Below are 131,150 nucleotides of genomic sequence, written 5' to 3'. Positions count from 1 at the left end.
CACACACACAGACACACGCACACACACGGACACACACACAGACACACACACACAGACACACACACACAGACACACACACACAGACATACACACAGACACACACAGACACACACGCACAGACATGTGCACACAGAGACACACACACAGACACACATACACACAGACACACAAACACACACACAGACACACATACACACAGACACACACACAGAGACACACACACAGACACACACACACAGACACACACACACAGACATACACACACAGACATACACACAGACACACACAGACACACACGCACAGACATGTGCACACAGAGACACACACACAGACACACATACACACAGACACACACACACAGACACACACAGACATAGACACACAAACACACAGACACACACACAGACACACATACACACAGACACACACACAGAGATACACACACAGACACACATGCACACACACAATCACACACACACACAGACACACACACACAGACACACACACACAGACATGCGTGCACACACAGACATGCGCACACATAGACAAACACACACATGTACACGCACATGAACACACACAGACACACACACACAGACACACACACAGACACACACAGACACACACAGGCACACACAGACACACATACACAAACAGACATACGCACACACACACAGACATGCACACACATAGACAAACACACACGCACATGTACACGCACATGAATACACACAGACACACAGAAACACGTACACACACAAGCACATACATACAGACACACACAGATGCACACACAAACATATACACGCACACATACAGACACACACACATAAACACATATACATACACAAACAGCTATACACACACACACAGACACACACACACACACACACAAAATGCTGCCAAGCACAAGTCAAGTTTTATGCAGTGACTTCGTCGATGGAGTTAGCTAATGTCCTTTAGGGAAGGAAACTGCCATCCTTACCTGGTCTGGCCTACACGTGACTCCAGACCCATAGCAATGTGGTTGACTCCTAACTGCCCTCTGGGTAATTAGGTATGGGTAATAAATGCTGCCTGACCAGCGACACCCTCATCCCATTAATGAATTTTTAAAAAGCTGAACCAATCGCAATGACTGTTACTGTCCAGGTAGCATGGTTCAACTAATCCGTCATGTGACTGCTAAACCATGGTCAAATCTCTCATCTGTTACAGAAAACATTGGCTGTGCACACTGACAGGCTGCATCAGGTCGAGCAGGAGCTACTGGAGAGGCGCAAGTTACAGGAAGACTTAAAACAAGAACTCCTGTCAGTCCGTTATAACACGGGAAACCTGTCCAGTCGGCTATCATTCCTAGAGACTGGCCAAAGCTCCCCGTGCCTCTACAGAGGCGTCAGTAACTCAGGTGAGTGCAATGGGGTTTAGGAATTGACAGACAATTCATATTCTCAAGAAATGCTAACTGTTGATGTCCCATCCCATTCTGAGTTTGGGAACCATTCGACGTTCGGAGTTAGATCCTGTTACAAAGCAGAGGTTGAACCCCCCCCCATCCGAGAACTAAAACTGAAACATCCAAAGGGGAGCACCTCACTCTGTAACCTGTAAAGAGAGCGTGAAAGGTGGTGTGACCTGCTTTTCAGCAACTTCTTGTGGTTGAATAAAATAAACCCCTGACACTCACTTTAAAATCAACAAGTAACAATCTACTTATCTAACTCTAACAGTGAACAACGTAACTAAACTGTTCACAAACTGAATAAACCCCACCTAACTAACTATTCCCAAATAAAACAAGATTCTAATAATATGCTGTTCCAATAAATACAAATCCCACTCATTCAACAAAAATAGAATTTAATCTCTCATAATTACAGACAGGTTAAGTGCCTTCTGGAATATTCTATCCCTTCCCCCATTGAGTCTTCCATCAGGAATGCCTTTTTTCGTTGTTGGTACTGTTGTTATTTCGATGGTGCTTCCTCTAAGACGTAGAAGACACTGTGAGAGCCAGAAATTCACGAGAGAGAGAGAGAGAGAGAGAGCTGAGGGCCGTTAGTTCTGGCTTGCTCTGGGGTCTTTATCCAACTGCCCCCTTCTTTTATAGCTGTGATGACATAATATTTCTTACAATAGGATCAGTCCTACGTTGTCAAAACCATCAGGTTTAAATTTAATGGGTGTTCAGTATCTAAGTACCTGGTTCAAATTGATTGGCTAAATTCAAAAGGCGGTTGCTGAGCAACTCAGCCAGGCCAGCAGGGGCTGACCGGCTCTCCCAGTCACCGCCCATTTCAATTCCCCTAACCACTCCTTTTCCAACATGACCATCCTTGGCCTCCTCCATGCCTCAATGAACCACAGTGCAAATTGGAGGAACCACACCTCATCCTCCGCCTGGGCAGCCTACAGTCTAGATGACTCGACTCCAATTTCAAATAACCTCCACTCCCATCCCCTGAATCCCCTCTCAGCCCCTCCCCCCCCTTCCACTGCTCCCAACCACCAACTGGATTCATTCCTCCCATTGACCAACCAAGTGTTACCCTCTACCTGTCTTCACCTACCCCACTTCACCACCCTGGCCCCCCACCCCTTTTATCTGCAGCCTCCCCCACAACCACCCCCTAGTCCTGAAGAAGGGTTACACCTGAAACATCGACTTCTCCACCTCCTGATACTGCCTGCCTTGCTGTGTTCTCCCAGCCTCCTGCCTGTCCCTCCTGATGCTGCCTGCCTTGCTGTGTTCCCCCAGCCTCCTGCCTGTCCCTCCTGATGCTGCCTGCCTTGCTGTGTTCTCCCAGCCTCCTGCCTGTCCTTCCTGATGCTGCCTGCCTTGCTGTGTTCCCCCAGCCTCCTGCCTGTCCCTCCTGATGCTGCCTGGCTTGCTGTATTCTCCCAGCCTCCTGTCTGTCCCTCCTGATGCTGCCTGCCTTGCTGTGTTCTCTCAGCCTCCTGCCTGTCCCTCCTGATGCTGCCTGCCTTGCTGTGTTCTCCCAGCCTCCTGCCTGTCCCTCCTGATGCTGCCTGGCTTGCTGTATTCTCCCAGCCTCTTGCCTGTCCCTCCTGATGCTGCCTGCCTTGCTGTGTTCCCCCAGCCGCCTGCCTGTCCCTCCTGATGCTGCCTGGCTTGCTGTATTCTCCCAGCCTCCTGCCTGTCCCTCCTGATGCTGCCTGCCTTGCTGTGTTCTCCCAGCCTCCTGCCTGTTCCTCCTGATGCTGCCTGGCTTGCTGTATTCTCCCAGCCTCCTGCCTGTCCCTTCTGATGCTGCCTGGCTTGCTGTATTCTCCCAGCCTCCTGCCTGTCCCTCCTGACGCTGCCTGCCTTGCTGTGTTCCTCCAGCCTCCTGCCTGTCCCTTCTGATGCTGCCTGCCTTGCTGTGTTCCTCCAGCCTCCTGCCTGTCCCTCCAGCCTCCTGCCTGTCCCTTCTGATGCTGCCTGGCTTGCTGTGTTCTCCCAGCCTCCTGCCTGTCCCTCCTGACGCTGCCTGCCTTGCTGTGTTCCCCCAGCCTCCTGCCTGTCCACTGCTAACTGTATAGCCTTTCCATACAAACGTTTCAGTTCAGGCTTTCCGTGCACATGCAAACTTTCAACCTGCTGCTCACAGATGTCCACTTTAAATCTCTAAGCACAGAAAAAGCACATGATCTTTTAAAGGGACCACACAATGCTTTCCCCGTTTTACAAACCACCAAGTTCTAACTTCCTGCCTCCCCCAGTCGATAAGTACTGTACCCAACTTCGCAACAATATGTTCACCGTGGCTGCAGTATGGGATAGTGTGTGGAGGCAGGAACGTGGGGTCACGGAGTGAAGAGAAATTCGCTCGGAGAGTGCTGAACCTGTGGAATTCTCGGCTGCAGGGGCCCAAGCCAGGGAATATATTCAAGGAAGAGATAGTTTTCCAGACATCAATGGCAGCAAGGGTTAAAGAGAGAGAGCAACCTGGCTAATCATGAATGGCAGAGCAGGCTGGGTTTGGGGCCGAATGTCCCAACTCTTGCCCTATTTTCTGTTTTCCAGGAAACACCACAGTGCAGAAAGGAATTGCAGAACCAATATAACTCTCAGTGTCGGTTATAGAGTCATAGAGATGTACAGCATGGAAACAGACCCTTCGGTCCAACCCGTCCATGCTGACCAGATATCCCAACCCAATCTAGTCCCACCTGCCAGCACCCGGCCCATATCCCTCCAAACCCTTCCTATTCATATACACATCCCGATGCCTCTTCGCTGCTGTAATTGTACCAGCCTCCACGACTTCCTCTGGCAGCTCATTCCATACACGTACCACCCTCTGTGTGAAAAAGTTGCCCCTTAGGTCCCTTTTAAATCTTTCCCCTCTCACACTAAACCTATGCCCTTTAGCTCTGGACTCCCCAACCCCAGGGAAAAGACTTTGTCTATTTATCCTATCCACGCCCCTCATGATTTTATAAACCCCTATAAGGTCACCCCTCAGCCTCCAACGCTCCAGGGAAAACAGCCCCAGCCCGTTCAGCCTCTCCCTGTAGCTCAAATCCCCCAACCCTGGCAACATCCTTGTAAATCTTTTCTGAATGCTTTCAAGTTTCACAACATCCTCCCGATAGGAAGGAGACCAGAATTGCACGCAATATTCCAAAAGTGCCCTAGTTAATGTCCTGTACAGCCACAACATGACCTCCCAGCTCCTGTACTCAATACTCTGACCAATGAAGGAAAGCATACCAAACGCCTTCTTCACTATCCTATCTACCTGCAACTCCACTTTCAAGGAACTATGAACCTGAACTCCAAGGTCTCTTTGTTTAGCAACACTCCCTAGGACCTTACCATTAAGTGTATAAGTCCTGCTAAGATTTGCTTTCCCAAAATGCAGCACCTCGCATTTATCTGAATTAAACTCCATCTGCCACTTCTCAGCCCATTGGCCCATCTGGTCCAGATCCTGTTGTAATCTGAGGTAACCCTCTTCGCTGTCCACTACACCTCCAATTTTGTTGTCATCTGCAAACTTACTAACTGTGCCTCTTATGCTCACATCCAAATCATTTATGTAACTGACAAAAGGTAGAGGGCCCAGCACTGATCTTTGTGTAACTCCACTGGTCACAGGCCTCCAGTCTGAAAAACAACCCTCCACCACCACCCTCTGTCTTCTACCTTTGAGCCAGTTCTGTATCCAAATGGCTAGTTCTCCCTGTATTCCATGAGATCTAACCTTGCTAATCAGTCTCCCATGGGGAACCTTGTCGAACGCCTTACTGAAGTCCATATAGATCACATCTACTGCTCTGCCCTCATCAATCTTCTTTGTTACTTCTTCAAAAAACTCAATCAAGTTTGTGAGACATGATTTCCCACGCACAAAGCCATGTTGACTATCCCAAATCAGTCCTTGCCTTTCCAAATCCTGTCCCTCAGGATTCTCTCCAACAACTTGCCCACCACCGAGGTCAGGCTCACTGGTCTATAGTTCCCTGGCTTGTCCTTGCCACCCTTCTTAAACAGTGGCACCACGTTAGCCAACCTCCAGTCTTCCAGCACCTCCCCGTGACTATCGATGATAGAGATATTTCAGTAAGAGGCCCAGCAATCACTTCTCTCGCTTCCCACAGAGTTCTGGGGTACACCTGATCAGGTCCTGGGGATTTATCCACTTTTATGTGTTTCAAGACATCCAGCACTTCCTCCTCTGTAACCTGGACATTTTGCAAGATGTCACCATCTATTTCCCCATATTCTATATCTTCCATGTCCTCCTCCACAGTAAACACTGATGCAAAATACTCATTTAGTATCTCCCCCATTTTCTGTGGCTCCACACAAAGGCCGCCTTGCTGATCTTTGAGGGGCCCTATTCTCTCTCTAGTTACCCTTTTGTTCTTAATATATTTGTAAAAACTCTTTGGATTCTCCTTAATTCTATTTGCCAAAGCTATCTCATGTCCCCGTTTTGCCCTCCTGATTCCCCTCTTAAGTATACTCCTACTGCCTTTATACTCTTCTAAGGATTCCCTCGATCTCTCCTGTCTATACCTTACATATGCTTCCTTCTTTTTCTTAACCAAACCCTCAATTTCTCTCGTCTTCCAGCACTTCCTACATCTACCAGACTGCCCTTTCACCCTGACAGGAATTTACTGTCTCTGGACTCACGTTATCTTATTCCTGAAGGCTTCCCATTTTCTAGCCGTCCCTTTACCGGCAGGTGGGGTCTGACCAATCTCTTTTCTGAAGTTATGTTAGTGCCTGGGCATCCCCAATCCAGCGGTGAGCTTGTGATCTACCACGGCTGGTAGACACCGTGGGATCTGGTGGGTATTATCAGCTTCAGGGGCATATTCAATACATTTCCATTAATGTTTGTTTTTGTTACAGTTACCTTTCATGGGTTAGTTAGTTAGTTAGTTAGCTAGCTAGTTAGTTAAATAGATAGTTAGTTAGTAAGTTCATTCATTCATTTATTGGTTAAATAATTAATTGCAAATTAATTAACTAGTCAGTTTGTTAGTTAGTTATACAGTTAACATAGTTATATAGTTACTTAGATAAATATTCAATTAGTTTATTAGTTAATTACTTAGTTAATTAATTGGTTGGTTAGTCAATTAGTTAGTTGGCTAGTTAATTGTTAACTAGTTAGATAGTGGTGTGTGTGTATGTATGTGTGTGTGAGAGTGTATGTGCGTGTGTATGCATGTGTGTGTAACTAACTATCTAACTAACTAACTGCTGGTTAGTTAGTTATATAGTTCATGAGCAGAGATGCTAATTCATGAGCTAGTTACTTGGTTAGTTAGTTAGATGGTTAATTAGCTAATTCATTCATTAATTTGTTAGTTAACTACTTAGTTAGTGAATTAGGTAATCATTCAGTTGGCTAGCTAGTGGTTAGTTAACTAGTTATTTAACTAGTTAGTTGGTTAATAAATTACATGGCTAATTAGGTCATTACTGAATAACTTGCCTAGCTAATTGTTTAATTAATTAGTCAGTTAGCTAGTTAATTGGTTAATCAGATAGTTAATTAGCTAATTAGCTAATTAGTTGGTCAGTTAGGTAATTAGTAAGCTAGTTAGTTTATTGTTTAGTTAGTTAGTTTCCTCGCTAGAATATTAGGATAATAATGAACTATCCCTGGTTATTGATTTCAGAGTCAGTCGAACAGCAAGTTGCCCAACACGATAACCTGTTGAGTGTCCACGAGGTGCGACTTGCTGAGATCGATCTCCGCTTTCAGCTGCTGGAGACGGCGAGTTATAACGGGCGACTGATCTGGAAAATCCGTGACTACGCGCGGCGGAAGCAGGAGGCGGTATCTGGGAAGACCCTGTCCCTGTACAGCCAGCCCTTCTACAGCAGCTCCTTCGGCTACAAGATGTGTGCCAGGGTCTACCTGAACGGCGATGGAATGGGCAAGGGCACCCACCTGTCGCTGTTCTTCGTGGTGATGCGCGGTGAGTACGACCCCCTGCTGCCCTGGCCGTTCAAGCAGAAGGTGACCCTCACTCTCCTGGACCAGGGCCTGGCTAAGGCCCACGTGTCGGATACCTTCAAACCCGACCCCAACAGCTCCAGCTTCCGCAGGCCTCAGAGCGAGATGAACGTGGCGTCCGGCTGCCCGCTGTTTGTGACTCAGACCGTGCTCGAGAACGAGATGCACCACTACATCAAGGACGACACCATCTTCATCAAGGTGACTGTGGATGTGTCGGATTTCCTGGAGCTCTGAACCCCCTGTGTCTCTCTCGCCTCGGCCTGCTCCCAATTGTGCAATAGCCCCAGGGTCAAGGGCAGTAGATCCCTTCAGGAACCTGCTGTTAACAGAGAAAGATCCGCCTGTGATCTGGGGCCAGAACAGTAACTTATGGAACTGTACTAATTTCCGTTGTAAATAACATTGGATCTACAAAAAAACTAGTTCATATAATAATATATAGACATATACATCAGCACACACACAGACACACACACACACATACATACACACACAGATATACACACACAGATATACACACACACATATACACACACACAGACACACACACACATATACATACACATACACACACACAGACACACACACACACAGATATACACACATATACACACACACACACACATACACACACACACACATATACACAGACACATACACACACACACACAGACACAGACACACACACACAGATATACACACAACACAGATACACAGACGCACACACACAGACACACACACAGATATACACACACAGATACTCACACGCACACACACAGATATACAGGCACACACAGACATACGCGCACACACACACAGACACACACATACGCATACACAGACACGCACAGACACACACAGAAACACACAGAGATATACATATACACACACACATTTACAGATACACACATACGCACACATGCGCACATGCACACAGATGCACACACACTCACACATGCACATTCACACAGAAGCACATACATACACACAGATCCACATATACATGCACACACACGCACTCACACACTCTCACATATACACACACTCTCTCACACACACACATAGATATATACACTGCAGTGTTATTAGCTATTGAAAAATATATTCAATGTAAAACCTTTTATTAACCGGCACTTTCAGGATCAGGAGTGTGCCGGTTAACCAAATATTCTGGATAATCGAGAGATCGGCCTAACCGCAGCAAATCCTGACCAAGCCAAGCTTAAAAATCACACCACACCAGGTTACAGTCTGACAGTATACAGTCCGACAAGTTACCGTCCGACAAGTTACAGTCTGACAGATTTATTTGGAAGCACTAGATTTCAGATCAAGTGGCAGCACCTCGAAAGCTAGTGCTCCCAGATAAACCTGTCAGACTATAATCTGGTGCTGTGTGATTTTTAACTTTATACATCCCAGTCCAACACCAGTTCCTCCATATTAAGCCAAGCTTCAGCAGGTCAATATCCTTCCAAGAATTCTCTGTTAATGACACACCTCCTTAAAGCAATGTTAAAACACTCAGTATGTAATAGGAATGTAATTCTGGGATTATACACATCTCTGTCATTCTTTATTTACGGCATATCTATTCAGATATCGCGGTATTCCAGCTATGTCATATTTGCCAGGTCAGCAAGGTGCCGGTTAAAATAAAACTTGCCGTGATTAGTTTTCACGAACACTTTCCCAATGCTTGGAGCCCAAGAAAGCTTTTCTTTCTTTTTTATTCTTTCACGAGATGTGGGTCTCACTGGTAACCTCCAGCATTTATTCAATAGTATAGGAAGAGGCCCTTTGGCCCATCAAGTCTGTAACGGCCATTCTAACCCAATCCCACATGATCTGTATCCCTCTATTTAGGGCAGAATATAGTCTAGACTCTACCTGCTTCTTACTTTAAAAGTTAATGTTGCGTTCCAGAGCAATTCGATTGGTCGAACTTTAAAGCAAAACGTACTTTATTCATCCACCATAATTAACATACAATCAAGAAAGATTGGCATAATGTAATTCTGTTGGAAAACTTGACAGAATAATATGGGTGGCACGGTGGCTCAGTGGTTAGCACTGCTGCCTCACAGCGCCAGGGACCCAGGTTCAATTCCAGCCTCGATTCCTGACTGTGTGGCGTTTGCACGTTCTCCCCGTGTCTGTGTGGGTTTCCTCCGGGTGCTCCGGTTTCCTCCCACAGTCCAAAGATGTGCAGGTCAGGTGAATTGGTCGTGCTAAGTTGCCCTTTAGTGTTAGGTGCATTGGTCAGGGGTAAATATAGGGTAGGGAAATGGGTCTGGGTGGGTTACTCTTCGGAGGGTCGGTGTGGACTTGTCAGGCCGAAGGGCCTGCTTCCATACTGAAGGGAATCTAATCTACTCGCTGCCTGTTCATCTCTGTCCAAATTCCTCTTAAAAGTTGCTAAGGTACCAGGGTCTACTGCCTCTTGAACTGCCGATGCTGGGAATCTGAAACAAAATCAGAAATTGCTGGAGAAACTCAGCAGGTCTGGCAGTATCTGTGCGGAGAGAAGCTGTGCTTGCATTTTGTGAGCTAACTCTCAGTCAGAACTGACAGCAATTAGCAAAAAGTGGCATTTACACCGAAGCCAATGTTGGGGGAGGGGGGGAGGAGCGAAGGAGAGAGAGACCACTTTCTCAAGGTGGGGGGGGGGGGGGGCAATTCAGGCCAGGCATTAACTGGTGCCCCAGACAGCAATGCCCCACCTCCCCCCCCCCCGAGTGAATTTTAAACCTGAGGAGGGCAGTTAGTTGTGTTGCAGTTATAGTACTGGACTAGGAAACAAGAGGGCTAGGCAAAAGTGAGGACTGCAGATGCTGGAGGTCAGAGTCCAGATTAGAGTGGGGCTGGAAAAGCACAGCAGGTCAGGCAGCATCTGAGGAGCAGGAAAATCCTGATGAAGGGCTTTTGCCCGAAACGTCGATTCTCCTGCTCCTTGGATGCTGCCTGACCTGCTGTGCTTTTCCAGCACCACTCTAATCTAGGAAACAAGAGACCTCAACTCATGGAATGAAGAGGTGGGTTCAAGTCCCACCGCAGCAGCTTGCAGAGATTAAAGTCCAATTTCGATCCATTGCTAGTAGTGGCGACCACGTATCAACCGGATTGTCAGATAGAGATAAAGAAATTGCGTTAAATCTAAAATGGAAACTGTTAAGAACTGACCAGGCCAGGCAGCTTCCGAGGCAAGTTAGAGCAGGATCGATGTTTCAGGTGCGTGACCTCTCATATCATTAAAAGCCCCCTTGCGGTCCACTCCTGCCCCTTTAGGGAGGGAAATCTGCCGTCCTTACCCGGTCTGGCCTACACGTGACTCCAGACCCACAGTGATAGGGTTCATTGCGAGCTGGTGCAGCAAGCATGTTCGCAATTAACGTTTTTTTTTCCCAGAATCACTCTCAATCAGAAGTGGATTTTGACTCAATCAGTTGGCAAGATGTTCTGATGAAGGTTAACAGCAAAGATTCTTTTCTCGGTCTGAAGCCTGGTAAAGTCCACTCAGGCTCCATCCTTAGGCCCTATTTCACTGGAAATTAGCCTTCATTTATATGTGAGGCGTGGCTTTAGTGACAGATTGTTAGAGACTTTATACAGGTCCATGAGGTGCATGGATAGGGTGTTTAACCAAGGTTTTTTCCCCAGGGTGGGGGAGCCCAAAACTAGGGGGCATATGAGAGGGGAAAGATATAAAAGGGACCTGAGGGGCAACCTTTTCATCCAGAAGGTGTTACGTGTATGGAATGAGCTGCCAGAGGAAGTCGTGGAGGCTGGTACAATTACAGCATTTAAAAGGCATCTGGATGGGGATATGAATAGGAAGGGTTTGGATGGATATGGGCCAAGTGCTGGCAAATGGGACTAGATTAATTTAGAAACAAAAGCAGAAATTGCTGGAAAAGCTCAGCAGGTCTGGCAACATTTTTTTTAGATTAGATTCCCTACAGTGTGGAAACAGGCCCTTCGGCCCAACAAGTCCACAGTGACCCTCCGAAGAGCAACCCACCCAGACCCATTACCCTACCCTATATTTACCCCAGACTAAATTTACCTCTGGGCAGCACAATGGCTCAGTGGTTAGCACTGCTGCCTCACAGCGCCAGAGACCTGGGTTCAATTCCAGCCTCGGGCGACTGTCTGTGTGGAGTTTGCACATTCCCCCCGTGTCTGCGTGGGTTTCCTCTGGGTGCTCCAGTTTCCTCCCACAGTCCAAAGATGTGTAGGTTAGGGTGAATTGGCCGTGCTAAATTGCCCATAGTGTTAGGTGCATTAGTCAGGGGTGAATGTAGTGGGATGGGTCTGGGTGGGTTGCTCTTCGGAGGGTCGGTGTGGACTTGTTGGGCGAAAGGACCTGTTTCTACACTGTAGGGAATCTAATAATGCGCCTATCATGATGGGCAATTTAGCATGGCTAATTCCCCTGACCTGCACATCTTTGGACTATGTGGGGAGAGAAATCAGAGTTAACATTTCCGATCGACTGACCCTTCCACAGAACTAGATGAATTTGGGATATCTGGTTGGAATTGGTGAGTTGGGCCGAAGGGTCTGTTTTCATGCTGTACGTCTCTATGACTCTATGACACTTCTATTTTGGTCAGCATGGTCCCGTCTGGACAAAGGGCCTGGCTCCATGTTGGAGGACGCTATGACTCTAACCAGGGACGAGGCAATAAAATGTTGGGCCCAGCCAGGACCACCGACGTTTCACAAATGAACAAGAGGATGGCAGCGTGAGCTGACGAGTTGAAAGGTCTATGACACTGTGGGTACAGAAAGCTACCCCAAAGCTGGAGAAGCCAAAGGGGATGCGGTGATGGTAGGGGGGACAGCATAGTCAGGGCATTGGGGGGGGGGGGGGAGGTGTGGACGCGTGGTTGATACTGTTCTCTGCAGCAAAGAGTGAGAATCCAGACTCTGTGCCAGGGTCCAGGGTACCTGCTACAGAGCTAATAGCGGAGAGATCGAAAGATCAGAGTAGTGGTGTGTGTGGGGTTTTGACAGGCTGAACAATACGTCTCTGCAGGTGATCGAAAGTGTCAGGCTGTGTGAGTAAACTGTCATCAAGTGAAGGGATGACCTGTAATCCAACTAAGTGCGGTAGAGAGTCGATCCACTCCCATTATCCGTATGATCTTTTGATCTCTCTGCTATAAGTTCTGTGTCTGTGTGCCTCTCCATTCCACCTGATGAAGGGGCAGCGCTCTGAAAGCTTGTGATTTCAAGTAAACCTGTCGGACTATAACCTGGCGTTGGGTGACATCTGACTGTTGCTAAGGCAGTGAAATATAAATGTCAGAATTCTTCACTGCGGTTACTTAAAGAACGACGGGGAGAGGCTGAACAGGCTGGGCCTGTTTTCCCTGGAGCGTCGGAGGCTGAGGGGTGACCTTGTAGAGGTTTATAAAATCATGAGGGGCTTGGATAGGGTAAATAGGCAAAGTCTTTTCCCTGGGATGGGGGAGTCCAGAACTAGAGGGCATAGGTTTATGGTGAGAGGGGAAAGATATAAAAGGGACCTAAGGTGCAACTTTTTCACACAGAGGGTGGTACATGTATGGAATGAGCTGCCAGAGGAAGTGGTGGAGGCTGGTACAATTACAGCATTTAAAAGGCATCTGGATGGGTATATGAGTAGGGAGGGTTTAGAGGGATATGGGCCGGGTGCTGGCAAATGAGACTAGATTAGTTTGGGATATCTGGTCGGCATGGACGAGTTGGACTGAAGAGTCTGTTTCCGTGCTGTACAGCTCTATGACTCTATGACAGGATCTGGAATATAGCGTACAGTATTGCTTTCACTGCTAAAGAAAGAACATCATTGTGTAAGAAACAGTTCTGAGAAGATTCACTCGGTTGATTCCAGGAATGAAAGAATTATCTTCTGAGGGAAGGTTGGACCTGTATCCATTGGAGTTTTGTGTGTGAGCTTCTTGAAACATGTAAAATCCTGAGGAGATTGACAGGGTGGGGACTCAAAATGTGCTTCCTTTTGTGGGGCAGACAGATTACTGGGTTCCTCTCTGTGTCGGGAAGTTTAATGGAGGCCCCATTGCATTCTCAGAAGCATTGCCAAGCCGAGCAGGAGGGAAAGACCAGTTTTACCGCTGACTCATTAAAGGCAAGTCTTCCACTATCTCACCAAGCCTCTCGGTTCCTCCTTGATCCAGGAACCTTCTTGGGTTGCTGGCATCACCGACAAGACCATGTGTTGCCCCGTCCCTTGGGACGGTGACAATGAGCTGGCTTATTGAGCTGCTGCAGTCCGTAGCAATTGTTATAAATGAGGGCCATTTCACGGAGTGGTTAAGAGGCAAGCACAGTGCTGTGGGTCTGGAGTCACATGTAGGCCAGACTGGGTAAGGATGACCTTTCTTGAAGGACATGAGTGAATCAGATGGGCTTTGATGATAATTTTTGATCACTGTCATCGCTGAGACTAGTTTCTGATTTAATAACCTTCTGAATTCTCGAGAAAACAGGCCTAATTTGTATAACTGCTCCTTATAACTTAACCCCCAAAGTCCAACTGCCATTGTTGTAGGAGACAGCAATGACCAAGTGGTATCGTGGCTGACCTGTTAATCTAGAGTCCCAGGACATGTTCCGGGGACCTGGGTTCAAATCCTGTCAGGGCAGATGGTGGAATTTGAATTCAATTTTAAAAAATCTGAAATTAAGAGTTTAATGATGACCATGAACCCATAATCAATTGTTGGAAAAACCCATCTGGTTCACTAATGTCCTTTAGGGAAGGAAACTGCCATCCCTACCTGGTCTGGGCCTACATGTGACTCCAGACCCACAGCGATGGGGTTGACTCTTAACTGCCCTCTGGGGCAATTAGGGATGGGCAATAAATGAGCGATTCCCTCATCTCCTGAATGAACAAACGAAAAACACCAAAAAAAACTGCAGATGCTGGAAATCAGAAGTTGCTGGAGAAGCTCAGCAGGTCTGGCAGCATCTGTGGAGAGAAAGCAGAGTTAAAGTTTCGGGTCCAGCGACCCTGCCTCAGAGTGTTTTCCCTGTAAACCTATCTTGTACTCCCTCCGAGAACTAAATACCCTTCCTAAGGTGTGGTGCCCAGATCACAGAACTCCAAATGGGGTCTGACCAAGGTCCTGTAGAACTGTAGAATAATCTGAACTCCGCATAAAGGCTAACGTTCCACTCAGCTCCGGCAGCTGTTCCTGGCATTATGAAGATCAGTGCGCCTGAACTACCAAGTTTTTTCAGACATTTAACTTTGTACCATCCAGAATTCAGTCTGACGCTTCCTCTCAATATGCGGGGAGACTGGACAGAGATCTTGACAGTAATGAAAGAGTTTTAAAGGTTCGTGTAGAACAAATGTTTCCACTTGCGAGCCAGACCAGAGCATGGGAACTCAACCACCAGAATAGTCAATAATGAGTGGTCCAGAACAGGGGTCAGTGTTTCAAAATAAAGGGCCACCCATTCAAGACAGAGATAAGGCAGGAAGTATTTCTCAAGGAAGGTCACGGGGCTCTCTTCCTCAAATGGTGTTGGAAGCAAAGTCTTTGAATATCTTGAAGGATAGTTTCTTGTGAAACGAGGGGCTGGAACGTTGCACGGTGGGCACTGTGAATTGGCCGTGCTAAATTGCCCCATAGTGTTCAAGGATGTGTAGGTTAGGGTGAATTGGCCGTGCTAAATTGCCCCATAGTGTTCAGGGTTGTGCAGGTTAGGGTGGATTGGCCGTGCTAAATTGCCCCATAGTGTTCAGGGATGTGCATGTTAGGGTGGATTGGCCATGCTAAATTGCCCCATAGTGTTCAAGGATGTGTAGGTTAGGGTGGATTGGCCGTGCTAAATTGCCCCATAGTGTTCAGGGATGTGCATGTTAGGGTGGATTGGCCATGCTAAATTGCCCCATAGTGTTCAGGGATGTGCAGGTTAGGGTGGATTGGTCACGCTAAATTGTCCATAGTGCCAGGGATGTACAGGTTAGGGTGGATTGGCCATGCTAAATTGCCCCATAGTGTTCAGGGTTGTGCAGGTTAGGGTGGATTGGCCATGCTAAATTGTCCCATAGTGTTCAGGGTTGTGCAGGTTAGGGTGGATTGGCCATGCTAAATTGCCCCATAGTGTTCAGGGATGTGCATGTTAGGGTGGATTGGCCATGCTAAATTGCCCCATAGTGTTCAAGGATGTGTAGGTTAGGGTGAATTGGCCGTGCTAAATTGCCCCATAGTGTCCAGGGATGTGCAGGTTAGGGTGGATTGGCCATGCTAAATTGCCCCATAGTGTTCAGGGATGTGCATGTTAGGGTGGATTGGCCATGCTAAATTGCCCCATAGTGTTCAGGGATGTGCATGTTAGGGTGGATTGGCCATGCTAAATTGCCCCATAGTGTTCAGGGATGTGCAGGTTAGGGTGGATTGGTCACGCTAAATTGTCCATAGTGCCCAGGGATGTGCAGGTTAGGGTGGATTGGTCACGCTAAATTGTCCATAGTGCCAGGGATGTACAGGTTAGGGTGGATTGGCCGTGCTAAATTGCCCCATAGTGCAGGTTTGGGTGGATTTGCCATGCTAAATTACCCCATAGTGTCCAAGGATGTACAGGTTAGGCGCATTAGTCAGGGGGAAATATAGGGTAGGGGAATGGGTCAGGGTGGGTTACTCTTCGGAGTGTCGGTGTGGATTTGTTGGGCCGAAGGGCCTGTAGGGGTTCTATGATTCATGAGGAATTTAGGACAAATGATGTCTCCGTGCAGAGTGGCCCCTGCTGCTATCGAGCAGTTGAGGCAAACTATGGAGATACATCGAAGGGAAAGCAGGTTAATAGGACAGCACAGGAACAGGCCCTTCGGCCCACCAAGTCTGTGCTGAACTCAATGCCATTCTAAACTAATCCCATCTGCCTGCACGTGCTGCATACCTCTTTACCCCCTGCTCTGAGGAAGGGTTCCCAAACATTAACTCTGATTTCTCTCCACAAATGCTGCCAGACCTGCTGAGCTTTTCCAGCAATTTGTGGTTTTGTTTCTGATGTACAGCATCCAGTTTTTTCCGTTTTCCCTATATGCCCTGCCTGTTCATGCATCTGTCTAAATACCTCTTAAACCCTGCACTTGTATCTACTACCACCACCTCCCGCAACAGCACCTCTATGATGTGTTACTTGCGTGAGATGAAATTAGATGGGTGTAGCAGAAAGACTAGCAGAGGAAGAAGGGCCAAATGGCCTCATTGTGAGATACAAGGTGTATTGTTGGTAATAAGGTTGTAAATCAGCCATGATTGGATTGCCAGGGGAAGCTTAATAGACCCTCTTCATGTGTCTCATCCTTTGATTGTCTCTTCCTAACTTTATAAATTCTGCCAAGTGCCCTCCAGAACCCAAGTCCCTTTGCAGATTGAGCTCTCTCTCTCACACACACACACGCACACTCACTCTCTCAGTTTCAATTCAAACAAGTCAACACCACTGAAAGGAAATGGTGTGATATCGATCTCACCCATTCTGACAAAAAGTTATCTCCAATCTGATCGTGAAACAGTTTTACACCGTAGGAAAATATCGAACCTGAAACTCCGAGTGACTGCTCACGTCAGGTCTCTGAGAGAGCGCTTTCCCGGGAGGCTGACAGACCGAAAAATCCCGGGTCGGAATTCAGGATGAACCTCTCCACCCAGAGAGGAGGGAGAATGTGGAACTCATCACCAGGACAGTGAAGGGGACACTGGGTAAACATGAGAAACAAATGGAAGGCACCGTGGGCGGCACGGTGGCACAGTGGTTAGCACTGCTGCCTCACAGCGTCAGAGACCCGGGTTCAATTCCCGCCTCAGGCGACTGTCTGTGTGGAGTTTGCACGTTCTCCCTGTGTCTGCGTGGGTTTCCTCCGGGTGCTCCGGTTTCCTCCCACCATCCAAAGATGTGCAGGGTCAGGTGAATAAATTGCCTGTAGTGTTAGGTAAGGGGTAAATGTAGGGGTATGGGTGGGTTTCGCTTCGGCAGGTCGGTGTGGACTTGTTGGGCCGAAGGGCCTGTTTCCGCACTGTAATCTAATCTAAATCTAAATGATAATAGGGTGTGATGAAAGCAAAGGGGTGGGTGAAGCTAGTGTAGACCACAATTAGAGTATTGTGTGCAGTTTGGGCGCCATATCTCAGGGAGGAGCTACTGGCCCTGGAGTGTGTTCAGCGGAGGTTCACGAGAATGGTCCCAGGAATGAACAGCTTAACATCTGAGGAACGTTTGAGGACCCTGGGTCTATACTTGATGGAGTTTAGAAGGATGAGGGGGGATCTAATTGAAACTTACAGAATATTGAATGGGGGTCGAGAGTGGGGTGCTGGAAAAGCACAGCAGGTCAGGCAGCATCCGGGGAGCAGGAGACTTGAAGTTTCCTTCATTGGGAATGAAACTTCAATTTTCCTGCTCCTCGGATGCTGCCTGAATGGCCATTCTTTTCCAGCGACACACTCTCAACTCTGACCTCCAGCATCTGTGGTCCCCACTTTCCCCTACAGTACGGAACGGCCTGGACAGAGTGGATGTTTCTGTTGGTAGGAGAGACTCGGGCCCAAGAGCACAGCCTTAGAGTAAAGGGAAGACCTTTTAGAACGGGGATAAGGAGAAACTTCTTCAGCCAGAGAGTGGGGAATCGATGGAACTCACTGTCACAGGAGGCTGTGGAGGCCGGGTCATTGAGTGTATTTAAGACGGAGATAGATAGGTTCTTGGGGACCAAGGGTTACAGGGAGGAAGCAGGAGAATGGGGTTGAGAAACATATCAGCCATGACTGAAATGGTGGAGCAGACTCGCTGGGCTGAATGGCCTAATTTCTGCTCTTATGGCTTATGGCTAGCACTGGACCATTGTACAAATGGCCTGTTTCTATGCTGTGAATTCTTAGCATTTAAAGTGTCGTCAATTCATTCAGATTTGACATCTATATTTGCTAAAAAATCCTGATTTTGCTAAGGTTTGTACTGGCAAGTAATTTGATACTGACAGCTGATGCACTTGTCCACTCTGGACCTCCATTGAATTGTTGACGGGGCCCTGTTCTCTATTGACAGAGGGAACATTTGCACAAACTGAACTAGGTTCGACTCAACAACATCAGTGACAGCCATTCACTGGCTCATTCCTCAGGGCAATATAGGAGTTGCGACGTCATGTTGAGGTTGTACAGAACATTGGTGAGAGCTCTGTGTCCAGTTTTAGTGTCTCTGTTATAGGAAGGATAATATTAAACTGGAGAGGGCTCATAGGAGATTTACCAGGATGTTGCTGGGTACGTAAGGTTTGAGTTATAAAGATAGGCTGGGACTTAACTTCATTGGAGTGTAGGTTGAGAGGTGACCTGACAGAAGTTATGAGGGGACGGTTAATGGCAGTTGTCTTTTCCCCAGGGTGGGGGATTGCAAGACTTGGGGACACATTTTTAAGGTGAGAGGAGAAAGAGATTTAAAAAAGACAAGAGGGACATTTTTTTTTACACAGAGTTGAGGAACGTGTGGAATGAACTCCATTCTGAGGAAGGGTCACTTGACCCGAAAAGTTAACACTGATTTCTGTCCACAGATGCTGCCAGACCACCTGAGCTTTTCCAGCTATTTCTGTCTTTGTTTCTGATTTACAGCATCCGCAGTCCGTTTGGTTTTCCAGAGGAAGTGGCGGATGGGGGTGCAGTTACAATGTTTAACAGACATTTGGATAAGTCCATGAATAGGAAAGTTTTGGAGGGATATGGGTCAGGAGCAGGCAGGTGGGACGAGCTTAGTTTGAGATTATGGTCAGCATGGATGGTTGGACCGAATGGTCTGTTTCTGTGCTGTATGATTCTGTGACAATTGCTTGCCAATTACAGTCAACTTGACTGGTGCAAATTGAAGCAAATTTTGGCAGTTAGCTGTCAATCATCATCCAACTAGTACATTTTCCATGCCTCTAACCAATCAGAGACCACTTGTCAACCAATCAGCACACCCTTCTCATTCAATATAAAATACTGTTTTCCCTTTACACTGGTATTCTTGCAAATTGTCCTGATGAGAGTGAATTTGATAAAAATGTGTGTCTTGGTCAGTAATACTTAAATCTAGATTTGTTGAGGTACATCACAGGCCTATCCAGTTCTTCCCTGAGGACGCAACATCTCTCAGTTATGCAGGTACTACCTGCACTGGAATTCATTGGAGACTACGTTGATAAGGGAACTTGCTATGTAAACACGTCACACTGCAGTTACTGCTTCTCACCAGTGGTGGCGGTAGAGTTCTCACATGATAAGTCAAGTGTAACTACACTGTAGACATTTGAGTTTATCTCGGAAAGGCCGAAGTCACCGCAGGGTGTGCCGATAATTATTTCACTCATCTCAGCCCCGGCTACTGATCCCTTCCCATGATGCAACAGAGCAATTGACTTTATATAGCACCGTATTGTAAGAGGTTGCAAAATGCTTTACAGGAGCACTGTGGCATGCCACATGAGGTAACATATTGAAAAGCTTGGTCAAGAATGTACATTTTAAGGGGTATTGGAAGGGAAATTGAGAAATGCAACGGTCCAGGGAGGGAACTGTGGAGGCCCAGTGGTACGATCGCTGGACCCAGATGATGTTCTGGGGACCTGGGTTCAAATCCTGCCATGGCAGATGGTGGAATTTGAATTCAGTAAAGAATTTGGAATTAAGGGTCTAATGATGACTATAAATGCACAGTGGCTCAGTGGATAGCACTGCTGCCTCACATCGCTAGGGACCTGGATTCAATTCCAGCCTTGGACAACTGTCTGTGTGGAGTTTGCACATTCTCCCTGTTTCTGCGTGGGTTTCCTCCAGGTGCTCTGGTTTCCTCCGACAGTCCAAAGATGTGCAGGTTAGGGTGGATTGGCCATACTAAATTGTCCCGTAGTGCCCAGGGGTGTGCAGGTTAGGGTGGATTGGCCGGGCTAAATTGTCCCGTAGTGCCCAGGGATGTGCAGGTTAGGGTGGATTGGCCATGCTAAATTACCCCATAGCGCCCAGGGATGTGCAGGTTAGAGTGGATTGGCCGTGCTAAATTGCCCCATAGTGCCCAGGGATGTGCGGGTTAGGGTGGATTGGCCATGCTAAATTGTCCCATAGTGTTCAGGGATGTGCAAGTTAGGGTAGATTGGCCATGCTAAATTGTCCCGTAGTGTCCAGGGATGTGCAGGTTAGGGTGGATTGGCCGTGCTAAATTGCCCCATAGCGCCCAGGGATGTGCAGTTAGGGTGGATTGGCCGTGCTAAATTGTCCTATAGTGTTCAGGGATGTGCAAGTTAGGGTAGATTGGCCATGGGAAATTACACATAGTGCCCAGGGATGAGCAGGCTGCGTAGGTTAGCCATGGGAAATGTGGGGTTACAGGGACGGGTGGGATGGGGTTGGATGGGGTGGGCCTAGTGGGTCAGTTTGGATTTGATGGGTTGAGTGGTCTGTTCCCTCACTGTAGGGATTCTATTCTAATCCCCCTGGCTCTGAAATCCAAGCAGATAGTTCACAGGTGCCTGAGAAATATACCCCTCAGCTTGAGAGAGCAACACAACTTGTGAGGCAATCAGAAAGAACATCCTAGATTCTGCTCTGAGATTCTTTGTGCTGGGGGCAATGGACCATGGTAAATTTCTCTACTTTGCTGAAAAATAGGTGGAGGCCATTCAGCCATTTCCAGGCTATCCTGCTGTTCAACACGCTCAGAGCTAATCATGACTATAAACTCCACTTTCCCACCCACTCTTCCTCGAGAAACCAAAACCATCTATCCCCAGCCTCAAATATACTCAACAACTGATTATCTGGGGCAGAGAGTTCCAAAGATTTATAACCCTTTGTGTGAAGAAATGCTTTAGTCCTTGATAATCAACCCCTCATCTTGAGACTGGACCCCTGAGTTTCAAATTCCCCAAATTGGTGGGAGTGACCTGTTAATCTCTACTCTGGCAAATCTCCTCAGAATCTCCCAAGCGCCTATCCTTCTCAACGCCAAAGAATTAACATACAGCATCCTCCTCAACCCAGTGAGCAATTTGGTCCAACTCCCTCGCATCACCTCCAGGGGGCATACATCATAGAGTGTGGGTGTTGATGCCTCATCCCTAAATGCCCCTTGGAGATGTTGGCTCTCAAGACCACCTCAGGGGGCAGTTGAGAGTCGGTCACTGTTTGGACGTTGCTGGCTGAGCCTGCATTTATTGACCCTCCGGAGGGTGGTTAAGAGTCAACCATATTGCTGTGGGTCTGGAGTCACGTGTAGGGACGGACGGCAGATTGCTTTCTCTGAAAGGGCATGAGTGAAGCTGAAGGGTTTTTAACGACACGGTCACCACGAGACTGGTTTTGTTTGCGAGACACCAAGTCACAACTTACAGTAGTTTCCTTTACGATAAGTTTTGGTTCTTCAGCTTTTTAATACATCAACACGTTAAATACAAGTTCTCAATGGTTAGCCTCAATGACTCACACTATCTGTTGCTAAGGGCAAAGGTTAGAAAATGTCAGCACTTAAAATAGTACAAGGCCTACAGTTCCTGGAGAGGGAGGACGAACTTTGACTCAATTTGATCCACTGTTACTCAGAATCATCAAACTTGGCCTTCCCTCAGTTAAAGAGACTCAACACCTTTGACCAACTGGTTTAGTTGTTGATATAGACCTCCTCATAGACTCTGACTCTGCATTTGAAGTTCGTGGCCTACCTGGTCGGTCGATCCTCCTCACCCTGATGACGCTCCACCCTCCCCAAACGTTTGTGATCACCTGACCTCATTCCTCCCTTCCCAGCCAACCACCTCCCCCTCCCCTCTCACACGGGTCACTTCCCTGACCAGACTGCGCCCCCCCCCCACCTTATCCCTCGCCTTCCTCACTCCACTGCTAACACTCCACCTCCTCCTCCTCCCTAAGCTCTGGAGTCCCCCTCCCAACACTTTCCGTCTCTTGGTCCCGTTCTCATTACCCGTTTTGAGACCCTCCCCGAAGTCCAAATCCTCGTCAGAAAGCCGTCACAATATCCCCTCACCCGACACAGCTTCAGACTGCGACTGAATACCAGGGTGGGGGGGTGAGATTGTGTGCCTGGGGGTAAGGCGCTCTAAAGATGCAGGTTGTTGTTGTTACTGTTGTGCATGGGTTGACACTCGATGTCACTTGTCACGCTCCCTGAGCTTTCTGTTAGCAGCCAATGAGTCACCTATTGAGCATTTCCCTCTACAGGGGGCTGAATAATTCGAAAGGTTGGCGAAAGCACTGATTTTTCCTCTTCGGGGGTCGGGGTAAATCAGCAACTGGCTGTTTGACAAAAACCAGCGAAACCACAATGGCCTGACAAAACCCGAGACCAGGCCGCTCCCAGACTGCACCTTGCTGATGCAGCTAGACTAAGCTCCACCTCGTTTCTCACCGTAACAGAACATAGTCTGGAAACGCTGCAACGTGTCGCGCCTCACTGTTGGCATTTCCTCTGTTACTGCCATCCAATCTCGGATCAATCCTGATGAAGGGCATTTGCCCAAAATGTCGACTCTCCTGCCCCTCGGATGCTGCCTGACCTGCTGTGGCTTTTCCAGCGCCACTCTCTCGACTCTGAATCTCCAGCATCCGCAGATCTCGGTGTCTCCCATCCAGCTCTGATTGGCAAGGGTAGCACTCTCACAGCTTGGTTCAGCAACTGCTCTGTCTGGGACCATGAGAAACTGCAGAGAGATGTGAACACAGTCCAGTCCATCACCAGCCCTCCCATCCACTGACTCCGTCCACACTTCCCACTGCCTCGGGAAGGTAGCCATCACCATCAGAGAGCCCTCCCACCCCGGTTTGACCCTCTTCCATTGGGCCGAAGAAATAAAGCCTCAAACACATGTCCCAACAGATTCAGGAACAGCTTCTTCCCCGCTGTTATTAGACTTTTGAACGGATCTCTCATATATTAGAGTTGATCTTTCTCTGCACCTTCTCTGTAGCACTAGCACTATAGTCTGCATTCGGTTCTATTACCCTGATGTACTTATGGATCTCATAGAATCCCAATGGTGTGGAAGCAGTCTGTTCAGCCCATTGAGTCCACACTATCCCTCCAAAGCGCATCCTACCCAGACACACTCCCCCTATCCTACAACCCTGCATTTCCCACGGCTAACCCACCTGGCCTGCCCATCCCTAGGCACTATGGGACAATTTAGCATGACCAATCCACCCTAACCTGCATATTCCTGAACACTATGGGTAACCTCCCATGGCCAATCCACCCTAACCTGCACATCTTTGGACTGTGGGAGGACACCGGAGCACCCGGAGGAAACCCACGCAGACACGGGGAGAATGTGCAAACTCCACACAGACAGTCGCCCAAGGGTGGAATCGAACCCGGGTCCCTGGCGCTGGGAGGCAGCAATGCTAACCATTGACCCACCACACCAACCCATTTGCCTGGATAGCAAGCAATCATTTCACTGCATCAAGGGACATGTGACAATAATAAATGAAATCACCATGGGTATGGGCTTTGATGACATGTTTCAACTTGCTCCCCCTGGTGCCTTTAACATTAAAACATGTATCAATCTCTTCAACAAACTCTCTTGAGAATTCTCAAGGTGAGGGTAACAGCCCTTGACATTAAGGCTGCATTCGACCGAGTGTGGCATCAAGGAGCCCTGGCGAAACTGGAATCAATAGGCATCAGGGGGCACACTCTCCATTGGTTGTAGTCATACACGGCACATAGGAAGATGGTCGTGGTTGTTGGAGGTCAGTCCTCTCGGCTCCAGGACATCTCTGCAGGAGTTCCTCAGGTTAGTGTCCTCGGCCTAACCATCTCCAGCTGCTCCACCATAAGGTCAGACGTGGGGATGTTCAATGATGATCGCCCAATGTTCAGCACCATTCACGACTCTCTCAGATACTGAAGCAGTCCATGTTCAAATGCAGCAAGATCTGGACAATATCCAGGCTTGGGCCGACAAGTGGCGAGTAACATTCGCGCCACACAAATGCCAACAATAAGAGATAATCTAACCACTACCCCTTGGCATTCAGTAGTGTTGCCACCACTGAATTCCCCCACTATCAACCTCCTGGGGGTTACCATTGACCAGAAATTCAACTGGACTCACCACTTAAACACAATGGCTACAAGAGCAGATCAGACTGTATACTGCAGCGAATAACTCACCTCCTGACTCCCCAAAGTCTGTCCCACCATCTACAAGGCACAAGTCAGGAGGGTGAGGGAATACTCCCCACTTGCCCCTGGATGGGGGCAGCTCAATCAACACTCAAGAAGCTCAACACCATCCAGGGACAAAGCAGTCCCCGCTTGATTGGCACCACATCCACAAACATCCCCTCCCTCCACCACTGACATTCCTTCAGTGTCACTGGGTCAAAATCCTGGAATTCCTTCCCAAGGAATAAGGGCACTGAGGATCCACCAGCAGCAGGTGGACTGCAGCGGGTCAAGATGGCAGCCCATCCCCACTTTCTCAAGGGGTAATTAGGGACGGGGCAATACATGTTGGCCCAGCCAACGACCCCCATGTCCCTGAGTGAATAAATAAGTAGAATTATAGCCTCCCTTCCTACTCAGCTAACAACAGTGACCAAAGGAGGTGGAATTTGCAACTGAATCTCATTCGCATGACACAATCCTGCTCATTCACAAGTGAATCTGTGTGTCTGTGTGTATGTATCTATGTATTTGTATCTGTGTGTGTTTGTGTGTGTCTCTGTGTGTGTGTATCTGTGTGTGTGTATGTGTCTGTGTGTGTGTCTGTTGTGTATCTATCTATGTATTTGTGTCTGTGTGTGTTTGTGTGTGTGTCTGTGCATGTGTCTGTGTGTATATGTGTCTGTGTGTGTATCTGTGAGTGTGTGTCTGTGCATGTGTGTGTGTGTATGTGTGAGTGTGTCTGTGTATGTGTGTGAGTGTATGTTTGTGTGTGAGTGTGTGTGTGTCTGCGAGTGTGTCTGTGTATGTGTGTGAGTGTATGTTTGTGTGTGTGTGTGAGTGTATGTGTGTGAGTGTGTGTGAGAGTATGTGTATGCGTGTCTGTGTATGTGTGTAAGTGTATGTGTGTGAGTGTGTGTCTGTGTATGTGTGTGTGTATGTGTGAGTGTGTGTGTCTGTGTATGTGTGTGAGTGGTGTGTGAGAGTATGTGTATGTGTGTCTGTGTGTGTGTAAGTGTATGTGTGTGAGTGTGTGTGTGTATGTGTGTGAGTGTGTGTGAGTGTATGTGTGTGTGTCTGTGAGTGTGTGTGTGTCTGTGTATGTGTGTGAGAGTGATTGTATGTGTGTGAGTGTGTGTGTGTGTGAGTGTGTGTGTCTGTGTATGTATGTGTGTGTGAGTGTGTGAGTGGGAATATGTGTGTGTGTCTGTGTATGTGTGCGAGTGTGTGTGTGAGAGTATGTGTGTGTGTGTCTGTGTATGTGTGTGAGTGTGTGTGTGTGAGTATGTGTGTGTGTCTGTGTATGTGTGCGAGTGTGTGTGTGAGAGTATGTGTGTGTGTGTCTGTGTATGTGTGTAAGTGTATGTTTGTGAGTGTGTGTCTGTGCATGTGTGTGTGTGTGTGAGAGTATGTGTGTGTGTCTGTGTATGTGTGTAAGTGTATGTGTGTGAGTGTGTGTCTGTGCATGTGTGTGAGTGTGTGTGTGTGAGAGTATGTGTGTGTGTGTCTGTGTATGTGTGTCTGTGTATGTGTGTGAGTGTGTGTGTGCAAGATCATTCTCTGCTACACAAGCCCACGTCTCTCCTCACTCAACTTCCTTTTAACCCTTAACAGAGAACACCGAGAGCATTCAGGTGTGTAAACAAAGTCTCTGGTCAGCTCGGTTCTAGTTCCAACTTGAGTCAGGAGGGTTTTGAGATGAGAAAGTATTTGCAAATGAGCCCCATGAGGTCGGGAGACTGACTCCGTCACCGAGAGACGCAGAGAGGCGGCAAATGGAGAAGTCAAAAGACACTCTCATTTCCTCTCCACAAAGTCAGTAACCATGTGCTAACTGACCTAGTAACAGCACCTTCCCAGAGTTCAACTCACAGCCAGGACTTATAGGGATTTGTGGAAGAGGAGAATGGGGGTGGGGGGGGGGATGCAGGGATGGCTTTATGGTACAGAGTTTGGATCAGAGTTGGATGTGGAACCAATCCTGTGACTACTTTGCTAACACTTTGTCAGGTTCAGTCATCACGCCCCCTCCCCCAACCCCAACTAGCGTCTAAGCCAGAGTTCAACAGCAACAATGACCTGCATTTCTATAGCGGCTCCAGCGTAATGCAAACTCTCAGAATGTTTCACAGCAGGGTTACCCAGACGAAACATGTGACATCAAGCCACCATTAGAGGGAGATTGGCATCTTGAGGAGGAGAGGGAGTGAGGGTCTGGGGTCATGGAATCCCAGAGCTGAGTGCCCAGGCAGAGGAAGGCAGGGTCACTAGCAGAGGGGGAATTTGGGCGGCACGGTGGCACAGTGGTTAGCACTGCTGCCTCACAGCGCCAGAGACCCGGGTTCAATTCCCGCCTCAGGCGACTGACTGTGTGGAGTTTGCACATTCTCCCCGTGTCTGCGTGGGTTTCCTCCGGGTGCTCCGGTTTCCTCCCACAATCCAAAAATGTGCAGGTTAGTTGAATTGGCCATGCTAAATTGCCCGTAGTGTTAGGTGCAAGGGGTAAATGTAGGGGAATGGGTCTGGGTGGGTGTGCTTCGGCAGGTCGGTGTGGACTTGTTGGGCCGAAGGGCCTGCTTCCACACTGTAAGTAATCTAATCTAATCTAATCTAATCTAGATGGAGTCCAGAAATATGATTCACTTTCTGTGTGGGCGCAGAATTTGCTCCATTCTTCAGAAAACCCAACACAAAACCATTGACCGTTCCTCTGGGAATTGGTGGGGGGCAGTGGGTCGGATATTGTCTGTCACTCGAATCAATCAACCTCAAACATTTCATAACCTTAGCTCCAACACTGCTGGTGTGTTATCACCCATGTCTTCATTTGCATTTCTCTAAAGAGTAGAGCTAATAAACTGGGAGTTCTTGCTGTTTTGTAATGTTTTTGATAACCCAGCTGCTGGGAGTCTCGGTTGTGGGTGTTACTGTTGAGGTCCAAGTCTTTTGCCTGTCCCTAATTGCCCTTGGAGAAGGTGGTGGTGAGCGGCCATCTTGAATCGTTTGAGTCCATGTCCTTTGGGTAGACCCACAATGCCCTGAGGGAGGGAATTCCAGGATTTTGACCCAGTGACAGTGAGGGAATATTTCCAAGTCAGGATGGTGAATGGAGGGGAACTTGCAGGGGGTGGTGTTCCCATGTATCTTCTGCCCTTGTCCTTCAAGATGGAAATGGTCATGGGTTTGGAAGGTGCTGTCTGAGGATCTTGGTGAGTTTCTGCAGTACGTCTTGTAGATGACACACACTGCTGCTACTGAGCGTCGGGGGGGGGTGGAAGGAGTGGATGTTTAAGCTGCACAAAATCCCTCCATCTGTGATGAAGCTGTTCCTTTAACAAGGTTATGTTGTCCTTGGCTTTTGTTTCCAGAGAGGTCGTAAAAGACAGAGACTCCGAAAAGTTGGGTTTGAAGGGTTTTAGGGCCAGTTTGATTAGAACTAACAGATACTGCCTCAGGCAACAGGCTTTCAAGTTTCTGAGAAACAATCCTTGTCCAATGAAAGGGGAGCGACCAGTTCTCCCAGCTCTGCTTCTCTCTAGTCTGGTCTGGTTTGGTTTGGTTTGTAACTGTAGCGTGGTAAAAGCTGCTGGGCCCACAGAAGCAGGTCCATGCTGATCCTCCCTTTCTCCTAGAAGACCATATATTGGATTTTACCTTTTGTACCAAGGGGGTGTTAATGGGGATTGTTGCACGTATTGGGAACAGCATCATTAAGCTGGGATGATCTGTTGGGTTTGCGGAAAGGTTAAGTTATTCTGTATTTTGTTCCCTTTTGTTTGTGTTTTATTCGGTAATCCTGTAAATAAATTCTGTTTGGTTTGACCAGCTGCATCGCTCCTGGAATATCCACTTTACACCTGCTTAAACCAACTCGCAAAGTGAGAGTCTGGGCTACTTTCTTGCAATGTTTTAAAGGGGGTCTGGCCTGGTCCATAACACACCCCAGACTGACACACGTCTCCACCTTCGGGTAAATCTGCCTCTAAACCTCCTGCTGTCCCTGACTCGTGTCAGAAATCAGAGCTCACTGCTCTGTAAGGGACTCCTGACACGTGATTAGAATATTCATTCCCAGCTTGTGTATAACACTGGCAGTGATGAACATGTATTGCCCATCAATTGCTGCCTTTGTTACTCAGTGAGGTATTCCCATAAGGCAGTTTAAACCACATCACTCTGGGATCTATAGACACACAGGTAAGGACAGCAGATCCCTCTGTGAATGGCATTAGTTATCCAATTGCAATTCTTAATCCACGGTGGCTCAGTGGTTAGCACAGCTGCCTCACAGGGACCCAGGTTCGATTCCAGCCTCGGGCGACTATCTGTGTGGAGTTTCCACATTCTCCCCGCGTCTGGGTGGGTTTCCTCCGGGTCCTCCGGATTCCTCCCACAGTCCAACAATGTGCAGGTTAGGCTGGATTGGCCGTGCTAAATTACCCATATTGTTCAGGGATGTGCAGGTTAGGGTGGATTGGCCGTGCTAAATTGTCCCATATTATTCAGGGATATGCAGGTTAGGGTGGATTGGCCGTGCTAAATTACCCATATTGTTCAGGGATGTGCAGGTTAGGGTGGATTGGCCGTGCTAAATTACCCATATTGTTCAGGGATATGCAGGTTAGGGTGGATTGGCCGTGCTAAATTACCCACATTGTTCAGGGATATGCAGGTTAGGGTGGATTGGCCGTGCTAAATTACCCATATTGTTCAGGGATATGCAGGTTAGGGTGGATTGGCCGTGCTAAATTACCCACATTGTTCAGGGATATGCAGGTTAGGGTGGATTGGCCGTGCCAAATTGTCCCATAATGTTCAGGGATGTGCAGGTTAGGGTGGATTGGCCATGGGAAATTACCCATATTGTTCAGGGACATCTAGGTTAGGTGCATTAGTCAGGGGTAAATGTAGAGTAATAGGGTAGGGGAAGGGATCTGGGTGGGTTACTCTTGGAGCGTTGGTGTACACTTGTTGGGCCGAAGGGCCTGTTTCCGCACTGTGGGGATTCTATGATTCAGTCGTGTGAACCATTGGTCACCATGTGGACTAGTTTTATTGAATTATATTTTTCCAGGGTGGGACTCGAACTCAGAGCAATGCAGGCGTTGGGTACAAGTCTGCCATTACACTCTGCGATTCCGAAGGTTAATGATTGGTTACTGGAGGCGCTGAGGTGGATACTGGTTTCTTGGTCGTGGACAACAGAACTTCCATCTTCTCCGTCTCCCCCCCACCTGCTCTGGTTTGTTTTAGTTGACGTGGAGGTTGGGTAAGGAGGAGGAAGGGGTTGGTGATGGTCTACCCTCCAGGAAGGTTATCAGAGGACGGTGGGCTGTCTCACCACCATCGAAGCATGTTCCTATTCCTGGAGAGCTGGAAGGAAAGCAGTGGGGGAGGGGGGAGGCCGAGATGAGGTCAGATCATGGAGGAGTAGGCTGGAGGGGCTTGAATAGCTTACTCCTGCTCCCAGTCCATTTCTCACCCTCTGATGAGTCCACCACATCCCTGCCTCTCCCACGGACGACGGACGTCAGGCACGGCCCTACTCAACTCTAATGAGACCCTACAAGCTCTCAGCTTCGGGAAGTGTAGCCAAGGAGATGGGAGTTGCCAATGACTCCTTTCCTCCGATCCTAAAGGCCTTGCGTCTTGGGCAATTGGGTTGCCCGTCCCAGGAACATGCTTTGCAATTCTTACCTCCCCCCCCCGCCACAACAATCCTCTCCCAGGTGGCGCTCTCCTTCCCCCTCCCCCCACCCCCGCTGGGGCAGTGGTGCAGGCCGTTTCCGAGTGGGCCGATGAGAGAGAGGAATGGGATCTCAGGGCGGTACCACTGGGCAGCAGGTAGGTGCCAGCAATCGGCACCCCACCATCCACAGGAGGAGGAGTCCTTTCATTGCTCCCATTGGCTTCAGGACCTGAAAGAAAACATGGAGGTTTGGACAAAGTTAACGCCATCTTGGAAAATCACCAATGGGTTTACATTCGACTATTCAGCAGGAAACAGCCCATCTCTTTCAGAAAGACAGGATGTCCCAAAGCATTTCACAGTCAATGAAGTACAATTTGAGGAGTAGAGCCATAGACTCATAGAGATGTACAGCATGGAAACAGACCCTTCGGTCCAACCCATCCATGCTGACCAAATATCCTAAGCTAATCGAGTCCCATTTGCCAGCATTTGGCCCATATCCCTCTAAACCCTTCCTATTCATATACCCATCCAGATGCCTTTTAAATGTTGTAATTGTACCAGCCTCCACCACTTCCTCTGGCAGCTCACTCCATACACACACCACCCTCAGTGTGAAAAGCTTGCCCCTTAGGTCCCTTTTATATCTTTTCCCTCTCATCCTAAACCCTCTAGTTCTGGACTGCCCGACTCCAGGGAAAAAAACCTTGTCTATTTATCCTATCCATGCCCCTCATGATTTTATAAACCTCTATAAGGTCACCCCTCAGCCTCCGACGCTCCAGGGAAAACAGCCCCAGCCTGTTCAGCCTCTCCCTGTAGCTCAAACCCTCCCACCCTGGCAACATCCTTGTAAATCTTTTCTGAACCCCTTTCAAGTTTCACAACATTTTTCCGATAGGAGGGAGACCAGAATTGCACGCAATATTCCAACTTGAAGAGTAGTGTCAATGTAGCAGCTAATATGTGCACAGGAAGATCCCACAAACAGTAATGCGATAATGACCAGATCATCTGTTTTTCACTGATGTTCGGCCACCAAAGAGACCATGCCAGCTGTTCTTGGGAAATTTATGATTAACTGAGAGGGTGGACAGGGCCCTGCTTTAATGTCTCGCGTGAGACCCCCCACCTTCGACAGGGCAGCACTCCCTCAGTCCTGTAGCAGGAGACGTGGGATTGAGAACATGTCCAAAACTCTGTTATGGGTCTTGAACTCTCAATGTTTCGATTCTGTCAGTTCCAGGATTTTGACCCAGACACACTGATGGTGAGTGGAGGGGAACTTGCAGGGGGTGGTGTTCCCATGTACCTGCTGACCCTTGTAGATGGTCGTGGGTTTGTGAGCGTGTGTCTAAGGATCTCTGGAGAATTTCTGCGGTGCATCTTGTAGGTAGAACACACTGCTGCTAGTGAATGATGGAGGGAGGGGATGTTTGTGGATGTGGTGCCAATCAAGCGGGGGCTGCTTTGTCCCTGGATGGTGTTGAGCTTCTTGAGTGTTGTTGGAGCTGCCCCCATCCAGGGGCAAGTGGGGAGTATTCCCTCACACTCCTGACTTGTAGGTGGTGGGACAGGTGGGTCAGAGTAAGTCTGCTTTGTGACTGATGTTCGAGACGTGACTGTGTGATTGGATGCCTCAAGCTTGTCTGGGCAGGGTAAGGGAGCGGCCAATCATTCGGGACCTTACCCCGCCGAACAGCACGAGATACCGAAGAACAGGAACCACCAGCGGCGACTCCAAGACTGGGGCAGTGAACACATAGCGCCTCTGTAAGAGAGGACACAACAGAACAACACATCACCACCCCGTCTCAAACTGCACAATCAACAGTGACAGAAACACAGCTAACCCTGTGCTGGCCCTGTCCTGGGAGTGTTTGATGGGGACAGTGTAGGGGTAGCTTTACTCTGTATCTAACCCCGTGCTGGCCCTGTCCTGGGAGTGCTTAATGGGGACAGTGTAGAGGGAGCTTTACTCTGTATCTAACCCCGTGCTGGCCCTGTCCTGGAAGTGTTTGATGGGGACAGTGTAGAGAGAGCTTTACTCTGTATCTAACCCCGTGCTGTCCCTGTCCTGGGAGTGTTTGATGGGGACAGTGTAGAGGGAGCTTTACTCTGTATCTAATCCCGTGCTGGCCCTGTCCTGGGAGTGTTTGATGGAGCACAGTGTAGAGAGAGCTTTACTCTGTATCTAACCCCGTGCTGTCATGTGCTGGAAGTATTTGATGGGAACAGTGTAGAGAGAGCTTTACTCTGTATCTAACCCCGTGCTGTCCCTGTCCTGGGAATGTTTTATGGGGACAGTGTAGAAGGAGCTTTACTCTGCCTTTATCTGCCCTCTGTAATGGGCGAGCGGTTGTTCAGTTCAGGGGGTAGTTACCAGTCCTCCTGCCAGCGAGACCCATATCCCGTTGGGAGTTGGAAACATTAAAGTCTGCAAGTCGACAGACTGGTTGCTTAAGAGAGTAATTTCCCAACACGTGCCTCAACATCATCGTAGGTATTTTTATAAATTAGCTCATGGGACGTGGGTGTCACTGGTTGGGCTCAGCATTTATTGCCCGTCCCTAGTTGCCCCCTTGAGAAGGTGGGTGTGAGCTGCCTTCTTGAGCCACTGCAGTCCATGTGCTGTGGGTTGACCCACAGTGCCCTGAGGGAGGGAATTCCAGGATTCTGACCCAGCGACACTAAAGGAACGGGGATATCTTTGCAAGACAGGATAGGGGGTGGAGGGGAACTTGCAAGGGGTGGTGTTCCCATGTATCTGCTGCCCCTTGTCCTTCTCGATGGAAGTGGCCGTGGGTTTGGAAGGCGCTGTCTGAGGGGGAGCTCAGTGGTCATTGGCGATAAGAGGTGGGATATCATACAGTCCTGTTATGGATTGCACAGGGAGCGCCCTCCCACCCCCCCACAGGCTGTTGGGCCTCAGGTTAACATTGACCTGAAAAGACAGCTCCCCTGACAGGTCAGCACACCCCCCCACCCCCACAGTGACCCTGGGATTGACGCATCAACACGTTCCAATCCTGGGGGTGGGGATTGTCTGAGTCGGACTGAATCAGGATTGTTAATGGTCGCTCTGTCTGTGTGGAAACTGTTCGGTTCCTCTCTCTCTCTCTCTCTCTCTCTCTGAGTTCTGGTACACCCACTGGGCTTACAAAGGTGCTGTCTGAGGATCTTTGGTGAATTTCTGCGCCGATGGTACACACTGCTGTGACTGGGTGTTGGTGGTGGAGGGAGTGGATGTTTGTGGATGGGGATCTTGGCCAGGAATACATTGCCGACAAGTGGCATTCTGGGACACTGACCACTGCGTGTGTGAAAATCCAAATATGGAAAGTCACTTGACAGGAATCCATTCATACCTTCACGACTGTCAGAATGCTCAGGGTCTACACTTGGTTCATAAAGTCACCCAGCACGGAAACAGACCCTTCGGCCCAACCAATCCATGCCGACCATAATCCCAAACTCAACTAGGTCCACCTGCCTGCTCCAAACCCTTCCTATTCATGTACTTATCCAAATATCTTTTAAATGTTGTAACTGTACCAGCCTCCATCACTTCTTCTGGAAGCTCATCCCACACACTGACCACCCTCTGTGTGAAGAAAGTTGCCTCTTGTGACCCTTTTAAACCTTTCACCTCTCACCTTCAACCTCTGCCCTCTAATCTCAATTCCCCCACCCTTGGGAAAAGACACTTGCCATTCCCCTTATCTATATCCCTCAAGGTTTTATAAACCTCTACAAGGTCACCCCTCAACCTCCTACACTCCAGTGAAAAAAGTCCCTGCCTACCCAGCATCTCCCTAAATCTCAAACCCTCCCATCCCCGGCAACATCTTGGTTAATCTCTTCCGAAACCCCCCCGGTTTAATATCCTTCCTATAACAGGACGACTACAACTGGGCACAGTACTCCAGATAAGGCCTCACCAAAGTCCTGTACAACCTCAACATGATGCCCCAACTCCAGCTCTTGTGGTAGTGTCCCTGCCTCTGACCCGGGTTCGCGTCCCACCAGCTGCAGTGGAGCGTCACAACATTCTGTTACGGCTTGGCTATCCGGCCCGGCGCTTGCACAGAACATTTCTGGAAGCCTCTATACCGTTGTTTCAGTTTGCAGACCGAGGCTGCTCCTGGGTCCCAGATACTTACCTCCCACAGACCGTCCAGTTCGGGACAGAACGGAAAACACCGCAGGTCAAGGTGCGCTGAACCTGTCAAAAAAAATCCAGACACAAACGGGAGAGTTTAGTCAACAGGGTCTTAGCTCAGGTTTATCATCGTGTCAGCGCTCCCTATTGGCTCACAATGCCCACTTCCCTCTACCACTCAGGAACCACCCTGATTGGTAACCAATTTGATCACTCTACACCCCCCTGACCCACTTTAATGTTTTTTCACCCATCCCTGACATCCCCCGGACGGACAACACCCTCATCTCCCCCCAAAGCCCCATCTCCCGAAGCAGCCAATCAGCTTCCTGCCCTTCGGAAGACAGGTACCTGCATTTACATAGTGCTTGTCACATCCTGAAGTTCCCCCCCCCCCCCCCCCCCAGATGAGAGGTGGTGACGCACGGTCACCGTCGCTCTGTTGGCACTCAGGCATGGAACGACTCCACGAATGGCAAGGAGCTGTTTCCGGTTTTTTGGTGGTTTCGGCTCAGGATTGGGGAGGCCCATTGGGAAAATTCACCTCCCCCCTCTCCATCCCCGCACCCCCCCCCCCCAACTTTATAAACAGCGGCGCTCCTTAAGATTCCTGACCCACATCCCAGTCAAAAAGTGCGGGGCTGGAAAAGCACAGCAGGTCAGGCAGCATCTGAGGAGCAGGAGAATCGACGTTTCGGGCGTAAGCTCTTTATCAGGAATGTGGGGGTAACCCCCTCATCCTTGATGAAGGGATTATGCTTGGAACGTCGATTCTCCTGCTCCTCGGATGCTACCTGACCTGCTGTGCTTTTCCAGCCCCACTCTAATCTTGACTCTGATCTCCAGCATCTGCAATCCTCACTGTCTCCTGACAGACATGCCACACTATCTGTCCTTCCAGTGAAGATAACATCATGGGGAAGGTACTGTTCCTCACTCTCCAGTTGCCCCAAGCGGGTGTTTTGTCTCTGGAAAGATATTTGTATCTGAATCTATTAACCTAAAGCACTGGGATGTTGTGGGGAATGTGGTATCGAAAGATCCAACAGATGTTCAATACCGCTCATTAATATTTCCAAATATTACACTCAATGTCAACACTCACACTAACATATTGCATGATTTTTCTTTAGGGAACCAAGTCTTTATAGAATCCCTACAGTGTAGCCATTTGGCCCAACAAGTCCACACTGACCTTCAGAAGAATAACCCACCCAGACCCATTCCCTGACCCTATTAGTCTCCATTTACCTCTGACTAATGCACCCGGCCTGCACATCCCTGGACCCTATGGGGCAATTTAGCACGGCCTGTTCACCCTAACCTGCCCATCTTTGGACTGTGGGAAGAAACCCACACAGGCACAGGGAGAATCTTTGGACGGTCAGTATGGACTTGTTTGGTCACACAGTGGTTCAGTGTTTAGCACTGCTGCCTCACAGTGCCAGGGACCTGGGTTCAATTCCAGCCTTGGGCAACTGTCTGTGTGGAGTTACCTCCCACAGTTCAAAGATGTGCAGGTTAGGGTGGATTGTCGATGCTAAATTGCCCCATAGTGTTGGGTGCATTAGTCAGAGGTGGGTTGCTCTTCGTCAGGTCAGTGTGGACTTGTTGGGCCGAAGGGCCTGTTTCCATACTATAGGGAATCTAATCTAAAATGGCCACACTGTAGGGATTCTAATTGTAAAAATATGCAAACTCCACACAGATAGTTGCCCGAGGCTGGGATCAAACCTGGGTTCCTGGTGCTGTGAGGCAGCAGTGCTAACCACTGAGCTACCCTTCCTTTAGTCTTTAGGTGTTATGGCCCTGCCACTGGACTAGCAATGCAGTTACCCGGGCTAATGCTGTGGGGACATGGGTTTGAACCCCATCAGGGTGATAAAAACCCAGGATAGGCTGGGAATCCTTTCCCCTGAGCGTAGGAGACTGAGGGGTGACCTTATAAAACTCTATAAAAATCATCCGTGAGAGACATGGATAAGGTAGCTAGCCAATAGCCTTTCCCCAGGGTCTAAAACTAGAGGGTATAGGTTTAAGGTGAGGGGGGGGGTTCAGAGGGGTAATTTCTTTCACACAGAGGGTGGTGAGTGTCTGGAACATGCTGGCAGAGGTAGTGGTGGAGGAGAGTACAAGTTAGGAAACGTTTAGACAGGTAGATGGATGGGATAGGTATGGAGGGAGAGGGACCAAACACAGGGAAATGGAACCAGTTTAAATTATGAAAACTGGGCGGAGTGGACAGGTTGGGCCGAAGGGCCTGTTTCCGTGCTGTACAGCTCTATGGCTCCATGACACCAAAAGCTAGCCCTGACGGGGAGCACATAAACCTTACAATAAAACACAAAAAAGGATGCAGGAAATCGGAAGGAGGATTTGCTGGAGAAACTCAGCAGCATCTGCAGAGAGAGAGAGAGAGAAAGCAGACTTAATGTTTCAGGTCCTTCTTCAGAACTGTTGGTTAAAAACCTCATCCGGCTTATTTCAGGGAGGTGCCCTCTTTATCCTGGTCTGGCCCACAGCGATGGGGGTCGGACTTGTAATCGTGGCCTGAAATGGATCGAACTCAGCTCTAGGGGCAATGAAGTGGGGTAATAAATGCTGACCTCACCTTGCCCCAAATCTCATGAAAGACTGCAAGGAATTACTTCAAGTGCCCCTACCCCCCTCCCCCCACCGAGATACCAACAAACTAATGTTATTTCCAAAATACCGTGCAAGGACTGTAATGAACACGACATTGGATAAACGGGGAGGAAACTGGCCACCAGGATACATGAACACCAACTAGCCACAAAACGACATGACCCTCTCTCACTAATATCCTCACATACAGGACACCACTTCAACTGGGACAACACATCCATCCTCGGACAAGCCAAACAGAGACACTCACGGGAATTCCTAGAAGCGTGGCATCCCAACCAAAACTCTATCAACAAACACATCAACTTGGATCCCATTTACCACCCCCTGAGAAAAAGAACAGGAAATGACATCAACGTAGGAAATGATGTCACCACAGGAAATGGCATCACCAACCCAAGGACACCCAAACATATAAATAGAAAGCGGGCTACACCACCAGTGCTTCATCCGGAGGCTCACTGAAGATGTTACCTAGTGTGGTGACGAAACGACTGAAAATGAACCTTCCAGCTTAGCTTGCAAACCTACATCCAGGGGGAAGATACACACTAAGAGTTTTGTTCTCTGCTGTTACTGGCTATTATTAAAGGAGATAATTCCACCCTGAAAGACAACATTCTGTCACAATCATAACACAACAGGTGACTCTACCGGACGATCAGACTCTAACACAACTCTCCGAGTCTATTGGGCCAACAGGGTTTCTGAGGAAGGGTCACTGGACCCGAAACATTAACTCTGCTTTCTCTCTGTGGGTGCTGCCAGATCTGCTGAGCTTTTCCAGCAATTTCTATCTCGTTTCCTAAGCATCCGCAACTCTTCACTCAGTAAGAGATGTGTGTTCACATCCTCCCCACCTCTTCATCCCTCCATATCTCTCTGACCCCCTTCCTCTCCCGGGATGATTGAAAGTTCTCCACTCCATCTCTTGCATGATGCCCCACCCCACCCCACCCCCACCCAGAGTTCCCTTTCTTCCCCCCGGGTGGCCACACCGTATGGGCGCCTGTGCCCCAGGCTCAGGAATTCCCTCCCTGGTTAGCCCCCTCCTGCTTTAAGACCCTCCCTCGTGATCCAATCCTCTGGGCAAGTTGTTGTAACATCTCTTGATGCACCAAGGGTGCTATGCAAATGCAAGTTTTGTTTTCCTGAATCATTGACTCCAAGAGGGTGGTGGTAAGAAATGGCATGGAGTAAAACGTGTGAAGGTCATGGAAAAATGGAATAATTCACTCATTTGCCTCCACCTCGCCACCCATGACATCGCAATGGAGCGCTGTCCCCTGACCTGCTCAATCTTTACCCCTCAGATAGATCCCACCTTCACTGGGCATGGGATCTTGCTGTGCTTTCCTGATTGTAACACTGACCGCCCGTCCGAAATACTTCCATCAGTTGCAAAGTGTCCTGAGGGAGCCTAGGCGCTATATCAATGCAAGTCTCTCTACCTGCGCACAGCTGCTGTATGCCAGTCACAGAATTGTCAGGGAACCATGGCTCGGAGGAGTTGAAGGACAGAGGGAGAAGATGGCACAGAGGGAGGTTTGTGGACGCTCAGTAAACATAAATCATGAATTACTTTTAGTCAAACTCAAACCATGCTCACTGTCTGCTCACCTCCTGGCGAGCACAATATCACTAACTAGTGCCAGGAACACAACACTGCAGTCACAGAGCAACGAGAAATAACAGAGACAGAGAGAGACAGACAGACAGACAGACAAGAGAGCAGGGAGAGAGAGAGAGACACAGATGTGGTACAGAGAGAGAGAGACAGACAGACAGAGAGAGAGACAGACAAACAGACAGACAGAGCAGGGAGAGAGAGACAGAGAGAGACAGACAGAACAAGAGGAGAGAGAGAAAAACAGCATGGAGAGAGAGTCAGACAGACAGACAGAACAGGGAGAGAGAGACACACACAGACACGGTGCAGAGAGAGAGAGACAGAGAGCAGGGAGAGAGAGAGACACAGAGAGAGAGACAGAACAAGAGGAGAGAGAGAAAGACAGAGCATGGAGAGAGAGAGAGAGACAGACAGAACAGGGAGAGAGAGACACACACAGACACGGTGCAGAGAGAGAGACAGAGAGAGAGAGACAGAACAAGAGGTGAGAGAGAAAGACAGAGCATGGAGAGAGAGAGAGAGAGACAGACAGACAGACAGACAAACAGACAGAACAGGGAGAGAGAGACACACACAGACACGGTGCAGAGAGAGAGAGACAGAGACAGAGAGCAGGGAGAAAGAGACAGAGAAAGAGAGACAGAACAAGAGGAGAGAGAGAAAGACAGAGCATGGAGAGAGAGAGAGAGAGAGACAGACAGACAGACAGACAAACAGACAGAACAGGGAGAGAGAGACACACACAGACACGGTGCAGAGAGAGAGAGACAGAGACAGAGAGCAGGGAGAGAGACAGAGAACAGGGAGAGAGACAGAGACAGATGCACAGAAAGAGAGAGAAGGGAGAGACAGAGACAAAGAGAGACACACAAACACAGAGTGGGGGAGAGAGAGAAAGAAAGAGACACACACAGAATAGGGCGAGAGAGAACACGGGGGGCAGAGAGAGGGAGAGCGATGTACACCCTGGTGTGTTAGTGCTCATGGTCTGAATGTCAGGTTACCTTTAAGAGACATGCCCATGATCGCATCACTGTATCATGTGACCTCACGGTATAAAGGTCCAGGACTCTGTCTTACCCCAGAGCCCATCTGAAGCAGGACATGCCCCTGTGCTGTAACCAGCAGCTGAAAGTGAGCCCAGACCCTTGTGTACCTGAGGAATGTCATGTTTGTACATAATAGTCCATTGCAATAAACTTCTGTTGGATTCTACAATACTACCCTATCCCCAGCCAGATCCTTCTGTTCCGAGGGATAACACAAACATTACTGATTGAATAGAACCAGTCTCACAGCAGTGGGCGGGGCAAGAGGGTCGGAGAACGGGAAAGGAGGGAAGCAGGAAGTGGGATAATAGAAAGGGCAGGAAGAAAGTGAGAGAGAGTGGGGGGGGGGTGTAGAGCAGGTAGAGAGAGACATATAAAGGAGCAGGAAATGAGAAAACCGAGAGAGCAGGAAGAGAGAGAATAGACAGAAGGGTCAGTGTGGACTGGTTGGACCGATGGATCTGTTTATGTGCTGTATAACTCCATGACTCTGGATGTAAGTTAGCTCACTGAGCTGGAAGGTTCGGTTTCAGACGTTTCGTCACCATGCTGGGTAACATCATCAGTGAGCCTCCGGTGAAGCGCTGGTGTTAGTGACCCTCTTTCTATTGATGTGTTTAGGTTTCCCTGGGTTGGTGATGTCATTTCCACCACTTCGACTGGGACAGCACATCCATCCTCGGACAAGCCAAACAGAGACACGCACGAGAATTCCTAGAAGCATCGCATTCCAACCAGAACTCTATCAACAAACACATTGACTTGGATCCCATTTACCACCCCCTGAGAGAAAAGAACAGGAGATGACATCACTAACACAGGAAATGACATTACCAACCCAAGGAAACCTAAACACATAAAAAAAAGTTGGACATACCACCAGTGCTTCACCCGGATGCTCACTGAAGATGTAACCTAGCATGGTGACGAAACGTCTGAAAATGAACCTTCCAACTCAGCAAGCAAACCTACATCCAGAACCTCAACCTGAGCTACATTTCTTCTCCAAACTTGCTAACACTATAAACAGAGAGAACACAGACACAACATTCCGAGTTGAGCGCAGAGAGCAGGACTAGCCAATGCACAGGACAAAAGCAGACATTTCCGAAATAATTCTCTGAAGTCTCACCCTGGTTTAATCTGCATCTCATTTCTTCCAGTTCCCTCATCGTTTTCTTTAATTCTTCCTCCAGTGTTGTGTTCCTGGCATTTGCTTTTGTGAGTAGCCTAGGGAGTGAGAGAATGCGCTTGAAAATCTGAGAGGAGAACCATCAAATACAGCAACAAAGAGACTTGGACAGAGAGAGAGAGCGAGAGAGTGAGAGAGTGAGACAGAGAGATGGAGAGAGAGATGGAGAGAGAGAGAGCAAGACAGAGACTTGGACAGAGAGCGAGAGAGCAAGAGAGTGAGACAGAGAGATGGAGAGAGAGAGAGAGTGAGAGAGTGAGACAGAGAGATGGAGAGAGAGAGAGAGAGAGAGAATGAGAGAGTGAGACAGAGAGATGGAGAGAGAGAGAGAGTGAGAGAGTGAGACAGAGAGATGGAGAGAGAGAGAGAGTGAGAGAGAGAGTGAGACAGAGACTTGGACAGAGAGAGAGCGAGAGAGAGAGTGAGAGAGTGAGACAGAGAGATGGAGAGAGAGAGAGTGAGAGAGAGGGCGAGACAGAGACTTGGACAGAGAGAGAGAGCGAGAGAGCAAGAGAGTGAGACAGAGAGATGGAGAGAGAGAGAGAGAGAGTGAGAGAATGAGACAGAGACTTGGACAGATAGAGAGAGCGAGAGAGCAAGAGAGTGAGATAGAGAGATGGAGAGATAGAGAGAGAGAGAGAGAGAGAGCGAGACAGAGACTTGGACAGAGAGAGAGAGAGAGCAAGAGAGTGAGACAGAGAGATGGAGAGAGAGAGAGAGAGCAAGAGAGCGAGACAGAGACTTGGACAGAGAGAGCGAGTGAGAGAGTGAGACAGAGAGATGGAGAGAGAGAGAGCGAGAGAGCGAGACAGAGACTTGGACAGAGAGAGAGAGCGAGAGAGTGAGACAGAGAGATGGAGAGAGAGAGAGAGAGAGAGCGAGAGAGCGAGAGAGCGAGACAGAGACTTGGACAGAGAGAGAGAGCGAGAGAGTGAGACAGAGAGATGGAGAGAGAGAGAGAGAGCGAGAGAGTGAGACAGAGACTTGGACAGAGAGAGAGAGCGAGAGAGTGAGACAGAGAGATGGAGAGAGAGAGAGCGAGAGAGCAAGAGAGAGAGAAAGAGAGATGGAGAGAGAGAGAAAGAAAGAGAGAGTGTGTGTGTGTGTGTGAAAAAGAGTTATCACAGGATCCTTACTGCGTGGAAGCAAGCCATTTGGCCAATCAAGTCCACATTGACCCTCTGAAGAGCATCTCACCCAGATGCATCCCTACCCTATAGTCCCCATGTCTAACCCACCTACCCTGCACAGTCCTGGATGATATGGGACAATGTCCTGTGACCAATCCACCCTAACCTGCAAAAGTTTGGACTGTGGGAGGAAACCAGAGCACCCGGAGGAAACCCACGCAGACACGGGGAGAACATACAAACTCCACACAGACAGTCGCCCGAGGATGGAATCAAACCTGGGACCCTGGTGCTGTGAGGCAGCAGTGCTAACCACTGAGCCACCGTTCCAGCCCAGAACTGGCTTTGTGTATAAACTGGAACAGGATGTGTGCGGAACTGTTGACCCTAACCTTTTGTTGCTGTCCCTAATTGCCCTTAAATTAATAATTTGCTCGACAATTGCCCGGAGGAGAGTTAAGAGTCAACCCCATCGCTGTGGGTCTGGAGTCACATGTAGGCCAGACGGGGTAAGGACGGCAGATTTCCTTCCCTGAAGGAGACCGGTTGGGGTTTTTATGTCAATTGATTATATCAGTCAAGCTTTGAATTCGAGATTTTTTTAAAAAGATGTTGAATTTTTAATTAAATTTCGATCAGATCCCTTGATGAGATTTGGACCTGTATCTCCCGAGGCCACTCAATCCCCAGGGTCAGCAACATGATCACTACTCCCAGGGGAGTGCATCAATTAGCAACTATGGAGGGAAAGTTAACTATAACGAGGGGTAGGTACATACAGTTTCATCCAATACCTTCACTGAGTATAGAAACACAGAAAATAGGAGTGGGATCAGGCCATTCAGCCCTTCTAACCCGCTCTACCATTCTATATGACCATGGCTAATCATCCAACTCAGCCCCCTGTTCCCATACCCTCCAATCCCTTTAGCCCGAAGAATACAATTCTGGTCACCCTGCTACAGGACGAATACCATTAAATTGGAGAGGGTGCAGGAAAGATTTCTCAAGGAAGGCATCCTTGTAAGAGGATTCGCAGTAGGTTAAAATCTTCGAGGAGAAAGTGAGGGCTGCAGATGCTGGAGATCAGAGCTGAAAATGTGTTGCTGGAAAAGCGCAGCAGGTCAGGCAGCATCCGAGGAGCAGGAGAATCGACGTTTCGGGCATAAGCCCGAAGTTTCCTGAAGAAGGGCTTATGCCCGAAACGTCGATTCTCCTGCTCCTTGGATGCTGCCTGACCTGCTGCGCTTTTCCAGCAACACATTTTCAGCTCTGATCTCCAGCATCTGCAGCCCTCACTTTCTCCTGCAGGAAAGACTTACCAGGTTATTAACGGGACTGCAGGGTTTGAGCTATAAGGGGAGGCTGGGACCATTTTCCCTGGAGTGTCGGAGGTTGAGGGGGTGACATTTATAGAGGTTTACAAAATCATGAGTGGTGTGGGTAGGGTGAATAGCCAAGGTCTTTTCCCTGGGGTGAGGGAGTCCAGAACTAGAGGGCATAGGTTTAGGGGGAGAGGGGAAAGATATAAAAGAGACCTAAGGGGCAACTTTTTCACACAGAGGGTGGTATGTGTATGGAATGAGCTGCCAGAGGAAGTGGTGGAGTCTGGTACAATTACAGCGTTTAAAAGGCATCTGGATGGGTATATGAATAGGAAGGGTTAGTGAGAGAAATGCAGAGGCAGACAGGATTAGATTAGTTTGGGAAACTTGGTTGGCATGGACGGGTTGGGCCGAAGGGTCTGTTTCTGTGCAGTACATCTCTATAACGATAATCTAACTCCTTCTCAAAAACATTCGATGTTTTACTCTCAACCGCTTTCTGTGTCAGAGAATTCCACAGGTTCTCCCACTCTCTGGGTGAAGACGTTTCTCCCCGTCTCAGTCCTCTCCCGTTATAATCTAGTCCCAGCTGCCTGCTCCCGGCCCATATCCCTCCAAACCTTTCCTATTCATATACCCATCCACATCTCTTTAAACGTTGCAACTGTATCCACATCCAGCACTTTCTTGGGAAGTTCATTCCACACCCGAACTACTCTCGGTGTAAAAATTTGCCCCTCATGTCTTTTTTTAAATCTCTCTCCTTAAAATTGTGCTTCCTAGTCTTGAAATTCCCCACCTCAGGGAAAAGACACCATCAATCTATCTATACCCCTCATTATTTTATAAACTTCTATGAGGTTGCCCCTCAACCTCCTACCCTCCAGCCTATCCAGCTCCCCCCCCCCCCCCCCCGAGTATCTTGGCATTAATCAGTCCTGCGGATCAGGCTGGTGTGATTAGATTAGATTACTTACAGTGTGGAAACAGGCCCTTCGGCCCAACAAGTCCACACCGCCCCGCCGAAGCACAACCCACCCAGACCCATTCCCCTACATTTACCCCTGCACCTAACACTACGGGTAATTTAGCATGGCCAATTCACCTAACCTGCACATTTTTGGACTGTGGGAGGAAACCGGAGCACCCGGAGGAAACCCACGCAGACACGGGGAGAATGTGCAAACTCCACACAGTCAGTCGCCTGAGGCGGGAATTGAACCCGGGTCTCTGGCTCTGTGAGGCAGCAGTGCTAACCACTGTGCCACCGTGCCACCCACTGTGTGTGGACAGAGGAACCTTGATTATCCGAAGGACATGGACAGGGAGTATTTCATTCGGATAACTGATGCCGGATAACATAGTTAGCCAGGCATCGGGACCTTGCGATTTTGTTCGGATAATCCAAAATTCCGTTAATCGAATGCTGGATAATCGAGGTTCCTCTGTATTTGCTAATGGGTTTTTGGTGGACAAGGTACGCTAGTTTATTGTACTTAGAGGTACAGCATGTGCTAGATTAAAAGGACCGAAATGTAATACCATAATGCGAGAGTAAATGGAGTTCCTTTAAATAATTAAATAGATGTCTCTGAATTATGTATTTATTGTAAGGTGAGAACTCACAATTAGTGTAAATATTGGAAATGAAGGGAGTCATTGTTATAGGAAGGGACAAAGCAGTGGTAATTAATTCTAGTGTTCTACCTCTCAGTGGTCATGTCTGCAGTCTTTACTTTCAGAAGTTCATCATCATCAGTCTCTCTGCCCTTCAATTCCTCCACCGGTGCTGACTGTAGCGGGAACCGATCCGGTGTGGGAATTCCAGACAATTCCTGCAACAAACCCTGGAGGCAGAAAGGGAGCTGTTTTAGCTACGACCATACCCAAACCCCAGAAATCTCACTCCTGCACCTCCTTGCTAGTACGGATACAATGGACCAAATGGCCTCTTTCTGTGCAGTAAAATTCAGTCTTGTCCCTCTCTGTCACTCCCTGGAGTCAGTTACGTTGTGATGTACCTGCACTGTCTATCGGCTTTCTCCCCCCACCATCCCATTATTGCACAAACGCTGTCCCCCTCACACCCCCCACCAGCTCTGATGAAGAGTCATAGATTCATACAGCGCGGAAACACACCCCTTCGGTCCAACTCCTCCATGCCGACCAGATCCCTGGAATGGTTGGTCTAATATATGAGGAACGGCTGAGGATCCTGGGATTGTATTCATTGGAGTTTAGAAGATTAAGGGAAGATCTAACAGAAACTTACAAGATAATACATGGCTTTGAGAGGGTGGACGCTAGGAAGTTGTTTCCGTTAGGCGAGGAGACTAGGACCCGTGGACACAGCCTTAGAATTAGAGGGGGTAAATTCAGAACAGAAATGCGGAGACATTTCTTCAGCCAGAGAGTGGTGGGCCTGTGGAATTCATTGCTGCAGAGTGCAGTGGAGGCTGCGACGCTAAATATCTTCAAGGCAGAAATTGATAAATTCTTGATGTCACAAGGAATTAAGGGTTACGGGGAGAATGCAGGTAAGTGGAGTTGAAATGCCCATCAGCCATGATTGAATGGCGGAGTGGACTCGATGGGCCGAATGGCCTTACTTCCGCTCCTATGTCTTATGGTCTTATGGATATCCTAAACTAATCTAGACCCATTTGCCAACACTTGGCCCATTTCCCTCCAAACCCTTCCTGTTCATATACCCATCCAGATGCCTTTTAAACGCTGTCATTGTACCAGCCTCCATCATATCCTCTGGCAGCTCATTCCATACACGTACCACCCTCTGTGTGAAAATGTTGCCCCTTAGGTCTCTTTATTATCTTTCCCCTAAACCTATGCCCTCTAGCTCTGGACTTCCCCACCCCAGGGAAAAGACCTTGTCTGTTTACCCTACCCATGCCCCCTCATGGTTTTATAAACCTAGTCACTTAGACTTGAAACATTAGCTTGCTCTCTCTCTCTCCATGGATGCTGCCTGACCTGCTGTGATCCCCAGCATTTTCAGTTTGCGGGACAGATTCCAGCATCTGCAATAATGCAGCTCCAAGTTGTACTTTAACTATTTTAATGCCCTCCAGCAGGTGGCGCAAGTAAGTCTGACCGCAATGTTGCAATTACCCCTGCTGTCCTGGAGGGGGTGCTGCTACCGTGTTACAACAACAACTTCTCAACACCTGAAGCCATACACTGGAGATATAGGCAAGGTTTTGCATACACTACCTTCTACACTTTGCATCATGGAGAAAAGATAAAGGCTTGCATTTATATAGCACCTTTCATGGTTTCAGAAAGTCCCAAAGTGCGACACCGCCAATGACTATGAAACAGACCAAACGCAGGCGGATGGGACAAGATTTCTTGTGAAAACTGGGGGCAGTATGGACAAGTTGGGCCGAAGGGTCTGCTTTCATGCTGCAAACCTCGATAACTCTACAGAACAGCAGAGCAGGTTCCAGGCCGAATGGCCTACATTCATTCTAAGTTTGTAACAAATGGATACCATCAGCCTATTTGACCCCAGTATCAAAGACGGCATTTTCCAATTCAATGGTCCAAGAAGTGGGGCTGCGGGAGAAGGAATGGAGGGATGAATTTCCTCATTCATTGAGGAACTGAACCCGGGTCCCTGCTGCTGTGAGGCAGCAGTGCTAACCACTGAGACACCGCGCCACCCCACATGCACACGCACACACACGCAGATACATACAGACCCACAGACACACACAGACACACATTGACACGCACACACACATATACACAGACATGTACTCACAGACACACACTCATAGATACACACAGACACATACACACGCAGATACATACAGACCCACAGACACACACAGACACACATTGACACGCACACACACATATACACAGACATACTCACAGACACACACTCACAGATACACACAGACACACACACACAGATACATACAGACCCCACAGACACACACACGCAGACATGCAAACACAGACACACACAGAGACACACAGATACATACAGACCCACAGACACACACAGACACACACACAGACACACATTGACACGCACAGACACATATACACAGTCATGTACTCACAGACACACACTCACAGATACATACAGACACACACACACAGATACATACAGACCCACAGACACACATTGACACGCACACACACACACACACACAGATACATACAGACCCACAGACACACACACGCAGACATGCACTCAGACATACACAGAGACACACACACACAGACACACAGATACATACAGACCCACAGACACACATTGACATGCGCGCTCACACACACAGACACACACTCACAGATACCCACAGACACACACACACAGATACATACAGACCCACAGACACACATTGACACGCACACACACACACAGATACATACAGACCCACAGACACACACATGCAGACATGCACTCACAGACACACACAGAGACACACAGATACATACAGACCCACAGACACACTCGGACACACACACAGACACACATTGACACGCGCGCGCGCACACACACAGACATGCACTCACAGACACACACAATCACAGACACACACACAGATAAACACAGACCCACAGACACACAAAAGACACACAGACAGACACACCCCCTCCCCTGCACAAGTCAGTTTTCTGGGGTCAGGATAAAGCATTGAGCCAGACAGGGATATGGTGGAGTCACTATTTTCACCCTCACCTGTACGTTGGAGTCCAACTGATTGGCGTTGTCTGTAGATCTCGCACCCTCTTTGTCTGTGTCCATCGCCCCCGTGTCCATCGCCCCCACGGTCTCTCCGCAGTCACCCTGTCTGGGAAGAGGGAAATCTGCCTTAAACTGAAGGTTGCACCATATTCCCGATGGAGTGATGGAGAAGATGAGGCCACTGTTGGAATATTACGTGCAATTCCGGTTTCCCTGCTATAGGAAGGATGTTGTGAAACTTGAAAGGGTTCAGAAAAGATTTACAAGGACGTTGCCAGGGCTGGAGGATTCTCCCGCAGCCCCACTTCTTTGGACCATTGAATTGGAAAATGCCGTCTTTGATAGTGGGGTCAAATAGGCTGATGGGTTGGGAAATTATGAGGGGCATGGATAGGATAAATAGGCAAAGTCTTTTCCCTGGGGTGGGGGAGTCCATAACTAGAGGGCATAGGTTTAGGGTGAGAGGGGAAAGATTTAAAAGAGACCTAAGGGGCAATTTTTACACACAGAGGGTGGTACGTGTATGGAATGAGCTGCCAGAGGAAGTGGTGGAGGCTGGTACAATTACAACATTTTAAAGGCATTTGGATGGGTATATGAATAGGAAGGGTTTGGAGGGATATGGGCCGGGTGCTGGCAGGTGGGACTAGATTGGGTTGGGATATCTGGTCAGCATGGACGGGTTGGGCCGAAGGGTCTGTTTCCCTGCTGTACATCTCTATGACTCTGTAACTGTAAGTGGTGTTAGCCTGGCTCTTACTGTATCCCTTAGCTTCACTGCATTGCTCCATCTTCCCAGCCCCAATGCCAGGGCTAAAAAAGGGCTCATAAGGGCTAGCAGCCACACGGTAGCCACTGTGGGTCACTGCGGTGTACTGTGGTTCCTCAACCCCCAAGGTGCTGGGTTCAAGCCCCGCTCTGGGACCTGAGTGGGAAATAAGCCAGCACTGTTGGCCCAGTGAAGGGGGTGTATGGTTCCAGATCAGGCCTTCCCCTGTCTGTCTTGCCAACCTGTATTTAACCTCCTGGTTGACAGCTAACTGCCCTTTGCTCCCTGTGGGATCTTGCTGTGCGCCAGTGGGTCGCTACCTTTCCCTGGCACCTCCTCCAACACTTTGCCAAGTCGCTCCCCCCCCCCCCACCGAGCCTTAAACCACGGCCGTGCTCCCAATGCTGGTGCGGGCACAGCAAGATCCCACCGGTGAGCATGAGCACCGCCCCAGTGAAGCCCTTCCCCGCTGATGGCTTGTGGCAATCCCACAGCATTGGTGACGCCGATTCCAGCTTCCTATTCCCTTTCCGTTGAATCCAGGTGGGATCTGAGGGCACAGTGCGGAGTGTGGGTAGGGGGGGGGGGGGGAAGGGAACACTGGTCCAGAAACCCTCACTCCATTTCTCTCGTCCCCTCTCTCCACACGGACTCCGCCAGACCCATCGAGCCTCTCCAGCTCCCTCCGTTTTTTTTTTGTGTGTTGAACATCATTTCCTCTTCCCTCCCACAAATTGGAAGCTCTTACCTGGATGTTCCTTCCCTGATCGCGGAAAACGTAAATCCTGCAAATGGCAGGTGTGTCCCGGGGAAGAGACCGTGGGAAACCTGATCGGACGTCCCCTGGTGGAAAACGAGTGAGGAGACTTTGATTCAATTTGAGTCATCACTGCCCCGCGTACCGAGATACAGTGACAAGTATTGTTTCGCGTTGCTGTCCAAACCAATCCTACCTTCCATCAAGGTAAGAGAACGACATTCAGATTACAGGGTTAGAGCGACAGAGAAAGATCGACTCTAGTATATGAGAGGTCTGGCAGGGAAGAAGCTGTTCTTGAATCTGTTGGGACATGTATTTAAGCTTCTGCCTGACGGAAGAGGGTCTAACTGGGGTGGGAGGGGTCTCTGATGATGTTGGCTACCTTCCTGAGGCAGAGGGAGGTGTAGACGGAGAGAGTGGATGGGAGGCTGGTGATGGACTGGGCTGTGTTCACGCCTCTCTGCAGTTTCTTGTGTTTTCCATAGTCATACGTGATGCATCCAGATATGATGCTTTCCATGGTGAACCTGGTCAGGGTGATTGTGGACATGTTGAATTTCAATAGCATCCTGAGGAAGTAGAGATGTTGGTGTGCTTTCCTGACTGGATTGAACAGGTTAGATCGTTGATGATATTTACTCCTGGGAACTTGAAGCACCCGCACTGAGCGTTGATAGGGGAGGTGTAGAGGATGATTTTCTAGTTGCGTCTCGCCGTGAGAAGGCAGTGGGGACTATGGGCTTGTGGTTTCATGGCTGTCCATCCATCTACAGCGAGCAAAAGCCTGGTGGCTTGCCATTACCTTCGGTGGCATGGTGAACTCAGAGAGTCCTGTTCTCACTACCCACCTCACAGCTTGTTAATTGACCCGTTTACCCACATTAGGAACGTAATGGCGTTGAGCACCAGCTCCTGGAGTGGGATTCGAACCTGGAAACACCGGTTTGCAGTGTCCCACCACCAGAACTGACATGACACAGAGGCACGGGGTTATGTTGAGAGTGGAGTGCTGGAAAAGCACAGCACAGCAGCCGAGGAGCAGGAGAATCAATGTTTCGGGCATAAGCCCTTCTTCAGGAATGAGGCTTGTGGGCCGTGGGGGGTGCTGAGAGATAAATGGGAGGGAGGTGGGGGTGGGGGTGGGGGGGGAACGTAGCTGAGAAAGCGAGAGGTGGATGAAGGTGAGGGAGAAGGTGATAGGTCAGAGGGGGCAGAGATGGACGGGTCCAGAGGGCAGTGCTGAGTCGGAGGCTTGGGACTGGGGTAATGTGGGGGGAGGGGAAATGAGGAAGCTGTTGAAATCCACATTTATCCGGTGTGGCTGTTGGGTCCCAAGGCAGAAGATGACCTTGTAGAGAGAGGAGGAGAACTTCTGCGAGGAATAATATTCTCAATCTCGTGCGGCTGCGGAATATTTATAGACTTCGCTATAATGGAAGAACATTAATTGGGGAACACCTTACCACAGGGCTGTGGGCAGAGCTAGATCAAGCAATGATGTAGACTGTCTCATTAGCATTTTTTTGGGAGAGCATGTGGACCTCCCTGCATTTGTTGCCCGTCCCTAATGAACCAAATTTTTAAGGTGAGATGAGGAAGCTTTAAAAAGGACATGGGGGTCAGTTTTTATACACAGAGAGTGGCCTGTTGTGAGGAAGGAACTTGCAGATAAAGTGGTGGATGTGGGTATAGTTACAGCGTTTAAATGATGTGGAGGTGCCGCTGTTGGGCTGGGGTGGACAAGGTCAGAGGTCACACAACACCAGGTTATAGTCTGACAGTTTTGTTCAAAATCACAAGCGTTCGGAGCGCTGAGCTTTCGCCAGGCGAAGCTTGTGATTTAAATAAACCTGTTGGACTATAACCTGGTGTCATGTGACTTCTAGGAGAAAGTGAGGTCTGCAGATGCTGGGGATCAGAGCTTAAAAATGTGTTGCTGGAAAAGCGCAGCAGGTCAGGCAGCATCCAAGGAGCAGGAGAATCAACATTTCGGGCATAAGCCCTTCTTCAGGAATCTACAAGGTTCCTGTTCCTTTGATGCTGCCTGACCTGCTGCGCTTTTCCAGCAACACATTTTTAAGTCACGTGACTTCTGACAACTTATAAAAGACATTTGGGTAAGTACATGAATAAGAAATGTTTCGAGGGATATGGGCCAAACGCAGGCAGGTGGGACTGGCTTAGGTTGACATCACGATCATGGTGTTGGGGTCGTTTGAAATTTGGCATTCTTGCACAAGTCCTGATGAGTGCCTCAGTGGAAGATTTTTTTAAAAAAACGAGGTGTCACATCTGTCTGTCGACCGCGCAGTTGTTCCCCCGAGTAGGAAACCGTCAACGAAAGCCAAGATAAGGAGGAGAAGAGAACGTGCCTGAGGAAGGAACGGGCTGCTGAAATTCTCATCCTCCACATCAAAGTTCGAGGTGTCCGTGTGACTGGTGATAGTTGGGATGAAGGGGGGCTCACTCTTATCGATGACGTCCCACTCGATGCCCCTGAAGAACGCGTGCCCCTTCAGGTCCCCAATGCCATTCCGTCCCAACCGCTCCTCCCTACTGCAAACCAGGCCCTGGATAAAGGTCCTCGCCTCATCTGACACGTCATGAATGGAATCCGGGAACTGAAGATTGTCCTGAGGGCGTTTGGGAAGAACATACAAAGATTTCTTTTAAAAATTTTTTTCTCATTCACAGGATGAAGGTGACGTGGGCTGGACCAGCATTGATTGCCCTAATTGCCCCAGAGGGCAATTTACCCATCGCTGTGGGTCTGGAGTCCCATGTAGGCCCAGACCAGGTAAGGATGGCAGTTTCCTTCCCGAAAGGTTAGTGAACCAGATGGGTTTTTCCAGCAATTGACAATGGATTTACAGTCATCAACAGGCAAAGAAGCAGAAATTAGGCCATTCAGCCCATTGAGCCACTCTGCCATGCAATCATGGTTGATAGGTTTTTCAACCCCATTCTCCCGCTTTCTCCCCATAACCCTTTCTCTCCTCGATACTCAAGACCCTATCTGTCTCCGTCTTAAATATACTCAATGACCCGGCCTCCACAGCCTCCTGTGGCAGTGATTTCCATCGATTCCGCACTCTCTGGTTGAAGAGGTTTCTCCTTATCTCCAGTCATTTACTAAATTCCACCCAGGTTATTGAAGCCTGAGGAACCTTGGGGGTGAGGGTTGAGTAAATCACCAGTTTTGGCCTTCAGTGGTCGCTGAGGTGAACTATGGGATCTCAGAACCCCTGGGTTGCCAACTCCAGTTCAGTCAGTTCCTCACACTCTCATACACCAACACAGGGCAGGTGACTGAGGTGTCAGTGGGGGAGCACTTTGGGGCCAGCGACAATAATTCTATTAGAGTTAAAATATTGATGGGAAAGGAGAGACCGGATCTAAAAGCTGAAGTTCTAAATTGGAGAAAGGCCAATTTTGACGTTCTTAGGCAAGAACTTTCAAAAGCTGATTGGGGGCAGATGTTCACAGGTAAAGGGACGGCTGGAAAATGGGAAGCCTTCAGAAATGAGATAACGAGAATCCAGAGAAAGTATATTCCTATCAGGGTGAAAGGGAAGACTGGTAGGTATAGGGAATGCTGGATGGCTAAAGAAATTGAGGATTTGGTTAAGAAAAAGAAGAGGGTTACCTCAGATTACAACAGGATCTGGACCAGATGGGCCAATGGGCTGAGAAGTGGCAGATGGAGTTTAATTCAGATAAATGCGAGGTGCTGCATTTTGGGAAAGCAAATCTTAGCAGGACTTATATACTTAATGGTAAGGTCCTAGGGAGTGTTGCTGAACAAAGAGACCTTGGAGTGCAGGTTCATAGCTCCTTGAAATTGGAGTCGCAGGTAGATAGGATAGTGAAGAAGGCGTTTGGTATGCTTTCCTTTATTGGTCAGAGTATTGAGTACAGGAGTTGGGAGGTCATGTTGCGACCGTACAGGACATTGGTTAGGCCACTGTTGGAATCTTGTGTACCAGATATCCCAACTCAATCTAATCCCACCTGCCAGCACCCGGCCCATATCCCTCCAATCCCTTCCTATTCATATACCCATCCAGATGCCTTTTAAATGTTGTAATTGTACCAGCCTCCACCACTTCCTCTGGCAGCTCATTCCATACACGCACCACCCTCTGTGTGAAAAAGTTGCCCCTTAGGTCTCTTTTATATCTTTCCCCTCTCACCCTAAACCTATGCCCCTCTAGTTCTGGACTCCCCGATCCCAGGGAAAATACTTTGTCTATTTACCCTATCCATGCCCCTCATAATTTTGTAAACCTCTATAAAGTCACCCCTCAGCCTCTAACGCTCCAGGGAAAACAGCCCCAGCCTGTTCAGCCTCTCCCTGTAGCTCAGATCCTCCAAACCTGGCAGCAACCTTGTAAATCTTTTCTGAACCCTTTCAAGTTTCACAACATCTTTCCAATAGGAAGGAGACCAGAATTGCATGCAATATTCCAACAGTGGCCTAACCAATGTCCTGTACAGCCGCAACATGACCTCCCAACTCCTGTACTCAATACTCTGACCAATAAAGGAAAGCATACCAAACGCCTTCTTCACTATCCTATCTACCTGCAACTCTACTTTCAAGGAGCTATGACCTGCACTCCAAAGTCCCTTTGTTCAGCAACACCCCCTAGGACCTTACCATCCAGTGTATAAGTCCTGCTAAGATTTGCTTTCCCAAAATGCAGCACCTCTTGTCTCCTTTAATTGGTAAGGATACAGTCGCCATAGTCCCAGTCTTCCACGAGAGAGAGAGAGTGAAAGCTGGTGGTGAGTTTAACCTGAGACAATGGGCAAGGTTTAGAAGATGGAACCTTTGCGGGTGAGCTCAGCTGGCGCGGGGATCATACCCATCCTGTTGGGCATCAGCAACAAGCCATCCAACCAACTGAGCTCCAGCCGCCAACACCAAACAACATCCGTCCCTGATTCCTTGCGTGTACGACTCTCAGAGGTAACACCCCTCCCCCCATCATGGCTTCTCCCGTCTCTTGGAAAGAGTAGGATTGTGCTGGAGACCTGAAACGAACACAGAAAGTGCTGGAGAAACTCAGCAGGTTTGTCAGTGAAGAGAGAGAGAAAGAGAGAGAGAGAGAAAAGAGAGAGAGAGAGCAGAGTAAACATTTTGAGTCCAGCACAACCTAGCTTTGCAACTCATTTGCACAGAAGGCTGTGGAGGCCTGGTCATTGAGTAGTCAAAAGGCGTGGTGCTGGAAAAGCACAGCCGGTCAGGCAGCATCCGAGGAGCAGGAGAGTCGACGTTTCGGGCAAAAGCCCTTCATCAGGAATGTGTGTGGTGTGTGGAACATGGGTCTACATCCTGATGAAGGGCTTACGCTCGAAACGTTGACTCCATTGCTCCTCGGAGGCTGCCTGATTGGCTGTGCTTTCCCAGTACCACATTCCCGAGTCCTCACTTTCTCCCAGGTCATTGAGTATATTTAAGACGGAGATAGACAGGGTCTTGAGTATCGAAGGGTTCAAGGGTTACGGGGAGATGGTGGGAGAATGGGGTGGAGAAATTTATCAGCCGTGATTGAATGGCGGAGCAGATTCGATGGGCTGAATGGCCTAATTTCTGCTCCTGTGTCTTAAAAGTCTATTGATGACTGTAAATCCATTGTCGATTGCTGGAAAAACCCGTCTGGTTCATTAACCTTTCGGGAAAGAAACTGCCATCCTTACCTGGTGTGGGCCTACATGGGATTCCATCTCTAGCCTCTGTACTGGGATCTGCTGGAATGCCATTAAGCCATAGAGATCTACTGGAGGCAGTTGAGTCCACACTGATCATAACCCAACCACCTCTCTAACCCAATCCCTTGTGCCAGTTTTTGGCCCATCGCCCTGCACGATACTGTGCCCTGCTACCCCACGGTCTCGCCCTTGTCCCTCACCCTGTGGTTGAGGATCTTCCTGTAGGTTTCAGTCAGGGTCTCAGCGTAGAAGGGGGTCTGTCCGAAAAGCATCTCGTAACAGCAGATGCCGAGCGACCACCAGTCACACTCCGGGCCGTACATCGCTGAGGGGTCTTCCACTGCCCGCAGGATCTCCGGGGAGATGTAGTCAGGAGTACCCACAGCAACAGCTGACCATACCTGGAAGAAAGGTGGCACAGGGTGAGGGATGTGGCATTGCCAACTCTCTGCGCTGCCCTGGAGTGTTCAAGGATTTGGGGGGGAATCAACTGCAACCATTTACCACCCCTTCCCCCAACTGCCCCTTGAGAAGGTGGGGGTGAGCCGCCATCTTGAACCACTGTGAGACACCCACAATGCCGTTAGGGAGGGAGGTCCTAGGACTTTGACCCAGCGACACTCAAGGAACGGCGATATATTTCCAAGTCGGGATGGGGAGTGTATCCTATGGCATACTGAGGGAGTGTCAATGGTCACCATTAGATTCTGAATTGAAGCCCTGTCATCAGGGAGGTGATGTCCTGGTGATATTATCGCTAAGACTGTTAATCCAGAGACACAGCTAAAGTTCGAGGGACCTGGGTTCGCATCATGCCATGGTAGATGGTGGAATTTGAATTCAATAAAAGTTTGAAAATAAGTCTGTAACGATGCCAATTTTGAGGGGAAAATCCCCATCTAGGTCACTAATGTCCTTTAGGGAAGGGAACTGTCATCCTTGCCTAGTCTGGGCCTACACGTGACTCCAGACCCACAGCAATGCAGTAGACTCTTAACTGCCCTCTGGGGCAATTAGGGATGGGCAATAAATGCTGACCCAGCCAGGGGCACCCTCATGAAGTTTTAAAAATTGCAACACCCCTCACGATTAACATGAACATGAGTTTTTAAAAATTGTGACTCCCCTCACGATTTAATCCGAATGCTCAATTTGCTTTCCTGATGACTCGATTGCGCTGGCGTGCTAACCCCAGGATGTGAGGCCAATCTGTCCTTTAAAACTCAGCCCGCGACGATGAGTGTTTAAGGAAACACAGGATCAGTCCTTACCTGACCGTTAACACCCAGCCGTAGACAGGAGCCAAAGTCAGCGAGCTTGATGTGACCATTCACATCCAGGAGGATATTATCTGGCTTCACGTCCCTGAGAAGACAGAACGGATCTCAATTCGTGCGACCATCAGAGTGTCAAACACAAACCACCCTTTCCCTTTCACACGTGCTCAAAGAATTCCGATCAACGGGATTTTGTAGGGTCTGTCCCTCAGCTTTTTAATGTTTCCCATGTGTTGCTGGGCTACACCCAGAGTTGGGCTCTAAACCCAGCTTCCTGAAATTAGGATCAAACCCAACCAGGGTCACCACAACCGCAAATTAGTGAACCCTCACAGTCCATTTTCTTTTTAAAATTCTTCCATGGTGGAGTGGGTGTCACTGGCTGGGCCAGCACTTAAAATGGCACAGTGGCTCAGTGGTTAGCACTGCTGCCTCACAGCGCCAGGGACCCAGGCTCAATTCCAGCTTGGGGCGACTGTCTGTGTGGAGTTTGCACATTCTCCCCGTGTCTGTGGGGTTTCCTCCCATCATCCAAAGATGTGCAGGTTAGGATGGACTAGCCATGGGAAATTATCGTGTAGTGTCCAGGGATGTGTAGGCTAGATGGGTTAGCTGTGGGGAATTGGGCTTATTGGCTGTGGGTCTGGATGAGATGCTCTTCATAGATTCCCTACAGTGTGGAACCAGGCCCTTCAGCCCTACAAGTCCACACTGATCCACTGAAGAGTGACCCATTTCCTTATGACACTACATTTACCCCTGACTGATGCACCTAACCTACACATCCCTGAACACTATGGGGAAATTTCCCATGGCCAATCTACCCTAGCCTGGGCACTACAGGGCAATTTAGCATGGGCAATCCACCCTAACCTGCACATCTTTGGACTGTGGGAGGAAACCGGAGCACAAATTTGCTAGAAATGCTTGGGAGGATTTAAACTAGTAAGGTGGGGTGGGACCCAGGGAGATAGTGAGGAAAGAGATCGATCTGAGACGGGTACAGCTGAGAACAGAAGTGAGTCAAACAGTCAGGGCAGTCAGGGACAAGGTAGGAATAATAAATTAAACTGCATTTATTTCAATGCAAGGGGCCTAACAGGGAAGGCAGATGAACTCTGGGCATGGTTAGGAACATGGGACTGGGATATCATAGCAATTACAGAAACATGGTTCAGGGATGGGCAGGACTGGCAGCTGAATGTTCCAGGATACAAATGCTACAGGAAGGATAGAAAGGGAGGCAAGAGAGGAGGGGGAGTGGTATTTTTGATAAGGAATAGCATTACAGCTGTGCTGAGGGAGGATATTCCCAGAAATACATCCAGGGAAGTTATTTGGATGGAACTGAGAAATAAGAAAGGGATGATCACCTTATTGGGATTGTATTATAGACCCCCCAATAGTCAGAGGGAAATTGAGAAACAAACTTGTAAGGAGATCTCAGCTATCTGTAAGAATAATAGGGTGGTTATGGTAGGGGATTTTAACTTTCCAAACATCGACTGGGACTGCCACAGTATTAAAGGTTTAGATGGAGAGGAATTTCTTAAGTGCGTACAAGACAATTTTCTGATTCAGTATGTGGATGTACCTACTAGAGAAGGTGCAAAGCTTGACCTACTCTTGAGAAATAAGGCAGGGCAGGTGACTGAGGTGTCAGTGGGGGAGCACTTTGGGGCCAGCAACGATAATTCTATTAGATTTAAAATGTGATGGAAAAGGATAGACAAGATCTAAATGTTGAAGTTCTAAATTGGAGAAAGGCCAATTTTGACGGTATTAGGCAAGAACTTTCGAAAGCTGATTGGGAGCAGATGTTCACAGGTAAAGGGACGGCTGGAAAATGGGAAGCCTTCAGAAATGAGATGGCAAGAATCCAGAGAAAGTATATTCCTGTCAGGGTGAAAGGGAAGGCTGGTAGGTACAGGGAATGCTGGATGACTAAAGAAATTGAGAATTTGGTTAAGAAAAAGAAGGAAGCATATGTCAGGTATAGACAGGATAGATCGAGTGAATCCTTAGAAGAGTATAAAGAAAGTAGGAGTATACTTAAGAGGGAAATCAGGAGGGCAAAACGGGGACATGAGATAGCTTTGGCAAATAGAATTAAGGAGAATCCAAAGGGTTTTTCCAAATATATTAAGGACAAAAGGGTAACTAGGAGAGAATAGGGCCCCTCAAAGATCAGCAAGGCGGCTTTTGTGTGAGCCACAGAAAATGGGGGAGATACTAAATGAGTATTTTGCATCAGTATTTACTGTGGAAAAGGTTATGGAAGATACAGACTGTAGGGAAATAGATGGTGACATCTTGCAAAATGTCCATATTACAGAGGAGAAAGTACTGGATGTCCTGAAACGTTTAAAAGTGGATAAATCACCAGGACCTGATCAGGTGTATGCTAGAACTCTGTGGGAAGCTAGAGAAGTGATTGCTGGGCCTCTTGCTGAGATATTTGTATCATTGATAGTCACAGGTGAGGTGCCAGAAGACTGGAGGTTGGCTAACGTGGTGCCACTGTTTAAGGAGGGTTGTAAGGACAAGCCAGGGAACTATAGACCAGTGAGCCTGACGTCGGTCGTGGGCAAGTTGTTGGAGGGAATCCTGAGGGACAGGATGTACATGTATTTGGAAAGGCAAGGACTGATTCGGGATAGTCAACATGGCTTTGTGCGTGGGAAATCATGTCTCACAAACTTGATTGACTTTTTTGAAGACGTAACAAAGAGGATTGATGAGGGCAGAGCAGTAGATGTGATCTATATGGACTTCAGTATGGCGTTCAACAAGGTTCCCCATGGGAGACTGGTTAGCAAGGTTAGATCTCATGGAGTACAGGGAGAACTAGCCATTTGGATACAGAACTGGCTCAAAGGTAGAAGACAGAGGGTGGTGGTGGAGGGTTGTTTTTCAGACTGGAGGCCTGTGACCAGTGGAGTGACACAAGGATTGGTGCTGGGTCCTCTACTTTTTTCCATTTACATAAATGATTTGGATGCGAGCATAAGAGGTACAATTAGTAAGTTTGCAGATGACACCAAAATTGGAGGTGTAGTGGACAGCGAAGAAGGTTACGTCAGATTACAACAGGATCTTGTTCAGATGGCCAAATGGGCTGAGGAGAGGCAGATGGAGTTTAATTCAGATAAACGCGAGGTGCTGCATTTTTGGAAAGCAAATCTTAGCAGGACTTATACACTTAATGGTAAGGTCCTAGGGAGTGTTGCTGAACAAAGAGACCTTGGAGTGCAGGTTCATAGCTCCTTGAAAGTGGAGTCGCAGGTAGATAGGATAGTGAAGAAGGTGTTTGGTATGCTTTCCTTTATTGGTCAGAGTATTGAGTACAGGAGTTGGGAGGTCATGTTGCGGATGTGCAGGACATTGGTTAGGCCACTGTTGGAATATTGCGTACAATTCTGGTCTCCTTCCTATCGGAAAGATGTTGTGAAACTTGAAAGGGTTCAGAAAAGATTTACAAGGCTATTGCCAGGGTTGGAGGATCTGAGCTACAGGGAGAGGCTGAACAGGCTGGGGCTGTTTTCCCTGGAGCATCGGAGGCTGAGGGGTGACCTTATAGAGGTTTATAAAATTATGAGGGGCTTGGATAGGGTAAATAGGCAAAGTCTATTGGGATCGGGGAGTCCAGAACTAGAGGGCATAGGTTTAGTGTGAGAGGGGAAAGATATAAAAGAGACCTAAGAGGCAACTTTTTCACGCAGAGGGTGGTACGTGTATGGAATGAGCTACCAGAGGATGTGGTGGAGGCTGGTACAATTACAACATTTAAAAGGCATTTGGATGGATATATGAATAGGAAGGGTTTGGAGGGATATGGGCCGGGTGCTGGCAGATGGGACTAGATTGGGTTGGGATATCTGATCAGCATGGACAGGATGGACCGAAGGGTCTGTTTCCATGCTGTACATCTCTATGACTCTATGACCCGGAGGAAACTCACATAGACACAGGGATAATGTGCAAACTCCACACAGATAGCTGCCTGAGGCTAGAATTGAACCCAGGTCCCTGGCACTGGGAGGCAGCAGTGCTAACCACTGAGCCACCATGCCGCCCTAAGTATCAGCACAAGTAGCAGCTCTTCGGAGGATCAGTCTGGACTCGATGGACCAAATGGCCTTTGTCTGCACTGCAGTGATTTTACGAGTCTCTGCTACAGCTTTACAGTCACCGTTACAAAGGATAACCCTCATAGAAATCACAGAATTCTTACAGAGCAGGCAGGAGACCATTTGGACTATCGTGTCCTTGCTAGCTCTTGGAATGAACAATCCTGTCGGTACTGCTCCCACTCTGTCAACCTGGAGCTCCGAAAATGTTCCCTTTCAGATAATTCCCTCTTGGAAAGCCGTGGCTCTATCACTGTCTCCAGTCCTGCATTCTAGACCCTAACCACGCGCCATCTGCAAAAGCTTCTCTTCGTTTCGTTTGCCAATTAACAAACTGAGCTGATTCTAAAATCCCACCAGCGTTGGCCTGGGGATCACATGTAGAATGACATCCAAGTTGCTATAATCTTACCGGACCATGGGGCTGCTTTGTCATGAGAGAGAGAGAGAGAGATGACTGCTGGTGATTTAACCTGAGGGTCACCACATCCTCAGCCAAGAGGACAGACTCTCACGGTTACCCCAGCCCACGATGGGAACCGTTAGCGTTACACTGCTTTGCAATCCAACCGTCCAGCCAACTGAGCTAAACCAACTCCCAGCCGCCCGACACAAGCACCTGCTTTTCACTCGCCCTGTGGGATGTTGGAAATAGAAAAGTTTCCTTTTATCTCTGTTCCTCCTGCCCATCATTTGTTTGCTCTCTCTAACCCTCGCTGTCTTCTTCACTGAGTATGGCCAGTTCATCATCTGAGGGGGCTCTTGCCGGTGGTGTCAGTTATTTCCCAGCTAGGCCTCAATAATCCAACCTGTTCTGTTGTATCTGTTGGTCCCGGTGTGGTCTCCTCTATACCAGGGAGACCAAACGCAGACTCGGGCAGAGAGTCGCAGAGCATTTACGTTCTCCACGCATCAACCAACCCGACCTTCCGGTAGCCATCCATTTTAATTCGCCCCTCTCCCCACCGTCCCACTCCCCCTGGCGACACCCCCCATCCTTGGCCTCCTCCTCAGAGCGAGGCCAGATGGAAACTGGAGGAACAACACCTGATATTTCGCCCGGGATGGGGGCTTACAGCCCAATGACCTCAACATTGACTTCACCAGCTTCAAAATCCCCCCCACCCCCAACCTTACCCCATGTCCAGCCTTCCATCTTGCACCCGTCAGGACACAATCACAAGAATACCAGGTTTGAAAGGGGACAGTCACTCCTCCAGCCCCTCCTCCTCACCTCCCTGACCTGTCCTCACATGTCCATCTTCCTACTCACCTATCCGCTCCACCTTTCCACTGACCAATCACATTAACCCCTGCCCAGCCTGTGTCCACCTATCACCGTCTCACCTACCCTTCCCCCAGCCCCACACCCCTCCTCCTTCCATTTATTTCTGGGCTCCCCTTCCCCTCCCCAGTCCTGAGGAAGGGTCCTGGTCTGAAATGTTGACTTTCCTGCTCCTCAGATGCACCCGGGACCTGCTGTGTTTTTCCAGCTTCACATCTACTGACTCTGACCTCCAGCATCTGCAGTCCTGACTGTCTCCAAGAGATAATGAAAAATGTGCCAAAGCCTTCCATCTTGCACCCATCAGGACACATTCACAAGAATACCAGGTCTGAAAGGGGACAGTCACTCATACAGCGTGAGGGGACTATTCTGATTGGTTGGCAACTGGACTCTGATTGGCATGGACAGTACGCCAGGCAGAGTTGGGTGCCAGGTTTGGTGCTCTCTTCTCACACGGAAAAAATTGTTGTTCCTGCTGAGATCTACCATTCTTGAAAATGTGTCCTGATGGGGCAAATATCTTTGTTGGCGTACCTCATGTTTTTTTGTAATAATACTCAAACTCTGTACCAACAAGAGACCATCAGAGGCAAACATCGAATGTGCTGTGAGTATTTTGACCTAATTTGTTTGAGATTCCTTTTAGATTTGTTTGTACACAGGTGAGAATTGAGTTTAGAGTTGAGGGTGTGGCGCTGGAAAAGCACAGCTGGTCAGGCAGCATCCAGGGAGCAGGAAAATCGACGTTTCGGGCATTAGCTCTTCATCAGGGAAGACGTTGATTCTCCTGCCCCTCAGATGCTGCCTGACCTGCTGTGCTTTTCCAGCATCACATTCTTTGACTCTGAACTCCAGCAGTCTCCGAGGGAATTGAGTTTAGGCCTCCTGGCTCAGAGGCAGGGACACTGCAGCATAAGAGCCTGGCTCTTGATAGTTTCCCAAAGCAACCTGTTCAGACACACCGTCTGGAGCAGACGGGACTTGAACTGGACTCCCCTGGCTCAGATGTAGGGACGCTACCACTGTGCTATAAGAGCCCTCCTTCAACCTTTACGGATATCTTTCCCCGAATTGACCCACTCAGAGATGTTATGCCACAAGTTGTTGAACAGGCAGAGCTCCTGGCTCAGAGGTAGGGTCACTACCACTGCATCCCGATTTTGTTCTGGCGATATTCGGAGTTGCAATATATTCTCGGTCAGCAGACCACCGTGGAAACAAACCAATCACAGTTTCCACACAGTCAGTCACAGGAAAGTCTGGATCACACTCTATCCAAACCCATGGCCACTTCTGTCTAAAAGGACAAGGGACAGCAGATACATGGGAACACCACCCCCCTGCAAGATCCCCTCCACTCCCCATCCTGACTTGGAAATACATCGCCATTCCTTCAGTGTCGCTGGGTCAGAATCCTGGAATTCCCTCCCTCAGGGCATTGTGGGTCAACCCACAGCACATGGACTGCAGCGGGTCAAGAAGGCAGCTCACCCCCACCTTCTCAAGGGGGCAATTAGGGACGGGGCAATAAATGCTGGGCCCAGCCAGTGACACCCACATCCCACAAAATGAAAAATCATCCATTATGCTGGGGCCTACACTCCAGCTCCTGCCCTCAGCAGAGACTTAGTCGGTAACCTTTCACCGGTTTCGCCAGACTAACCGCCCAGACGACTGGATAGACTGAGCCCATCAATAGCTCTGCACCTCACATAGCCCGAGGGTTTGAGCTACAGGGAGAGGCTGGGGCTGTTTTCCCTGGAGTGTCGGAGGCTGAGGGCTGACCTTACAGAGGTTTATAAAATCATGAGGGGCATGGATAGGATAAACAGACAAAGTCTTTTCCCTGGGGCCGGGGAGTCCAGAACTCAAGGGCATTGGTTTAGGGTGAGAGGGGAAGGATTTAAAAGGAACCTAAGGGGCAATTTTTACACATTGAGGGTGGTACGTGTATGGAATGAGCTGCCAGAGGATGTGGTGGAGGCTGGTACAATTACAGCATTTAAAAGGCATCTGGATGGGTATATGAATAGGAAGGGTTTGGAGGGATATGGGCCAAATCCTGACAAATGGGACTAGATTAATTTAAGATGGCTAGTCAGCATGGATGAGTTGGACCAAAGGGTCTGTTTCCGTGTTGTACGTCTCTGTGACTGTAAGACCCTGGGAAACTAAGTACTTCCTCAGGAGGCAAAGGAAATTCAGCACGTCCGTAAAGACCCTTACCAATTTTTAACAGATGCACCACAGAAATCATTCTAACTGGACGCATCACAGCTTGGCTCGGCAACTGCTCTGCCCAGTACTGTAAGAAACTGCAGAGAGACGTGGACACAGTCCAGTCCATCACCAGCCTCCCATCCACTGACACCGTCGACACTTCCCACTGCCTCGGGAAGGTAACCAGCGTCATCAGAGACCCCTCCCACCCCGGTCAGAATCCCTTCCACCCTCTTCCATTGGGCAGGAGATATAAAAGTTTGAAAACACGTTCCAACAGATTCAAGAACAGCTTATTCCCCGCTGGATGAATGGACATCCCAAATTTTAAATATAATGTTGATCTCTGCGCACCTTCTCTGCAGCCGTAACATTGTACTCCTCGCTCTGTTACATCACCCTAACGCACTCTGTGTGGTATGATCTGCCTGTACTGCACGCAGAACAAAACATTTCACTGTACCCAGGTACACGGGGCAATACTAAATGGAATGCTGGCTGGTGGGGGTCTTACCGATGGATGAAGCCAAGCTGATGGACAGAGTCTATCGCCAGTAGCAGCTCTGCCAGGTAGAACTGGGCCATAGGTTCTGGGAAGCGATCACCAAACCTGCCCATCAAAGTGAGGAAGTCTCCGCCAGCGTAGTAGTCCATGATGAAATACTGAAAAGGGGAAAGGGCAGAAAATCGCACAAATTCCTTTCTCAGAGAGCAGACATCAGCAAAAGAAATATTCAACTCCCTTAACCTTTGGAAGGCAATGGGAACCACCGTGCTGTCAGGGTGGCACAGTGGCTCAGTGGTTAGCATTGCTGCCTCACAGCGCCAGGGACCCGGGTTCAATCCCAGCCTCAGGCAACTGTCTGTGTGGAGTTTGCACGTTCTCCCCGTGTCTGCGTGGGTTTCCTCCGGGTGCTCCGGTTTCCTCCCACACTCCAAAGAAGTGCAGGTCAGGTGAATTGGCCATGCTAAGTTGGATTAGTCAGGGGTAAATATAGGGGGGTGGGTTACACTTCGGAGGGTCGGTGTGGACTTGTTGGGCCGAAGGGCCTCTTTCCACACTGTGGGTAATCTAATTGCATGAGGAAAATGAGGCTCATCAGCACAGGAGGGAGTGAGGGTTGGAGATCAGAGTCTGAGAATGTGGTGCTGGAAAAGCACAGCCAGTCAGGTAACATCCGAGGAACAGGAGAATCGACGTTTCAGGCATAAGCCCTTCATCAGGAATGAGGCTACATATTTTCCATTTTTTTTTTGTCTTTTCAGAACCCTGTCAGAACGGACAGCCTTCAGGGTGTTGGAAACAAGCAAGGTGGGGGATTTCAAGCCTCCATTCCTGATGAAGGGCTGCTGCCTGGCCTGCTGTGCTTTTCCAGCACCACACTCTTGACCCCAACGTCATCACAGGGTGTACATACAAGCAAGAAACCAGCATAGATCACTCAACCCACTCCTCCATTCAGTTGGATCATGGCCAATCCTATCCCCATAACCCCATGTTCCCAATAGCCAAACCACCAGAACCTGCACATCCCTGTACACTATGGGACAATTTAGCACGGCCAATCCAGCCTAACCTGCACATCCCTGGAAACTACGGGACAATTTAGCACGGCCAATCCAGCCTAACCTGCACATCCCTGGAAACTACGGGACAATTTAGCACGGCCAATCCACCCTAACCTGCACATCCCTGTTTTACTCCTGATGAAGGGCTTTTGCCCGAAACGTCGATTTTGCTGCTCGTCGGATGCTGCCTGAATTGCTGTGCTCTTCCAGCCCCACTGATCCAGAATCTGATTTCCAGCATCTGCAGTCATTGTTTTTACCTCGACAATTTAGCACGGCCAATCCACCCTAACCTGCACATCCCTGGACAATATGGGACAATTTAGCATGGCCAGTCCACCCTAACCTGCACATCCCTGGACACTGGGACAATTGAGCATGGCCAATCCACCCTAACCTGCACATCCCTGGACACTTTGGGACAATTTAGCATGGCCAATCCACCCTAACCTGCACATCCCTGGGCACTTTGGGACAATTTAGCATGGCCAATCCACCCTAATCTGCACATCCCTGGACACTATGGGACAATTTAACATGGCCAATCCACCCAAACTTGCACATCCCTGGACACTACGGGCCAATTCCCATGGCCATTCCACCCTAACCTGCACATCTTTGGACTGTGGGAGGAAACCAGAGCACCCGGAGGAAACCCACGCAGACACGGGGAGAACGTGCAACCTCCATACAGGCGCCCGAGGCTGGAATCGAACCTGGCACTGGCACTACTGAGGCACAGTGCCACTTCCTGTAAGCCAGAGACTCAGCCATTGCTGTTTGGGGACATGGCAACTGCTGGAATTCAAACTAACTGAATAAATCTGGAATTGAAAGCTAGTCTCAATGATGGTGACCATGACACTATCAGCGATTGGTATTAAACCCATTTGGTTGACTATTGCCCACCTTCTCAAGGGGTATTTAGTGACGGGTAACAAATACTGGCCTCGCCAGTGGTGTGGACATCCATGTGGACAAATTTCATGAAGGAAATCTGCCGTCCTTACCTGGTCTGGCCTACTTGTGACTCCAGGCCCACGGCAATGTGGTTGACTCTTAACTGCCCTCAGAAATGGCCCCAACAGGCCATCCAGGGGCAATAAATGACAACCTTGCACTGTGATGCCCACATCCCATGGAACAGTCCATTGGAAGCAAAATGGAGTGTGGAACATTACCAGATGGTGCTCGTCCTGAAAGGTGTAGTGTAATCTGGTGATCCACTGAGTGTTCCCATTGACGAGGACATCCCGTTCCTCACGGAAATGAACAGTCTGGAGAGATCATCGGAGATAAACCGGTTACCTGGTTAATGGTTCCAACACAAAAACCCCAACGCACACCTCGATGTAACACCTGATCACCCGAATGGAAATCCAGCAATGCTACCCCCCTCTCTCCGCCTCCCACCCACTGCTGCCCCTGACCCCCAGAGTAATGCAGCACTGAAACAGGCCATTCGCTCCATCGTGTCTGTGCAGGTCATGAAGCCACCACAGAGTCAGACAGCAAGGAAACAGACCCGTCATGTCGACAAGGGTTACCCAAACTGAATTGGTTCTATTCACCTGTGTTTGGCCCATATCCCTCAAAACTTTTTCTATTCATGTACCTATCCTTTTAAATGTTGTAATTGTACCAGCCTCCACCGCTTCCTCCGGCAGCTCATTCCATACACGCACCACCCTCCGTGTGAAAACATTGCCCCGTAGGTCTCTTTTATATCTTTCCCCTCTCACCCTAAACCTATGCCCTCTAGTTCTGGACTCCCCCCACCCCAGGGAGAAGACCTTGTCTATTTACCCTATCCATGCCCCTCAAAAACAGCCCCAGCCTATTAAGGTTTACTCTGTATCTAACCCCGTGCTGTTCCTGTCCTAGGAGTGTTTGATGGGGACCGTGTAGAGGGAGCTTTTCTCTGTATCTAACCCCGTGCTGAACATGTCCTGGGAGTGTTTAAAGGGGACAGTGTAGAGGGAGCTTTAATCAGTATCTAACCCCGTGCTGTCCCTGTCATGGGAGTGTTTGGTGGGGGATGGTGTAGAGGGAGTATTACTCTGTGTCTAACCCAGTTCTTTCCCTGTACTGGGAATGTTTACTGGGACAGTGTAAAGCGAGCTTTACTCTCTATCTAACCCAGTGCTGCCCTTGTCCTGGGAGTGTTTGGTGGGTGATGATGTTGAGGAAGCTTTATTCTATATCTAACCCCATTCTGTCCCTGACCTGGGAGTGTTCATTAGGGGATGGAATAGAGGAAGCCTTACTCTGTATCTAACCCTGTGCTGTCCCTGTCCTGGGACTGTTTGATGGGGGATGGTGTCAAGAGATTTTTCCTCTGTATCTAACCCCGTTCTGTCCCTGACTGGAAGTGTTTGATGGGGACAGTGTAGTGAGGGAATTATATCAGGAAGGATAAAGGTCTTTTGCCCAAAATGTCTATTTTCCTGCTCCTTGGATGCTGCCTGAACTGCTGTGCTTTTCCAGCACCACTCTAACCTGGTCCACTGCCCTGGCTGGATTACAATTCCTGCTCAGAAAGACTGTGGGTCCCAGACAATCCCAAACTTTCTTACCTCCTTCTGGTTTAACATGTCCGTCTTGTTCATCCTCTTCATCGCATACACCCTGTCCGTGTACTTCAGCCTGACTACGGCAATCTAGGAGGGAATGCAGGACACTGACCACACTCTGCTCACCCGCAACCCAATGGTGCACGCTGTCCTGGGACAGAGAGACCTCAAGGCCCCCAGACTCCCATTAACCCATCCAACCGGAACTCTATCAACAAACACATTGACTTGGATCCCATTTACCACCCCCTGAGAAAAAGAACAGGACATCACTGTAGGAAATGACATCACTGCAGGAAATGATGTCACCAACCCAAGGAAACCCAAACATATAAATAGAAAGTGGGCTACACCACCAGTGCTTCATCTGGAAGCTCACTGAAGATGTTACCTAGTATGGTGACGAAACGTCTGAAAACGAGCATTCCAGCTCAGCAAGCAAACCTCGACCTGAGCTACAAATCTTCTCAAAACCCGCTTCCATTAACTCACCCAGTCTACTGGGATGTCTGTTTTGCCCCCCCCCCCCCCACCTGTTGGTGTTGCTTAGAGTCATAGAGTTGTGGAGTCGTACAGCATGGAAACAGACCCTTCGGTCCAACCTGTCCATGCCGACCAGATATCCCAAACCAATCTAGTCCCACCTGCCAGCACCCGTATCCCTCCAAACTCTCACTATTCATGTACCCAGCCTTTTAAATGCTGTAATTGTACCAGTCTCCACCACTTCCTCTGGCGGCTCATTCCACACACGCACCACCCTCTGTGTGAAAATGTTGCCCCTTAGGTCTCTCTTATATCTTTCCCCTCTCACCTTAAACCTATGCCCTCTAGTTCTGGACTCCCACACCCCTGGTAAAAGACTTTGTCTATTTACCCTATCCATGCCCCTCATAATTTTGTAAACCTCTATAAGGTCACCCCTCAACCTCCGACGCTCCAGGGAAAACAGCCCCAGCCTGTTCAGCCTCGCCCTATAGCTCACACCCTCCAACCCTGGCAACATCCTTGTAAATCGATTCAGTATGTGATTGTACCTACTAGAGAAGGTGCAAAACTTGACCGACGCTTGGGAAATAAGGCAGGGCAGGTGACTAAGGTGTCAGTGGGGGAGCACTTTGGGGCCAGCGACCATAATTGTATTCGTTTTAAAATAGTGATGGAAAAGGATAGACCAGATCTAAAAGTTGGAGTTCTAAATTGGAGGAAGGGGCTAATTTTGATGGCGAATGCTGGATGGATGACTTCTGGAGCATTATGGAATCCACAGGAGGGAGCAGGAGTCAGAGGGAAGGGGAGATTGAAGGGGGATGAGGGCTGGAGCGTGAGGGGTTATCCTGGGAATAAAGGAGGTGGGAGGTGGAGGAACATTGGAAAGTGGAGGAGTGGATCAGGAGGTTCAGAGGAGGGCTATTGGGGTAGCCCATAACACACTGCTCCTGTGTGCAATTAGGGGTTATCCTGGGAATAAAGGAGGTGGGAGGTGGAGGAACATTGGAAAGTGGAGGAGTGGATCAGGAGGTTCAGAGGAGGGCTATTGGGGTAGCCCATAACACACTGCTCCTGTGTGCAATTAGAGATGGGTGAGACTTTCAGGAGAGAGTGAGGACTGCTGATGCTGGAGATCAGAGTCTAGAGTGTGGTGCTAGAAAAGCATCCGAGGGGCAGGAGAGTCGACGTTTCAGGCATAAGCCCTTCATCAGGAATGAGGATTACGTTCGACTCTCCTGCTCCTTGGATGCTGCTTGACCTACTGTGCTTTTCCAGCACCACACTCTCGACTCTGAATGAGACATTCAGCCCTTCAAGCCTTGCTCCACCATACACCGCCATCTTGGATCAGTAACTCAATGCCCTATGGGATGGACCGGTTGGACCTATGGGTCTCTATGACTCTATCTATTGATTCTTTTTGCATCCAAAACAGTATTAATCATGAAATCGAGCGGGGGCTGCTTTATCCTGGATGGTGTCGAGCATCTTGAGTGTTGTTGGAGCTGCCCCCATCCAGGGCAAGAGGGGAGTATTCCATCACACTCCTGACTTGTGCCTTGTAGATGGTGGGAGAGGCTTTGGAGGGTCAGGGGGGAAGTTACTAGCCATTGTATTTCTGACCTAGCCAAACCCATCGATGTAGTGAGTCCAGTTCATTTACTGTTCAATAATGATGACTCAGGATGGGTCATTTCAAAGGTTGATTAAGGGTCGACCACGTTGCTGTGGGTCTGGAGTCATGCATAGGCCTGACCAGGAAAGGATAGCAGATTTACCCCCCTAAAGGGCATTAGTGAACCAGATGAGTCTTTGCAACAAACAGTGATAGATTAACGGTCTGATGACTGAGACCAATTTACAATTTCAGATTTTAGTTGCTTGAAACACAGAGACTAATTTTACAATTCCAGATTATATATTTTGAGTCTGATTTACAATTCCAGATATGATATTTGAAGACTTGCAAGTTTTATTCATTAAATTTATAGAACTTGGAACAATATAGCGCCGAACAGGCCCTTCAGCCCTCGACGTTGTGCCGACCTGTGAACTAATCTAAGCCAATCCCCCTACACTATCCCATCATCATCCATGTGTTTAAATCTCCCTAATGTGTCTCCCTATGTTTAACATAGTAGGATTTGAACCCACTCACTCAGGGCCTACAGCCTAGGCTCTAGGGATCATTAAATCCAATGCTACCAACCTCCTCCCGACATGTCGAGGGGATTGGAGGAAAGAAGGTGAGGGAGCTGGTGTGGAACATAGTATGGACTGGTTGGGACGAATGGCCTGTTTCTGTGCTGTAAATCCCTTGTACCACCTGGTGAAGGAGCGGCGCTCCGAAAGCTAGTGCTTCCAATTAAACCTGTTGGACTATAACCTGGTGTTGTGTGACTTTTAACTTTGTACAGCCCAGTCCAACACCAGCATCTCCGAATCATCTCATAACCCTGGCCTTGTAGTCTTGCCAAGTGGATGTTATATTTGCTCCTGGCAGTACGAAGATGGACTAATCCACCTGACATTTGGAGGAGAGAGACAATAGCAGGTGCTGGCCTAACTCTGCTGAGGGTGACAGGGGAGTTATATTAAAAAACTCTAAGCCCAGGGATTGGCGCCGTGACTGCCTACCTCACTGAACGCTCCTCTGCCAATGATTTTCAGGATTTCAAAGTCGTCCTGTTGAAGCTGCAACGCTTTCACCTCACTCGCGATGGGCCGAGCTGGTCAAAATATAAAACAACAGGCCTTGAGGAGCTCTGCCCTCTCAGTCTTATTTGGGGATCCTACCTTCAACAAGTCAGGTGGATTGGCCATGCTAAATTGCCCATGGGTTAGGTGCGTTAGTCAGAGGGAATTGGGTCTGGGTGGGTTACTCTTCGGAGGGTCGGTGTGGACTGGTTGGGCCGAAGGGCCCGTTTCCACACTGTAGGGAATCTAATCTAATCTAAAAGAAAACATGGCAGCCCCTCCAACCCCCCACAGGGGGCGACACAGTGTCAGGAAAGGTGCATAGACGGAAGGCGGAGGGAAAGTTAATATATCCCCTTTCGTAACCTCATAAAGGAACTTCCCAAAATCCAGGGCGAAAGTGAGGCCTGCAGATGCTTGAGATCAGAGCCTAGATCAGAGTGGTGCTGGAAAAGCACAGTGGGTCCGGCAGCATCCGAGGAGCAGGAGAATCGACGTTTCGGGCAAAAGCCCTTCCATCAGGAATGAGGCAGGGAGCCTCCGGGGTGGAGAGATAAATGGGAGAGGGGTGGGGCTGAGTTAGATCTCTTCCCACAATCCAGTCTACCGCCCTCGCTGTTCACAATGGGGTCTCCTCCACACTGGGGAAATGAAGCGTAGACTGGGTGACCTCTTCGCAGAACACCTACCCTCTGCCCGCAAAAAAGACCCTGAGCTTCCAGTTACCTGTCACCTCAACACCCCACCCTGCTCCCTGGCCAACGTCCCCCATCTCAGGCTTGCTGCAGTGCTCCAGTGAAGCTCAGGGCAAGCTGGAAAAAAGCACCTCGTTTTCCCCTCGGGGACCCTGCAGCCTTTTGGACTCAATATCGAGTTCAACAACTTCAGGGCTTGAGCTCTCCCACATCCTTACCCAACCCCCACACACCAGACCTTGTAATCACATGATCTGCTATTGCACACAACCCATTGTTAGCCACTAACAGTCCCCATTAATAGCTATTCACCTTCCTAGCCAGATCATTACCCCCTCCTTTGTCTATCCTTTTCTCACTCGGGGCTATACCCAGCTATTGTTAACCCCTTACCATCCTACATCGTTTGCATAAGATTAGATTCCCTACAGTGTGGAAACAGACCTTTCAGCCCAACAAGTCCACACCCACCCTCCGAAGAGTAACCCACCCAGACCCATTCCCCTCTGACTAATGCACCTAACACTACAGGCAATTTAGCATGGCCAATTCACCTGACCTGCACATCTTTGGATTGTGGGAGGAAACCGGAGCACCCGGAGGAAACCCACGCAGACATGGGGAGAATGTGCAAACTCCACGCAGTCAGTCGCCTGAGGTGGGAATTGAACCCGGGTCTCTGGCGCTGTGAGGCAGCAGTGCTAACCACTGTGCCACTCCTAAAAAACTGACATTTTCTGAGCTACCATCAGTCCTGAGAAAGGGTCACTGGACCCTGAAATGTTCACTCCGATTTCTCTCCTCAGCTGCTGCTAAACCTGACTAGAATAGAATCCCTACAGTGTGGAAACAGGCCCTTCAGCCCACACCGATCCTCTGCAGGGTAACCCACCCAATCGCATTTCCCAACACTTACCCCTAACTAATGGGTGTAACAGTATGGTGCAATTTAGCACAGCAAATTCTGCTACACATCTGCACATCTTTGGACTGTGGGAGGAAACTGGAGCACCCGGAGGAAACCCAAACAGACACAGAGAGAATGTGCAAACTCCACACAGACAGTCACCCGAGGCTGGAATCGAACCTGGGTCCCTGGCGCTGTGAGGTAGCAGTGCTAACCGCTGAGACACCGTGCTGCCTGCATTTTTAGAAACTCCACAGTGTGGAAGCAGGCCATTCGACCCATCAAGTCCTCTGAAGCACATCCCACCTAGACCCACACTATTCCTGCATTCCCCAATCCACCTAACCTGTACATCATCAGACAAAGTTAATTATCACACAGCACCAGCGCTCTGGAAGCTAGTGCCCCCAAATAAACCTCTCGGACTATAACCTGGTGTTGTGTGATGCTTAACTTTGTCCACCCCAATCCAACACTGGCACCTCCACATCACGTCTCCGGACTGTGGGAGGAGACCAGAGCACCAAGGGGAAACCCACGCAGACACGGGGAGAATGTGCAAACTCCACACAGACAGTCGCCTGAGGGTGGGATCGAACCCGGGTCCCTGGCGCTGTGAGGCAGCAGTGCTAACCACTGAGCCGTCATATTAGCATTAATGCTAACATGGAATATTATTTAATGTAATGACGCAATAGTTCTTGCAGTAAAAACAATGCAACAAAATATTTAAACTTTTCCTACGTTGATATTAATTTTGAAGGTTTCTCAGTCGGCAGGTCAAGTAAATTAAGTGATCCTTGGGATCGTTTGTCAGATTCAGTTGGTCCTCAGGTGAGAAAGGTTTGCGAATCCGGAATCGCTTATGAGTTGCATTTTTCACCTTCGCTGAGGGAGAAGGTGGGAGCTGAGTTGGATGACCAGCCCATGCTCGTATTGAATGGTGGAGCAGGCTGGAAGGGCCGAATGGCCTATTCCCTTACCTCCTCCCTTTCTATTTGTTGTTGGTTAATATTGGGACTAACATTCCTGATGAAGGGCTTATTCCCGAAACGTCGGCTCTCCTGCTCCTCGGATGCTGTCTGACCTGCTGTGCTTTTCCAGCGCCACACTTTGCAACACTACCCAAGGCCTTTCCTTTAATTGTGCAAGTACTGATTAATTTCTGATTGTTTAACAATTTCTGATTAACAGTGGGGTACACTTGCTGACTCTGTCTCTCCAGCATCTGCAGGCCTCACTATCTCCTAACATAGGGAGCAGGCCGGCCACAACACCATCCCTGCGCTGCTCTGTAACAATGCGGCCGTAAGACCTTCCACAGTCATCAGGGCCGCCAACTGGAGCTTCCGAGCCTCAGCTCCCGCTGCGGACAGTGCCTCTGACAGTACTGCACTCCGTCAGCGCCGTTCCCGGTGAACCCTGCCCGATTTAGACAGGGCCGCTCACCGACCCGGCTCAGAACAGCGGGCGCGGACGGACAACGTGGAGGGGATTTCCTCCGCTCTCGCTTACCCCAGGCGAGGAAATCCTGGACGTGTTTCTCTCGCGACAAAACGGAGCGGCTTAGCTCCTCCACCACGCAGACGAGAACGTCCAGAAGCCCCTCGGGATGGAGCAACCTCCCCGTTAGGGTCAGCGATTGTAACTCTCTCAGTCTCACCTCGGTTGACATTTCTGTCTTAAAGTCACACTCACAAGATTCGAGATGGAAAGTCATTTCCGATCACCGTCCGGAATTGTTAAACTGGAGAAACCCTTCGGCACATCCTCCCTGACAGTTGTTCCCCGTTCTCTCTCCCTCCTGTTGTTTTCACTCTGCCCTCAGCGACCGGCTGAGTAACTAGGTCTGCCTGCTTTAAATTGCTGCTGACCACAATGAGCTCAGCTCTTAAAGCAAGAATTATTGGTGCACACTTAATATTTTGGACCTTTTCAATTACATGCCACAACAAAAAATTGTTTTGTTTCTTGGTAGAAAGGACAATTCCTGACAATCTTCACACTGATTGGGCTCAATGTCATTGTCAGGTGGAGAACAGCAACCGTGATATTAGGTAGATACTGAGTAAAGCTCCCTCTACAATGTCCCCGTCAAACACTCCCAGGACAGGGTCAGCATGGGGTTAGATGCAGAGTAAAGCTCCCTCTACAATGTCCTCATCAAACACTCCCAGGACAGGGACATCACGGGGTTAGATGCAGAGTAAAGCTTCCTCTACACTGTCCCCATCAAACACTCCCAGGACAGGGACAGCACGGGGTTAGATACAGAGTAAAGATCCCTCTACACTGTCCCCATCAAACACTCCCAGGACAGGGACAGCACGGGGTTAGATACAGAGTAAAGATCCCTCTACAATGTCCTCATCAAACACTCCCAGGACAGGGACAGCACGGGGTTAGATACTGAGTAAAGATCCCTCTACACTGTTTCAAGAGAGCATTCATTACTTTTTGAGTTGAGGTCCTGTTAGCATAGAGGAAGGTCATCACTCTGAAACATGAGATCAATCTTGGTCACTCTATCTCTCTTTCTCTCACTCCCTCTTTCTCTCACTCCCTCTAGCTACTGCCTGAGCTGCTGACTGATTTCAGAACTCCGGTAATTTGACTCAGTGAGGAATTCTTTTCCACTTGGAGCTCGAGATGAAGGATTTGATCCAGGAGGAGGCAGACAGTCAGACTGAGACAGGTTGGAGAAGCAGGTGAGATAGCTGAGGCTGCCGTGACAGGGGAACATCAAGGCAGAGGTGATGTCCCTCATCATGTGTAAGAGCAACAGTTGGGGAAATCAATGCAATCCCAAAATCTGAGATCCCATGACTGACTGATTGCTAACTTTTATTTCTTTCCCTTCTGGGGTGTTGGTATTGATGGCTGGGCTAGAATTTGTTGTCGGCAGAAGTGGGTACAGCAGTTGCTGGAGTTTAGAGTCAAGATTAGAGTGGTGCTGGAAATACACACTGGTTAGGCAGCATCCGAGGGAGCAGGAAAATTGACCTGCTGTGTTTTTCTAGCATCACTTTAATCTTGACTAGAATGTGTTGCCCCTTGAGAAGGTGGGGGTCAGCTGCCATCTTGAACCGCTGCAGCCCGTGTGCTGTGGGTTGACCCACGATGCCCTGAGGGAGGGAATTCCAGGATTCTGACCCAGCGACACTGAAGGAACGGCGATATATTTCCAAGTCAGGATGGTGAGTGGAGGGGAACTTGCAGGGGGTGGTGTTCCCATGTATCTGCTGCCCCTTGTCCTTCTCGATGGAAGTGGCCATGGGTTTGGAAGGTGCTGCCTGAGGATCTTTGGTGAATTTCTGCAGTGCGTCTTGTAGATGGTGCACACTGCTGCTACTGAGCGTCGATGGGAGAGGGAGGGAATGTTTGTGGATGTGGTGCCAATCAAGCGGGGGCTGCTTTGACCTGGATGATGTCAAGTTTCTCGAGTGTTGTTGGAGCTGCCCCCATCCAGGGCAAGTGGGGAGTATTCCCTCACCCTCCTGACTTGTGCCTTGTAGATGGTGGGACAGGCTTTGGGGAGTCAGGAGGGGAGTTACTCACTGCAGGACTCTAACTGCTCTGGTAGCCACTGTGTTTATATGGCTGGCCCAGTTGAGTTTGTGATTAATGATAAACCCCAGAATGCTGACTTACGATGACAATACCATAGCTCTGACATCACTTACGGTGAGCAAGTAATTCCATAATGTTTACATGAAGAGGGAGGTCTTAGGCCCTGCACTGGAGAGCTGTACATGTGAATGCATCATGGCCAGGTGCAAATAAAAGAGGCTTACAATTTAAAAAGAGTTGAAGACTGAACTTAGACAGGGAGTAAACAGCCTCAGGGACAATGTATGCAGATACCTACTGTTATATCAGTCCTTCCTTTAGAACTGGAATTCTATACTGGGTAGACAATGGTAACTGCAACAGGAACACCATATTGTTGATGCTCACGCTCCCATTGGATGATCTGGACCCAAGCTCTACCCCTCTGTCACCAAGCTCCACCCCTCCATGTCACCTGACCAGCTCTCTCAAAGGGGACAAGCAATGTTGTGGAACTTGAAAGCGTTCAGAAAAGATTTACAAGGATGTTGCCAGGGTTGGAGGGTTTGAGCTACATGGAGAGGCTGAATAGGCTGGGGCTGTTTTCCCTGGAGTGTCGGAGGCTGAGGGGCGACCTTATAGAGGTTTATAAAATCATGAGGGGCATGGATAGGATAAATAGACAAAGTCTTTTCCCTGGGATCGGGGAGTACAGAACTAGAGGGAACAGGTTTAGGGTGAGAGGGGAAAGATATAAAAGGGACCTAGGGGTAACTTTTTCACACGGGGGTGGGTACGTGTATGGAATGAGCTGCCAGAGGAAGTGGTGGAGGCTGGTACAATTACAACATTTAAAAGGCATCTGGATGGGTATATGAATAGGAAGGGTTTGGAGGGATATGGGCCGGGTGTTGGCAAATGGGACTATATTAGGTTGGGATATCTGGTCAGCATGGACAAGTTGGACCGAAGGGTGTCTTCCTGCGCTGTACGACTCTATGACTGTATAACACCCAGAACCTGGAGGTAGAGCACACTGGTCCCTCAATCTGCAGTAGCCTATTTGCTGAAAACACAAGCCCATGGACTGTGGACCTGTGGATGACTGGTGCACACCTGGAGGCACAGTGAGGTGGCTCAGCCTCTGGGGAATGGTGCCTGAAGTCACCAGGAATTGAAGACCCCTCCCTCAGGTCACTACTCTGTGCAACGCTGTAGAACAAAACCTCACAGGGCCAGTTAAAAATCGAGAAGTTTATTTTCTTTTGTCCATTTCTCTTTCCCAGTCATAAACGTATTGAGCACCTGGGATTAAAATGCCCTTTGGCTGTCATCCGATGGGTGGATTTTGTTCCTTTCCGATCGATGTAAGGCAGCAGTCCGTCACATAAATAGGGAGGGAGTAGCGGGATACAGAACCTGGAAGTGAAAACGGTTTTAGTACGGAAGGACAAAATGTGTCAGCGCAGGTTTGGAGGGCCGAATGGCCTGTTGCTGTGCTGTACTGTTCTTTGACACATGTTGGCTGCCAAATCTGGGGCACGTCAACTTCCTAGACCCAAGTTCTGATGAAAACGCTCAAAACATTAACTCTTATTTCTCTCTCTGTGGATGCTGCTGAGTTTCTCCAGCATTTTCGGTGTCTGTTTCAGAGTTCCAGCATCCACAGGATTGTGCCCTGGTTAATCTCAGCTGGTAACCCAGTATCAAAGGAAAGGTAGTAGCAGCTTTGTCTGGTGCCACTAGGGGGAGTCACCTCTAAGTACCTGACATCTGGAATGATAAAAGAGGCAAGATGTTCCTAGCCAGGGCAGAGTGGAGGGACTACGCCAAGATGGGCCACACGTTCTCTCCCCTGAAGAAGTGGAGGACCAGGGAGGGGACTCATGAGCCCTAGTGCATTGGGAGATTTATCCACACTCTCCTCCTTTCACTTGCCTCATGCAACCCATAATTGGGAGCCATTGCCACACTCCGGTCCAAGGATTTTATAGTCACAGAATCCCTACAGTTTGAGAGCAGGCCATTCAGCCCATCAAGTCCACATCAACACTCTGAAGAGACATCCCACCCAGAACAACACCCCTACATTTTTCATGGCTAACTCACCTAGCCTCAACACTATGGAACAATTTAGCACGGCCAATCCACCCTAACCTGCACATCCCTGGGCACTATGGGACAATTTAGCACGGCCAATCCACCCTAACCTGCACATCACTGGGCACTATGGGGCAATTTAGCATGGCCAATCCACCCTAACCTGCACATCTCTGGGCACTATGGGGCAATTTAGCACGGCCAATCCACCCTAACCTGCACATCTTTGGGTGGAAACCCACGCAAACACGGGGAGAATGTGCAAACTCCACACAGACAGTCACCCGAGGCTGGAATCAAACCCAGGTCCCTAGTGCTGTGAGGCAGCGGCGCTAACCACCAAGCCACCGTTTGGGTTCTGGCAAAATTTGGCTTTGTGTTCTCCGCGCCTATATTGACAAAGCCAGCGCAGGGATTCTCAACATTACAGCCAAGACTTTATCAGACAATTACACACAACCTGGTCGTTCACATTGTACAAACCAAACTAGGTATCTCAGAAAGGCTGGGCCCTTCCCGAGGATCATCCCACTGTTAGCAATGAAGCCTTGTCTCCAAACACCTACAGTAAGAAATCCAACTGAAGATGAGTGTGCTTCTTTAAAACAGAGATGAGGAAACTATTTTGTCTCAGTGGGTTGAGGGTCTTTGGAATTCCCTTCCTCAAGAGGCAGCGTCAGGAGAACAGGACCAAAACCCAAGCAGAAATGTAAAAGCGTTCCTTTTTTAGGGAGTGATGGGAGCTGCAGGTGAAAAGATAAACGTGCAGAATCTTTAAATGTATTTAAGGCAGAGGGAGATCGATTCCCAATGACCAGGGGGGTGAAAGATTATCGGGGGGTGGGGGGGGGGGAATGAACTGGGGTAGCAGACTGGAAGGGCAGAGTGGCCTACTCCTGTTCCTGCATTCATAAACAGCTACTGGCAGCACAATCCTTGGCAAGATTTCGGACTGAGCTGAGGAGGAACTTCTTCCCCCCAGAGGGTTGTGAATCTGTGGAATTCCCCGCCCAGTGAAGCAGCTGAGGCTTCCTTGTTGAATGATTTTAAGGCAGAGGTAGATCTTTGAACAGTAAAGGGATTAAGGGTGATGGTGAGCTGAGCCCATGATAAAGATCAGTCATAGTCTTATTGAATGGGGGAACAGGCTGGAGGGGCCAGAGGGCCGAGCCCTGCTCCGAGTTCTTACGTTCCAAGAGGAGGGAAGCTGAAGAGATGAAGAGATAAAGAGAGATAAAGAGAGATAAAGAGCGAGAGAGAGCGAGATAAAGAGAGAGAGTGAGGTAGACAGAGAGAAAGAGAGAGTGAGATAAAGAGAGACTGGGAGATAGATAGATAGAGATAAAGAGAGATATATAGAGAGAGAGGTATAGAGAGAGAGATAAGGAGAGAGATAGAGAGAGATAAAGAGAGAGAGAGATACAGAGAGATAAAGGGAGAGAGATAGAGAGAGATAGAGAGAGATAGAGAGAGTGATAGAGAGAGAGGTAAAGAGAGAGGTATAGAAAGAGAGAGATAAAGAGATAACAGGAGAGATAGAGAGAGTGAGAGAGAGTTAAAGAGAGAGAGATATATAGAGAGAGATAAAGCGAGAGAGGAAGCATTATCTGACAGTTAACTCGTCTTCAAACTAAGTGTCTGTGGCAGCAGCATACAATCTTACCGATATCTGCCCAGTCAGCTGACGGTCAAATACTGAAGGCTGGGAGATTATTAGATTCTCACGAGGGAGGCAGAGCGATCGAGACAGAATTGGGATATTTTGTCCACATTGTTGATTGGTCAGGATTTCCACATCCCCCCAAAACCAAAGGATTTTATGTCCTGTCCCATTCCAAGACAGACGGTCAAAACTGATTGGACACTATCTGACCCAATGGCATTGCCTGACCTTTCGATAATGGGACCATAGGCTTTGTTTCCATGCTGTATGAGTCTATGGTATGCATTTGCTCGCTCTCTCTCCTGTTCCCAGACCTGTGGCAAAATCCTAATTCCTTCTCAGGATTATCCATGACGCGGTCCCCACTTGTTAGCTCGTCCACTGTCTCAGTCCGACTCTAATCACAGGAGGCATTAATCCTATAGAAGCTGAGGGAAGGATGTGATGGTAAGGAACGTGCAGCGTCGGGGCAGAAAGAGCAAGAGATAGAGATAGGCACAGAGACAGAGAGAGACAGATACTGAGAGAAACAGAGAGACAGACACACACACATATCAAGAGAAACACAGAGAGAGAGGCAGACACTGAGAGAAACAGAGAAACACACATACATACCAAGAGAAACACAGAGAGAGACAGATACTGAGAGAAACAGAGAGACAGACACACACACATACCAAGAGAAACACAGAGAGAGACAGATACTGAGAGAAACAGAGAGAGAGACACACACACACATACCAAGAGAAACACAGAGAGAGACAGACACTGAGAGAAACAGAGAGAGAGACACACACACATACCAAGAGAAACAGAGAGAGAGACAGATACTGAGAGAAACAGAGAGAAAGGGACAGATACAGAGATAGAAAGACAGAGAGAGAAAGAGAGATAGAGAGACAGATACATAGACAGCAAGTCAGACACTGAGATAGAGAGATAGTGACGGAGAGATAGAGAGACAGACACAGAGATAGAGAGACAGACAGAGAGAGAGAGAAATAGAGAGACAGATATAGAGATAGAGAGATAGGCTTTGAGATAGACAGATAGAGATATAGAAAGATAGACAGAGAGATAGATCGACAGAGAGATAGCGACAGGCGCCAAGATAGTGAAAACGAGATAGACAGACACAGACACAGAGATAGATAGAGAGAGAGAGAGACACACACACACAGAGATAGAAAAACAAAGAGAGATAGAGAGTCAGAGATAGAGAGACGGTAAGAAGATACAGAGACAGATGCAGACTTAGAGACAGGTACCAAGATCAAGAGATATAGAGATAGTGACAACGAGACAAAGAGATAGAGATACAAAATATCGAGACAAACAGAGTTAGAGAGAGTGGCAGACACTGAAATAAAAGGAAAGTCCGACACAGGGTCGGGAGGGTCAGCCAGAGTTAGATATTTGAGATTGAGAGAGTTACACAGAGGCAGAGAGAAACAGGCACAGAGATATCAACAATAAAGCGAGAAGACTAGGCAGACTCTCGCAGGGAGAAACCAAATTAGAGACAGAGACTGGGCAGAGATTTATCCAATGTTAGAGAGAGAGCGATAGGAAAGGGAAAGATAAAGTGATGTAGAAAGGTTAGAATTAGAGGAGACGCAGAGAGATACAGAACCGAGTGAAAAGGATAGAGAAGGCACTGGAAAGCTGGGACAGAAAAGAGAGAGAGAGAGAGGGAGAGAGAGAGAGGGAGATAGAGGTGGACGGTGGGGGGGGGAGGAGAGAGAGAGGGAGAGAGAGAGAGAGATGGGGGGAGAGAGAGGGAGGGAGAGAGAGAGAGGGAGAGAGAGGGGGATGGGGGGAGAGAGAGGGAGGGAGAGAGAGAGAGAGAGGGAGAGAGAGAGAGAGAGGGAGATAGAGAGGGAGAGAGAGAGAGGGAGATAGAGGGGGACGGGGGAGAGAGAGGGGGAGAGAGAGAGAGGGAGATAGAGGGGGACGGGGAGAGAGAGGGAGATAGAGGGGGACGGCGGGGGGGAGGAGAGAGAGAGGGAGAGAGAGAGAGATGGGGGGAGAGAGAGGGAGGGAGAGAGAGAGAGAGAGGGAGAGAGAGGGGGATGGGGGGAGAGAGAGGGAGGGAGAGAGAGAGAGAGAGATGGGGGGAGAGAGAGGGAGGGAGAGAGAGAGAGAGAGATAGAGGGAGATAGAGGGGGACGGGGGGAGAGAGAGGGAGAGAGAGAGAGAGAGAGAGGGAGATAGAGGGGGACGGGAGAGAGGGAGAGAGAGAGATGCGGGGGGGGAGAGAGAGGGAGAGAGAGAGAGAGATGCGGGGGGAGAGAGAGAGGGAGAGAGAGAGAGAGATGGGGGGAGGGGAGGGGGGAGAGAGAGAGAGATGGGGGAAGGGGAGGGGGGAGAGAGAGGGGCAATATCAGATTAAGAGAGGCACATGGAGAAAAGCAGAGATTGGAAGAATGGAAGCGAAGGAGGGAGTGTGAGAATGAGAGATGAAGCTGTCCAGATTTAAACGGCTGTACTTCCATTCAGCTGTCACTCGAGGAGATGTCAGCGATCTAGTTCTCTAGGTGGGTGTCTGTGGGTGGGTGTCTGTGGGTGAGTGTCTGTGGGTGGGTGTCCGTGGGTGGGTGTCTGTGGGTGGGTGTCTGTGGGTGAGTGTCTGTGGGTCTGGTCAGCGACCTGCTTGAGGATTATTGCTGCCTCCTTCAGATATCGAACTGGTGGCTCGTGTTGTTGACCCAGCTCCCCCAGAGTCTGACAGAATCCTGAGGCAGTGAGTCACGGAGGAAGAGAGAGAGAGAGAGAGAGAGAGACAGAGAGAGAGACCCAGAGAGAGAGAGAGAGAGAGAGAGAGACAGAGAGAGAGACCCAGAGAGAGAGAGAGAGAGAGAGAGAGGGGCAGAACCCAGAGTCCAGCGACGTTGTGGAAGACATGGACTGAGGTAAACCATACCCTGAGTCACTGCTCAGTCTTGTCCGACCCTAATCTCCAATCCATTTGCCAGCAGAGAACTTATTTAATGTAAAAATCATCCAATTCCTTTACCCAATCCTTTTTCCTCCCCGTTCAAATTTTGTTCCTCAACATTTTCCTCCAACAAACTTCCCATTCCCTTTCAATTTCAGCATTCCGTCTTCGTTCTGAATTTCCCATCCCCCGTTATTTGTATTCTCCCCTTTGCCTTTGACTCCATCTTGCTCCACCCACAATGCCCTTGACCTCCCTCCGTTCTGTCCCCAGTTCTTCCTGACTGAAAGCCTCTTCATGGTTGGTGCAGGGCTGGGAAGGGGGCAGTGATGTTGGCAGGGAGGTGGTGAGGCCAGGGATGGGGTTGAGCGGAGAGTGGGTGCACATGGAAGGGGAGAGATCCCAATGCATCAAATCCTGCCCAATGGCGCCCAATATTTCAATTCAGTAGATCGTGCGATTGGTTCCTGAGATGTCAAGGTTGGGGGGTGTGGGAGTTTCTTAAGATGAGGCATTAGGTAAACTGGGTCAATTTGGGGTCTTAATTCTCTAGCATTTCGGAGATTTGAGAGGCGAGCTCATTGAATACTCGAAAATAATTAAAGGGACAGACAGAAAGTCAACCTCACTTCAGAAGACAGTCTCTCTATCTCCAATATCGACCGAGTGAACCATCTCTGTGGACTGTCTTTGATTCCAGTGTATCTTTCCTTGAATAAGCCATCCAAACTGCCCATGCTAGTCCAGCCATGGTCTGACCAGTGTCTTAGAATCCCTACAGTGTGGAAGCAGGCCATTCAGCCCATCGAAGGGCAGAATGGCCTACTCCTGCACCTATTGTCTATTGTCTATTGTCTATCGAGACCACACCGACCCTCCCAAGAACATTCCATCTATACCCTATCCCTGTAACCCTGCATTTCCCATGGGTAACCCACCAGGCTTGCACGTTCCTAGGCACCACGGGGCAACTTGCTCGGCCAATCCACCCTAACGTGCGCATTTTTCTTCCCCCATCAACCAATGGCAGATTTGAAACTGTGATGGAGATGAATTATTTCTCTCGAAGGGTGGTGAATGCATAGGGTCTGCTACCCCAGAGTATGGGACACGCCGAGAGACTGAATAAGGAGGGGGGTTGTAACTAGGATCGGGCTGAAGGGGCAGGAGGAGTGAGCAGGAAAGTGGAGTTAAGGCCGAGGTGAGATAGTATTGAACGGTGAACCGTGCCTGAGGGGCAGAGTCCAGTAAGGGTGGTAGTGAGCTGCCCCCTGTACTTACCACAAAGATTTTCTTGCTCACTTCAGACGGAGGCTCAGAGTCCAACATACTGACTGACCTTGGGAACTCATTACCGCCTGGTGGCAGACGGGCAGGGTATACTGAGAGGGAGGGTCAATGCCCACCCCACGAACACCGTTTGATTCTGGAATGTTGCTGAGGTTCTGAAGCATTTCCCATCTCTCTGTCTCTCTCTGCCCGCAGCCTTACGCAGCCCCGCTCACCCAGGAATCTGCAATGGAAAACGTCAGCCTGAAGGAAAATGTGGAACACCTTCCCGTCCAGGTCAGTGCGAAAAGCTTCCTGTAGGTTCCACCACTTTGTCACGATTCAGTACCGTCCATCATTCATTACCCCTTCAGCTCACATACAGTGCTGAGGGAGTGGGCACTGTCAGAGGGTCAGTGCAGAGGGAGTGCTGCAATGTCGGAGGGTCAGTGCTGAGGGACTGCTGCACTGTGGGAAGGTCAGTGCTGAGGGAGTGCTACACTGTCAGAGGGTCAGTGCTGAGGGAGTGGGCACTGTCCGAGGGTCAATACTGAGAGAGTGAGCACTGTCAGAAGGTCAGTGCTGAGGGAGTGCTGCACAGTCAGAGGGTCAGTTCTGAGGGAGCGCTGCATTGTCGGAGGGTCAGTGCTTAGGGAGTGGATACTGTCGGAGGATCAGTGCTGAGGGAACACTGCACTGTCGGAGAGTCAGTACTGAGGGAGTGCTGCAATGTCGGAGGGTCAGTGCTGAGGGAGTGCCCCACTGTCGGAGGGTCAGTGCTGAGGGAGTGCCGCACTGTCGGAGGGTCAGTGCTGAGGGAGTGCCGCAATGTCGGAGGATCAGTGCTGAGGGAGTGCCGCACTGTCAGAGGATCAGTGCTGAGGGAGTGCTGCACTGTCGGAGGGTCAGTGCTGACGGAGTGGGCACTGTCGGAGGGTCAGTGCTGAGGGAGTGCTGCACTGACGGAGGGTCAGTACTGAGGGAGTGGGCACTGTCAGAGGGTCAGTGCTGAGGGAGTGCATCACTGACGGAGGGTCAGTACTGAGGGAGCGCCACACTGTCGGAGGGTCAGTGCTGAGGGAGTGCCGCACTGTCGGAGGATCAGTGCTGAGGGAGCGCAGCACTGTCGGATGGTCAGTGCTGATGGAGCGCTGCACTGTCGGAGGGTCAATGCTGAGGGAGCTCTGCACTGTCGGAGGGTCAGTGCTGAGGGAGTGCCGCACTGTCGGAGGGTCAGTGCTGAGAGAGTGCCGCACTATCGGAGGGTCAGTGCTGAGGGAGTGGGCACTGTCGGAGGGTCAGTGCTGAGGGAGTGCCGCACTGTCGGAGGATCAGTGCTGAGGGAGTGCCGCACTGTCGGAGGGTCAGTGCTGAGGGTCAGTGCTGAGGGAGTGGGCACTGTCGGAGGGTCAGTGCTGAGGGAGTGGGCACTGTTGGAGGGTCAGTGCTGAGGGAGTGGGCACTGTCGGAGGGTCAGTGTGTCAGAGATCCCATCTCTAAGTGAGATATCATATGAAGGTCCTGTATGTTCTCTCTGGGTGTTAGAAATGGTTATGCAACATTTGCACAAGATCCTGTGATGAAATAACGGCCAACTGGTCTGTGCTCCCGATGTTAGTTAAAGAATAAGTATTGTTCGGCACGCCCGGGAGAGCTTGTATCTACACCGATCCAACCAACAGCAACATGGTTAGTTTGAGTCCATCAACTCCATCCCCACACCTGGGGGACAATGGTGTGCTTGTAATGTGTCTGCTCTCCGTATTCCTTAAGGCCTGGCTAATGCTGTTAGCCAAGGGTTCAAATCCCACCAAAGCCGCCAGTGTTGTTTAATTTTAATTAATAAATTTGACTGTCGGGGGTCTGGATGCAATTGTCAAGTGTTGGAAAAACCCATCAGTTTCACCTGACAGAAGGAAATCTGCCATCCTTACCCCGTCTGGCCTACAAATGACTCCAGACCCACAGCGATGGGGTTGACTCTTAAACTGCCCTCCCGCGGCGATTAGAGATCGGGCAATAAGAGTTGGCCCAGCCAGAGACAGCCTCATCCTGTGAGCCTGCACCTCCCAGACGGGACTGAATCGACCCAGCTCAGACTGGAGGACAGATCGAAGCATTTCAAAATGGCTCCCTTTCTGCAACATTACTGTTTCAATGCAAGTGCCCTCCCTGCATTTCACACGGGGGACAAAGCCAGTATTTATTGCCCCTCTGGAATTACCCCTTGAGCTTTCTGGAACTGAGTGCCCTTCAAGGCCACTTTGTTAAATTTAATTCACAGGATGAGGGTGTTCCTGCCTAGGCCCAGCATTTGTTGCCCCGTCCCTAATTGCCCCAGAGAGCTGGAAAGCGTCGACCCCATTGCTGTGGGTCAGGAGTCACGTGTAGGCCAGACCGGGTAAGGATGGCAGTTTTCTTTCCTGAAGGACATTTGGGAACCCGATGGGTTTTCCCAACAATTGACACTGGATTCCTGATCATCATTAGACTCAGAATTCCCAGAATTTTATTGAATTCAAATTCCAACATCTGCCCTGGCAGGATTTGAACCCGGATCCCCGGGGCATGATGTCCAGAGAGAATACCCCTAGGCCATTCCACACCCAACCCCCATCCCTGAACTACAGGAGAGAGCGTGGTGAGGGAATGGAACTGACTGATGTCTGATGAGCCAGCACAAACTCAGTAGACCGAATGGCCTGTGGCTTAAATGACTCTCGTCAGCTACAATGATTCCCATGTAGGGTAAAGTGAAATTACTCCGGTATCCCATTCCCCCTCTATTTTCACAGGGAGAGTCCCTGATACTGACCCAGCTCCCTCAGAGCCAGCGAACAGAATCTCCTGACATTCCTGTCAGCCAGGGCTCCCTGATTGGACCTGGTTAACAGCCCCAATCAGGGAACTCCTATTCTCTGAGGTCCAGCTGGCTGTCCCTTTTCCAAACGCTCCAATAAGGAGGGCAGCTTTCAATCCCATCAGTGAACAGGTTGTTGTGATCACTGTCCTGTTGGCGTGTAATTGTTCCAGACTGGAACTTTACAATTCCCACTGGCTCCTTCCAGCGATATGAACATTCCGTAACTGCCCTTCACATGTTCAGTGGCTGGCCTCACTGATGGAAGCCTCTGTAAACAGTGTAGCAGTAGGCCATTCAGCCCCTCCAGCCTGCTCTACTAGCCAATAAGATTAGATTACAGCTGGAAATCCACTCTCAGGCCTGGCTCCCATCCACCAGGCCATCAAAGACCTGTCCAACTCAAAGCCACCATAGCATCCCTACAGTGTGGAAGCTAACCATTCAGCCCCGACTGACCCTCCCAAAGATTATCCCACCCAGACCCACAGCCACACCCTATTCCCAGAACCCCACATTCCTCATGGATAATCCACCCTACCCTGCATATCCCAGGGCACGATGGTTAATTTGCAATGCCAATCCACAAAAACCTGCACATCGTTGGACTGTGGGGGGAAACCCACGCAGACACGGGGAGAATGTGCAAACTCACCCCCCAAGCCAAAGGCTCACTACGAGAAAACAAAAGATCAACTCAATCATTCCTCTTATTGTGAAACAGTGCTCTTCAGATTTGGGTCACTCAACAACCTCCGCAACGAGGGCTGTATTTGCTCAGCATTCCCCCCACCCCGTCACCCCCATCAATCCCCCTCAGTATCCCCCCTCACCCCCATCAATCCCCCTCAGTAACCCCCACCCTGTCACCCTCATTAATTCCCCTCAGTATCCCCCCCTCACCCCCATAAATCCTCCTCAGTATCCCCCCCCTCACCCCCATCAATCCCCCTCAGTATCCCCCCCTCACCCCCATAAATCCCCCTCAGTATCCCCCATCACCCCCATCAATCCCCCTCAGTATCCCCCCTCACCCCCATCAATCCCCCTCAGTATCCCTCCCTCACCCACATCAATCCCCCTCAGTATCCCTCCCTCACCCCCATCAATCCCCCTCAGTATCCCCCCTCACCCCCATCAATCCCCCTCAGTATCCCCCCCTCACCCCCATCAATCCCCCTCAGTATCCCCCCTCACCCCCATCAATCCCCCTCAGTATCCCCCCCTCACCCCCATCAATCCCCCTCAGTATCCCCCCACCCCGTCACCCCCATCAATCCCCCTCAGTATCCCTCCCTCACCCCCATCAATCCCCCTCAGTATCCCTCCCTCACCCCCATCAATCCCCCTCAGTATCCCCCCTCACCCCCAACAATCCCCCTCAGTATCCCCCCCTCACCCCCATCAATCCCCCTCAGTATCCCCCCACCCCGTCACCCCCATCAATCCCCCTCAGTATCCCTCCCTCACCCCCATCAATCCCCCTCAGTATCCCCCCTCACCCCCATCAATCCCCCTCAGTATCCCCCTGTCACCCCCATCAATCCCCCTCAGTATCCCCCCTCACCCCCATCAATCCCCCTCAGTATCCCTCCCTCACCCCCATCAATCCCCCTCAGTATCCCTCCCTCACCCCCATCAATCCCCCTCAGTATCCCCCCTCACCCCCATCAATCCCCCTCAGTATTCCCCCACCCCGTCACCCCCAAGAATCCCCCTCAGTATCCCCCATCACCCCCATCAATCCCCCTCAGTATCCCCCTGTCACCCTCATTAATTCCCATTCCCCTCAGTATCCCCCCTCACCCCCATCAATCCCCCTCAGTATCCCCTTGTCACCCTCATCAATTCCCCTCAGTATCCCCCCCTCACCCCCATCAATCCCCCTCAGTATCCCCCCCTCACCCCCATAAATCCCCCTCAGTATCCCCCCCTCACCCCCATCAATCCCCCACAGTATCCCCCCTCACCCCCATCAATCCTCCTCAGTATCCCCCCTCACCCCCATTAATCCCCCTCAGTATCCCCCCACCCCGTCACCCCCATCAATCCCCCTCAGTATCCCCCCTCACCCCCATCAATCCCCCTCAGTATCCCCCCCTCACCCCCATCAATCCCCCTCAGTATCCCCCCCTCACACCCATCAATCCCCCTCAGTATCCCTCCCTCACCCTCATCAATCCCCCTCAGTATCCCCCCCTCATCCCCATCAATCCCCCTCAGTATCCCCCCCTCACCCCCATCAATCCCTCTCAGTATCCCCCCCTCACCCCCATCAATCCCCCTCAGTATCACCCCCGTCACCCCCATCAATCCCCCTCAGTATCCCCCCCTCACTCCCATCAATCCCCCTCAGTATCCCCCCACCCCGTCACCCCAATCAATCCCCCTCAGTATCCCCCCTCACCCCCATCAATCCCCCTCAGTATCCCCCCTGACCCCTATCAATCCCCCTCAGTATCCCCCCTCACCCCCATCAATCCCCCTCAGTATCCCCCCCTCACCCCCATCAATCCCCCTCAGTATCCCCCTGTCACCCTCATCAATCCCCCTCAGTATCCCCTCACCCCCATCAATCCCCCTCAGTATCCCTCCCTCACCCCCATCAATCCCCCTCAGTATCCCTCCCTCACCCCCATCAATCCCCCTCAGTATCCCCCCTCACCCCCATCAATCCCCCTCAGTATCCCCCCCTCACCCCCATCAATCCCCCTCAGTATCCCCCCTCACCCCCATCAATCCCCCTCAGTATCCCCCCCTCACCCCCATCAATCCCCCTCAGTATCCCCCCACCCCGTCACCCCCATCAATCCCCCTCAGTATCCCCCCTCACCCCCATCAATCCCCCTCAGTATCCCCCTGTCACCCCCATCAATCCCCCTCAGTATCCCCCCTCACCCCCATCAATCCCCCTCAGTATCCCTCCCTCACCCCCATCAATCCCCCTCAGTATCCCCCTGTCACCCCCATCAATCCCCCTCAGTATCCCCCTCACCCCCATCAATCCCCCTCAGTATCCCCCCTCACACCCATCAATCCCCCTCAGTATCCCTCTCTCACCCCCATCAATCCCCCTCAGTATCCCTCCCGCACCCCCATCAATCCCCCTCAGTATCCCCCCTCACCCCCATCAATCCCCCTCAGTATTCCCCCACCTCGTCACCCCCAAGAATTCCCCTCAGTATCCCCCCTCACCCCCATCAATCCCCCTCAGTATCCCCCCTCACCCCCATCAATCCCCCACAGTATCCCCCCTCACCCCCGTCAATCCTCCTCAGTATCCCCCCTCACCCCCATTAATCCCCCTCAGTATCCCCCCACCCCGTCACCCCCATCAATCCCCCTCAGTATCCCCCTGTCACCCTCATTAATTCCCCTCAGTATCCCCCCCTCACCCCCATAAATCCTCCTCAGTATCCCCCCCTCACCCCCATCAATCCCCCTCAGTATCCCCCCCTCACCCCCATAAATCCCCCTCAGTATCCCCCCCTCACCCCCATCAATCCCCCACAGTATCCCCCCTCACCCCCATCAATCCTCCTCAGTATCCCCCCTCACCCCCATTAATCCCCCTCAGTATCCCCCCACCCGGTCACCCCCATCAATCCCCCTCAGTATCCCCCCTCACCCCCATCAATCCCCCTCAGTATCCCCCCCTCACCCCCATCAATCCCCCTCAGTATCCCCCCTCACACCCATCAATCCCCCTCAGTATCCCCCTGTCACCCTCATCAATCCCCCTCAGTATCCCCCCCTCACCCCCATCAATCCCTCTCAGTATCCCCCCCTCACCCCCATCAATCCCCCTCAGTATCCCCCCCTCACCCCCATCAATCCCCCTCAGTATCCCCCCCTCACCCCCATCAATCCCCCTCAGTATCCCCCCACCCCGTCACCCCCATCAATCCCCCTCAGTATCCCCCCTCACCCCCATCAATCCCCCTCAGTATCCCCCTGTCACCCCCATCAATCCCCCTCAGTATCCCTCCCTCACCCCCATCAATCCCCCTCAGTATCCCTCCCTCACCCCCATCAATCCCCCTCAGTATCCCCCCTCACCCCCATCAATCCCCCTCAGTATCCCTCCCGCACCCCCATCAATCCCCCTCAGTATCCCCCCCTCACCCCATCAATCCCCCTCAGTATTCCCCCACCTCGTCACCCCCAAAAATCCCCCTCAGTATCCCCCCCTCACCCCCATCAATCCCCCTCAGTATCCCCCCTCACCCCCATCAATCCTCCTCAGTATCCCCCCTCACCCCCATTAATCCCCCTCAGTATCCCCCCACCCCGTCACCCCCATCAATCCCCCTCAGTATCCCCCCCTCACCCCCATCAATCCCCCTCAGTATCCCCCCTCACACCCATCAATCCCCCTCAGTATCCCCCTGTCACCCTCATCAATCCCCCTCAGTATCCCCCCCTCACCCCCATCAATCCCTCTCAGTATCCCCCCCTCACCCCCATCAATCCCCCTCAGTATCCCCCCCTCACCCCCATCAATCCCCCTCAGTATCCCCCCCTCACCCCCATCAATCCCCCTCAGTATCCCCCCTCACACCCATCAATCCCCCTCAGTATCCCCCCCTCACCCCCATCAATCCCTCTCAGTATCCCCCCCTCACCCCCATCAATCCCCCTCAGTATCCCCCCCTCACCCCCATCAATCCCCCTCAGTATCCCCCCTCACCCCCATCAATCCCCCTCAGTATCCCCCCCTCACCCCCATCAATCCCCCTCAGTATCCCCCCTCACCCCCATCAATCCCCCTCAGTATCCCCCCCTCACCCCCATCAATCCTCCTCAGTATCCCCCCTCACCCCCATCAATCCCCCTCAGTATCCCCCCCTCACCCCCATCAATCCCCCTCAGTATCACGCCCGTCACCCCCATCAATCCCCCTCAGTATCCCCCCCTCATCCCCATCAATCCCTCTCAGTATCCCCCCTCACCCCCATCAATCCCCCTCAGTATCACCCCCGTCACCCCCATCAATCCCCCTCAGTATCCCCCCCTCACTCCCATCAATCCCCCTCAGTATCCCCCCACCCCGTCACCCCGATCAATCCCCCTCAGTATCCCCCCTCACCCCCATCAATCCCCCTCAGTATCCCCCCTGACCCCTATCAATCCCCCTCAGTATCCCCCCTCACCCCCATCAATCCCCCTCAGTATCCCCCCCTCACCCCCATCAATCCCCCTCAGTATCCCCCTGTCACCCTCATCAATCCCCCTCAGTATCCCCCCCTCACTCCATCAATCCCTCTCAGTATCCCCCCCTCACCCCCATCAATCCCCCTCAGTATCCCCCCCACCCCCATCAATCCCCCTCAGTATCCCCCTGTCACCCTCATCAATCCCCCTCAGTATCACCCCCATCACCCCCATCAATCCCCCTCAGTATCCCCCTGTCAGCCCCATCAATCTCCCTCAATATCCTCCCCCACCCCTATCAATCCCCCTCAGTATCCCCCCCCATCACCCCCATCAAACCCCCTCAGGATTCTGTATGCTTCAGTATGATCACCTCCTGTGCTTCCAAACTCCAAATGAGTGACATCCCAACCTCTTCACCCTTTCCTCATCAGGTAATCCTTTCAACTCAGGAAGGACCTGCCCCCATTCCCCAATTACCTATTGGGCTTGCCAACATACATTGGTCAAACAAGACTTCAAGTCATAGAGATATACAGCACAGGAACAGACCCTTCGGTCTAAATTGTCCATGTTGACCCGATATCCCAACCCAATCTAGTCCCACCTGCCAGCACTTGGCCCATATCCCTCCAAACCCTTCCTATTCACATACCCATCCTAATGCCTTTTAAATGCTGTAATTGTACCAGCCTCCGCCACTTCCTCTGGCAGCTCGTTCCATACACACACCATCCTCTGTGTGAAAAAGTTGCCCATTTGGTCCATTTTATATCTTTCCCCTCTCACCCTAAACCTATGCCCTCTAGTTCTGGACTCCCCCACCCCAGGGAAAAGACTTTGTCTATTTACCCTATCCATGGCCCTCATAATTTTGTAAACCTCTATAAGGTCACCCCTCAGCCTCTAACGCTTCAGGGAAAACAGCCCCAGCCTCTCTCTGTAGCTATTTTGTGCTGAACTATAGCTCAAAAAAGACCTTGAGTGTGAATAGCCAATGTCTTTTCCCAGGTGTAAGGTCAATTTTAAAAGTTTTATTCTATGTTTCATTATCATATATAAGATAATTCGTACCTGAGAGGATAAAGGTAAGCTTTACTCTCCAGATTATAAAGGGCGGCTCACAACTGCACCATAAGGTCATCAGTAACAGGACCACAATCCCAGAGGCTCACTCTCCCATTGGGGATGGGGCTGTTGTTTAACCTGATGCTCACCACTCCTCAGGTGAGGGGGAGATTGAGAAGACGAGACCGTCATTGTAACCTCAGCCACTGCAGGAATTGAACCACGCTGTGGGTGTCGGGTCCATATTGGGAACCAGCCACCCATCCAGCCAACTGAGCTAACCGGCCCTCTCTACGTTCGGCAGGATATACAGTGCAACAGTGACGTTTTTCACATATAGTGGGGTATGGGGCTCACTGGCTGGCCAGGATTTATTGCCCATCCCTAATTACCCCTTGAGCAGGTGCCTTCTGGAACCGCTGCAGTCTGTAGTTAGACCCATCATGCCTTTAGAGAGGGCGATCTTTCTGACAGTTAGCTGCAAGTATCTAAATCATAAAGTGAACTTAATCTGACGTCTCAGAAGAGGTGTTCATGTGCCTTTGATGTCAACAAAGTCCGGATCTATCTTCTACCGCAGGTTTTGTGGGGGTAACCCTGGGAGAGGTGACGGCCTAGTGGTACTGCCACTAGATTGTTCATCCAGAGACTCTGGGACCCTGGTTTAAATCCTGGCTGGTGAAATTACAATCCAATAAAAATATGGAATTAAGGATTTAATGGGGATTATGAATCCATTGCCAGTTCATAGAATCCCTACAGTGTTGAAACAGGCCGTTCGGCCCAACAAGTCACACCGACCCTCTGAAGAGTGACATGTTCCCCCTACCCCATATTTAGCCCGACTAATGCACCTAACCTGCACATCCCTGGGCACTATGGGGTAATTTAGCACGGCCAATCCACCCTAACCTGCACATCCCTGTACACTATGGGACAATTCAACACGGCCAATCCACCCTAACCTGCACATGCCTGGACACTATGGGACAATTTAGCACGGCCAGTCCACCCTAACATGCATATCCCTGGACACTATTGGACAATTTAGCACGGCCAATCCACCCTAACCTGCACATCCATGGACACTATTGGACAATTTAGCACGGCCAATCCACCCTAACCTGCACATCCCTGGACACTATTGGACAATTTAGCACGGCCAATCCACCCTAACATGCACATTCCTGGACACTATTGGACAATTTAGCACGGCCAATCCACCCTAACCTGCACATTCCTGAACACAATGGGGCAATTTAACATGGCCAATCCACCCTAACCTGCACATCCCTGGGTACTATGGGGCAATTTAGCATGGCCAATCCACCCTAACCTGCACATCCCTGGGTACTATGGGACAATTTAGCATGGCCAATCCACCCTAACCAGCACATCCCTGGGTACTATGGGACAATTTAGCACGGCCAATCCACCCTAACCTGCACATCCCTGGGTACTATGGGGCAATTTAGCACGGCCAATCCACCCTAACCAGCACATCCCTGGACACTATGGGACAATTTAGCACGGCCAATCCACCCTAACCTGCACATCCCTGGGTACTATGGGACAATTTAGCATGGCCAATCCACCCTAACCTGCACATCCCTAAACACTATGGGACAATTCAACACGGTCAATCTACCCTAACCTACACATCCCTGAACACTATGGGACAATTCAACATGGCCAATCCACCCTAACCTACAGATCCCTGGGCACTATGGGGCAATTCAACACAGTCAATCTACCCTAACCTACACATCCCTGAACACTATGGACAATTCAACACGGCCAATCCACCCTAACCTACACATCGTTGCATTGTTGAGAAAAGCCCCATCTGGGTCACTAATGTCCTTCAAGGAAGGAATCTGCCATCCTTACCTGGTCTGGGCCTACACGTGACTCCAGACCCACAGCAATGGGGTTAACACTTAACTACTCTCTGGGCAGTTAGTGCGTGACCCAGCCAGCGAACCCATGAGGGAATTTAAGAAAAAAAAATTGAATTTAGCAACTTCAACTCAACCAACCAGACATTGGTGGCAGTAAATCTACCCAAAACATTTCATATGGGGACCATCTGCAGATTGTGTTTATCTACAAAACCTGTCCATCTCTGCGACCTCCTCTAGCCACTGAACTCTCCAAAGGCCAAATTATGGCCCTCCTCTGGCCCTGGCATCATTTCTTCATTCTCGGCGCCACCACCCCCACCTTTACCTTCAAATTCTGGAACTCCCTCGCCCTCTTCCCCACCTCAAAACCGGCCCCCACCTCATGACCGGGGCGCACTCCCCTCAGTACAAGCTCAGTCTCCCAGCAGTGTAGGGTCAGCCTCTTGGGTCGTCCTTTCCAACTGATTGGCGCTAGATCAATGCAGGAGGCATTGCAGTGACACTGACAAGTGCTTCGAGGGATTTAGTTTGTTGCAATCGCTGTTCATCTGTGACATTAATCACGGGCCAGAGACTGATTGCTGGCGATAGCTAACACAGGCACGCAGCTATTTATAATGGGATTAAAATAACTCCCTGGGCAGCAGTGACAAAGTGCAGAGAAAATATCGAGGCTAAATCTGGGCCAAGGAAATGGCACAAAAGGTCTCTGGTTACACAGACTGCATCAGCTGCTCTGTAACTGGGGGTATTATTTAAAGGGAGTACCTTGGGATGGTTGTTATACAGCCATTAACGGAAGTGAGGGTTGTTGGATAAGGTCATATAAGGCTCACGGCCTGGGAATATGGAGTAGCTCATGGCCCATGGCCTGGTGGTATTGTCGCTAGACTATTACTCCAGAGAACACCTCTGGAGCACCTGGACCAACCAACCCAACCACCCTGTGGCTCAACACTTCAACTCCCCCTCCCACTCCACCAAGGACATGCAGGTCCTTGGACTCCTCCATCGCCAGACCATGGCAACATGATGGCTGGAGGAAGCGCGCCTCATGTTCCGCCTAGGAACCCTCCAACCACAAGGGATGAACTCAGATTTCTCCAGTTTCCTCATTTCCCCTCCCACCACCTTGTCTCAGCCAAATCTCTCGAACTCAGCACCGCCTTCCTAACCTGCAATCTTCTTCCTGACCTCTCCACCCCCATCCCCACTCCGGCCTATCACCCTCACCTTAACCTCCCTCCACCTATCGCATTTCCAACACCCCTCCCCCAAGTCCCTCCTCCCTACCTTTTATCTTAGCCTGCTTGGCATACCCTCCTCATTCCTGAAGAAGGGCTCATGCCCGAAACGTCGATTCTCCTGCTCCTTAGATGCTGCCTGACCTGCTGCGCTTTTCCAGCAACACATTTTCAGCTCTGATCTCCAGCATCTGCAGTCCTCACTTTCTCCTATTGCTCCAGAGACCCCAGATAACAATCTGGGCTCGAATCCCACCACAGATTGATGGTGGAATTTGAATTCGATAAAAATTAAGAATTCAACAGGGACTAGGAGAGAGTGAGGACTGCAGATGCAGGAGATCAGAATTGAGAGTGTGGTGCTGGAAAAGCACAGGCAGCATCCGAGGAGCAGGAATGAAAATCGACGATTCTCCTGCTCCTCAGATGTTGCCTGACCGGCTGTACTTTTCCAGCACCACACTCAAATTCAACAGGGACTATTTGATACCCTTACCAATAGTTGTCAAAACCCACTAATGTCACTCATCCTGCCAGTATGGAAGCAGGTTGTTGGACCCATCGAGCCCTCAGCCGACCCTCTGAAGCGCATCCCACAACCCCCCTGTTTCCCATGGCTAACGCACCCAGCCGACACATCCCTAGACACTACGGAGCAACTTAGCACGGCCAGTCCACCCTAAACTATACGTCTTCGGACTGTGGGAGGAAACCCACACAGACACGGGGGGAAGAGTGTGCAAACTCCACCCAGACAGTTGCCTGAGGGTGGGATCGAACCTGGGTCCCTGGCGCCGTGAGGCAGCAGTGCTAACCACTGAGCCATCGTGCTGCTCCAAATGCCCTTTCGAAAAGGGCGGCTCTGTGGTTGACTCTGTGGACAATTATGGACGGGCAATAAATGCCGATCCAGTCAGCGACACCCACATCCTGTGGACAATAAAAGGGAAATTTGTACTGAGATGGGGAGAGATATCTCCACCCAGAGAGTGGGGGGTGGGGGGGGGGGGGCGAGCCTGAGGAATTCTCTGCCACAGAAAGCAGTTGAGGCCAAAGCATTCAATGTTTTCAAGGAGTTAGATACAATTCTCAGGGCTCAAGGGATCAAAGGGAATGGGAGAGAAACTGGGAACAGGGGATGGAGTTGGATGACCAGCCATGATCCTGGCTGGAGGGGCCGAATGGCCTACTCCGACTCCGATGTAACGGCTCTGATGGGGTTAATGCCAGAGCTCCGCCCAATCCGATGACATGATGAGGCCATAGCTGGGGTCAGGAGGTCTCTCAACAGTTGTGCTTTAACAACGTTGAACTGACTGATGTCACTTGTAGCTGGGTGTTGTCATGCAACAAACACCACCTTGTTTACGACAAGCCCGTCTTCTCATTAAGACCCCCTCATGGCTTCGCGCTCTCTCGTTCTCAGCCAATTTGGGGGCCGGGCAAGGCCGTAGGAGGTTAGTAGTGATTGGCATCGTAGCAGGGCACAGCAGACAATGGGGTCAATAGAAGGTGGACTGAGCACAGAGGGTGACAAACACAGACATGGTCCCAGCTCCCCCCAACAAACTCCCAATCATCGCCTCTGTCCATCAATGAACCACCTCACACAAGCCCAACACAGGTCAGCTTTCGAACACAGAGTTCATCACAAAATAGCAGATGGAGTTCAATTTGGATAAATGCAAGATTTTGCACATTGATACAGCACTCAGGGGGTGGGACTTATACAGATAATGGTGAGGCCTTGGGTAGTGTTGTCAAACAGAGGGACCTAATGGCTCAGGTACAGAATCCTTTGAAGTTTGCATCACATGTGGGCAGGGTGGTTAAGAAGGCGTTTAGCACGCTTGCCCTCATTGCTCAGACTTTTTGAGTATTAGAGTTGGGACGTCAAGATGAGGTTGTACAGGACATTGGTGAGGCCTCTTCTGAATACTGCGTCCAGTTCTGGTCACCCTGTTATAGGAAGGATATTATTAAGCTGGAGAGGTTTACCAGGAAGTTGCTGGGTAAGGAGAAGGCTGGGACTTTTTTTCATTGGAGCGTAGGAGGGGTGTCTTGCAGAAATTTATAAGACCATGAGGGGTTTAGATGGGCAGCACCGTGGCACAGTGGTTAGCACTGCTGCCTCACAGCACCAGAGACCCAGGTTCAATTCCCGCCTCAGGCGACTGACTGTGTGGAGTTTGCACACTCTCCCCGTGTCTGCGTGGGTTTTCTCCGGATGCTCCGGTTTCCTCCCACAGTCCAAAAATGTGCAGGTCAGGTGAATTGGCCATGCTGAATTGCCCGTAGTGTTAGGTGAAGGGGTAAATGTAGGGGAATGGGTCTGGGTGGGTTGCGCTTCGGCGGGTCGGTGTGGACTTGTTGGGCCGAAGGGCCTGTTTCCACACTGTAAGTAATCTAATCTAAGATAGGGTTAATGGTCTCTTCCCCCTGGTGGGGGGTTTCAAGACTAGGGGGGACATTTTTAAGGTGAGAGCAGAGACATGAGGGGGAATTTTTTTACACAGAGTGTGATTTCATGTGTGGAATGAGGAAGTGGTGGACGTGGGGACAGTTACAATGTTTGAGAGATGTTTGGACGCAGGCATGAATAGGAAAGATTTGGAGGGATATGGAGCAGACAGTTGGGGCGAGTTTACTTTGGGATTACAGTTTGGCCTGGACTAGGTGCTGCGTGTTTCCGTGCTCTGTGACTCTCTATGACTCTGTAAGTTGTGTATTCTGCCAATCCAGGGAGAGAGGGAGAGGGAGAGAGAGAGAGAGAGAGGGAGAGAGAGAGGGAGGGAGAGGGAGAGAGAGAGGGAGGGAGAGAGTGAGAGAGGGGGAGAAGGAGAGGGGGGAGAGGGGGAGAAGGAGAGGGGGAGAGGGGGAGAGGGAGAGAGGGAGAGAGGGAGGGAGAGAGGGAGAGAGGGAGAGGGAGAGAGAGAGAGAGAGGGAGAGGGAGAGGGAGAGGGGGGAGGGAGAGGGAGAGAGGGAGAGGGGGAATGAGAGAGGAGGACAGAGCAAAAGAGAGAGTGGGGGGAGAAAGGGGATATAGTGAGAGGGGGAGAAAGAGAGAGAGAGAAGGATGGGAAGGGGACAGAGTGAGAGAGAAAAGGGACATGGGGTCACAAGAGAGAGGGAAGGAGAGAGAGACGAGGAGAGAGAGAAAGTGGGGGGGGGAAGTGAGAGAGATACTTTCAGACAACAATATCACCGAGGCAGCCCTACACCGTCAGAAATCGGAGCTGTTGTCATGGCGATGGTGGTGTGATGGTGAAGTCACTGGGCTGGTACTGACGTGATCTTGGCTCATGTCTGGGGGAGTGAGTTCAAACTCCCCCCCCAAACCACTGGTGGAAGTGGATTCGATTATTAAAATCTGGAGCAGAAGTCTTTTCATGACAGCATCTGCCGTCCTTACCCAGTCTAGCTTACACGTGACTCTGGACCGTCAGCGATGTGGGTAATTACTCTCCGAAATACATGAGTGAGACACGCAGTCCAGGGGGCAATTCAGGGTTGGCTAACAAATACCAGCCTTGCCCCCCCCCCCCAGTGATGTCCCTTTCCCATGGAAGTATTGACATGTGTCTCTCACCTTGTGAATAAATGATTGTGTGGATCTTTAAGACAATGTTGGAAGGTTTCGACACAATGTGCTGAGAGAGAAGGTTTCCCCTACTTGACCAAAAGCGTAATGAGAGGCCGTCAACATGAGATAGTCCCCAAGTGAGAATTCAGAACTACCACAAACCCCTACGTAATTTGAATGAAAGGACATTCCTTGTATTTGTAGGGAATGGCTCTCTCCATGTGAATGTGCACTGATTCTGGACCTTGATCATGTTTGTGAAACTTGGAAGGGTTCAGAGCAGATTTACAAGGATGTTGCCAGGGTTGGAGGATCTGAGCTACAGGGAGAGGCTGAACAGGCTGGGGCTGTTTTCCCTGGAGCATCAGAGGCTGAGGGGTGACCTTATAGAGGTTTATAAAATCATGAGGGGCATGGATAGGATAAATAGACAAGGCCTTTTTCCTGGGGTGGGGGAGTTCAGAGCTAGAGGGTATAGGTTTAGGGTGAGAGGGGAGAGATATACAGTAGCTCAGTGGTTAGCACTGCTGCCTTACAGCACCAGCCTCAGGTAGCTGTCTGTGTGGAGTTTGCACATTCTCCCCGTGTCTGTGTGGGTGCTCCGGTTTCCTCCCACAGTCCAAAGATGTGCAGGTCAGTGTGGATTGGCCAGGCCAAATTGTCCAGAGTGTCCAGGGATGTGTCGGTTAGGTGCATGTAAAGTAATAGGGAAGGGGAATGGGTCTGGGTGGGTTAATCTTTGGAGGGTTGGTGTGGACTTGTTGGGCTGAAGGGCCTGTTTCCACACTGTAGGGATTCTATGATGATAATCCTATGATTTAAAGGGGCATCCTTTTCACACAGAGGGTGGTGCGTGTATGGAATGAGCTGCCAGAGGAAGTGGTGGAGGCTGGTACAATTACAACATTTAAAAGGCATCTGGATGGGTATATGAATAGGGAGGGTTTGGAGGGATATGGGCCAAATACTGGACTAGATTAATTTAGGGTATTGGGTTAGCATGGATGAGTTGGACTGAAGGGTCTGTTTCTGTGCTGTACATCTCTATGACTTTAAATGTAAATGAGCTATATCACAACTTTGACTGATTATCCTATCCTGGCTGCTGTCTGGCTAATAGTCAAGATTATTCAACAAGTGCTGTCCAAAACCTATCATCTTGGCAACACCTCACTCCCTTGCCCACGAGTCAGCACTCTTATATAAATTGTGGCCATTATTGGAAATTTGGCACTCTTGCTTTGGGTCCAGATGCATGTAAGGTGATACTTATTTCTATCTTGCAAACTTCAAGCTCTGCATGACCGAGCCACTGCTGCATTGCCCTTTCAGAGAGCCTTCGCAGATTTGATGGGCCGAATGGTCTCCGTTTGAGCAGCACCATCCCATTAGTCAACCACCCGGCTCCTGCTTGCTGGTTCCAGTTCCAGTTGCACGTTGGTGGCTATCAGTTATAGTGAGAGGCCTCCTCTTTGCCTAATGCTCTCTCCTGTTTCCTGCTTCCCCCGTCCCCGTGACAGATATTTCCGGATCCCTTGGAAAGTGCCGACGAGTGTTATCGGAGGATCAAAGGTCGCCTGCCCTCGATTACAGTGGAGCTGACTGACGCGGGCGAGGTGGAGAGTGGCGAGTTACGTTGGCCTCCTCCTGAGGAGCCCAGCCCCCGTGCTGACGCGGAGGATGTCTTTGAAGCCAGCGCCGAGCCAGACGTTCCCGGAGAAATCCAGCCAGGGCCCAGTGAAGCTGCACCAGCCGGTGAGGATCTCTGCCATTTCCAACTGCGGAGGTTGCACCTCTCTCTCTTTGCCGTCTTTTACCAGTCCGGTGTTGGGTGGGCGCCAACGCAAACATTCATGGGGCATCACTCCATGGTGACGTCACCAGAATCACCAAACTGGGAACATTCCGTTTCAATCAGAATAGGGTGGCACGGTGGCTCAGAGGTTAGCACTGCTCCCTCACGGCGCCAGGAACCCAGGTTCAATCCCACCCTCGGGTGACTCTCTGTGTGGAGTTTGCATATTCTCCCCGTGTCTGCGTGGGTTTGCTCCGGGTGCTCAGGTTTCCTCCCACAGTCCAAAGATGTGCAGGTTAGGGTGGATTGGCCATGGGAGATTACCCATAGTGCCCAGAGATGTGCAGGTTAGGGTGGATTAGCTGTGGGAAATTACCCATAGTGCCCAGAGATGTGCAGGTTAGGGTGGATTGGCCATGGGAAATTACCCATAGTTCCCAGGGATGTGCAGGTTAGGGTGGATTGGCCATGGGAAATTACCCATAGTGCCCAGAGATGTGCAGGTTAGGGTGGATTGGCCATGGGAGATTACCCATAGTGCCCACAGATGTGCAGGTTAGGGTGGATGAGCTGTGGGAAATTACCCATAGTGCCCAGAGATGTGCAGGTTAGGGTGGATTGGCTGTGGGAAATTACCCATAGTGCCCAGGGATGTGCAGGTTAGGGTGGATTGCCCATGGGAAATTACCCATAGTGCCCAGGGATGTGAAGGTTAGTCACATTGGTAAGCGGTAAATATAGGACAGAGAAATGGGTCTGGGTGGGTTACTCTTTGGAGGGTCAGTGTGGACTTGTTGGGGCGAAGGGTCTGTTTCCACACTGTAGGGATTCTAGGATTCCACTCTGTGAAATTCCCCCTCCCCCAACCCCTATTAACAATATCCTGGGGGTCACCATTGTCCATGACTAGACTCCCCATGTTGGTTGCGAGAGCAGGTCGGAGGCTGGGATCGCAGCACTGAGTAACTCAGAGGCTGGGGGGGTGTTCGTCGATGATCGCACTTATGTTCAGCACCAGTTCCTCAGATACTGACGCAGTCCCTGTTCAAATCCGACAAGGTCTGGCCAAGGGACTGACAAGTGGCAAGTAACATTCGTGCCACGCAAATGCCAAGCTATGACCATCACCAATAAGAGGCAATCTAACCACCGCCCCTTGGAATTCAATGGTGTTACCACAAGGCACAAGTCAGGAGTGTGATGGAATACTCCCCACTTGCCCCGGATGGGGGCAGCTCCAACTCAAGAAGCTCGACACCATCCAGGATAAAGTAGCCCCCGCTTGATTGGCACCACATCCACAAGCATCCCCTCCCTCCACCTCCTGACACTCAGTAGCAGCAGTGTGTACCATCTACAAGATGCGCTGCAGCAACTCACCAAAGATCCTCAGAAACTACCGTCCACAGTGAGAGAACGGCAATGAGAAATTTCTTTTTCACTCTATCTGTGTTAACCACACCCTTCCCTAAGCCTCCCTCTCCCCCCCCACCGTCCCGTTTACTATCTAAGTGGTACCTTACCCATAATGCCACATGGGCAGGTCTGGACGTCCTGCTGAAAGTTCTAGAAGATCCAAAATTCCAGTCCCACCCTTATCCCCCATTACCAACGGGTGTACCCCCACCGGACACAAGGGAGCGACTTCATCCTGAGAAAGGAACAGGGTAACAGATGCGTTTTTATTCTTTCCTGGCCAGGACAAGGGTGTGCTCCATCTCTAATTGACCCCTGAACTGAGTGCCTTCCTTCGGCCATTTGAGAAGGCAACCAACAGCCAATCACACTGCTGTGGGTCTGGAGTCACGTTTAGGCAAGACCAGGAAGTAGGAAGAGGAAAGGTCATGGAGGGGATTACAGAGAAAGGGAGGGGTGATGGATGGGTTACAGGGATAGGGAGGGGTGATGGAGAGGGTTACAGAGATAGGGAGGGGTGAGGGAGTGGGGTTACAGAGATAGGGAGGGGTGAGGGAGTTTGCTTCAGAGATAATGAGGGGTGAGAGAGGGTGGTTACAGAGATAGGGAGGGATGAGAGAGGGGGGTTACAGAGATAGGGAGGGGTGAGAGAAGGGGGTTACAGAGATAGAGAGGGGTGTGGGGGAGGTTACAGAGATAGAGAGGGGTGAGAGAGGGGTTAACAGAGATAGGGAGGGATGAGAGAGGGGGTTTACAGAGATAGGGAGGAGTGAGGGAGTGGGTTACAGAGATAGGGAGGGGTGATGGAGTGGGTTACAGAGATAGGGAGGGGTGATGGAGGGGGTTATAGAGATAGGGTGGGGTGAGGGAGGAGGTTTACAGAGATAGGGAGGGGTGAGGAAGTGAATTACAGAGATAGGGAGGGGTGTTGGAGCGTGTTACAGAGATAGGGAGGGGTGAGAGAGGGGCTTACAGAGATAGGGAGGGGCGAAGGAGGGGGTTACAGAGATAGGGAAGGGTGAGGGAGTGGGTTACAGAGATAGGGAGGGATGATGGAGTGTGTTAAAGAGATAGGGAGGGGTGAGAGAGGGGGTTACAGAGACAGGGAGGGGTGATGGAGTGGGTAACAGAGATAGGGAGGGGTGAGGGAGGGGATTACAGAGGTAGGGAGGGGTGAGAGAGGGAAGTTACAGAGGTAGGGAGGGGTGAGAGAGGGGGGTTACAGAGATAGGGAGGTGTGAGTGAGGAGGTTACAGAGATAGGGAGGTGTGAGTGAGGAGGTTACAGAGATAGGGAGGGGTGAGAATGGGGGGTTATGGACATAGGGAGGGGTGAGAGAGGGGGGTTACAGAGATAGGGAGGGATGAGAGAGGGGGGTTACAGAGATAGGGAGGGGTGAGAGAAGGGGGTTACAGAGATAGAGAGGGGTGTGGGGGAGGTTACAGAGATAGAGAGGGGTGAGAGAGGGGTTAACAGAGATAGGGAGGGATGAGAGAGGGGTTTACAGAGATAGGGAGGAGTGAGGGAGTGGGTTACAGAGATAGGGAGGGGTGATGGAGTGGGTTACAGAGATAGGGAGGGGTGATGGAGGGGGTTATAGAGATAGGGTGGGGTGAGGGAGGAGGTTTACAGAGATAGGGAGGGGTGAGGAAGTGAATTACAGAGATAGGGAGGGGTGTTGGAGCGTGTTACAGAGATAGGGAGGGGTGAGAGAGGGGCTTACAGAGATAGGGAGGGGCGAAGGAGGGGGTTACAGAGATAGGGAAGGGTGAGGGAGTGGGTTACAGAGATAGGGAGGGATGATGGAGTGTGTTAAAGAGATAGGGAGGGGTGAGAGAGGGGGTTACAGAGACAGGGAGGGGTGATGGAGTGGGTAACAGAGATAGGGAGGGGTGAGGGAGGGGATTACAGAGGTAGGGAGGGGTGAGAGAGGGAAGTTACAGAGGTAGGGAGGGGTGAGAGAGGGGGGTTACAGAGATAGGGAGGTGTGAGTGAGGAGGTTACAGAGATAGGGAGGTGTGAGTGAGGAGGTTACAGAGATAGGGAGGGGTGAGAATGGGGGGTTATGGACATAGGGAGGGGTGAGAGAGGGGGGTTACAGAGATAGGGAGGGGTAAGAGAGGGGGGTTACAGAGATAGGGAGGGGTGAGGGAGGGGATTTACAGAGATAAGGAGGGGTGAGAGAGGGGGTTACAGAGATAGGGAGGGGTGATGGAGTGGGTTACAGAGATAGGGAGGGGTGATGGAGTGGGTTAGAAAGATAGGGAGCGGTGATGGAGGGAGTTACAGAGATAGGGTGGAGTGAGGGAGGAGGTTCACAGAGATAGGGAGGGGTGAGGAAGTGAATTACAGAGATAGGGAGGGGTGTTGGAGTGTGTTACAGAGATAGGGAGGGGTGAGAGAGGGGCTTACAGAGATAGGGAGGGGCGAAGGAGGGGGTTACAGAGATAGGGAAGGGTGAGGGAGTGGGTTACAGAGATAGGGAGGGATGATGGAGTGTGTTACAGAGATAGGGAAGGGTGAGAGAGGGTGGTTACAGAGATAGGGAGGGGTGATGGAGTGGGTAACAGAGATAGGGAGGGGTGAGGGAGGGGGTTACAGAGGTAGGGAGGGGTGAGAAAGGGAAGTTACAGAGGTAGGGAGGGGTGAGAGAGGGGGGTTACAGAGATAGGGAGGTGTGAGTGAGGAGGTTACAGAGGTAGGGAGGGGTGAGGGAGGGGGGTTACAGAGATAGGTAGGTGTGAGAGATGGGGATTACAGAGATAGGGAGGGGTGATGGAGTGGGTTACAGAGATAGGGAGGGGGGGTTACAGAGATAGGGAGGGGTGAGAGAGGGAGGTTACAGAGATAGGAAGGTGGGTTACAGAGATAGGGAAGGGTGAGGGAGGGGGGTTACAGAGATAGGGAGGGGTGAGGGAGGGTGGATTATAGAGATAGGGAAAGGTGAGGGAGGGGGGTTACAGATATAGGGAGGGGTGAGGGAGTGGGTTACAGAAATAGGGAGGGGTGAGAGAGGGGCTTACAGAGATAGGGAGTGGCGAGGGAGGGGGTTACAGAGATAGGGAGGGGTGAGGGAGTGGGTTACAGAGATAGGGAGGGGTGAGAGAGGGGCTTACAGAGATAGGGAGGGGCGAGGGAGGGGGTTACAGAGATAGGGAGGGGTGAGGGAGTTGGTTACAGAGATAGGGAGGGATGATGGAGTGTGTTACAGAGATAGGGAAGGGTGAGAGAGGGGGGTTACAGAGATAGGGAGGGGTGAGGGAGGGTGGATTATAGAGATAGGGAAAGGTGAGGGAGGGGGGTTACAGATATAGGGAGGGGTGAGGGAGTGGGTTACAGAAATAGGGAGGGGTGAGAGAGGGGCTTACAGAGATAGGGAGTGGCGAGGGAGGGGGTTACAGAGATAGGGAGTGGTGAGGGAGTGGGTTACAGAGATAGGGAGGGGTGAGAGAGGGGCTTACAGAGATAGGGAGGGGCGAGGGAGGGGGTTACAGAGATAGGGAGGGGTGAGGGAGTTGGTTACAGAGATAGGGAGGGATGATGGAGTGTGTTACAGAGATAGGGAAGGGTGAGAGAGGGGGGTTACAGAGATAGGGAGGGGTGAGGGAGGGCGGTTACAGAGTTAGGGAGGGGTGAGGGAGGGGGGTTACAGAGATAGGGAAAGGTGAGGGAGTGGGTTTCAGAGATAGGGAGGGATGATGGAGTGTGTTACAGAGATAGGGAGGGGTGAGAGAGGGGGGTTACAGAGATAGGGAGGGGTGATGGAGTGGGTAACAGAGATAGGGAGGGGTGAGGGAGGGGGTTACAGAGGTAGGGAGGGGTGAGAAAGGGAAGTTACAGAGGTAGGGAGGGGTGAGTGAGGGGGGTTACAGAGATAGGGAGGTGTGAGTGAGGAGGTTACAGAGATAGGGAGGGGTGAGGGAGGGGGGTTACAGAGATAGGTAGGGGTGAGAGATGGGGATTACAGAGATAGGGAGGGGTGATGGAGTGGGTTACAGAGATAGGGAGGGGGAGTTACAGAGATAGGGAGGGGTGAGAGAGGGAGGTTACAGAGATAGGAAGGTGGGTTACAGAGATAGGGAAGGGTGAGGGAGGGGGGTTACAGAGATAGGGAGGGGTGAGGGAGGGTGGATTATAGAGATAGGGAAAGGTGAGAGAGGGGGGTTACAGATATAGGGAGGGGTGAGGGAGTGGGTTACAGAGATAGGGAGGGGTGTTGGAGTGTGTTACAGAGATAGGGAGGGGTGAGAGAGGGGCTTACAGAGATAGGGAGGGGCGAGGGAGGGGGTTACAGAGATAGGGAGGGGTGAGGGAGTGGGTTACAGAGATAGGGAGGGATGATGGAGTGTGTTACAGAGATAGGGAAGGGTGAGAGAGGGGGGTTACAGAGATAGGGAGGGGTGAGGGAGGGGGGTTACAGAGTTAGAGAGGGGTGAGGGAGTGGGGTTACAGAGATAGGGAAAGGTGAGGGAGGGGGGTTACAGATATAGGGAGGGGTGAGGGAGTGGGTTACAGAGATATGGAAGGGTGAGGGAGTTATTTACAGATATAGGGAGGGGTGAGAGAGGGGTGTTACAGAGATAGGGAGGGTTGATGGAGTGGGTTACAGTGATAAGGAGGGGTGAGGGAGGGGGTTACAGACATAGGAAGGGGTGTGGGAGGGGAGTTACAGAGATAGGGAGGGATGAGTGAGAAGTGTTACAGAGATAGGGAGGGGTGAGGGAGGGGGCTTACAGAGATAGGGAGGGGTGATGGAATGTGTTACAGATAGGGAGGGGTGAGGGAGTGGGTTACAGAAATAGGGAGGGGTGAGAGAGGGGGGTTACAGAGATAGGAGTGGTGAGGGAGGGGGTTTACAGAGATAGGGAGGGGTAAGGGAGTGGGTTACAGAGATAGGGAGGGGTGAGAGAGGGCTGGTTACAGAGATAGGGAGGGGTGATGGAGTGGGTTACAGAGATAGGGAGGGGTGAGAGAGGAAGGGTTACAGAGATAGGGAGGCGTGAGAGAGGGGGGTTACAGAGATAGGGAGGGGTGTGGGAAGGGGGTTACAGAGATAGGGAGGGATGATGGAGTAGGTTACAGAGATAGGGAGGGATGATGGAGTGGGTTACAGAGATAAAGAGGTGAGAAAGGGGGGGTTGAGAGATAGGGAGGGCTGATGGAGGGGGTTACAGAGATAATGAGGGGTGATGGAGTGGGTTACAGAGATAGAGAGGGGTGAGAGAGGGGGGTTACAGGGACAGGGAGGGGTGAGAGAGGGGGTTTACAGTGATTGGGAGGGGTATGGGAGGGGGGTTACAGAGATAGGGAGGAGTGAGTGAGGGGTGTTACAGAGATAGGGAGGAGTGAGGGAGTGGGTTACAGAGATAGGGAGGGGTGATGGAGTGGGTTACAGAGATAGGGAGCGGTGATGGAGGGGGTTATAGAGATAGGGTGGGGTGAGGGAGGAGGTTTACAGAGATAGGGAGGGGTGAGGAAGTGAATTACAGAGATAGGGAGGGGTGTTGGAGCGTGTTACAGAGATAGGGAGGGGTGAGAGAGGGGCTTACAGAGATAGGGAGGGGCAAAGGAGGGGGTTACAGAGATAGGGAAGGGTGAGGGAGTGGGTTACAGAGATAGGGAGGGATGATGGAGTGTGTTACAGAGATAGGGAGGGGTGAGAGAGGGGGTTACAGAGACAGGGAGGGGTGATGGAGTGGGTAACAGAGATAGGGAGGGGTGAGGGAGGGGGTTACAGAGATAGGGAGGGGTGAGTGAGGGGGTTACAGAGATAGGGAGGGGTGAGAATGGGGGGTTATGGAGATAGGGAGGGGTGAGAGAGGGGGGTTACAGAGATAGGGAGGGGTGAGAGAGGGGGGTTACAGAGATAGGGAGGGGTGATGGACTGGGTTACAGAGATAGGGAGCGGTGATGGAGGGGGTTACAGAGATAGGGTGGAGTGAGGGAGGAGGTTTACAGAGATAGGGAGGGGTGAGGAAGTGAATTACAGAGATAGGGAGGGGTGTTGGAGTGTGTTACAGAGATAGGGAGGGGTGAGAGAGGGGCTTAAAAAGATAGGGAGGGGCGAAGGAGGGGGTTACAGAGATAGGGAAGGGTGAGAGAGTGGGTTACAGAGATAGGGAGGGATGATGGAGTGTGTTACAGAGATAGGGAGGGTGAGAGAGGGTGGTTACAGAGATAGGGAGGGGTGATGGAGTGGGTAACAGAGATAGGGAGGGGTGAGGGAGGGGGTTACAGAGGTAGGGAGGGGTGAGAAAGGGAAGTTACAGAGGTAGGGAGGGGTGAGAGAGGGGGGTTACAGAGATAGGGAGGTGTGAGTGAGGAGGTTACAGAGGTAGGGAGGGGTGAGGGAGGGGGGTTACAGAGATAGGTAGGGGTGAGAGATGGGGATTACAGAGATAGGGAGGGGTGATGGAGTGGGTTACAGAGATAGGGAGGGGGGGTTACAGAGATAGGGAGGGGTGAGAGAGGGAGGTTACAGAGATAGGAAGGTGGGTTACAGAGATAGGGAAGGGTGAGGGAGGGGGGTTACAGAGATAGGGAGGGGTGAGGGAGGGTGGATTATAGAGATAGGGAAAGTTGAGGGAGGGGGGTTACAGATATAGGGAGGGGTGAGGGAGTGGGTTACAGGGATAGGGAGGGGTGAAAGAGGGGCTTACAGAGATAGGGAGGGGCGAGGGAGGGGGTTACAGAGATAGGGAGGGGTGAGGGAGTTGGTTACAGAGATAGGGAGGGATGATGGAGTGTGTTACAGAGATAGGGAAGGGTGAGAGAGGGGGGTTACAGAGATAGGGAGGGGTGAGGAAGGGGGGTTACAGAGTTAGGGAGGGGTGAGGGAGGGGGGGTTACAGAGATAGGGAAAGGTGAGGGAGGGGGGTTACAGAGTTAGGGAGGGGTGAGGGAGTGGGGGTTACAGAGATTGGGAAAGGTGAGGGAGGGGGGTTACAGATATAGGGAGGGGTGAGGGAGTGGGTTACAGAGATAGGGAGGGATGATGGCGTGTGTTACAGAGATAGGGAGGGGTGAGAGAGGGGGGTTACAGAGATAGGGAGGGGTGATGGAGTGGTTAACAGAGATAGGGAAGGGTGAGGGAGGGGGTTACAGAGGTAGGGAGGGGTGAGAAAGGGAAGTTACAGAGGTAGGGAGGGGTGAGAGAGGGGGGTTACAGAGATAGTGAGGTGTGAGTGAGGAGGTTACAGATATAGGGAGGGGTGAGGGAGGGGGGTTACAGAGATAGGTAGGGGTGAGAGATGGGGATTACAGAGATAGGGAGGGGTGATGGAGTGTGTTACAGAGATAGGGAGGGGTGAGAGAGGGAGGTTACAGAGATAGGAAGGTGGGTTACAGAGATAGGGAAGGGTGAGGGAGGGGGGTTACAGAGATAGGGAGGGGTGAGGGAGGGGGGATTATAGAGATAGGGAAAGGTGTGGGAGGGGGGTTACAGATATAGGGAGGGGTGAGGGAGTGGGTTACAGAGATAGGGAGGGGTGTTGGAGTGTGTTACAGAGATAGGGAAGGGTGAGAGAGGGGGGTTACAGAGATAGCGAGGGGTGAGGGAGGGGGGTTACAGAGTTAGGGAGGGGTGAGGGAGTGGGGGTTACAGAGATAGGGAAAGGTGAGGGAGGGGGGTTACAGAGTTAGGGAGGGGTGAGGGAGTGGGTTACAGAGATAGGGAAGGGTGAGGGAGTTATTTACAGAGATAGGGAGGGGTGAGAGAGGGGTGTTACAGAGATAGGGAGGGTTGATGGAGTGGGTTACAGAGATAGGGAGGGATGAGTGAGAAGTGTTACAGAGATAGGGAGGGGTGAGGGAGGGGGCTTACAGAGATAGGGAGGGGTGATGGAATGTGTTACAGATAGGGAGGGGTGAGGGAGTGGGTTACAGAAATAGGGAGGGGTGAGAGAGGGGGGTTACAGAGATAGGAGTGGTGAGGGAGGGGGTTTACAGAGATAGGGAGGGGTAAGGGAGTGGGTTACAGAGATAGGGAGGGGTGAGAGAGGGGCGGTTACAGAGATAGGGAGGGGTGATGGAGTGGGTTACAGAGATAGGGAGGGGTAAGGGAGTGGATTACAGAGTTAGGGAGGGATGATGGAGGGGGTTACGGAGATAGGGAGGGGTGAGCGTGGGGTTTACAGAGACAGGGAGGGGTGAGGGAAGGGGGTTATAGAGATAGGGAGGGATGATGGAGTAGGTTACAGAGATAGGGAGGGATGATGGAGTGGGTTACAGAGATAAAGAGAGGTGAGAAAGGGGGGGGTTGAGAGATAGGGAGGGCTGATGGAGGGGGTTACAGAGATAATGAGGGGTGATGGAGTGGGTTACAGAGATAGAGAGGGGTGAGAGAGGGGGGTTACAGGGACAGGGAGGGGTGAGAGAGGGGGTTTACAGAGATTGGGAGGGGTATGGGAGGGGGGTTACAGAGATAGGGAGGGGTGAGTGAGGGGGGTTACAGAGATAGGGAGGGATGATGGAGGGGGTTACAGAGATAGAGAGGGATGAGTGAGGGGGGTTACAGGGATAGGGAGGGGTAATGGAGGGGGTTACAGTGATAGGGAGGGGTGAGAGAAGGGGGTTTTAGAAATAGGGAGGGGTGAGAGAGGGGGTTTACAGAGATAGGGAGGGGTATGGGAGGGGGGTTACAGAGATAGGGAGGGTTGAGTGAGGGGTGTTACAGAGATAGGGAGGGGTGAGAGAAGGAGGTTACAGAGATAGACAGGGATGAGGGAGGGGGGTTACAGAGGTAGGGCGGGGTGAGGGAGTGGGTTACAGAGATAGACAGGGGGGTTACAGAGATAGGGAGGGGTGAGGGAGTGGGTTACAGAGATAGGGAGGGGTGAGGGTAGGGGGTTACAGAGATAGGGAGGGATGGGAGATGGTGGTTACAGAGATAGGGAGGGGTGATGAAGTGGGTTACAGAGACAGGGAGGGGTGAGTGAGGGGGGTTACAGGGATAGGGAGGGGTGATGGAGGGGGTTACAGAGATAGGGAGGGGTGAGGGAGTGGGTTACAGAGATAGAGAGGGGAGTTACAGAGATAGGGAGGGGTGAGGGAGTGGGTTACAGAGATAGACAGGGGGGTTACAGAGATAGGGAGGAGTGAGGGAGTGGGTTACAGAGATACGGAGGGATGAGGGAGTGGTTACTGAGATAGGGAGGGGTGAGGGAAGGGGGTACAGGGATAGGGAGTGGTGATGGAGTGGTTACAGAGATAAGGAGGGATGAGGGATGGGTGTTACAGAGATAGGGAGGGATGAGGGAGTGGGTTACAGAAATTGTGATGGGTGATGGAGGACGTTACAGAGATAGGGAGGGATGATGGAGGGGATACAAAGATAGGGAGGAGTGAGGGAAGCGATTACAGTGATAGGGAGGGGTGAGGAAGGGCGTTACAGTAATAATGAGGGGTGAGGTGATTGAGGGGTTTACGGAGATATTGAGGGATGAGGTGACAGAGGGATTACGGAGATAGTGAGGGATGAGGAGGTGGAGGGATTATGGAGATAGTGAGGTGAGGGGTTAGGTGATGGAGGGATTACAGAGATAGTGAGGGGTGAGGAGATGGAGGGATTATGGAGATAGTGAGGGGTGAGGAGGTGGAGGGATTATGGAGATAGTGAGGTGAGGGGTGAGGTGATGGAGGGATTACAGAGATAGTGAGGGGTGAGGAGATGGAGGGATTATGGAGATAGTGAGGGGTGAGGAGATGGAGTGATTATGGAGATAGTGAGGGGTGAGGTGATGGAGGGATTACGAAGATAGTGAGGGGTGAGGTAACGGAGGGATTACGGAGATAGTGAGAGGTGAGGTGATGGAGGGATTATGGAGATAGTGAGGGGTGAGGAGATGGAGTGATTATGGAGATAGTGAGGGGTGAGGTGACGGAGGGATTATGGAGATAGTGAGGGGTGAGGTAACGGAGGGATTACGGAGATAGTGAGGGATGAGGAGATGGAGGGATTACGGAGATAGTGAGGGATGAGGAGATGGAGGGATTATGGAGATGGTGAGGGGTGAGGAGATGGAGAGATTATGGAGATAGTGAGGGGTCAGGTGATGGAGGGATTACGGAGATAGTGAGGGGTGAGGTGACCAAGGGATTATGGAGATAGTGAGGGGTGAGGAGATGGAGGGATTATGGAGATAGTGAGGGGTGAGGTGATGGAGGGATTACGAAGATAGTGAGGGGTGAGGTGACGGAGAGATTATGGAGATAGTGAGGGTGAGGTGACAGAGGGATTACGGAGATAGTGAGGGGTGAGGTGATGGAGGGATTATGGAGATAGTGAGGGGTGAGGTGACAGAGGGATTACGGAGATAGTGAGGGGTGAGGAGATGGAGGGATTACGGAGATAGTGAGGGGTGAAGAGATGGAGGGATTACGAAGATAGTGAGGGGTAAGGTGATGGAGGGATTATAGAGATAGTGAGGGATGAGGTGACAGAGGGATTACGGAGATAGTGAGGGGTGAGGAGATAGAGGAATTTCGGAGATAGTGAGTGGTGAGGTGACCGAGGGATTACGGAGATAGTGAGGGGTGAGGTGATGGAGGGATTACGGAGATAGTGAGGGGTGAGGAGATGGAGGGATTATGGAGATAGTGAGGGTGAGGTGACAGAGGGATTACGGAGATAGTGAGGGGTGAGGTGACGGAGGGATTATGGAGATAGTGAGGGGTGGGTGACGGAAGGATTACGGAGATAGTGAGGGGTGAGGAGATGGAGGGATTTCGGAGGTAGTGAGTGGTGAGGTGACCGAGGGATTACGGAGATAGTGAGAGGTGAGGTGATGGAGGGATTACGGAGATAGTGAGGGGTGAGGTGATGGAGGGATTACGACTATAGTGAGGGGTGAGGTGACAGAGGGATTATGGAGATAGTGAGGGGTGAGGAGATGGAGGGATTTCGGAGATAGTGAGTGGTGAGGTGACCGAGGGATTACGGAGATAGTGAGTGGTGAGGTGACGGAGGGATTACGGAGATAGTCAGGGGTGAGGTGACGGAGGGATTATGGAGATAGTGAGGGGTGAGGTGATGGAGGGATTACGGAGATAGTGAGGGGTGAGGTGATGGATGGATTATGGAGATAGTGAGGGGTGAGGAGATGGAGGGATTATGGAGATAGTGAGGGGTGAGGTGACAGAGGGATTATGGAGATAGTGAGGGGTGAGGTGATGGAGGGATTATGGAGATAGTGAGGGGTGAGGTGATGGACAGATTATGGAGATAGTGAGGGGTGAGGAGATGGAGGGATTACGGAGATAGTGAGGGGTGAGGTGACAGAGGGATTATGGAGATAGTGAGGGGTGAGGTGACAGAGGGATTATGGAGATAGTGAGGGGTGAGGAGTTGGAGGGATTACGGAGATAGTGAGGGGTGAGGTGACGGAGGGATTACGGAGATAGTGAGGGTGAGGAGTTGGAGGGATTATGGAGATAGTGAGGGGTGAGGTGACGGAGGGATTTCGGAGATAGAGAGGGGTGAGGTGATGGAGGGATTATGGAGATAGTGAGGGGTGAGGTGACGGAGGGATTTCGGAGATAGTGAGGGGTGAGGTGACGGAGGGATTACGGAGATAGTGAGGGGTGAGGTGATGGAGGGAGTATGGAGATAGTGAGGGGTGAGGTGACGGAGGGGTTACGGAGATAGTGAGGTGTGAGGTGACGGAGGGATTACGGAGATAGTGAGGGGTGACGAGATGGAGGGATTATGGAGATAGTGAGGGTGAGGTGATGGAGGGATTACGGAGATAGTGAGGGGTGAGGTGATGGAGGGGTTACGGAGATAGTGAGGGGTGAGGTGATGGAGGGATTATGGAGATAGTGAGGGGTGAGGTGATGGAGGGGTTACGGAGATAGTGAGGGGTGAGGAGATGGAGGGATTACGGAGATAGTGAGGGTGCAGTGACGGAGGGGTTACGGAGATAGCGAGGGGTGAGGTGACGGAGGGATTACGGAGATAGTGAGGGGTGAGGAGTTGGAGGGGTTTGAAGACACGGATGAGTATTCCCAGAATCGAGGGGGGTTTGGGTCAGGGCCTGGTGTCGGCTTGTGCATGCGGTGCCCCGGTGAAGTATCTTCGATAGGATCCCCCCCACCGTCTCCCCGGGATGTCCCTGTGTCAGAGCGAGCGGCATCGTCCACAACTCCCTCCTCATGTTGTGTTTCTTTCCCCAGGAGAGGAAGAGGCGGAGACGGAGAGAGGTGGGGCAGCCGAGGCCGTGAGCCTACCCCAGGCCGAGGAGGGGGGGTGTGGGGGTTGGCGAAGTGAGGAACTGAGAATGGTGTCCCGTTCCTGAGGTTGGTTGTGAAGGAATCAGCTCCTGGACGGAGGGTGCAAAGCCCACCATCAACATTCCAAACCCCTCCCGCCCAATAAAAGATTCGGATGACCTTCCTGACCCCTGACCCCTCCATCTTTACGTGTCAGCTTGGCTCTGGCTCTGGGACCTTCACTCATCAGCTCACACTCTAGGCCGTGAGCGTCTTGGTGACATGGTGGCTCAGTGGGTTAGCACTGCTGCCTCACGGCACCAGGGGCCCGGGTTCGATTCCACCCTCGGGCGCCTGTCTACATGGCGTTTGCATGTTCTCCCCGTGTCTGCGTGGGCTTCCTCCCACAGCCCAAAGATGCACAGGTTAGGGTGGATTGGCCATGGGAAATTGCCCCATAGTGTCCAAGGGTGTGCAGGTTAGTCATGGGGAAATGCAGGGTTACAGGGTAGGGGGGATAGGTCTGGATGCCCTTTGGAGGGTCGGTGTGGACTCAATAGGCTGAATGGCCTCTGTCTGCACTGTAGAATGGAATAGATTCTCTGGTGTGATCCAGCATGGAGGGAGGACAAGGGACAGCAGATCCATTGATCACCACCCCGCTGCTATCCCCCTCTTTGGGTAGGGCTCCAGAATCATATGATCTAATCTCTGGTGATCTCTCAAAGTGTGGAAGCAGACCATTCAGTCCATGGTGCCAACGATAGCCCACTTGAATAGATCGGTTTCCCATTAAGATTCAAATGAATGCAGGAGTCGGCCATTCTGCCCCTTTAGTGTGCTGGGCCATTTACTGATTGGACCGCAGGCTTGACCCCACCTTTTAGTCTTTTCCCCCCTTTGATCTCTGCTCTTTCCCCAGAATCCGGACACTGCTCCCCCACTCGCCATTGTAACGTTGGGTGCTGAACTTGCTTCCATCGATTTGGTCAGAACCCATCCTAGATTACAGCAACTCCCCAAGGAGCCTCCTTGTCCCAGATCAGCTTTGTCTGTTTTGATTCTGAGGAACGCTCATCATTCAGAAATGTTTACTCTGTTTCTGTGTCCACGGACACTACTGACAGTTTCTAGTTTTTACTCTCTTGTGTCTAAGGGAACTGCTCCTCCTCTGCTTTGTCAAAAAACCCTTCGTGTTTCTAAACGCCTCGATCAAATCTTCTAAGAGTACATCAACCTGGGTCCTGCTCCAGGTAACGCAATCAGAAATTGCTGGAAAAACTCAGCAGGCCTGGCAGCATCTGTGGACAGAAAGCAGCGTTAACCTTTCAGGTCCAGTGATCCTTCCTCAGATCTATTCATTTATAATACAAGACACACTACAGAAATTCACCAAAGATCCTCAGGCAGCACCTTCCAAACCCACGACCACTTCCATCCAGAAGGACAAGGGGCAACAGATACTTGGGAACACCATTCCCCCTGCAGCCACTCACCTTCCTGAAATGGGAATATATCATTATTCCTTCAGTGTCACTGGGTCAAAATCCCGGAATTCCCTCCCTCAGGGCATTGTGGGTCTACCCACAGCACACGGACTGCAGCGGTTCAAGAAGGCAGCTCACCCCCACCTTCTCAAGGGGGCAATTAGGGACGGGCCAATAAATGTTGGCGAAGCCTTTATCTCAGGAGTGAATACGAAAGTATTAACAAAGGGTCTGATGCTGGTTAAAACCAAACTTCGGCTGTCATGCAATTTGTAAACCGAATGATTTGTGGTAGAATGGAGCAATTTCAGAAGCTCCCTAACTCACATTCACACACACACACATACTGCTACACATGCTCACACACACACACACACACACACACACACACTGCTACACATGCTCACACACACACACACACACACACACACACTGCTACACATGCTCACACACACACACACACACACACACACTGCTACACATGCTCACACACACACACACACACTGCTACACATGCTCACACACACACACACACACACACACACTGCTACACATGCTCACACACACACACTGCTACACATGCTCACACACACACACACACACACACACACTGCTACACATGCTCACACACACACACACACACACTGCTACACATGCTCACACACACACACACTGCTACACATGCTCACACACACACACACACACACACTGCTACACATGCTCACACACACACACACATACTGCTACACATGCTCACACACACACACACACACACTGCTACACATGCTCACACACACACACACACACTGCTACACATGCTCACACACACACAAGCACAGGTAGTCACACACACAGACACACGTTCATACGTACACACACACACACAGATGCACATGCACTCACACACACACGCACTCATAAACACGCACATACACTCATGCACATACAGTCACACACACTTACACACGCTCACACATTCACACTCACACACACATACCTGTGCTCTCTCTATCACACACACACTCGCACAAACACACATATACACACACATGCATGCACACACACATGCATGTTTGGTTTTAACCAGCATCAGACCCTTTGTTAATATTTTTGTATTCACACATACACACACACACAGTCACACACACTCACAGATGTACACACTCACAGTCACACACACTCACAGATGTACACACACACATAAACACACACACACACAGTCACACACACTCACAGATGTACACACACACACAGTCACACACACTCACAGATGTACACACACACATAAACACACACACACAGTCACACACACTCACAGATGTACACACACACACAGTCACACACACTCACAGATGTACACACTCACAGTCACACGCACTCACAGATGTACACACACACATAAACACACACACAGTCACACACACTCACAGATGTACATACACACAGTCACACACACTCACAGATGTACACACACACATACACACACACAGTCACACACACTCACACATGTACACACACACACACACACACACACACACACACACACAGAGTCACTGTGACGTTGCCCACTGGTGGCAGTGTTCAAGATCTGAATAGGATGCAGGTTAAGAGATACTTGAACTTTTTCTAATTGTAATGCAGTGTACCTCTTAAATCTTGAGTGTGTCTCAGTATAACCCATAATTATTCTGCTTGCATGAAATAGAATTGCTATAGAGACCGGAAACTGTAGAGACGTGGTGCTTGTTAAAATCCCTGAATGTTAATCTGTTTCTGCATTAAAGGAATGACTTCGATTCTGTTAAAGTGCTGAATTGTTGCATCGTTCATTTTAAAGTTTGTTTTCTGATGGGAGAGGGGGTGGCACAGGTCAGAGGTTGCTGTTCGTCGGAGGGTCGGTGTGGACTCGATGGGCTGAATGGCCTGCTACAATCCCATTTCAACAGCGTTGTCACGAGATGTCTCGCTGTTTGAAGAGCACGGAGGGCTCGCCTCATTGTTCGGGGCACAAAGGACTCAGAATTGTCAGCTCAGCAACAGTTCACAAGTTCACACTCCATCCGACAATAAGACCAGAAGGTATTGGAGCTGAAGTGGGCCGTTCAGCCCCTCGGGCCCTGCTATGCCATTCAATGAGACCGTGGCTGAATCTGATCATCCCCAACCCCATCTTCCTGCCTTTTCCCACGATTCCCCTTCCTGACTAAAAATCTCTCTCCCTCTCAGCCTTGAATGGCCCATCCTTGACAGCCCTCTGCGGTAAAGAATTCCACAGATTCCCTCCCCTCGGAGAGAAGGTAATCCTCCCCATCCCTGTCTTCAATGGATGGCCCCTTACTCTGAGATGGTGCCCCTCTGGGCCTAGACTCTCCCACACGAGGGGAAACACCCTCCCCACATCTCCCCCTGTCAAACCCCCTCAGAATCTTGTACACTTCAATAAGGTCACCTCTCATTCTCCTAAATCCCGATGAGGACAGGTCCAACCTACTCCCCCTCTCCTCATAAGACACTCCCTCCATCCCCGGGATCAGCCGAGTGAACCTTCTCTGGACCGCCTCCAGGATATCTATCCTTAACGGCCCAAGATGATTCACGGTATCCCAGCCGTGGTCTGACTAGGGCCTCGTAGAGCTTTAGTAAAGTATTCCTATATTTATATTCCATTTTCTTTGAAATAAAAGCCAGCGCTCATTTTCCATCTACTTGCTGAGTCATAGAGATGTACAGCATGGAAACAGATCCTTCGGCCCAACTCATCCATGCCGACTTTATATCCCAATCCAATCTAGTCCCCTATCCCTTCAAACCTCTCCTATTCATATACCCATCCAAATGCCTCTTAAATGCTGTAATTGTACCAGCCTCCACCACTTCCTCTGGCAGCTCATTCCATACACGTACCACCCTCTGTGTGAAAAAGTTGCCCCTTAGCTCTCTTTTATATCTTTCCCCTCTCACCCTAACCTATGCCCTCTAGTTCTGGACTCCCCCACCCCAGGGAAAAGACTTTATCTATTTACCCTCTCCACGCCCCTCATGATTTTATAAACCTCTATAAGGTCACCCCTCAGCCTCCAACGCTCCAGGGAAAACAGCCCCAGCCTGTTCAGCCTCTCCCTGTAGCTCAGATCCTCCAACCCTGGCAACATCCTTTGCCAAACAATTATTTGAAATGAGAGGTGGGGGGAGGGGTTGGTGCTTGACTGCAATGCCCTCCACAGTTGAATGTCCTCTGGATCTCCCAGTTGACGGATGACCATTTGGAGGTTATTGGGTCAGTGTGTGGCAGGGGAGAATGGCTGAAACACCTCAGACCCTGAGGGGAACTTGACCTGGTGGATGTGGAAAGGACAGTTCGTCTTGTAGAACAATCTAGAACGGGGGGTCATTCTTTAAAAACAAGGGGGCGCCCATTTAAAATGGGGACAATTTTCTCTGTCAGTGGAGTCTTTGGAAACTTCCTTCCCCAAAAGGAAGCAAAGCCTCGGAATGTTTTGAAGGTAGGTAGCAGTGGACAGATTGGTGCTGAGTCGTTGGGGAGTGGGGGGAAAGGTTATTGGGAGGTAGGCAGGGAGGTGGAGAGGTGAAAGGGGCTATTATTGAATGCCAGAGGGGCAGAGTGGCCTCTGAGAATCAGAGCCAGCAATTACAGCTACAGTCCACCAGGAGGAGTGCCTCCTCCACAATGGCCTTTTTTAAACTGATTTATAAACTCATTTAGCATCGTAGGGTCAAACAGCACCTGTATATTGGGGAGGTGATGGTCTAGAGGTATTATCGCTGTACCGTTAATCCAAGGAACCCAGGCTCAGATCCCACCACGGCAGATGGTGAAATCTGAATTTAATAAAATATGTGGAGTTAAGGATCTAATGATGACCAGGAATCAATTGTCACTAATGTCCTTTAGGGAAGGAAACTGTCATCTTTACCTGGTCTGGGCCTACACGTGACTCCAGACCCACAGTGATGTGGCTGACTCTGCACTGACCCTTGAGCAATTAGGGAGGGCAAGAAACGCTGGGCAAAAGTGAGGGCTGGAGATCAGAGTCAAGGGTGTGGTGCTAGAAAAGCGCAGCAGGTCAGGCAACATCCAAGGAGCAGGAGAATCGACATTGTGGGCAAAATCCCTTGTGTCAGGAATAAACCCTAGTCTGGAAGGCAACCTGTGAATGAGTAAAGATAAACCTTTTACAAAGTGGTAGGTTTGTGTTGCATCCTTAGAGGGGGTTAAAGACTTCCTGCATTCCTCAGGGGAAGGAGGTAAATAGCCTATCTTTACAATGTTAAAAATCACACAACACCAGGTTATTGTCCAACAGGTTTATGTGGAAGCACTAACTTTCAGAGCGCTGCTCCTCTGTTGGGTAGCTACCTGATGAAGGAGCAGTGCTCCGAAAGCTAGTGCTTCCAAATAAACCTGTTGGACAATAACCTGGTGTCGTGTGATTTTTAACTTTATCCACCCCAGTCCAACACCGGCACCTCCAAATCATGGCTTTGAACTGAGAGAGGGACCAGAAAAACCATCTGCCCTCCACCTGCCAAGTGAGTTTTCCTCCTGGACATTAAATGTCCAACATCGGAAGGCAGTCTTCTCTCTCTCCTTGAGGTCGAAGGTCAATGAGGAGGCCATTCGGTCCCAGAATCACTGGGATGACCCCACCTCCTGAACAAAGAACAAAGAAAATTTACAGTCCAGGAACAGGCCCTTCAGCCCTCCGAGCCTGACCTATCAAAACCCACTGACTAAACCTGTCGGTGAATTCCTAAGCATCTGTATCCCTCTGCTCCCCACCTACTCATGCATCTGTCCAGACGCATCTTAAATGAATCTACCGTGCCTGCCTCTGCTAGCAACACATTCCAGGCACCCACCACCCTCTGTGTGGGAAGTACATGCCGTGTGTAACCCCCTTAAACTTTTCACCTCTCACCTCGAAAGCGTGACCTCTCGTTATTGAATCCCTCACCCTGGGAAAAAGCTGGTCTCTATCCACCCTGTCTATCCCCTTCATGGTTTTGTAAACCTCAGTCAGGTCTTCCCCCTCAATCTCCTTTTTTCTAATGAAAACAATCCTAACCCACTCAACCTGTCTCCTGGTTTGGAGGGATTGTCTTATGAGCAAACCTTAAAGCAGTTGCGACCCTGCTCCCTGGTCTTTAGAAGAATGAGGAGTGAACTCATTGAAACATATCAGGGCTCGACGGGGTCAATGCTGAGAGAATGCTCTCCCTCACGGGCACAGCCTCAGAATAAAGGGCCACCCACTTTAATGGGCGGCACGGTGGTTAGCGCTGCTGCCTCACAGCGCCAGAGACCTGGGTTCAATTCCCGCCTCTGGCGACTGTCTGTGTGGAGTTTGCTCATTCTCCCCGTGTCTGTGTGGGTTTCCTCCGGGTGCTCCGGTTTCCTCCCACAGTCCAAAGATGTGCAGGTTAGGCGAATTGGCCATGCTAAATTGCCCGTAGCGTTAGGTGCAGGAGTAAATGTAGGGGAATGGGTCTGGGTGGGCGCGCTTCGGCGGGTTGGGCCGAAGGGCCTGTTTCCACACTATAGGTAATCCAATCTAATCTTAACGCAGGGATAAGGAGGAATCCCTTCTCTCGGAGGCTTCAGGGAGCCGGGGGTATTAGGTCAGAGTGTGGCAGGAGAGAATGGCTGAAACACCTCAGACCCTGAGGGGGACTTGACCGGTTGGATGTGGAAAGGACGGTTTGTCTTGTGGAACAATCTAGAACTGGGGGTCACTCTCTAAGAATAAGGGGGCGCCCATTTAAAATGGGGATGGGGAAACAGCTTACTCTGTCGGTGGAGTGTTTGGAAATTGGTTTCCCCAAAAGGAAGCAATGTCTCGGAATATTTTGAAGGTAGAGGTGCTGAGTGAGGGGGGGGGGTGAAAGGTTATCGGGAGGTAGGAAGGAAGGTGGAGAGGTCAGAGAGGCCATTGTTGAACAACGGAGGGGTGGAGTGGCCTCCGAGAATCAGAGCCAGCAATTACAGCTACAGTCCACCAGGAGGCAGAGTCCTTGTATATACAGTATTTAGATTAGATTACTTAGAGTGTGGAAACATGCCCTTCGGCCTGACAAGTCCACACTGACCCTCCGAAGAGCAACCCACCCAGACCCATTCCCCTACATTTACCTCTTCACCTAACACTACGGTTAATTTCCCATGGCCAAGTCACCCTGACCTGCACATCTTTGGACTGTGGGAGGAAACCCACGCAGACACGGGGAGAACATGCAAACTCCACACAGACAGTTGCCTGAGGCGGGAATTGAACCCGGGTCCCTGGGAGGCAGCAGTGCTAACCACTGAGCCACCGTGCCGCCCATTTGAGAGAGATTCTTGATCAGTCAGGGAACCATGGGAAAGAGCCAGAAAAGTGGACATGAGGGCTGTCGGGTCAGCTGCGATCCTAATGAATGGCAGGGCAGGCTCAAGGGGCAGAATGGCCTCCTCCTATTCCTTTTTCTTGTGATCTCACAGCCCCTGGAACTAGCTCTGCCAATTGAGACTGAACGTAGCTGATCTGTACTTCAATTCCATACACCCATCATCATGGAAACACCTAAATAGGGGCAGGAGGAGGCCATTCGGCCCTTCGAGCCTCCTTCACCATGCGTCACCATCATCAATAAGCTAACCCGGCTTTCTCCCCGCAACCTTTGACCTCATTTGCCTCAAGTGCTAACCTGGGTTCGATTCCAGCCTCGGGCGACTGTCTGTGTGGAGTTTGCACATTCTCCCCGTGTCTGCGTGGGTTTCCTCCCACAGTCCAAAGATGTGCAGGTCAGGGTGAATTGGCCGTGCTAAATTGCCGATAGTGTTAGATGCATTACTCAGCGGGAAATGGATCTGGTTGGGTTACTCTTCGGAGAGTCGGTGTGGACTTGTTGGGCCGAAGGGCCTGTTTCCAGACTGTAGGGAATCTAATCTAATCTAATGTTGTGGCTACTTCCTGTGGTACTGAATCCCACAGGCTCACTGCTCTCTGGGTGAAGAAATGTTTCCTCATCTCCTTCCTAAACGGTCCACCCCCAAATCCTCGGACAGTGACCCCCTGGTCCTGGACATACCCACCATCGGGACCGTCCTCCCTGCATCTACCCTGGCTAGTCTTTAAGTCTCTATGAGGTCTCCCCCTCATTCGCCTGAACTCCAGTGAAAACATTCTTAACCGAGTCAACCTCTGCTCATACATCAGTCCCACCATCCCAGGGATCAGCCTGGGAAACCTTCACTGCACTCCCTCGAGAGCGAGAGTGGGCTTTCCTCGGAAAAAACGAGACCAAGCGTGCACACAATATTCCAGGAGTGGCCTCACCAAGACCCTGCATAACTGCAGCAACTCACCGCTGCTTCTGTACTCGGAACCCCCCCCATTGAAAGCCAACATAAGGGCTCTCTAAACGCCCTTAACCAGAAGGGAAGACAAAACAACATATTCAAATCCAAAACCTTCCACTCTAGCCGAAAAACATTTGATTGGAGGGGTTGGGTGGTGGGGGTGGGAGAGGTGCCCAATCCTCACTTTGCGTGACAAACGCATTTCGGATATTGTCGAAAAGAGAGCCCAGCTTCTGAAAAGAAACTCTTCTCCAGATTCATCTGGACACGTGCAAGAATGCCAAATTTCAGACAGCCACAATACAGGAGGAAAGGATGCTGACAGGCTGACGAGTGGGCTCTGATTGGCTGAGACATTGCCATGGAGATAACGACAGGGAACCTTAGGCTCTGCAGACTCCCAGGGAAATCTCCAAGTGGGCCTGCAGAAAGTAGGAGGGGAAGGGAAAAAGGCTACTGATAGGTCTCTGATATTGTTCTCTACCACCCAAGGAAACCCAAACAGAAAGTGGGCTACACCACCAGTGCTTCATCTGGAGGCTCACTGAAGATTGCTGGACTGCTTGATTGGGCAGATTGGCTAACCACTCTAGTATGGTGACGAAATGTCTGAAAACGAACCTTCCAGCTCGGCAAGCAAACCTACATCCAGAACCTCAACCTGAGCTACAAATCTTCTCAAAACTCACTAACATTTTCTCCCTGCACTATAAAGTGTTACATGTTATCTGCAAACTTACTAACTGTACCTCTTATGCTCACATCCAAATCATTTATATAAATGACGAAAAGTAGAGGACCCAGCACCGATCCTTGTGGCACTCCACTGGTCACAGGCCTCCAGTCTGAAAAACAACCCTCCACCACCATCCTCTGTCTTCTACATTTGAGCCAGTTCTGTATCCAAATGGCTAGTTCTCCCTGTGTTCCATGAGCTCTAACCTTGCTAACTAGTCTCCCATGGGGAACCTTGTCTAAAGGGTTCAGAAAAGATTTGCAAGGATCTTTTTTAGATTAGATTCCCTACAGTGTGGAAACAGGCCATTCGGCCCAACAAGTCCACACTGACCCTCCAAAGAGTAACCCAACCCCCTCTGACTAATACCTAACACTGTAGACAATTTCCCATGGCCAATCCACCCTAACCTGCACATCTTTGGACTGTGGGAGGAAACCGGAGCACCCGGAGGAAACCCACACCGACACGGGGAGAACATGCAAACTCCACACAGACAGTCACCCGAGGCTGGAATCGAACCTGGGACCCTGGTGCTGTGAAGCAGCAGTGCTAACCAGAGTTGGAGGATTTGGGCTATTGGGAGAGTTTGAATACGCTGGGGCTGTTTTCCCTGGAGTGTCGGAGGCTGAGGGGTGACCTTATAGAGGTTTATAAAATCATGAGAGACATGGATAGGGTAAATGGACAAAGTATTTTCCCTGGGGTGGGGGAGTCTAGAACTAGAGGGCATAGGTTTAGGGCGAGAGTGGAAAGATATAAAAGGGACCTAAGGGGCAACATTTTCATGCAGAGGGTGGTACGTGCCAGAGGAAGTGGTGGAGGCTGGTACAATTACAGCGTTTAAAAGGCATCTGGATGGGTATATGAATAGGAAGGGTTTAGAAAGTTATGGATCAAGTGCTGGCAGGTGGGACTAGATTGGGTTGGGATATCTGGTCGGCATGGACGGGTTGGGCAGAAGGGTCTGTGTCTGTGCTGTACGACTCTATGACTCTATAACTCTAAGTCACATGACACCAGGTTATAGTCTAATAGGTGAACCTGTTGAAGGGGCAGCGCTCTTGTGATTTTAAATGAACCTGCTGGACTATAACCTGGTGTCATGTGACTTCTGACTTTGTCCCCAACCCAGTCCAACACCGGCACCTCCACATGGTGGCTGCTATAAACCGTTGTGATTGTGCGAAATTTGGCACTCTTGCACCGGTCCTGATCAGAGGAACGCCAAGGTGATCAGCAACGGGCCTCTCTCTTTCAGTGAGATTGAAGACGTTTTCCCAGGATGACCTGACTCGGAGGTGTATGCCCCTTCCCCCTCACTGTGGTTCCACCTCACCCCTCCACAGATACAGCAAAGTGAGTCGACCGCTGGGTCTCTCTCATCCTGGACACAGAGGGACCGTCTAATGATGAGAGGATGGCTACATCAGGCCTGTCCTCATTAGAGTTTAGGAGAATGAGAGGCGACCTTATTGAAGTGTACAGGATTCTGAGGGGGTTTGACAGGGGGAGATGTGGGGAGGGTGTTTCCCCTCGTGTGGGAGAGTCTAGGCCCAGAGGGACACCATCTCAGACTAAGGAGTCACCCATTGCAGACAGAGACGGGGAGGAATATATTCTGTCTGCGAGGAGTCAGTCTGTGGAGTTCTTTACCGCAGAGGGCTGTCGAGGCCGGGACATCAGGACATTCAAGGCTGAGAGAGAACTTTTCTTTCGGTTCAGAATGGCGGCACAGTGGCTCAGTGGTTAGCACCGCTGCCTCACAGCGCCAGGGTCCCAGGTTCGATTCCAGTCTCGGGCGACTGTCTGTGTGGAGTTTGTACATTCTCCCCGTGTCCGAGTGGGCCAAAGCTGCCTGTTCCCACACTGTAGGTTACGGTGGATTGGCCGTGCTAAATTGTCCCATAGTGTCCAGGGATGTGCAGGTTAGGGTGGATTGGCCGTGCTAAATTGTCCCATAGTGTCCAGGGATGTGCAGGTTAGGGTGGATTGGCCGTGCTAAATTGTCCCATAGTGTCCAGGGATGTGCAGGTTAGGGTGGATTGGCCATGCTAAATTGTCCCATAGTGTCCTGGGATGTGCAGGTTAGGGTGGATTGGCCATGCTAAATTACCCCATAGTGCCCAGGGATGTGCAGGTTAGGGTGGATTGGCCATGCTAAATTGTCCCATAGTGTCCAGGGATGTGCAGGTTAGGGTGGATTGGCCATGCTAAATTACCCCATAGTGCCCAGGGATGTGCAGGTTAGGGTGGATTGGCCGTGCTAAATTGTCCCATAGTGCCCAGGGATGTGCAGGTTAGGGTGGATTGGCCATGCTAAATTACCCCATAGTGCCCAGGGATGTGCAGGTTAGGGTGGATTGGCCATGCTAAATTACCCCATAGTGCCCAGGGATGTGCAGGTTAGGGTGGATTGGCCATGCTAAATTGTCCCATAGTGTCCAGGGATGTGCAGGTTAGGGTGGATTGGCCATGCTAAATTACCCCATAGTGCCCAGGGATGTGCAGGTTAGGGTGGATTGGCCATGCTAAATTGTCCCATAGTGTCCAGGGATGTGCAGGTTAGGGTGGATTGGCCGTGCTAAATTGTCCCATAGTGCCCAGGGATGTGCAGGTTAGGGTGGATTGGCCATGCTAAATTACCCCATAGTGCCCAGGGATGTGCAGGTTAGGGTGGATTGGCCATGCTAAATTACCCCATAGTGCCCAGGGATGTGCAGGTTAGGGTGGATTGGCCATGCTAAATTACCCCATAGTGCCCAGGGATGTGCAGGTTAGGGTGGATTCGCCGTGCTAAATTGTCCCATAGTGTTCAGGGATGTGCAGGTTAGGGTGGATTGGCCGTGCTAAATTGTCCCATAGTGTTCAGGGATGTGCAGATTAGGGTGGATTGGCCATGCTAAATTGTCCCATAGTGTTCAGGGATGTGCAGATTAGGGTGGATTGGCCGTGCTAAATTGTCCCATAGTGCCCAGGGATGTGTAGGTTAGGGTGGATTGGCCGTGCTAAATTGTCCCATAGTGTCCAGGGATGTGCAGGTTAGGGTGGATTGGCCATGCTAAATTACCCCATAGTGCCCAGGGATGTGCAGGTTAGGGTGGATTGGCCATGCTAAATTACCCCATAGTGCCCAGGGATGTGCAGGTTAGGGTGGATTGGCCGTGCTAAATTGTCCCATAGTGCCCAGGGATGTGCAGGTTAGGGTGGATTGGCCATGCTAAATTGTCACATAGTGCCCAGGAATGTGCAGGTTAGGGTGGATTGGCCATGCTAAATTGTCCCATAGTGCCCAGGGATGTGCAGGTTAGGGTGGATTGGCCATGCTAAATTGTCCCATAGTGTCCAGGGATGTGCAGGTTAGGGTGGATTGGCCATGCTAAATTGTCCCATAGTGTTCCGGGATGTGCAGGTTAGGGTGGATTGGCCGTGCTAAATTGTCCCATAGTGCCCAGGGATGTGCAGGTTAGGGTGGATTGGCCGTGCTAAATTGTCCCATAGTGCCCAGGGATGTGCAGGTTAGGGTGGATTGGCCGTGCTAAATTGTCCCATAGTGCCCAGGGATGTGCAGGTTAGGGTGGATTGGCCATGCTAAATTGTCCCATAGTGTTCAGGGATATGCAGATTAGGGTGGATTGGCCGTGCTAAATTGTCCCATAGTGTTCCGGGATGTGCAGGTTAGGGTGGATTGGCCATGCTAAATTGTCCCATAGTGTTCAGGGATGTGCAGTTTCGGGTGGATTGGCCATGCTAAATTGTCCCATAGTGTTCAGGAATGTGCAGGTTAGGGTGGATTGGCCATGCTAAATTGTCCCATAGTGCCCAGGGATGTGCAGGTTAGGGTGGATTGACCATGCTAAATTGTCCCATAGTGTTCAGGGATGTGCAGGTTAGGGTGGATTGACCGTGCTAAATTGTCCCATAGTGCCCAGGGATGTGAAGGTTAGGGTAGATTGGCCATGCTAAATTGTCCCACAGTGTCCAGAGATATGCAGGTTAGGGTGGATTGGCCGTGCTAAATTGCCCCATAGTGTCCAGGGATGTGCAGGTTAGGGTGGATTGGCCGTGCTAAATTGTCCCATAGTGTCCAGGGATGTGTAGGTTAGGATGGATTGGCCATGCTAAATTGCCCCATAGTGTTCAGGGATGTGCAGGTTAGGGTGGATTGGCCGTGCTAAACTGTCCCATAGTGCCCAGGGATGTGCAGGTTAGGGTGGATTTGCCATGGGAAATTGACCGCAGTGTTCAGGGCTGTGTAGGTGTGTGTGGATTGAAGGGCTTTTGCCTGAAATGTTGATTCTTCTGCTCCTCGGATGCTGCCTGACCTGCTGTGCTTTTCCAGCACCGCACTCTCAACTCATGCTAAATTGCCAATAGTATCCAGGGATGTGCAGGTTTAGTGCATTAGTCAGGGGTAAATGCCGAGTAATAGGGGAATGATTCTCTTCGGAGGGTCGGTGTGGACTAGTTAGGCCGAAGGGCCTGTTTCCACACTGTCGGGAATCTATAAATGAGAGAGAGAGAGATTTTTAATCAGGAAGAGGAATCAAGGGAAAAGGCAGGAAGATGGCACTGAAGGTTCTCAGGTCAGCCACAATCCCATTGAGCACTTGTGATGGGCTGAATGGCCTACTTCTGTTCCCATCCCGCCTGGCTTTACAGCCAACAAATGGGAGCAAGTGTCCCATCCTGAGAATGAGTTTTCTTTTTAAATAAAGAAAATTAAGAGAAAGTTGAGGATAAATGAAAATTGTTTTTTAAGTGAATGGTGAGATAAAGATGAAGATGTGGTGTTCGCGATACAGTTGACTCAGTGATAATGTCACTCGGTGGTAGTCCAGAAGATCCGGCTAATGATCTAAGGCCTGTTGCTGACGGTGAAATTTGAATTCAACAATCTGAAAGGAAATCGATAGCTAATGATGACCATGCCAATAGTGACAACTACAGTCAGACAGTCACAGAGTCATCCAGCACGAAACAGACCCTTCGGCCCAACCCGTCCATGTCGACCCAGTCTAGTCCCACCTGCCAGCACCCGGCCCATATCCCTCCAAACCCTTCCTATTCATATACCCATCCAAATGCCTCTTAAATGTTGCAATTGTACCAGCCTCCACCACTTCCTCTGGCAGCTCATTCCACACATGCACCACCCTCTATGTGAAAATGTTACCCCTTAGCTCTCTTTTATATCTTTCCCCTCTCACCCTAAACCTATGCCGTCTAGTTCTGGACTCCCCCACCCCAGGGAAAAGACTTTGTCTATTTACCCTATCCATGTCCCTCATGATTTTATAAACCTCTATAAGGTCACTCCTCAGCCTCCGATGCTCCAGGGAAAATAGCCCCAGCCTGTTCAGCCTCTCCCTGTAGCTCAAATCTCCAACCCTGACAACATCCTTGTAAATCTTTTCTGAACCCTTTCAAATTTTGCAACATCTTTCCGATAGGAAGGAGACCAGAATTGCACACAATATTCCAACAGTGGCCTAA

At 50.4% G+C, this 131,150-nt stretch overlaps 3 protein-coding genes across 7 annotated transcripts in view; 2 read left to right on the top strand and 1 right to left on the bottom strand.

The window, feature by feature from the left end:
- Positions 1-9,189, top strand: part of LOC122542695 (TNF receptor-associated factor 3-like) — a 70,680-nt gene extending 61,491 nt beyond the window's left edge. For all 3 annotated transcript variants that reach the window (XM_087983903.1, XM_087983902.1, XM_087983901.1), the window contains 2 exons: positions 1,219-1,411; positions 7,150-9,189. In XM_087983903.1, the coding sequence (XP_087840029.1) occupies positions 1,219-1,411; positions 7,150-7,727 (771 nt within the window). In that variant the 3' untranslated portion in view covers positions 7,728-9,189. The remainder of the gene's footprint in view (positions 1-1,218; positions 1,412-7,149) is intronic.
- A 21,270-nt stretch (positions 9,190-30,459) lies between these two features.
- Positions 30,460-75,125, bottom strand: dmpk (DM1 protein kinase). 2 transcript variants are annotated; one of them, XM_087984153.1, is made up of 15 exons: positions 74,837-75,125; positions 71,660-71,751; positions 68,534-68,617; positions 67,139-67,234; positions 64,903-65,051; positions 56,745-56,838; positions 55,674-55,874; positions 52,131-52,391; positions 49,747-49,841; positions 48,224-48,335; positions 45,214-45,353; positions 40,992-41,089; positions 34,536-34,597; positions 32,063-32,143; positions 30,460-30,598 (listed from the first exon to the last, which is right to left on the bottom strand). In XM_087984153.1, the coding sequence occupies exons 1-15, from the start codon at positions 75,039-75,041 to the stop codon at positions 30,500-30,502; spliced, it is 1,869 nt and encodes a 622-aa protein (XP_087840279.1). In that variant the 5' UTR covers positions 75,042-75,125; the 3' UTR covers positions 30,460-30,499. The 2 variants fall into 2 exon arrangements, with proteins under 2 accessions (XP_087840279.1, XP_087840280.1); XM_087984154.1 differs by lacking the exon at positions 71,660-71,751 and having other exon boundaries at positions 74,837-74,976.
- Positions 75,126-83,024: 7,899 nt separating this feature from the next.
- Positions 83,025-119,364, top strand: LOC122542694 (protein LBH-like). 2 transcript variants are annotated; one of them, XM_087984113.1, is made up of 5 exons: positions 83,059-83,170; positions 83,313-83,545; positions 85,057-85,137; positions 102,174-102,408; positions 116,036-119,364. In XM_087984113.1, exons 3-5 carry the CDS (start codon positions 85,090-85,092, stop codon positions 116,155-116,157), a joined length of 405 nt encoding a protein of 134 aa, XP_087840239.1. In that variant the 5' UTR covers positions 83,059-83,170; positions 83,313-83,545; positions 85,057-85,089; the 3' UTR covers positions 116,158-119,364. The 2 variants fall into 2 exon arrangements, with proteins under 2 accessions (XP_087840238.1, XP_087840239.1); XM_087984112.1 differs by lacking the exon at positions 83,313-83,545 and having other exon boundaries at positions 83,025-83,170.
- Positions 119,365-131,150: the final 11,786 nt, after the last annotated feature.

Source organism: Chiloscyllium plagiosum, unplaced genomic scaffold, assembly GCF_037043375.1.
Source record: "Chiloscyllium plagiosum isolate Xiang-an unplaced genomic scaffold, Cpla_swu_hap1 HiC_scaffold_47, whole genome shotgun sequence".
In the NCBI taxonomy this organism is placed as follows: domain Eukaryota; kingdom Metazoa; phylum Chordata; class Chondrichthyes; order Orectolobiformes; family Hemiscylliidae; genus Chiloscyllium; species Chiloscyllium plagiosum.
The sequence above is the reverse complement of the archived record's forward strand: the minus strand, read 5'-3'. Positions and strand labels throughout refer to the sequence as shown.

What these genes read in the sequence shown, in the direction of transcription:
- LOC122542694 (XM_087984112.1), top strand. Translation starts at nt 85,090, where the DNA reads ATGGAAAACGTCAGCCTGAAGGAAAATGTGGAACACCTTCCCGTCCAG. An exon ending in TGGAACACCTTCCCGTCCAG is followed by an intron (nt 85,138 to 102,173) that starts GTCAGTGCGAAA and finishes TCCCCGTGACAG; the next exon opens with ATATTTCCGGATCCCTTGGA. An exon ending in CAGTGAAGCTGCACCAGCCG is followed by an intron (nt 102,409 to 116,035) that starts GTGAGGATCTCT and finishes TTCTTTCCCCAG; the next exon opens with GAGAGGAAGAGGCGGAGACG.
- dmpk (XM_087984153.1), bottom strand. Translation starts at nt 75,041, where the DNA reads ATGACTTTCCATCTCGAATCTTGTGAGTGTGACTTTAAGACAGAAATG. An exon ending in GGAAGATCCTCAACCACAGG is followed by an intron (nt 52,392 to 55,673) that starts GTGAGGGACAAG and finishes AAACGCCCTCAG; the next exon opens with GACAATCTTCAGTTCCCGGA. An exon ending in GAGATGCAGATTAAACCAGG is followed by an intron (nt 34,598 to 40,991) that starts GTGAGACTTCAG and finishes TTTTTTTGACAG; the next exon opens with GTTCAGCGCACCTTGACCTG.